Below are 141,548 nucleotides of genomic sequence, written 5' to 3'. Positions count from 1 at the left end.
ACTTTTAGTCATATCTTAAAGATTTTAATTTTTAAACGCAGCCTGATTTCATTGTCGTTTATGTGCACGTCTTTTTAAAGACCTCAAACGAGTATATGCCTTTTTTGCACATTTTTTTTTCCATCTAGCATTTTGTGTCACAATATCTCAAACCAGGATAATACAGAAACATCATACTTGATCTGGGTTTGAGTGTTCGTGTATGTGCTTTCATTAGTTCTGGCTATAGGTTTCCTCCAGCATGTGCTCTCTGTTATTAGGTGATCTGAGGGAATGGATGACAAGCTGTTTTTCTCCATCAGCAGCTCTGTTTCTACCTCGTCTCAGGTTCCGTCATCGCGAGGCAATGTGGCTTTATCTACCTGTGAAATGAGAAATTATTTTACCACAGTAACTGAGAAGCTTTCTGACTAATATTTCTGAAAGCCAAACCAATGCCTCCGTTTTGGTGTCTACAGCAGATACAGGTGTGTTTGACTATTTGATACTTTTGGCCGTTTCTCTCACATTTCTCTCGCATTGCTATGCATTTGCTAAGGCATCTGGAGTGTTTTTAACACGTTGCTATGCAGTTGCTAGGAATTCTGAGTGGTTGCTTACTGGCTTAATCCTAACTAAGGCCCATCCTAACTAAGCCTCTGTGATATTCTAGTCTCTATATATGGCTCAAGTCCTTCTTTAATGATTTTTTAATGGATTTTATTGTCTAAAGGGCAAAAATATCCAAGTCTGAGTACTTTAAAAAAATAACAGCAAACTTTTTCTCACATGCCGTATGACCAAATCAATGCAAATGCAAATTCTGATATAAAGCAGCAAGCAAGACATTAGTGTCAGTTAGGGAAGGGAATTGACACAAATTTCACCATTCAAATTTATTTTTATTCACAAGCTTGCAAATTCAATTTGATTCTAATTTCGATTCAATTTAATTCAATATAAATTATTCTAGATATATGTGACCCTGGAACACAAAACTAGTCATAAGTAGCATGAGTATATTTAGCCAACAGTACATTGTCTGAGTCAAAATTATCGCTTTTTGTTTTATGCCAAAAATCATTAGAATATTAAGTAAAGATCATGTTCCATGAAGATATTTTGTAAATTTCCTACCATAAATATATCAAAACTTACTTTTTGGTTAGTAATGTGCATTGCTAAGAACTTTATTCAGACAACTTTAAAGGTGACTTTTTGCACCCTCATATTTCAGATTTTCAAATAGTTGTTTCTCGGAGAAATATTGTTCTATCCTAACAAAACATATCAATGGAAACATATTTATTCAGCTTTCAGGTGACGTATAAATCTCAGTTTCAAAAAATTTACTAAACTTTCAGTTTTTGTGGTCCAGGGTTACATATATCAGGTACAGTACATGTCCTGGTGAAAAAAACAGCATATGCTGGTAGGTATGTTTTGATGCTGGTTTAAGATGGTCCTTTGCTGGTTTATGCTGGTCTTTGACCAGCAACATGACCAACATAAACCAGCAAACGACCAGCTTAAACCAGCATCAAAACATACCTAACCAGCATCCCAGCATCAAAACATACACTGTAAAAAATAAAAAACACAATTTGTTGAGTCAGCTTAAAATAATTTGTTACCCTGCTGCCTTAAAATTTTAAGTTCAGTCAACTAAAATAAGTTTAGTCAGCTTGAAATGTTAAGTTGTACTAAGTAACAGCTTAGATATTTGTGTTTGCTAAACTTAACAGATGGGTAAGTAACCCAGCTGCCTTAAAAATTTAAGTTGATTCAACTCAAATATCTAAGTTGTCACTTAGTACAATTTAACATTTCAAGTTGAATAAACTTTTTTTGAGTTGACTGAACTTAAAATTTTAAGGCAGCCAGGTTACAAATTATTTTAAGTTGACTCAACACATTGTTTTTTTACAGTGTACCTACCAGCATATGCTGTTTTTTTCACCAGGGTGGCTAATTTTCGCAAGGAAAAACAAAACCAAAACTCAATGCTGTAAAATACAGATGAGAGACAGCTGGTACATTATAATATTGGGGGTTAAAATTAACTCATTTGTATTCAAAAACTTAAATTACACCTAAGTAAGTTTACACCTAAGTACATATATTTCTGCTCCAATTCGTTTTTGAAATATAAACATTTAAATGGTGCATATATTTAGCGAAGTGCTCCTCTCTAGAGTTTATTTTTCTAGCTGACTAACGAGTTTTTGCTCACCGAACATGTATTTTTCTAAAATGTGACGACGTGACATATTGTTTATGAGCGGTTATTTGACGTCTTTCTGCGGCTGAAAGACTGCTTGAGCGATTACATGAGACAGGATACAGATTTTGGTAAGTTGTACTCTTTCTTTTCACATACCTTCAGATGTTCATGTTTATTTTGTGTTGAAACTGGTTAAAGCGGAGGAAACGATCAGTTCACGTGCCGCTTGTTTTGAAGTGAGGCGGGACCGCGATCTGTGTCAATCCACATTAAACAGCACCAAAATAGCATTTATTGTTTTAATATTGTAATAAAATAAACAGAATTTGAAATCTAAGATTGTGTTTCATATTATAAGTAACAAAGCACGAAGCTAATTGAGATTTATTGAATGGGAGGTGAACTACAATTAAAAAAAAAAAAAAACATTTTGTAAACATGAGAATGATTAAAATCGAGAAATCAATGTTTTTACTCAACCCTAGTGTCAATGTCGCAAAACGAATCAATTATAAACACATTTCAGCTACAAAGCATAAGACAATAATTTATTCAGTTCAGTTCAGTTTAGGTCTGAGGTGTTACTCAAGACACAAGAGAGTTAAACAAGAGTTAAGTGGCAAAAATTAATGTTTGTGGTAAGGGATTTCTTTTAAATTATTAGCTATACTTAATAATTGTCAATTATTGAATAAATTTATTTCAGTTTTGTAGGTCAAAGTTTGTCAGAATTGTAGTCGTGCCATCTTGCAATCTATCTTTATTTTAAGCTCTCTACGTCGACCCAGTTACAGTGTATTGTTGTGTGTTTCCCACTATTGTGACGTGGATAAAATCTAATGCACGACTGACACAATAGGAAACATTTCAAACTATATTCTGAAAAAACCATTGTGTGTTTCTCTGCTGCCTCAGAGGGACTGCAATCTTCACGCCCGCTTCTAAAATATTGCAATAAACTAAATGCAATCCATCACTCGCTAATCATTAAGGTAAAATTGCATTCAGTTCAGGACAGTGGTAACGAACTCTTTGGGGGCTCTGTGAATGTGAATGCTCTGTTTTTCTGTGAGCATATTTGCGATATATCATGTCTTGACCTTCGACCTTGTTTACCACCAACCGAATAAGGATGTGTGATCTTCATCTTTTCTGCTGTGTGTGTGGGTGTGTGTATATGTGGGAGGGGGACTTCCACACTGTGTGGTATTAATATCCTCATGCCTCCATGCCTGCAGGGTTACTCCTCTGCCAGGAAACACATGACCTCAGCACACCTCCTGAAGAGCCCTCCACCTTTCACACGGATGTGTACTGTACACACATGCACATGCATACAGTTATAAACATTGGCTTACATGCCTGGATGTGCAGCTAGCAGTTTGGCTCAGATGATGATGTTGATGATGATAGGATTTTGGAGTGCATATGATGCTCACTGCAAAATATCAAAAAGGTATCCAATATCAAAGCTCTGCAACACTTAACAGAATCAAAATATCCCTCAAGTGTGTGTGTGTGTGTGAATGAGAGAGAGAAAGCAATGGGGACTTACAGGTGCATACTATTGTATTTCCTCTTATGTGGACGTCATCTTCCACTCTTCATTCTGTCCTTCCTGTTTGCACAACAACTTCCTGTGACTTGTCCTGTTCTGTAGATGGATAGCCTGGTCTTGCATCATGGTTTGTCCTGTTTAGTGAACAAACTCCAGCTTTGGAATCCTATCCTGCTGTGTCTGGTGTGAAGGTTAAAACATAATTATTATAATTATAAATTGAAAAAAATATTTGATTATTGCAGTATAATTGTAAAAATGATGATGACAATAATTATATAGTCGTTATTTAAAATATTTACAATTAAAGTTAAAAATAATTTAAAAAAATGAATGAAAAACAAATAAATAAAAAAGTCTTCATCATAATTTAGAACCCTATTCTGTTGTCTGGTGTTAAGGTTAAAAAAAATCTAATAATAATAATAATAAATATTATTATTATTTGTATTATTATTATTATTATCATTATTATGAATAAAAAAACGATTATTGCAGTATGATAGTAATAATGATTATAATAATTATATTGTTATTACTTAAAATATTTGAAAAAAAAAATAAATGAAAAAAAAACAACAAAAGTCAAAAACAAAAAATTAAAAAACAATAGTCTTCATCATAATTTAGAACCCTATCCTGTTTTGTCTAGTGTGAAGGTTAGAAATAATAATAATTATTATTATTATATATTAAAAATAATCTTTGATTATTGCAATATAATAATAATAATAATGATGATGATAATTATATTGTTAATGAAAATATTTGAAGTTACATTTTCAAAAAATAAAAGTAAATAAATAAAAATAAATAAATAAAAAATAAATGAATATTCAAAAAATATTCAAAAAATAAAAGTAAATAAATAATAATAATAAACAGTGTTCATCATCATACTTTAGAACCCTATCCTGTTGTCTATTGTGAAGTTTTAAAAATAATGTTGGAAATTATTATTATTACTATTATTACTAAAAATAATTATGAATATATATATATATATATATATATATATATATATATATATATATATATATATATATATGAATATATATATACACTACCGTTCAAAAGTTTGGGGTCAGTACATTTTTATTGTTTCTTTTTTTTTTTTTTTTTTTTTAAGAAATTAATATTTTTATTCACCAAGGATGTATTAAGTTAATAATTAAAAGTTTATTAAAAGTTAATAATAAATAATTTACATTGTTATAAAATATTTATATTTTGAATAAACACTGTACTTTTTAAACTTGTTATTCATGAAAGAATCCTGAAAAAAAAATTACAGGTTCCAAAAAATATTTGGCAGCACAACTGTTGATATTATCCAACATTGATCATTCTAATAATAAATCCGCATATTAGAATGATTTCTGAAGGATCATGTGACACTTAAGACTGGAGTAACAGCTGATAAAAATTCAGCTTTTCATCACAGGAATAAATTCTATTTTAAAGTTTACATTATTTTATATTGTAAAAACATTTTGCAATATTACTGTTTTTTTTCTATATTTTTAATCAAATAAATGCAGCCTTGATGAGCATAAGAGACTTCTTTAAAGACTATTACAAGTCTTACTGACCCTGAACGGTAGTGTACATATATATATATATATATATATATATTTTTTTTTTTTTTTTTTTTTTATATATATATATATATATATATATTAATTTTTTAAATTGTTTTAATTGATGATAGCAAGAAAATGATGCCATTAAAGCAATGCACTGAAAACAGGAACATGCAAAGGTATGCCATGTGCTGTGTCGTAATTTTTTCTCTTTTAATAGAAAACTTTTAATCTGCCGATTATAATGCTACTGTACCTTTAACAGTTTATAAATTCAGGTATATGCAAATTACCTCTCACATTGTGTTTTGGATGCTGATGTCCTTACTCATGTGCTTAACTAGTGAAAACAGCATGACTTCAATAACCACTAGCCATCTACTATCTGACCAACTATGTTTCGACCAACCAGTTATAAACCACATAATGCTGGACTAGCAAGAAATCAGAGATGAAGGAATAAGAGAGTAATAGGAAGCACACTGATGAAGAGTTAGCTGTCATCAGGGCAGGGCTCGCTCTGAGGTTTCCAGCAGCAGGGAAGGGCTTTCTTAAAGCTTTCATGCTTGAAGGCAGGGCTCTCTCCGAGGCTTTCCACAGTGGGGTTACAGAGCTCTCTCACACTCCAACACAAAGCAAATTGTATGTGAAAACAATGCTAGCTGTCTGACCGTCTGAGAGAGGGTGGGCAGAGAAGCCTTGACTGGCCTAGTTTAGCTCTGAGACGACCCTGAGATGGCCAGACAATAGTCTTCAATAGAGCAAAATACAGCACAATGTAATATACAACATAATCTCCAGACATCTTAGATATGGGACTAAAAACTCACAATTCCAAAATGGTGCAGTATGGAAGTGCTCACATTGGGTATTTCCGCTTCCAGGATTGAGTTCTAGAAGAAACCTTGGCATTGTGCTGGACATTTTTACACTGCAGATCTGGCCTTGAACAAAAGACTAAAGGTTCTGCTTGGCTCATTGGAAATATTCCCCAAGGATGTCAAATCCTGCTCCTTGAGGTTCAATTTCCTGCTGAGTTTCGTTCCAACACTCATTATTCAGTGCATATCTGAATCAGGTAACAAAGGCTGTGTCTGAAATCGCACTCTCTTTGAGTAGGTACTTCTTTTGAAAAAGTATGTTCAGTATAGTATGAATATGTGTAGGGAGAATTGAATCCAGAAATACTGCTGTAGGTCTACTAATATGACTACTGTGAAATCTGACAAACTATCTTTTCACATATAAATACATCTTATTTATAGTAGAGAAGTATGCAATATCAGATGCAGACAAGGTCTTACTTCTACTCGAAATGCACAGTGCCAAAGGATGTCCAGTCCTGCTCCTCGAGGTCAACATTCATGAGTTTAGCTCCACCCCTCATTATATACAGTAGACACCTGAACCAGGTAATCAAGGATTTCATGACTATTCAAAACTTACAGTCCCCTTAAATGTCCAAACTTGCTCCTAGCGATCCACATTCCTGCAGAGCTTAGCTCCAGTCCTAATTAAACATGGCATTAACCAGGTAATCAAGATTCAGAACTCTTTAAACTCTTTGTTGGACTGTGTTGGAGCTTAATTTTACAAGAAGGTGGACCAAAAGAAGCAGGATTGGACACCCCTGCTAGCAGGCTAAGAGTTTAACATTTGTTTGTCTTTCATGTTAACCTTAATTCAGAACAAGACATCTGAACCACCTAATCAAGGTCTTCAGATGGTTGGAATATATGGGTAGTATGAATGAAATTTAGACATACTTCGTCCACCATGTTGTTACTTTTACGTGATCTATCGGTCAGTTGTGTCATGTCACTTCCATTCGTAAGTCCTCTCCTGTGGCCTTACAGGACAGTAAAATGTCTATTGAATGCAAACTTCAGAACCCAGGTGGAAGTTCTGTATCACTTTTTTTTTTAATGATTCTGGCAGTTTTACTGTTTATCATGTTTTTTTTCCCCCCCTGACCGTGCTTTTATATGAATCTGACTGCATTAAATTTTTGCATAACCACTGCATTTTAATCAATCCAAGCAAACATGCAGTTTTTGAGGCAAGTTCGATTGTATAATTTCCAAATTTAAAGCAAAAACAGAATGGTCTGACCATAGCTTTGAAATTATGCTACATAAATCACATCTACAGGAAACAAAAACAGCAGATGAGCTGAATGAGACACAAATTCACTCTCTGACAGCAGGTGGCGCTTATGGAACAGCAGCGAGATTGAGGTATTCTGTTGTTGGATGTAATAATGAACACAGTAGTCCTCATTTACTCCCAACATCTGAGACGCTCAAGACGCAGTGGATTACGTTTGCTTGTGAAGGGAATGCGCCTCCTGATCTAAACAAATGCATCTATGTTCGCGCGAATCATTCGTGATCCAGCTTCACTTACAGCAGAAGTGAGTATATGGGGTTTTCTTTATGAATCTTTGCAGTTGCCTTTCCTAATAACGTGCTAGTTAGCAAGTTTTGCGGCTAAACACACTAAATGCGGCTAAAATAAACAGGCTCGGCACTCCAGAGAGAAGAGAGGGGCGGAGCTAGCAAAGCTAATTAACATTTAAAGCAACATAGACCAGAACAGGATGATTTTTGCAGAGCTGATTTTGGCTATGTAAAAAGGTGTTTATTAAGACTTTTCATTAAGACCCTAAAGAATCATATCAAAATGGGCATCCGATGACCCCTTTAAAACCTACATTAATATGCACTATATAGAGGTAAGATGAAAAGAAAATACCATCTAAACTTCTCTGAAGACAGTCAGTTCCTCTCAGAGATACATTCATATAAACCCCCAATTCACCATTTAGGATTTTTTTTTCCCTAAAATTGTGAACATTGACCTTGCTCTGCCTGTTACAGTGTTTTCTCCTCTTTACAGGCATCTTCAGAGTCTCTGGCTTGGGTTAACGGTTGTTTACAGTTGCTTTATTTGCCCAGTTAAAGAATGAGTAGTGTGTTATTATTAGTTCTGTTAGTCAGAAGTGGATACAGTTATCACGAATTTCCTCTCAATTCACAAAACAATGTCTAAGTTGTTTAGTCACTTGTACCGGTATGCTAGTTTTTGAAAAATGTATATTGTGTGCCTAATTCACACCGGTTTACCATCTGAACCGGTATATCGCTCCAGGCCTGCTTTTTACCTACTGTTTTCCAAATACTATGAATTCAGACATACTACTTTGGCACACTGATTTTTGCATAGTACGTCCACCTTTTTTTCCCTGTAAGAGCGGGTGCAGCCATTTGTAAATTTTATGGGTCTGGCTTATGGTCTCATCCATGTCCAGCTATTTTTAGCTGTACAAAACAGCTTGTTTTGCTGCTTTACTATGCAAACTGGTGTGTCTCACCAATATTAATTTTAATGCATTATCTAAACTATGAGCAGATTAGTTTGTAGTTTTACAAACAGTTTTACCGTTTACTGCACGTTGTTATTCTTCCAGTTTTTCCCTATAGTGCTACCTGATCTCATAACGAAAACGTACATGTGGGAATATTTTCACAAGACGCACACCTTTACTGCCACTCAGTGGACATTCAACATCAAATATGGCATGAAACGTACATGGCGGTACACATTTTGAGTCTTGTGAAAAAGGTACATTTTTTGTACCATTTTTTGTACCTCCACAGGTACGTTTTTGTCATGAGATCAGGTTGAACCGGAAGTCTCACCCATAGGCTTACTTCCACGTTAAAGAAAAAGGTGAATTATAGGGAAGTATTTGATTTCAGATGTAGCGTGGGTCTCCAGGAACATGGTTAATGACCTCTGTCCTAGATAACTGAGGATCTACTTGGCTTGAGTATGATGAGACTTTGATTTAATCACACACACACACACACACACACACACAATAGATTTTGCCTTTCCTTACCAAACCCACAACAAGACAGTATTCTGACGGTGAAAGTAGGTTAAGAATAAACCTAGGAAAAAAGTTGTTAGAACAGATACATAAAACTGGATTATATTTGTAATCACTAGCTATTTGTTTGATAAATTTCAGGTGCATACGGTAAAAAAAGATCTCTGTGATCTTGTGTTTCTGCCATCTGGGTTCACATTTATTACGGAGTCTCAAACACTGAAATGAAAAGTCGAAACCTCCACAAGAACCAATGCAAAAGGTCTGACATCAGCCAATTTCTGGCACTCTCCCCAGCATTAACTCTGCTGTTTTTCCCATCATCCTCTGCACCTTCCTGTTCGGAGATGAATCCAGTGTCCTCACAGATCTGGTTCAATCTCAAAGCGCTGATCAGAATCAGGGTTTGACTGCAGGTAGCAGAAGCAGATGCCTGAAGCAATCTGATTTCTCTCTCTTGCTTCCCAAATCCCACTTTCTTTCTCTACTTGGTTCCTCTCCCTCTCTTGTCGTCTTGTCATCCAACAATAACACAACATGCTGGCTTCCTGTGTGTTGGGGGAACAATAGGAGGATAACTTTGATGGCGTGTGCGAATTTGCCGTAGGAGTGCTTTTATCTCGGCCTGTAATCTCCTGCAGCATATTGAGAAGGGTCTGTGTTCCTGAAACAAGAAACACATTCATTTTTCAGATGAATTTCTGAATGAAGCAAATCGTTGAGGATTTTTCTTAAAGGAAGTGTTCCTAATGATCTTTCAACACAAAAAAGTAAGGTAAAACAGGAGTACTCGTGTAAAATTAACTGCTGACTGTAATGGCTAATATTAGCTTATGCTCAGCTGTCCTGAGCCTAACATTAAGCTCAAAGTCTTCTGAAAATCTGACATACCCATTAAAGACGATCTTCCAGTAGCTTATGCTGTCATTCTTGCCTGACAAAATGGGCTTCTTTCTCAAGATGAGGCACAACCTGGGTACAACATCTTGTCAACAGGAAACACTTAATACAATATACTACCACTTTTAAAACAGGTTATACACCTTGTCAGACAGAAAGTACATATTAGGATGTACATCCGCTTGGATAAATGGGGTAAAACATACGGGGGTAGCACATCCTGGCAAGCATTAAGTACACACAACACACTTCTTCACGGACCTCTATTTTCGTATGAATGAGAAAACTCTACAAGTATAGAAGGAAACACAAAGCATTAAGAGTTGGGGGGTGAAAACATTTTGAATTTGAAGATCAGGGTAATTTTAACTTATTTTGTTTTCTGGGCAGCATGTAAGTATATTCTGAAGGGCAGTACTAAATGAAAAAAGTATCATATTTAGGCAAAATAAAAAAAATGTCACATCCTCATTCCGTTCAAAAGTTTACACCCCTCCTAATGGCTCCTAATGCATCGTTTTTCCTTCTGGAGCATCAGTGAGCGTTTGAAGCTTCTGTAATAGTTGCATATGAGTCTCTCAGTGTGAAAAGATGGATCTCAAAATCATTCAGTCATTGTTGAAAAGGGTTCAAATACACAAAAATACTGAAAAACCAAAGAATTTGTGGGACCTGAAGGATTTTTCTAAACAGCAGGCAGGACAAACAAGGGACTCATGAACAACTATCACTAAACAAAAAAAAACACCTATGGATCATTTAAGTAACAACACAGTATCAAGTGAAACTTTTGAACGGGGTCATTATTTTCTCTTGTGGACTATATGTAAACATCTTTTGTGTGAAATATCTTATTCAGGTCAGTACTAAATAAAAAATAACATGCATTTTGTATGATCCCTCTTATTTTGGTAAAATAATTAACATTTTGCAGATTCTGCAAGGTGTACAGTATGTAAACTTTTGACTTCAGCTGTATCTGAACTAGGTTTAAAAGGGTCATCGGATGCTAAGTTCACTATTTCATGTTGTTTGAACATTAATGTGTGTTGGTAGTGTATGTACAAGTCTACCCTATAATGATAAAAATTTTTAATTAATCTGTAAAAATAATATTCCCTTTTTGAAATCGAGCTGTTCTCAGATGCCTGTCGTTGTTGCATCACACCGACAGAGGCCGCTCCCAAGACAGTTGATTGACATGAGCGTTTTACCTCAGATCAGTCGTCACAGTCCATCCTCTTTTGTTTCAATGCCGGAGCAGGGATGTAAGTTAGACAAGAATATCTCCGATTGAGCGATTGAGGTGTTGTGTTGCTGGATGTAATAATGAACATAGTGGTCATCATTTACTCCGGACATCTGAGCCGCTGAAGATGCAGTGGATTACTTTTGTTTGTGAAGGGAATGCGCCTCCCGATCTACATATATCCGTCTCTGTTCGCGTAAATCATTCATGATCCAGCTTCACTTACAGCAGAAGTAAGTAATAGGGTTTTTTTTATGAATCTTTGCAATCGCCTTTCCTAATAATGTGCTAGTTAGCAAGTTTAGCGGCTAAATGCAGATAAATGCGGCTAAAGTAAACATGCTCGTCTCTCCACAGAGAGAAGAGAGGGGCGGGGCGAGCAGAGCTCATTTGCATTTAAAGCCGCCTCAACCAGAATGAGATGATTTTTGCAGAGCTCATTTTGTCAAGGTAAAAAAGGTGCTGTTTTACACAACCATTGAGAATTTTTAAACAAAGTATATGATAGAATTTTTATTAAGACCCTAAAGAATCGTATCAACTTGTGGAAAATGGGCATCTGATGACCCCTTTAAGATGAAGCAATAAAACCACTAGCTGGAAATGAAAAGTAAAAGTGAATTGAAACTAAACCCCCCCCCCCCCAAAAAAAACTGAACCTAAATACAATTTTTATGCAAAAAATGAATGCATTTATTTGATCAAAAATATTATTTTTTCAAAACATTGAAATATTTTCAGAATATTTCAATATTCTAAAAAAAACAATCAAATTTAAAAATAACTGATCTCTATTTTAATAGATTTTAAAATGTAATTTATCTATTGATCTATCTACAATTCATAGAGAAATATGTTAGTTTTATATATAAATAACATATGATGTAATAAATCTAAAGAGGAAAAGGTGAAAAAATAGCTTTTTTTTTCTAAATAGGAGGGTAGCATCTCTTTGCATCTCCATTTAACTTTTTAAACCCCATTTATTGTCCTTACATTTTCCTGTTCTGTGTCAAATAGGCTTCAAACCCATTAAACGCCCCAAAGCGCCTTAAGACCTTCGGTTAAAAGCACAATCTGTAATTTTGGCAGCTGGCTGCCTGCTAATGGGGGTAAAATCTCACCCCTTGACTTCAGAAAACTCCCGTACACCTCAGTGTTTACAATGTCATACTGAGTGCATAGGCTTCATCTTAATCAATATGTCATTAATTAAAGATAGTCTTTAAAACCTCCTGCACAATACAATGACTCTGGGTCAGTTTGGTCAGCTGGAGAGTGATATAAGGCCACACACACACTGGTCTAAGAGCAGTCCATCTTTGTCATTTCTGAGCTGGACTCTCATACAGCAGACAATGGTGGACTTCAATTCACACAGTCCTTCTGATGTGTCAGACATAAACTCTCTCTCTCTTCCTCTCACTCTCTGTCTCCCTCTTTCTCAATGCCTCCATTTATTCCATTAGACACAGGGTATTCCCTAGGTCATCATTGTGTTCGTATCCAGGTTGCCAATGGCAACAGTCCCATCGTCTCACCCACTCTCTGACACCATGTCTTTTGTCCATACATCTGACTGAGAGACAGAGAAAAGAGACAGTGAAGCAGGGAGTGGGCAGAGGAGAGAGTGTGAAATTAGTCACGCAAATACCACCGAGCACAAGTGCGCCCCCTGTTGGTGGAGCAGAGAGAGCAGGCCCGTGGGCGTCTCGTGAGTGAAACGGATTGTCTGCAGGTGGACACAGACTCACACAGTGCCAAAATTCCTCAGCCAATCGCATCTCTTTCTCACTCGCTGCCTCTGTTTCTTGTTCTTTCCATCCCACGAGGGAGAGATAAAAACAATAAACAGAAATTTGGGAAACGGAGATTTAATTCATTACCATTAGCTAATGCGTTAGGCTAATAATGAATGAAACAAAATTTTTATTCATGGTAAAGGGATAGTTTACCCAAAAATGAAAATTACCCCATGATTTTCTCACCTTCAAGCTATCCTAGGTGTATATGACTTTCTTCTTTCAGACGAATACAATCGGAGTTAAAATAAAAAACGTCCGTTCTCCACACGGCTCCAGGGGCTTAAATTAAGTGAACTGATGTGTTTGTATGAGAATAATATCCACATTTAAATCTTTATGAACCGGAAAAAAACACATACAACAGTTAGCTGAAACTAGAGACTACGGTTTATAAAGTTTTAAATACGGATATTTTTTTACACAAATGCACTGATTCACTTCAGAAGGCCTTTTTTAACCACCAGATCCATGTTGAGCATGATTTATGATGGATGGATGAACTTTATTGGACTTCGAAATCTTAAAGCCCATTCACTGCCATTATAACGCTTGGAAGAGCCTGGACATTTTTTAATTTAACTCCAATTGTATCTGACTGAAAGAAGAAAGTCATATATGCATAGGATGGCCTGAGGGTGAGTAAATCATGGGGTAATTTTCAATTTCGGGTGAACTATCCCTTTAACATGCTACATATTTTTACATATATTAACATTTTAACATTTAAGATTTTCACACATTGATGTATTATGAATTAACAGCAACCAATAGTATACATTACTGGTTAAATGCTTGGGGTCAGCATAATTTTTTAAAATGTTTTTGAAATAAGTCTCTTATGCTCACTGAGGCTGTATTTTTTTTAATAACAATAATAAAAAGTTATATTGTGATATATTACAGTTAAAATAGCTGTTTTCTATGTTGCTGAAAATGTAATTTATTCCTGTGCTACTAAAGCTGAAAGCTGAAAAAGTTGTGCTGCTTGTGCCATTTATTAATTTATTAATTTTGTAACTTTTGTAACATTATAAATGTTTCTACTGTTACTTTTGATTTATTGAATTTAATGCATCCTTGTTGAATAAAAGTATTAATTGCTTTAAAAAAAACTTTTTTTAACAAACTCCCAAACTTTTGAATGCTAATGTAACTAGAAATGAACACTACATTAATAAACGCTTTAAAAATTTTCATTGTTAGTTTATTGTCAACACTGAAACAACATACAGAACTACCAAATTTTGCAATATGTTGAACTGCGACATACAGTCATTGCTGTAATAGTGTTTACCATCTGATAACATGTCTGTTTGATTACATGATTACGTCATTATTAACTTATTTTTACTAAATATATTGTAGAAACTTAAAATTATCTGTAAAGCTGCTTTGCAATGATTTGTATCGTGAAAATCACTATACAAATAAACTTGAATTTAATTGATTTTAATTTATGACAAATGATGCATTTAAATTTTTTTCATTTAGTTAAATTGCATAAACATTCATAATAATACATTTAACATAATAAAACTTTATAAAGTGTTTTTCCTTTATTTCTTCTAGTCATCAATTAAATGGAGAGCAAATGGCGCCCCTTTGAATTCAATACAGATTTGTGACCTGTCTTAAGTAGCACAGGTATATTGTAGCAATAGCCAAAAATGTATTGTATGGGTTAAATTATCGATTTTTCTTTTATGCCAAAAATCATAAGGATATTACGTAAAGATCATGTTCTGTGAACATATTCTGTAAATTTCCTACTGTAAATATAAACTAAAATCTAAACTTAATTTTTGAGCAGTAATATGCATTGCTAAGAACTTAATTTGGACAACTTCAAAGGTGATTTTCTCACTATTTTGATATTTTTGCACAGATTCAGATTTTCGAATAGTATCTAAAAGTCAGCGATTTCTCGTTAAATGATCATAAATGATCTCACCCATCCACACAGATTCTTTTTTGTGTATGTTTTCATTCCTCCTAAGAAGCTTTAGGAGAAACACCTAATGATGGATCATCAATTAGTACCAAAAAAACAGATACAACCCAAATCAATTAAAGGTCTATTACTCTAAATCTTCCCAGAAGCCTGCACAAAAGTGTCCCACATAGAAAATTTTCATTATAATCAAAATGATTACTGTCACAGAGGTTTGGTTTTAAACAGGACAGCAGATATTGTCCCAAATCAGAAGCTGGGTATCCCTGACCTGTCCGATCAAACTGCCATCATCCTCAGGAATCTAAAACAGTCTCATTAATATCAATTATGTTTCCAGATTTCTAACAACCTCAGCATGTCTAAGATCCAGCAGCAGCTTTGACGCTGTCTCTCTCCCTTTCTTTCTCTTTCGAACAGAGGAAACTGCAATACAATGATAACGGCTGCGAACACAATAGACCCTAGGAGCACATTCACACCGGCAGGCCAAGTTTAGCTCAGAAAGGTCAGCACACACAGACCTCTATGCCATTATTCTCAACATCATCCTTTAGCGCGGACTGCAGTCGGCTACTAAGAGCGGAGCTTGTCTTTTTTAGGACAAGGAGGAAAGCCTGTATGACGTGAGTGGTTTTGTAGCCTGGGAGAACTGCGATGTATTCCAACAATCCCAGGGGTTTGTTCTCAGACCGAATGTTTTGAGGATGAATCATCACAGGATTCACTTAAATGCATCCAAATTTATTTCTGCATGCTGCTGGGGCAAAATGTCAAGCTATAATGAAAAATCTTATATGTACCAATCAGTTGCAATGTTTCCAAAAGGCCATTGAGGGGGAAAAAGTGCTAACCTTAAAGAATTTTGGCCATATTTTAAGACTAATTTTATGAACTATAAAACATTTATTTAGTCATATGGCAAAATCTGCAATCATTTAGTATGAAAAACTCACCAATGGCTGATTAACTGCCTTCATGATGAATTTCTGACGATGTTCTGCGGTGTGGCTCCCATGACAGCCATCTAAATAAGAACTGATAAGCACAGAGCAATTGAGAGATGTTTAGTTACAAAAACGTGTACTTCATATCTTGTCCATATATGCAATTATTTAAGCATATTTTCTTCATGCCATGATATTATTAATAGCAGTACCTTTTTTTCAGTATAGTCCACAAATTCACTCTAGCACAGCATACCACACTGAAAAATGTCCTTATTATTAAAGACATTATTGTTAAAGGATTAGTTCACCCAGACATGAAAAATGCCCCATGATTTACTCAAGCCATCAGGTGTTTATGATTTTCTTCTTTTAGATGAAAGTTATATGAAAAAGTGTCTCTTCCAAGCTTTATAATGGCAGTGAATGGTGGTCGAGATTTTGAAGCCCAAAAAGGGACTGTTACGATTCCTTGATTCAGTTTGAGTAATAGGAATTTTTAAAAATGCTGTAGCATTTCTGTCATAAAGAAATGGCCAAATATTAAAGATTAAATGGGCGTTTGAGTTAAATGTTGTTTAGTTAGTTTTAAAGAAGGATTAGATCTGCAGAAAAGTGTAAAAACAATCATCAGGCCGTTGGCGCCCTCTGCAGGTATTTGTTATAATGCGTAATATACATTAGTTCCACTGTTTATAATACATTAAAGTGCTCATATTATTAGCAAAGGTTGCTAATATTGTTTTATGAGACTCCTTATACAGGTTTACATGTATGCAAGGTCAAAAAACACTTTAGTTTTCCTCAAAAAATATATTTAATTTTACCTCATTTCTAAATGATTCGTAAACAACTCATGCAAAGTAGTTAGAAGAATCAGTCTCTCTAAACCCCTCCTTTCCGTGAGCCCTCACTGCTGTGATTAGTCAGATGGCGCAGTCCTTTATGATTGGTCTACCACGTACAGCGTGTGTCAGAAAACAAAACGCCATTACCATAACTGAATGACAGCCCTGGAGACTTGTCAATACATAGAAAAGATGGCATTGATTTTACCATACCAATTCGAGCCGGACAATGAAACGGCTGAAGCACGGACTACCGTGGAAAGTACTCGCAATTTCCTTATGTAAGTGAACCGGGCACACCTCTATGTTGTAAACTTCAACACTGTATAATGCATTAATGCGGCTTCAGCACGGCGTGAGCTCCTTGCGCGCTAGTGGTGCGCTCCGCTGCCCGTGCGCTTTGGTCGAGGCAGAAACAAGGCGTCCTCACGCAGCACAAGCATTTGAAATGAATGGGTTTCATAGCGCAGTGCTTTCCGTATTCGATGTGAAAGCCGATTCGTGCGCCATCCTTTATCATTACTCCAACTAATGAGACAGACAGACAGTCAAGCTGCATCAATCACACATTTTTAGACTACAGTGAGCCCACAGCTGAACAACAGAACTACACAAGCGTGATTTAGCCGGTTAGCAAGACATGTGCAGGGTTGTTACACAACATAAAAATAAACAACTATGTATTTTGAACGATCACTAGAAAACACAATCTTTGTAGATTCATCTTTTGGAAGTGAATATAAAACAAATTTACTCTCACAGCGTAGGATACAGGATCTTCTCAACATGACGTAAACCACATGGAAATTTTACTGTTTGTGGGCGGGCAAGTTGTTTGCGACGTAGAACGTGGGCGGACATTATGCAGATGTGTTACTTGGTGACATATAGGCGTAATAGAAAAAGATTCGAATTCCAGGCAACTCGTTCAGGCGATTGTGAGACGACTCTTTTTTTTTTATAGGCCGTAACTTTATTTATCGTGCACTGTCGGCTTCACAACTTTGCAGATGTTTATGTTCACATACAGCTACATGACACACTGCATGAAAGGTCATATTTGAAAAGGCATAATAGGAGCACTTTAAGTATTTTAACACTTTTGTTCAGTAAAATCATATGATTGCTTGCTTTTGATACTTTTTATTAGAACTAACCAACTATTCAATTACTACAATAATTGTGCATGTTGCACAGTCTGTCTTGGCTTTTACAGTTTGACAAGCAAATCTAAGAAAATTTAGAAGAGAATAAAATAAATAAATAAAATAAGTGTACCTGACTTAACCCAAATTACACTAATCAGACCAAACACCTAGGTCTAATTTTGGAGCGAATGTCCCACCAGCAGGTTTTGAAATGTCATCATGGTTACATAATGCAATAGCACTTCATTTTATAATATCCACCTTGCTTGAGATTTCCAGTAACTGTTCCTTAAGGCATCTGGTCTGGGGAAAAGGTCACAGTATTTAAAGAAAAAGGTCTCAACCACACCGTGGCATCTTGCAAAGGTTATCAGAGAACAGATGAACATTCATTTGGACTTTTTTTTAACCAATAAAAAGATTATATTAAGCAAGCTTTTTTCATCAGTGTGGGTAATTTATAGAGCAAAATTATTTTAGTATTTTAGTTAATGCCAGCTCAACCATCTGTTGTGAAATTAGCTTGAAGTATTTTTACATGTTCAAAAAAAGCATCAAATGGCAACATCTTTAAACCAGTCTACATGTACAGTGCCTTGCAAAAGTATTCATACCCCTTCATTTTTTTCATGTCATGTTTTATGTTTTATGTATTACTTTTTCTTCCACATCAGTCTACACTCCATACACCATAATGGCAAAGTACAAAACAGGTTTGGAAATTTAAAAAAAAAAAAAAAAAAAAAAAAAACTGGAATGATTACATTGCATAAGTATTCATACCCTTATCTGGGACAGTTAAATCTAGCTCAGGAGCATTCATATTGCTTGTAGATGTTACTACATTTTGAGTGGAGTTAACCTGTGGCAAATTCATACATGCATACACCTCTCAATAAAAATGCACGCAGCTGAAAATGCATATCAGAGCAAAAACCAAGCAATGAGGTCAAAAGAACTGCCTGTAGGGCTTAGAGACAGGACTGCATCAAGGCACAGATCTGGGGAAGAGTTCAGAAAAAAATCTGCTGCATTAAAGGTTCACAGAAGCATGTAGTCTCTGTTATCCTCAATGGAAGATGTTTGGAACAACTAGGACTCTTCCTAGAGCTGGCCAAACTGAGCAATTGATGGAGAAGGACCTTGGCTAGAGTGGTGACTAAGAAGGTGATGGTTACTCTAGTTGAGCTCCATGATCATATATGCAGATGGGAGAAACTTACAGAAGGACAAACATCACTGCAACACTCCACCAATCTGGGCTTTATGATGGTGTGGCCAAACTCACTCCTCTCTTCAGTGAAGACACATGAAAACACACTTGAAATTTGCAACAAAACACCAAAACTGCTCAGTTTTCCCATAGAGCAAAATGTGCTTATCTTAAACCCACTAGGATCCATGTGAAACCACCACCAGGCCACACATCAAACATAAACGCAAAGAGCCTGAGGCACAGCCGTTTCAAAGCACACATGCACCCTGTGTCTACCACTAAACAAGAGCCCCATCTACCCAAAGGACTTTGATGAACCACATGACTGCTTCACCCAAGCCAGAGAAGCCAGGAGCTTTAGATGTTTAAAAAGGAATATCTTACTCAGATACACCCATTTTCTGCCCTCACTGGGTAATTATTGTTTATTGCGCCAACACCAGAAAAATGAGAAAGACAGAGATTCTGTTTAGTTAAACTGAGCTGAGCTGAGTCCTCTGAAGTCCAAAAGTGATGATAAAAGCTTGTTGTGTCCTACAGAGGAAAACAGCACATCCAGTTTCACACTGGGAGATCTGAGAGCAAGCCAATGGACAACAGCGGCATGTGCCAGTCTCATCTGCGTGTGGGTGAACAGAAAGGTTCTTTATCAGTGACAGAGGTCATAAATGTCTGTGTGTGATTATCTTTATCCATACGCCAACGAACATAATTATGTTGTCATTCTGTGCATTTCATCCTATCTCTCTTTTCACCCACTCCACAAATCCACTAACTTCACTTTTCTTCCTCTCTCTCTATGCATCCCCATAGCTGTCTGGGTATTTGACCCCAAAAAATCCCCAACTCCCAGTCTGACACAATACTGCTCCTCTGTGTTGACTTGAGTTGGAATGAGCTAGATGAGTTGAGCTGAGTTAACACTAGAAAGCTTGCAAAGCTAGAAAATGTTAAACTTGACGAACCAACTCGCTTTGTTTCCACAGTCTTGCTTTGTCTCTGAGATGGGTTGAGCTGGTCCAAAAATGACAATTTGTTTACTGAAGAAAGTCATGTAGGTTTGGAATGACATGGGGGCGAGTAAATGATCACAGGATGTTTATTTTTGGGTCAACAGTTCCTTTAAAGGATTAGTTCACTTCCAGAATAAAAAATTCCTGGTAATTTCCTCACCCCCATGTCCTCCAAGATGTTCATGTCATTCTTTCTTCAGTCAAAAAGAAATTATGGTTTTTGAGGAAAACATTCCAGGATTTTTCTCCATATAGTGGACTTCACTGGGAATCAACAGGTTGAAGGTCCAAATTATAGGTTCATTGCAGCTTCAATATGCTCTACACAATCCCAGCCAAGAAATAAGGGTTTTATCTAGTGAAACGATCTGTCATTTTTTTTTTTTTTTTTTTTTTTTTTTATAAAAAAAATATATATACTTTTTAACCACAAATGCTCATCTTGCATTAGCTTGACTTCACTCATTATGTAATCACATTTGGGCGGTTAGTTCTTTGTTTGTGTACTTTGGTTCAAGAAGCTACCTTTTTGAGGTGGGATAAAAAAATCAAATTTTCTCCTTCAACTTCAAAATCGTCCGACATTGTTGCTTTAACTTTTTTGTTAAAGATATTTGACTTTCTTTGCATGTTCACTTTGTAAACACTGGGTCGGTACTTCCGCCTACGTCTTGCATGATCTTTCCAACGTGACTAGATAATGCATGACACTGAGCTAGTGCAAGACGAGCATTTGTGGTTAAAAAGTAAATAAATGTTGTTTGTTTTTTGTTTTTTTGAAAATCAATTGTTTCACTAGATAAGACCCTTATTCCTTGGCTAGGATTGTCTAGAGCCCCTTGAAGCTGCATTGAAACTGCAATTTAGATCTTCAACCCGTTGATCCCCATTGAAGTCCACTATATGAAGAAAAATCCTGGAATATTTTCCTTGAAAAAAACGTAATTTCTTTTTAACTGAAAATTATCAGGAAATTTTTATCTGGAAGTGAACTAATACTTTAAGTTGAGAGGATTTGGGATGAATGGACTTACGGTGAAATGACTGTATTTGAGAAGACTTCATTTGAGTTGACAAGATGAGATGATTTAAAATAACACAAGATGACTTGAGATAAGTGTGATATGCTATGAGTGTACTTTGGTTGACTTGACAAAATGACTTCATACAGTTTAAGTCAAAAGTTTACATACACCTTGCAGAATCTACAAAATGTTTATTTTATCAAAATAAGAGGGATCATACAATATGTGTGTTACTTTTTTTTATTTAGTGCTGACCTGAATAAGATATTTCACATAAAAGACATTTACATATAGTCCACAAGAGAAAATAATAGTTGAATTTATAAAAATGATCCCGTTCAAAAGTTTACATACACTTGATTCTTAATACTGTGTTGTGACCAGAATGATCCACAGCTGTGTGTTTTATTTAATGATAGTTGTTCATGAGTCCCTTGTTTGTCCTGAACAGTTAAACTGCCTGCTGTTCATGACAACAGGTCCCACAAATTCTTTGGTTTTTCAGCATTTTTGTGTATTTGAACATTTTCCAACAATGACTGTATGATTTTGAGATCCATCTTTTTACACTGAGGACAACTGAGGGACTCATATGAAACTATTACAAAAGGTTCAAATGCTCACTGATGCTCCAGAAGGAAAACGATGCATTAAGACCTGGGGGGTGAAACTTTTTGAATTTGAAGATCAGAATAAATTTTACATATTTACATTTCTTTTTCTTCTGGGGGACATGTGAGTATCTTCTGTAGGTTCTGAAGGGCAGTACTAAATGGAGAAAAAAAGATATTTAGGCAAAATAAGAAAAATGTACACATCTTCATTCTGTTCAAAAGTTTACACACCCAGCTCGTAATACAACGTTTTTCCTTCTGGCACTTCAGTGAACCTTCTGTAAATGTTGCATATGAGTCCCTCAGTGTGAAAAGATGGATCTCAAAATCATAGTCATTGTTGGAAAGAGTTCAAATACACAAAAATGCTAAAAAAGAATTTATGGGACCTGAAGGATTTTTCTGAAGAACAGCAGGCACTTTAACTTCAGGATGAACAAAGAACTCATGAACAACTATCACTAAACAAAAAAAAAAAAAAAAAAAAAAAAACACAGCTGTGGATCATTCAGGTAACAACACAGTATTAAAGGAGAAGTCCACTTCCAGAACAACAATTTACAGATAATGTACTCACCCCCTTGTCATCCAAGATGTTCATGTCTTTCTGTCTTCAGTCATAAACAAATTGTTTTTTGAGGAAAACATTTCAGGACTTTTCTCCACATAATGGACTGATATAGTGCCCCGAGTTTGAACTTCCAAAATGCGGTTTAAATGCGGCTTCAAACAATCCTAATGCGGTTGTAAATGATCTCAGCCGAGAAAGAAGGGTCTTATCTAGCGAAACGATCAGTTATTTTCATAAAAATAATACAATTTATATACTTTTTAATGTCAAATGCTCGTCTTGTCTTACTTTCCCTGAACTCCATTTTTTTCCAGGTCATGACAGTTAGGGTATGTCAAAAAACTCCCATCTCCCATGTTCTCCCTCAACTTCTGTTTTACCTTTTTTTGTTAAGGGTGTTTGATCTTCTTTGCATGTTCACTTTACACAGACTGGGTCAGTACTTCTGCAGCGATGTAGGATGATTTTGAAATGAGTTTTTCGACATACCCTAACTGTCTTGAGCCAGAATACACAGAGTTCATGGAGAGTGAGACAAGACGAGCATTTGAGACTAAAAAGTATTTAAATTGTATTTTTTTAATGAAAATAATTGATCGTTTCGCTAGTTAAGACCCTTTGTCCTCGGCTGGGATCATTTACATCCACATCTGGGATCGTTTGAAGCTGCATTTAAACTTCCAAAAAACAATTTCTTTATGACTAAAGAAAGGAAGATATAAACATCTTGGATGACAAGTGGGTAAGTACATTATCTGTAAATTGTTGTTCTGGAAGTGGACTTCTCCTTTAAGAAGTGTATGTAAACTTTTAAACAGGGTCATTTTTTTTTTAATAACTTCAACTATTTTCTCTATATGTAAACATCTTTCATGTGAAGCATCTTATTCAGGTCAGTACTAAATAAAAAATAACATGCATTTTGTATTATGCCTCTTATTTTGGTAAAAAATAATGAACATTTTACAGATTCTCAAGGTGTATGTAAAATTTTGAGCTCAACTGTATGAGATAATTTGAGTTTAGTTGAATTGAGTTGGGATGGGCAGAGCTCAATCTGAGTTGCACTACACTCAGTTGAGGTGAGTTGGGCACAACTAAACAGGAGTTCAAAGCTGCTGAGCTGAGCAAATCCACTGAAGTCCTCAGAGAGGAGAGGTATTGTGTTGGACTGGGAGGTGGGAATTTTTTATGGGTCAAGTGCCCAGACGGCACAAGCTTTGGGGGCCTAGAGAAAGGGGGAAAGAAAGAAAATTTATGGAGAAGGTGAAGAAAGAGAAGAATGAATAATGCACTGTAGGAATGAGTAATAAAATGTTAGCATCTTTGCATATCCGGTTCCATCATCCTAATTCGGTTTTGTTTTTTTGGTTAAATGCTTGATATTAAAGCAAGACGTTGTTGAGCTTTTATTCCATGACATAAAATACATCAGTAATACACTGTAAAAAACTATTTGTTGAGTCAACTTAAAATAATTTGTAACCTGGCTGCCTTAAAATTTTAAGTTCAGTCAACTCAAAAACAGTTTATTCAACTGGAAATGTTAAATTATACTAAGTGACAACTTAGATATTTGAGTTGAATCAACTTAAAATTTTAAGGCAGCCAGGTTACAAATTATTTTAAGTTTAGCAAACACAAATATCTAAGCTATTACTTAATACAATTTATAATTTCAAGTTGAATAAACTTATTTTAGTTGACTGAACTTAACATTTTAAGGCAGCAGGGTAACAAATTATTATCAACAAATTGTGTTTTTTTATTTTTTTACAGTGTACCCCATTCACGACTTTATCCTAGCTGATAAATGGAACTACAGAGGTTGTCAGGGACATCAAACATCACACCAAACAAGAAAACCCATCTACTCATTAGTCCTTTTTTTACAGCACAATTATGCTAATTATTCCAACTCAAACTTTCCAACATGTGGAAGAGTTGTCGAAGCTTAGTGGTGGTGACATTGGAGTCACGTAAGAGTGGTGAAGTTCGTTTGCAGCCTAACTTTAACTTTTTACTTCTGGTGATTCTATTTAGGCTTCATTTGTGAATACGGTTATGATAAAAAAACATGTTTGTTGGTCACAGAGCTTTTTTTTTGCAAGAATCCAAAAACTGATGGAAAATTCCTTTTTGCGTTTTTGTCAAGGGAACAAGGGTGACGCTAACTTTCAATTCGGCCTGCAAAGTTATGCCATCCCATGCATAGTACATCACAGATATGGACAGAGAATCACACAGAGACACTTAATAACCTCTGATAAACATAATTTCTGATCACCCACATGCAGATGAAAGCAGCACTCTCCTCTCCTCAAATAAACCTTGTGCACTGTCACAAACTACCCTAAGTGTGTGGGGGTCCGGTCACATATAATGATATAATTAAGTCTTGTCTGATTGTTCTCTATAAGAGGGCAAAGGGGCCATTTGAATGTGTATCTCAGCAATTAGGGACTTTTCAGAGTGTAGGAATGTGGTGCGCTTGGCATTTTTGAGTAAAAGGGCAGCTCTCCGCTTGAGAGTGCCAGCGCTGCGGGATGAGATCATGACTGGAGATGCCCACTCGCTGGAAACAGCAGCACGACTTCTGCTCCCTCGCTCCCTTTTTCCTAACAGCTGGGGAAATTCCAGACCTGTTAGATTATGGATCGAGGAGATTAAGGTTTTTAGGCCTAAATCAGATTTTATGCCTCTGTTGTGCTCCCACCCTCATATCTAGAACATTTTAAACCCGACGAACCGACTCGCTTGCTTTTTTCCCCACTCTTGGGGCAGGATTTGGCTGTTTGCTGATAAGCCGTGTGTGTATGAGGTGGCAGGCAGGCCGTTTGCTTTGCAGATAGTACGCTAGTGCTATTGTTGCCCGGCAGGAGCTGTGCGAGGGATAAGAATAATCTGGAATAACGCAGGCGTGAACGAAGATTACGGTCGAGGTGAAAGGCACGGCGGACCTGAGGCCTGCTGCGCTTTTAAAACAAAGATAGAACAAACGCACGCTTGATACAGATACACTGAGGCATTACATAAGAGCCAGACTTGATGCCCTTTAGCCAAACACAGCATTTACCCCATATCTAACACCAGAGCCCTTTGGCTTTGCCTCTGTATTAAATGTCTGTTCAAGTCTGTTAAAAGGTCACAGTGCTGCCATGTGTGAATTTCATGGTGGATAAGGATGGCAGTCCGGGACACTTTCTGGGAGCAAAGCAGCGGTCACGTTGTCAAATTTGATTGTATTATCTGTTATCTTTTGAATATATCTTGTCAGGTCAAACTTGAATTATTAATACCAACAAAACAGATAGAAAGATAGCAAAACAAATCATATATCAAAGCTTTCATGGCGAGTATGTCAGTGTTTAGATGACAGCATTACTCAGCTGACCCTCTCCCTAAAAAAACCCCCAAACCAAAACAAGCAGATATCCAAAGAAGATTGCTCAGATTTTAGAAAAACACTGATCATGAAAGGATATTAAAATAGAAAAGAGAAGGAAATAACAGATTCCCAGGACTTTTCAATGTGCCTTTACGTTCTTTCATTTGCCCCCTCGTGTCCCTCTCTCTTTTTGTGTTCTCTCTGTTTTTTCCCCACCCATTGAGAGCAATGCGTATGTGAAAGAATGTCATCGTGAGACGCACAGACTGCTCTCTACTGCCGTTTCCCATCTGAAAATCATGTCCGACTCTGTTGTGTCCAAATTTGCAGGCTTACTGGATTGGCATGCACGTGAAAACAGCCCAGCCTGGTCAGTTATTCTATGAGTAAAGAGTAATAAATATGTTTCAGTTGTACATTATTTACTATTAGGGTGTGGCTTTTACACTAAACATTTCTAAAACGCAATATACAGTTACCTGTGAACTGAACGCTAATGAAAATATAAGATAATCTCAGGTTCAGCGCTCCCCCTGGTGTCTCCTTTGTGTAAACTCACTTTAATTACGTGCTTCAGTTACTTAATAGCTGTGTTTATTACTGCTGCAAAATAAACTTTACTTAAAACAGTAATTAGTTATAGTTACTAGTTACTTCTCACAAATAGTAACTGAGTTACATCATTATAAGGGTCATTCCATAATTGTGGGTACGTCTCATGTCCGTGAAGTATATTTTTAATATATTTTACGTCAATATAAAGCCCTGATGCTTAATTTTCTAGTACACAATTATATTTTTCCCAATCACACTACTATATGTTGAAAATGAATTTTGTTCAAAAATGATATCATATACAACCCTGGTATTCAGCTGTCCGATTTTGTACAGTTGCTCATTCTACTCTGCATTTAAGCATGAAAATGATCTCAAATATCAGTTCATTTCATAGTTTTGCCTTCAGTTAGATTAGGTTATCAAGACATTTGGGTGTGCGCTTCAAAAATGATAAGTGTTTATTGTGATATAACTTGTTTTATTTGTGTCCAAAAACCATTGTGAACTAAGTTACCCACTAGAAAAACCCCCCTCAGAAAGGAATTGTTTGTCCCATTCTAGCATAATTTGCACAGTATGATATTTCCTCTAGAAGCACATAGATGAAACACTAGAAGTTATGTTCTCTCTCTTTCTCCTAATATTGGTAAACTAGCAAACCTGTGTCAAGAGTGGATTAATGAACTGTCAACAGTGTTACTGCTGCAAATTTTAACAAGACAGTTTAATAAAACTTACGTTTTGTTTATGAAAATATATTTCTAAACATACCATATGCTCAGTAGTTCTAGGCTTCCATGTTTAATATAGGCCTTAAAACACACAAAAAAATGTCAACTAAGTTACCCATCAACTGTGTTACCCAGTAAAGGTAACATGGTGGACAGTAGCAAACATAGATGGTATTTTTTGCACATATTCCTACAGATCACCTATATTTCTATAGCACTTTATACAGTATAGATTGTTTCAAAGGAGCTAAAGGTCATGTTGGGGTTTTTAGGACAAAAAAAAAAAAAATTCACAAGAAAAAATTATTCACATTGTCAAGTTCTAAATGTACCTCTAATTATAGAATGACCTATAAAAGTAACCAATTACAGGGACAGTTTTTTTTTTTAAAACAAAATGTGTCAAATAACTTGGATGCCCCCAATATTTAATATGGTAAATGAATAAAACATTGTACACTAATCTACACTATTTTAATGTGGGACAATGTGAGAGACACCTTCCAGGGGCTAAATATCATGTTACTGGGGTCGCTTCAACCCATGGGCATAAAAAAAACATCATAATAACAAGGAAAAAAGGTCAAATTAATTTTGTAAAATAAATAAAACTAATGTAAAATAAATAAAATAAACAGGGTGTGCTTCCTGCCATCTCGGTCTCCATCACCGTCAGAAAAGCCGTTTATAATGCTGTTATGAGGCATAATTCGCCCTTTAAACTGTTGTGCTACGAACATCAACTTCAAATAGGAGATCAAGTTACGCTATTCATTGTCTAAATAATAAATGTGACCCTGGACCACAAAGCTAGTCATAAGTAAATAAATAAGCTTTCCATTGATGTCTGGTTTGTTTTTTGGCCAAGATGCAACTATTTGAAAATCTGGAATCTGAGGGTACAAAAAAAATCAAAATATTAAGAAATTAAGCTTTAACTTTGTCCAAATGAAGTTCTTAGCATTGTATATTACTAATCAAAAAGTAAGTTTTGATATATTTAAGGCAGGAAATTTACAAAATATCTTCATGAAACATGATACTTAATATCCTAATTTTTGGCATTAAAAAAAAAAAATGATAATTTTGACCCATACAATGTATTGTTGGCTATTGCTACAAATATACCTGTGCTACTTTAGACTGGTTTTGTGGTCCAGGGTCATAAATATGCTACTTAGACTTATTTTAATTTGATGGACAATAAAACTAGATGGAAAATCCTATCGCATCTGACAAATCAGTTCACAACTCAGTCTTATAGCAGCTAGTTTTGTCGATCTAGTTAAAATGTAGGACTACTATTACCGAATTACTGATGTTAAAGCAATACCATCGTGTACACATTGTAGACTGTAACCCAGCAACTGTTAATAGTTACATTTATTCATATTCAATAGCTTGTTTTGATAATGGTCAGATAAAAAATAAATATTTTTATAATAGAACAAATTTAATAACATTATGCAAACTAAGTCTTTAAGAATACAAAGAACCAGACTGAGGTTGTTTGTTGTAGGCTAATGAAATAGCCTGAATACTACACTGATAAAACATCTGAAGGTACATAAACATCATGTAAACAATGTCCATGAATTCAGTATTCATTTCTGCAAAATGTGGATTCGAACAGTACCCCCCGAATGTGCTTTAAACTGGGAGTGTTTTGCATTATGTGTGTATTTGTGCACATTTTGGTCCATTGTTGTGTCCACAGTGTATGGTGAGTTTAACTTGTATGCATCTGTTCGATTACCACAGCCACAACTTGCCAGTTGTCCCTCAGTGAATCTCCTGTATCGTCCACACACCATTCGCATCACTGCTGTTTATTCTTTGCTTTTTCTGTACAGTGAACTTGTGGCAGTCAACGTGTCTGAACTCCGCTGCAAAAATTGCAAAGAGTGCAAAAAAACACATGACCAGCGCCCATTCGCATATGGCAGATTCAGAGCGAAACCCTGCGCCATAGAGAACCAACACTGAGAAGACAGAGGGTCAAGGACAACAAAATTACTACTTACAATAATATAAAGTGAAAATGCATTCATTTCTTATTATCTTTTAGAGCTGAAGGATACTGCAGATGAGCAAACAAGTACACAGGCTGCAGAAGATGACGCGCGCCGCCACCACCCACTTGCGATCATGTGATGGCGGGCTGTAGTACGAAAGCCACGTTTGGACCCAGAAATAAGCCAAACCCAGGGCAAAGGCTAAGAGCGCTCCAAGCAGATGAACCACCTTCACTACGGATTGCTGATAATACAAAAGCAACCACACATAAGCACAATTTTGCAAGTAATCAAGTAACTTCTGTTAGCTATATACTTTACCTGGAAGTTTCCTAGAATGGAAATCCCAATGCTAGAGACGAAGCCGAGCACCAAACCGACTGTGTTTAAATTAGATGCACAACCCAAATCACGGATCTGCTGAAATCTGATTGTTACAATCCACAAAGCTATGGAAAGAAAAAGAGGTCACGCAGAAGGTACAGTACAGTCAGGTGATTTTCCAAAATGGGATGAAAGGACTCACCCAACACACAGCATATGTTGCAGATCTGAGAAAACAGGCAGCTCTGGGGGTTGTATGAGCCACATGTGCTGGAGGAAACAATATTCATGGATTTTCAGTCTCGTTCACACCCATTCATGCATTTCTAGCTCTGAAACAGCTTACACTCTAAAAAACGCTGGGTTATTTTTTTTTAACCCAAATCCTGGGTTCAGTCCCTTGGGTTATTTTTTTTTTTATATTTTTCTACCTCAGTTTTTCTGTAACTAAGTTGCTGGGTCATTCTAAGTTGGGTTATTTTTTCTACTCAAACCCTGGGTTGAGCCCGTCTCTGACGAAACAACCCAGCTGCTGAGTCACAGTCAGTTAGAGCATGGGCTTTTTGAGTCCCCTACAGGAGATACCGCCAATTTACACTTCTTCAGTGAAATAAAGGTTCGTATACATTTTATCTAATTTATGAAGTCTTTACTGTGCTGTAAATTGTATTATTATACGCAACGCAACATAAGGACGAGATGTCAGTTAGCAGCGGTTGTTTCACAGGATGAAAACGCCTTTTGCCTTGCATAAAATAAATTGATTTTATTCATTATTGTACCGAGTTTTATCTTAAAATATGTTTCTAATGTCAGTACGGTTTGTTTATGGGCAGGTTTTGGAGTCAGGCATCTTTCAGCTACGAGTGAAATGCGAGGCTGTGGTCCGAAGTTCGTAGTTGCCGATGAACACTGGCTCACATTTCTTCATGAGATTTTGCGCTATTTTGGTAAAAAGCAACTACAGAGAACAACTGAATACACTAAAATTAAAATTCTACTTTTAAGTGCTACATTTTTATGTCTAAAATGCTTGTTAAACGAGTTTAAATGTTGTATTATTGCAAACTATGCTGTATTCACCCAAATAAATTAAATTTGTCTTATATTTTTGTCTATGGGCGTTCTTGCATAATAATAAATGTTCATCTTTTGATTATTGCTGTTGCCTCTAGTAATTCTGTGTGAGATTCTATAAGTTCCAGTCCATTTTAAACCAGCAATATAATCATTTGTAAACAATAGCTGACTTAAATAAAATGGTAAAAACATTTAACCCAACCAGCTGAGTCAAAATAACCCAGATATTCTGTCCAATATTTTCCTGGGTTGCCAAATAACCCAAGTTGGGTTGTTTTTAACCCAGCATTTTTGAGAGTGTAGAGACACACATTTAGTCAAATGATGCTTACGTTAATAAGTCAAAAGTAAATACTTCTCAAGGAAGGTTAGCTCCATTAATGATCCCTTATTACAGCAAATTGATTTCAATTCAGGAACGATATTTGCAAATTCAGAACAATTTGTTCTGATTAACAGTGAGGTTCAATTCAACTCAGTTTAGGTTTATGATTATGGGTATGACAGAATTATGTAAATCCTTTGAAAAAAAAAAAAAAAAAAAAAAAAACACTGAACACACTTTTTTAAAAATTATGCATTGCGCTAAGGTACATACCTGATGAAAGGGAATTCTTCAGTTATATTAACAGTGTTATTGGACACTGCTATGGCATACCTGCACACAAACCAATGCAGAATGTGTCAAATATATAAAAACAAAAGCGGATATTGAAAAGAGTAAGAGAAGTAATACTCACACAGCCCACATCCCAATAGTCCCAAACACTGCCAGGGTGACAGGAAGTAATGCCCACATCCACATGATGGACCAATCAGATCACCTGTAGAAAGACCAAGCGTCTCCTTATAAATAAACACATTTATTAGCATGTATAAACTCCATTGTGACCTAACAAATATGCAACCCTGGACCACAAAACCAGTCTTAAGTAGCACAGGTATATTTGTAGCAATAGCCAACAATACATTGTATGGGTCAAAATGATACATTTTCCTTTAATGCCAAAATCAGTAGGATATTAAGTAAAGATCATGTTCCATGAAGATATTTGGTAAATTTCCCACCATAAATACAGAACTGTGCAAAAGTCTTAGGCCACTAGTATTTTCATCAGCTAAACATGGTTTAAAGTCAGTTGAAGTCAGTCTTTTGCTGTAGTGTGTCAGTAGGAAATATCAGTTTACATTTCTAAACATTCATTTTGCCATTAATTATAATAATCCAGTGAGATTTTTGTATGGAGCACAGGCTGTTGTCAGACTCCTTGTGCAAACAGAGATCTGATCTCTCCATCATTCAATCCAGTCTGTCTTAAGAAACAGAAAAAACTTTATCAATGAACTTTTATTAACTAAAATAAATAAGCATTTGATGTGACCATCCTTTGATTTAAAGCCGCTTTTGCCCTATTTGCACTTGTACTGTATATATTAAACACACTTTTGCACAGTACTGTATATTTTAAAACTTATTTTTTGACTAGTAATACGCATTGCATTTCTTTTGTTTTTTTTTTTTGCACCCTCTGATTCCAGATTTTCAAATAGTTGTATCTCGGCCAAATATTGCCTAAAAACATACAAGAATAGAAAGCTTATTTATTCAGCTTTGAGACAATGTGTAAATCTTAATTTTCAAAAATTGACCCTTATTTTTTTTATGGTCCATGGTCACATATTTCAGTGCCTGAAAAATTCCCTACACTGACAGATCTTAAAATATATCAGTGGCATAATTTTTTTCCTAAGGTACGTTTATAAATTACTTAAATGCTTAATTGAACTATGGCCTAATCCTGGCTTAGTCTAAGCCCTATCTTTAAAACCAGGCCTATGTATTATACGTACGGAACCTATGAATCAGAACTCGACTCTAGATAAACAGAGTTAGCAAGTATCTGCTTAGATTTTTACAACCCCACCAATATAAGTTATCACATTGTGCTTAAAGGGAGTGTCACATTTTTCTCCACACACCTGTCCTGGTTACAGTGGTGTTAAAAGTCAACATGTATTTTATTATTTATTAAAGAACAGAAAATGAAAAAGAATCATACTTTTTTTGACCGTTAAAGCCTCAAAACCAAATTCCTTTTCAGCTTTTTTGAAGTTGTTCATCTGCCAGTTTTCCTTCAAACTGCAAAGACTGGTATGCAGATATTGGGTTTATGGTTTACTGCTTCACTGGGAATTAATATTACTATCCATTTCCCATGTATTATTTTCTCAGACCAGCAGAGTAGAATGACATTCAAGTTTACGCTTTGGTTCCTACCACCAAAGAACAGATGTTTTAAATCATGTAAAACAGTTTTCATGACAATTAATTATAAAATCTAAACCCAGAATGCCAATGCAAACGGTTTGCGAAGACTAGACAATTTCTTATACTTACACTGAGATGTCAAACTCACAACCATACTGTATGTCAAAAGATCCAAACATCTATTTCGGACTATTTTGGAGCACTTTCTGTGAGCTTACTAAACGGATTGAAATATCTGCAAATAAACATTAGACATGCAAAAGATGACAGAGAGAGGAAAGATGACCAAAATATCACAATCACCACTTATGTCATTTTAGCATGCTAGCTGCTGTGGATACTGAATCTTAATAATTACAGCAAAGAATAATTTTAAAGGTTTAAAAAGTGTTCAGTCTAAGAAAATAAAGGTTAAAGTAAAAGAAGAGTGATAACAAATCTTAACTCTGAATAAAGAGTAAACGAAATAAGCTAAATGAAACAGACAATACCGTTCAAAAGTTTCGGGTCAGTAAGATTTTTTTATACTTTCATTCAAGAATGCGTAAAAAAATGGCGTTTAAAAAAAGTTTAGCAGGCTGAAAGTTCTTTCTGAAGAATGTGACACTTCATTTTGCTAACAATTGAATAAATTACATTTTAAAATGAAAACTTTAAATACATTTAAACTTTTAATTACTATTTTACTGTATTTTAGATCAAATAAATTATTATTAGGCCAATAAGAGATCTTTTTCAAAAAATGTTTAACGACTCCAAACTTTTGAACGGTAGCATTACATATTCAATATATTAGGATTGCAAAGGGCAAATGACAACCTCTGAGACTTACCGCTGATGGACAACGCTGCTTGTGTGTTGTACGTGTTTCCAGAATTCACATCATATCACACACACCTGCATTTCCTTCTTTCAGATAGTGATGTATAGCACTCAGAAACAGTACACCTGCTTGTTAATACAAACATATAATAAACCCGCTGCATAAATACATGCAGATATGGTCAACTGCTCAAGACAAACGTCAAAATAGAGACGAAATATGATCTTTGACTCTCTCACCATGGGATGATTCCTGGTTTTCATGCACAACAGTCTCTAAAGTTTACAAGGAATGGTGTGGTGCATTAAAACATCCGGCGAGCGGGTATAAATACTTGTTTTAATGAGTGAAATCAAAGAATCGCCAGACACGTTCACGCTGACAGGAAGTGCAACATGTGACTGGACTTTGCACCAGCATCGATTTATAACTATAGGACTACCACGAGTCATGTGGACGTGTGTGCTTACACAAACTTACACTCTTTTCCTCCGTTTTGTACCATTTGACCCCCACCTGATGAATTATTGTGCCATGACTACACCATATCACCAACACATAAGTGGATCTGTTGGTGCCTCCCTCATTAGTTTTATCACAGCCAGTTAAGCCATTAATTTGCCACAGTAATGCAGAAATCTTTATTTAGAAAAATATTACTTACAAATACTTATTTATTTAGCCTAACATCATATGAATATGTGATTACAATACCTCAGAAAACTACGAAATTAATCATAGTTGTACAGTTTCTATATCCTGGGTACATACATGCTAATATCAGTCAATATTCTCTGAATTACCTTTCAAATACCACATAAAATGGTAGTCATTCAAATACTATGGTATTAAGTTATGGTACTCATTTTTAACATGAACACTGTTATCAGTAGAAGCTTTTTTTCTTCTTAAAATATGACAGATTTCTGTTGAAAAATAGCTCAAACCAGCTTATGCTGATGAACTAAGCCTAGCCTGAATGGCTAAAAGTAGTCAAATACCCTCTAAAACCAGCCACCTTAACCAGCTGTGACCAGCTTTGACTGGTTTCAGCTGTTTTATTTTTTTTTTAGTAAGGACTGAAAAGTTTTAGTTACATTTACCTTAAAGTCAGTAGTCTTCTCTTTCTTGTTTTCCCCAAATGCTGCCATGTTGCTTTTAAAGGGTAATTAGGCCTATTACCCCTTCCCTCCCTCCTAGCCTTTCAAATATATGTATGTCTGACAATACAGAAACATTTAATGGTTAAACGTTACATAATACACTTCAGACAAATTTAACCTAAATTGAATACACCCATATTCTGAAAAATTCATCAAGGTTTACACATTAAAATTACTATACATCTGACTTAAGCGATTTAACTGTCAAAATGCCACAGAAAAGAGCACAGAAAGAATTTAACATTATTTATTGTAATACTGTTCTGACATTAGTAGTCAGACACTTTGAGTCAAAAGTTCACATAAACCCTAGAAAATCCTCAAAATGTTAATTATTTTACCAAAATAAGAGAGATCATGTAAAATTCATGTTTGTTTGTTTTTTTTTTTTTAGTACTGACCTGAATGAGGTATTTCACATAAAATATATTTACATATAGTCCACAAAAGAAAATAGTAATTATTGAAGTAATTTAATGATAATTGTTCATGAACAGTTAAACTGCCTGCTGTTCTTCAGAAAAATCCTTTAGGTCCCACAAATTCTTTGGTTTTTCAGCATTTTTGTGTATTTGAACCCTTTCAGGAGATCAATTTTTTTTTTTCCACACTGAGGACAACTGAGGGACTCATATGCAACTATTACAGAAGATTGAAACAGTCACTGATGCTTCAGAAGGAAAAACGATGCATTAAACTTTGGGTGTAAACTTTTGAACTGGAAGAATATGTGTACATTTTTCCTTATTTTGCTCAGAAGCTACAAAAGATACTAGCATGCTTCCAAGAATACAAAATAAGTTATATTTACCCTGATCAAATTCAAAAACTTTCCACCCCCGGCTCTTCGGCATCGTTTTTCCTTCTGGTGCATCAGTGTGCGTTTGAAACTTCTGTAATAGTTGCATATGAGTCTCTCAGTTGTCCTCAGTGTTAAAAGATGGATCTCAAAAATCATACAATCATTGTTAGAAAGGGTTCAAATACACAAAAATGATGAAAAACTAAAGAATTTGTGGGACCTGTAGGATTTTTCTGAACAGCAGGCAGTTTAAATGTTCAGGACAAACAAGGGACTCATGAACAACTATCACTAAATCATTACTAATATTTTCTCTTGTGGACTATATGTAAATGTCTTCTATGTGAAATGTCTTATCCAGGTTAGTACTAAATAAAAAAATAACATGCATTTTGTATGATCCCTCTTATTTTGGTAAAAATAATTTACATTTTACAGATTCTGCAAGGTGTATGAAAACTTTTGACTTCAACTGTATGTTTGTTTCAGAGCTCTAGTTCAATCTTCACATCCATTTTACTTTTGTATGGCTCTAGAACAGGCCTGACCTCCTCAGCCAAAAACCTCCTAACCTGAGACAAAGAGAAAGTGGAAAGGCATTACAGCTCACATCATTCATAAAAACATACATTTTGTGAAAATATAAGTAGCATTTAGTATTAGTAGTGTACCTGTTGTGGGGCTCGGCCAATAAAGGTTTTGGGGTCCAGTAAGGCGTCCAGCTGTCCAAGTATGGGGGTGAAATATGGATCAGCCTTAACCCGATCAATTAGGTCATTATCACCACCTTCCTGTTTTACTACAGCCGCAGCTTGCTGGGACAACACCCGAATCTTCTCATGGCAGTCCTGAATGTGTTTTCAGTACAGACAAAAACATCATTTTTCAAACATAAGCACAATAAAAATCAGCTTCTTTCATGCATGAAAGTCTGTTGTGCTTACAGAAAAATATTTACTATGTATGTAACATCATGGGCTGATTTGCCAAAGCAAATTCTAATTACAAGATGATATTCATTAATTACCTGTCTGTTTCCTCCAGCCTTTACCATGGCCATGATGATGTTTTCAGTAGCCATAAAGGGCAGCTCATAACGGATATGCCTCTCAATCACCTATAAAAAGTTTTTAAAAAAGTACTGTAGTTCATATAGTTAATTTGATTAAAATAAAGGAATAATTGCCCCAAAATTTTAAAACATTTGCTGAAATGAGATGTTTGCTGAGAGCATACACACCTTAGGATACACCACCAGCCCTTCAGTGATGTTCTGCAGAGTGCTGAGGATGATGTCCGCTGTGAGGAAGGACTCAGGCAATGAGATCCTCCTGAATACACGCAAAAAGAAAATCCTCTAAAGTTACATCTTCACAGAGTCAAATCGATGCAGTGCTACATCATATGGTCAGTCAACAGATTTCATAATAGTGCCTGTTAGCGCTGTCGTCCAGGGTTCTTTCCAGCCACTGCACTGCTGCTGTCTGCAGAGGGTCTGACACCAGCGCCATCAGGTGGCGAGCAAGACTACAGCAGCGCTCCGCACGCATGGGGTTTCTCTTGTACGGCATGGCACTTGAACCTACAGCCACAGACAAACATGACACATCAAAGGTTGATTTCATATATGATTATATTAAATTCTGTCTCACATACAAACTCACCAATCTGCTCTTTCTCAAACGGCTCCTCAATCTCTTTCTGATTAGCCAACAGACGGATATCAGTGCAAATCTACAACCACACAAAAAAACATGAAGAAAATCATGATTGAGAAAAGGAGGTTTTCTAATCAAACAAATTATGTTAGTTGCTGTTCTGTGACCGCTGTAGACTGTTACAGCAGCTTGTTTACAAATGCATAAAGCTGATCTAGGGTCATTATTCGTGTCTGACCTTATGTACGGTGGCTCCGAGGCTGGCCAACACACAGAGTGTGTCGATATCCACCTTACGACTGTATGTTTGACCCGTCACCAGGTATGATCTGGTATGAAAAAAGAGGAATTGATTAACCATGTGCACATAAAATCATGTACAATGTAAGATTCCAGCCAACAACACACTACTGAATAACATGAACCATTTAGAAGATATCTGAAGCTTTTAGTAAACAAATTTAGAAAGCAAATAACAAAAGCGTACTTTTTAAATCCAGCCTTCTCAGTGACCTTCCTATCCAACTCCTCCACCTAACAGAGAAAACAGTCAAAACTGATAATGTTATTTCAACCACAGAGTAAACCACAACGATATGATGTTATTGACATTCAGGATACAAAGATTGAGGTCAGTCATTTTTTAATACTCATGAAAAAAAGTGTTATACTCATCAAGACTGCATGTATTTGATCCAAAAAGTAGAGTTAAATTAGTAACATTATGAAGTAATATTTTTCATGAACAAAGTTCACATAAACAGTATCCATTCAAAACAGATTCTTTGTAGCAATATAAAAGTGTTTACTGTCACTTCTAAACAATTTTATGCAATCTTGCTGAATACATGAATTAACTCATATTATATAGTGAAATAATACTGTACTTACCGCTTTTGTACGGTAGTGTATATAGTTTTTATGCTGAAGACACAGTACACACTAAGTATGAAGCAAGCCAGTGCTGAGGCATATAAATCACAGAGCCAGCCGTTGATTTTCATGCAGCTGCATTCACCTTCTCATGATCCCCATCAAAGAGCTGCAGGAAGCTGGCCTGAGTGCCTGTGGTTCCTTTGACGCCCCGGAATCGCAGGTCGTCTCTTGCACGCTGAAGATTACGCATGTCCATGACCAGATCCTGCAGCCACAGACAAGCACGCTTCCCCACTGTAGTCAGCTGAGCTGGTCTGACAAAAAGATGGGGATGAGGAGAAGAACAATAAACTCAAAACCAGCCTAATATTGTTGTTTTAAAATGTAGAATGCAAAATCAGTATGGAATATAATGTTGTGCATGTTACAACATACAGTCATGGGAAAAAGTTAGGACACACTATTGAATTCCATGGTTTTCCGTATCAGGACATCATTAAAACAAAACTGGTCCTTGGCCGCTCTTAAAATTTCGAAAATAAAACCTCAGATGAACAACAACACATGACAAATTGCACCGTGTCATTATTTACTGAACAAAAATAAAGCCAAAATGGAAAAGCCATGTGTGACAAAGTTAGGACATTCTTACTGTTAACATTGGATTTAAGAGGGTAAATAACAGACAAGCACTGCTAATCAAATACCTTTGATTAACCGATCATCAGCAAGTCTGAGCACCTCTATAAAAGCATAAGCTTTGGCAGTTTGCTGGTCTGGAGTCTTCAGGTGTGTGTTAACACAATGCCAAGGAGGAAAGACATCAGCAAATCAACTATTTGATGTTATTCACAGGTGGAAGACATTTAAAACAGACACCTCTCCTTCCAGGAGTGGACGTCCCAGAAAATTCACCCCAAGATCAGACCGTGTAAAGCTCAGAGAAATGGCAGACAACCCAAGAACTACACCTCAGACTCTACAGGCCTCAGTTCACATGTTAAATGATAAAGTTCATGACAATATCATTAGAAAAATATGGGACAAAAATGGCATGTTTGGAAGGCTTGGCAGAAGAAAGCATCTTCTATATAAAAAAAAAAAACAATGCAGCACAGTTTAGGTCTGCAAAGTTGCATCTGAACAAAACAAGTCTTCTAGAATAATGTCCTTTAAACAGACGAGACCGACGTGGAGATGTTTGGCCATAATGCACAGCACCAAGTTTGGTAAAAACCTAAAGAGCATATCAGCACAAACACCTCATATCAAAAGACAAACATGCTGGAGGAGGGCTGGTCATTTTGGGCTTGTTTTGTAGCCACAGGACCTGGGCACCTCACAGTCATTGAGTTGGCCATGAACTCCTCTGTATGTCAAAGTGTTCTAGAGTCAAATGTGAAGGCATTTGTCCGACATCTAATGTTGGGCCAAAATTGGGTCATGCAACAGGACAATGATCCCAAACACACCGGAAAATCTACAACAGAATGGCTGAAAAGAACAGAATTAAGGTGTTGCAATAGCCCAGTCAAAGTCCAGAGCTCATCCTGACTCAAATGCTGTGGTGAGAGCTACATACGCAAATGCCCACAAATCTCAATAAACTGGAGCAACGTTGAAAAGAAGAGTGGTCCAAATTCCTCCAGAACAATGTGAGAGACTGATAAAGTCACACAGCAAATGAATGCTGCAAGTTATTGCTGCTACAGGCAGTTGACTCATAGGGTGTCCTAACTTTGTCACACATGGCCTTTCCCTCTTAGCTGTATTTTTCTTAAATAAATAATGACACTGTGTGATATGCCATGTGATGATGTTTATCTGAGAATTTATTTTCCAAATTTTAAGACCTGCCAAGGACCAGATAATTTTTTATTATGTCCTGATACAGAAAACCATAAAATTTAATAGGGTGTCCAAACTTTTTCACATGACTGTAAGTGAATTTTGAAGGGTGAGTGGGATTTGTCAGAGTTGACATGGACAAATCATAAATGAATAGAAGACAAGGAGGAAGAAAAAAAGATGGTAGAAAAGTTCATTTTACATGCAAACTCCAAACATGCTATAATACCTAACTATTTGTTTGTGAGGTCTGCTACATGCATTAAACTCACTGATAATGAGTGAAGCCTAAAGTCGGCAGTTCAGCATATTCCTCTGCAAATTTAGCCAGCCTGTCTATGACACGAGCCAACTATAAGAGAGACAGAAAGAGAATGTTTACTGCGGTGGATGGGAATCATGCACTGAAAATAAAATAAAACTGAACTAAAAAACTGAAATAAACATGAAACTTAAACAGTAATATTAAAAACAAATACAAAATTTAAATTAAGACAAAGTATTAAAAACTGAAAATACTAATAAAAGCTATTATTATATTTAAATTATACCAAAATAACACTGATGGAGGACTAGAATCCAAACCCTTAAGACCTTTGTTCATCTTTGGAACACAAATTAAGATAATTTTGATGAAATCCGAGAGCTTTTTGACCCTGCATAGAAAGCAATGCAACTGACACATTCAAGGCCCAGAAAGGTAGTAAAGACACTGTTAAAATATTCCATGTGACATCAGTGGTTCAATTGTTTGATATAAAGCAACGAGAATACTTTTTGTTTGCAAAGAAAAAAACAACAATGATGGCCGTTATACATCAAAACGTCGTCTCCTGGGTCGGCAGTACCACACGCATACATTGTGTTACTCTGGTGAACGCACGTCAAAGACTGCCACAGAAGAGAAGAAACTGCTGAATAAAGTTGTTGTTTTTTTTGTGCACAAAAAGTATTCTCGTAGCTTCAAAACATTAAGGTTGAACCACTGATGTCACATGGATTATTTTAACAATGTCTTTACTACTTTTCTGGGCCTTGAATGTGGTAGTTGTGTTGCTGTCTATGCAGAGTCAAAGTTCTTGGATTTCATCAACAATATCTTAATTTGTGTTCTGAAGATGAACAAAGTTCTTACAGGTTTGGAACGACATGAGAGTGAGCAATTAATGACAGAATTTTCATTTTTGGGTGAACTATATCTTTAATACAATACAAAATGGCACTTCTAAGCACATTCACAAGCATCATTAGTTTTAATTGAAATGGTAAATATCAGAAAGTAGCAGGATACCTTGGGTAGCAGGATATCAAATCCATCACGCAGCATTATCAGATCCTACAGATAAAACACACACACACACATACATTTAATAAGGTAATCTTCAACATTTTTTTTTTTTTTAAATAAAATTGACTAAAAATGAATTTGCGCTTCCTCTATATCAGACATACTCAAATCTGGCTAGCGAGATCAACTTTCCTGCAGAGTTACTCTAACCCTAATCAAACACACCTGAACGTGCTCGTCAGTGTCTTCAGGATCATTCGAAAATCACAGGTAGGTGAGTTTGATCAGGGTTGGAGCTAAACTCTGCAGCAAAGTGGATCTTACGAGCCAGATTAGAGGATCACTGCTCTATATCCATTCTGCTCAGAAAAGGAGTCCATGGAAGAAATCCAGAAGTCCATGGAGTGCAATCAATAGCAAACAAAGTAACAAATAATGACATGGTAATACTTTGGCCTCACCGTATTGTCTCCCACATAACAGGAAGTGGCACCCAAGTGGATGATGGGAGCAGCAGTGGGACAGCAGTGAGCGAATGTGTGAACATGTGCCATGACATCATGCCTCAACTTCTTCTCTTCCACTGCAGCTACGCCAAAATCAATGTCATCCCAGTGAGCCTTCATCTCGCTCAACTGGGCATCGGTTATGGGGAGACCCAATTCCTGCAGAGAAGATATTACACAGATAAAGAGATATACTGAATCCGTGATGAAACGGAAGTAGCAAAAGTAGCAAAATTGTGTATTCTCATTTCTATTAATTTTATGTTACATTTAACACCTAACTCTTGCTTAAAGTTCATCTTTAGTAGAGACATAATATATGAAGACTGCAATCTTAAAATAAATATCCATTTGAATGTGTTATCTTTTAATTACTTGTAGCCTATAAATAACTGATTTTGTTTTTTTTAGTATTTTAAAAATTATAATAATTTTTGTTTTAATAAAAACACTACAAGTACAACATTACAAAATGTGTTACAGTAATAAGCATAAATAAGAAATAAGCATTTCTCTTCATCTTTAGCAATACACAGAGACAGGCTAAAGGTCAACCCACAAGAGCCACTCTCCTGTTACCCTGACATTTACATTAGTTATTTTGGAAATGCACACACACTTTCCCAGGGCTTCGTCTAGTACTGTTTGTGCCTTAGTGTGTCCCAAGGACTAGATTAGTCAAGCTCTGCAGCGTAACTTCATTTTCAGAGCATGAATCATACGAGCAGAGAACAGAATCCTGTTTGTCGCAACAGGTCAGAGAATGACCACCATGTGACCACATGACTGTGTTCAATTAAGGCGATAACCAACATGACTGTGGTCTTTATTTGCAGCTTTATCACAGATCACAGAATCTTAAATTCACAGAGTTCTTGATTTCTTCTCACAAATCAAGCAGACAAACAGTTTGACGGTTTACCCATATCAGCTAAAGTAGCAAATTCCACAGGTCTAAACTCAATTATACCCATTTCTAATCAGGTCAACTATTGTTAGTCTCAGCAACTGAATATCTGTTATCTGAATTTGAGGGTTTTCTTCTAATACTAGTCCTTATGTTATCTTTTAAATGGCTTACTAGGACCTTACCAGGTTTGAGAAATTTAGTGACATATGTGACCCTGGACCACAAAGCACGTCATAAGTAGCTCAGGTATATTCGCAGCAACAGCCAACAATACACTGTAGACACACACAGATTTTTTTAATGCCAAAATCATTAGGATATTAATGAAGACATTTTGTAAATTTCCTAATGGTCATTTCCCTGTAAATATATCAAAACTTAATTTTTGATTATTAATATGCATTGCTAAAAACTAATTTTCAAATAGTTGTATCTCTGCCAAATATTGTCCTATCCCAACAAACCATACATCAGTGGAAAGTTTTCAAAAACTGACCCTTATGACTGGTTTTGTGGTTCAGGGTCAGATTTAACCTGACACATACAGAGCTACATACACTAGACATATCATGACCCAGTTAACAGGTGTAAGATATAAAATGCATATACAAATAGCATGTAAGGGTTACTAAACCTACTACAATAAACATACTACCTACAAAAATACACCAATACAAATGATCATAGCATTGCAGTAGTTTTAGACACATTGCCATGGTAATATTATGTTTCTTTTTAGACTTGTTCCATAGTAAACCCATAAATAGACGTACATTGGACTATCATGTACAAAATACAATGGTAATGTTACATATTTAAAGCAACCACTTATAACTATTAGGGATGTCACAATACTCAATATAATATTGAACCGTTCGGTACGACATCCACGGTTCAATACGCGCTTGTGAATTGCGGTTTTTCGGTTTTGCATTTAAATAACTTCCTTGTTTTATTTCTCTCGGTATTTGCTTATTTCACGTGCTGAAATGAGGAAACACTTCCCCGCTTATATTTGAAAAAGCAACACATGCAGAGCATCTTCCATTATAATGACATGCAATGACAAGCCTTTCTAAACCTGTTGTCCAACAAAAGAGTTGTAAAAACAAAAGTTATAAAAAACATAACAAAAACATAACTTTAAAAGCATAAAAGAAAAATTGATTATTTTGACCCATACAATGTATTTTTGGCTATTGCTACAAATACAGTAATTTTAGGACAGCTTTGATGAAAGGTTTTGAACCACTTCAAAAGATGACTACTATATACCCGTGCTTTTGTGGTCCAGAGTCACATATTAACCACCACTTACAAACAACTCCAAGGTGTTGTTGTTGTTTCTATAGCATGGCACATACATTATGATATATATTAAAAGTAACGTTGCTACCTAATACCATCAATGTACTATGGTACAACCACAGTACTTTTTGTTTGGACAGTCAGGTCCATTTGTAAAATATAAAACATTGTTAAATATACGTAAATCTCATGTCCACCCTTTCAAACTATTTTTAGACTAAGAAAGTTGGCAACTTGAGACTCCCACTCACTCAAGGTCAAAAACTTAAGACAGAGTCACACTTGGCATTCAGAGAATCACAATCCCAACAAAACGAATCTACAGACAGTCTATTGAAAAAAAAACTGACTTTTTGGGCCTCAGCAAGGTAAATCCACAATTGTCTCCATGTAGAGAATTTGTTCTTATCGCTGAAGTTGTAGGCCATCTCTTTGCTGGCATACCGGGACACCAGCGGTGAGCGATATTTCATGAACTCTTCCCCGGATCCGTCCATTACAGCAGTTAATTAAAATCCCCAGAGCCGCGGTAACAGATCACACGAGGACTGCGAATAAGACCCCCTCTGCTCCGTTTTCTTCTTCTTCTAGAGTTTAATGGCGGTTGGGAGAGCGACTGAAAAGGTGCATTCCCGCCACCTACTGGAAAGGAGTGTGAAGCGCATAATGGTAGGGAAACCTTCTTCTTCCTCTTCTTCTTCTTCTTCTTCTTCTTTGACTGTTTTATGGCGGTTGGCAAACGAGCTGCCTGGTGCATTTACCGCCACCAACTGGACAGGAGTGTGGAGCGTAGATTGGGAGTTAGTGAAAAACAAAAACTCAAAAAAAAAAAAAAAAACACACACCTTTTATAGTAACAAAAATAAAAGAAAAAGAAATTAAAAATGATTACCTTGATATAAGCCTATATTCTATGGAACAAACCGGTTTCTCTGAGAAAAGACATTCCTGCATTGCTTAGTGATTCTGAAAACTCCACTCTTTCCCTGTAATACTTTGTACACTGAGTCAGTACATGTTCAGCTGTTTCTGGTGTTCCACACTGTGCACAGTTACCGGATTCTCTTTTGCCTATGGTGTATAATGAATGATTAAGGGATGTGTGCCCTATTCGGAGTCTGGTTATAATAGAGTCCTCCTTTCTACTTCCATAGCTATTTCTCTCAGTGCCCACTTTGTTTTGAATATTATATAAATGTCTCCCTTTTGTCTCGTTGTCCCAGTTCTTTTGGTAAGGAAGCCTGAAACAAGAACAGAGAGAAAAAAAAAAAAAAACTTAACCTTAAATTCTGTTAATCAATCCTGTTTCTCTCAAATCTAAAAATAATTCATTATAAATTGTAGATTGCATTGGTCCATCTCCCAGTAAAATCGGAAGTGCCAAAAAATTTATTCCAAAATTACTTAGAACTTGAATTCATTTAAATCTTGTTCTTTCATATCCCGCACACTTAATGAGTACATGTCCTATTGTTTCCGCTTGATCACATTTTTTGCAGTTTCCGGTTTCATGCTTCCCTATCAGGGTTGGGGTCAGTTCAGGAATGAACTCAACAATTCCAATTCAAAGAAGGAAATGGAATTGGAATTGGAATTCAACAACAATTACAGGAAACAGAGTTGGAATTGAATTGGAATTACAGGAAGTGGAATTCAATTCAGGGAAATTCCACTGAATTCCGTTTATTGCTGTTTCTGAGCATTTATTTGTGATTGCATTTAGAGACATACATTTGAACTTTATTTATGATGCTTTACAAATACCAAGTAATGTATGAAATAGAGTTGATCAAATGCAAGTAAATAAAAATGAGAACTGTACATTATGAATTAATAATTGAATGACAGTGGTGCTAAGTTTCTGGATGTACTATACATTCAATATATGATTACCACATAATATATGTCTCAACTCACAAAAAAAATGAGTCATGTTCATTCATGTATTTCATTCACTTTTTATTGCATCGAATTATCATCATCCTGAAATTTGGTATCGCTAAGACTGCATCTCTCAGGCCTAAATATCTCAAGTGGAATTTAGTGGAATTTATTTGATTTCAATTCTGTTTCCTGACATTCCAATTCAATTCCAATTCCATTTCCTGTCAGCTGCATGCAATTCCAATTCCATTCCAGGAAGTGAATTGGAATTTACCATTCATTCTCAATTCAATTCATGAATGGCCCCAACCCTGTTCCCTATTCTATGTAGTGCTTGGTTTAATGAACAATGTCCAATGCACATTCTTGTTATTTATACATCCTCTTTCCTCTTTCCATATTGTAATGAATGCTGAGGACTTTGTTTTGTTGGCTTTAGTCCAGCCTATTTGGGTTTGGTTGTAACGCATTCCCCTCCCATTGATGGAGGACAGAGATGATTGAACTTACCTGGATCAGAGGAAACGTCTCAGGTTACGTATTTAACCTTGGTTCCCTGAGAAGAGAACAAGACACTGCGTCCTCTAGGGGGCACTATGGGGAACGCCATCTCCGTGACCCGTGTCTGAAGCCTACATACAAAAACGTCAACAAAGTTTGCCGGCAACAGCCTATGACGTCACTACCGGTGCGACCACAGTATAAAAGGACGCTAGTAGAACAGGACGGTCGCTTCTTCGTCTGAAGCTCACATCCGAAGCATGGCGAAGAGACTAGAGGACGCAGTGTCTCGTTCCCTTCTCAGGGAACCAAGATTACATACGTAACCTGAGACGTTCACTTTCGAGGAACTCGAACTGCATCCTCTAGGGGGCACTATGGGGAACGGTTATACCCACGCTGCCATGCTGAGGGGAGTGCTTGTCATCATAGAGGTGAGCACTAAGTACCAACTCCCTAAGCTTTAAGGGAGTTTCCCCTGAGATGTAGTGACGGCTGTCAGTGACATATCCCCTACGGCCAGAGCCTGGGCTGCATACCCCAACTTACCTGCAAGGGTCAGAACACTGGACCCGGGGTAGAGCCTCAAGCTTGGAAACCGAGGTATTCCTTTAAGGGGATACGGCCAAGTGCCTAGGATTACCTAGGTTGGCCTGTCACCCAGGAGCTACCGCAGCTCTGCAAGGTTCCTTCAGGAGCCGTATTACAGAATGCAAGTGGTAACTCCCTGCTCAAAGCGGTTGAGCCTGAATAAAGCACGCGCTGGGACTAGCGCACGTAATACCGTTCCTTTAGCCTGGCAGATGCTCTGAAGTGGGACCCTAGTCGGGGTTCTAACCATCTCGAGAAAGGGTACGGGCAATAGCGAGTGAATCGCTTACCATAAAGTATTTTAGAATGGACGCAGAACTCCGGTGCATTCCATACCATTCCTTAGAAAAGTGGCCAAAGGTTCGTGTGCGCACTTACCATATACATGGATTTGAGAAAGCGCCCAAAGGTTCGTGTGGGCCTTACCATAAGAATGGATTTTTAGACGTACCATTGAGAAACGGTGAAATAAGAAGACCCTCAGAGTGAGGGAAGCATTGCCAGCATAACAAGGCTCTAAGGGGAAGGCAGTAAGGGCAAATCTCAGTTGCCCAATAGGGCAATGCTCAAAGCAAACCCTCAAAGGGGGGGAGCATACTATGCCAAACAGACAGTAGCTGCCGCTACTGTGTATTAAAACTGCCATAGAGCCGATACACTTAACCAAAAAGGGAAGGCAGTGTATCGGGACAGGCTTCTACTCCCTAGACAGGAGGAGCCACTGATCCCCCAAGGGGGGACGAGCTCTCAGCAAACCCTTTCCGTAGAGAGGGGAGCATCGTCGCGCCCTGTAAAGGAGCCTTGGACGAGATCTGATCCCGGCGATCAGTTCCTTTGGCCTGAGTGGAAGGCAGTAAGGGCGAACCTTAGTTGCCCGATAGGGCAATGCTCAAAGCAAACCCTCGATGGGAGGGGAGCATACTGCACCAAGCAGACAGTAGCCGCCACTATCTGTCTAATAATACTGCCATAGAGCCGATACATTTAACCAAAATAGAAGGTAGTGTATCGGGACAGGCTTCTACTCCCGAGAGACGGGAGGAACACCTGATCCCCTCAGGGGGGACGAGCTCTCAGCAAAACCTTTCTGTAGAGAGGGGAGCATCGTCGCGCCCTGTAAAGGAGCCTTGGACGAGATCTGATCCCGGCGATCGGTTCCTTTGGCCTGAGTGGAAGGCAGTAAGGGCGAACCTTAGTTGCCCGATAGGGCAATGCTCAAAGCAAACCCTCGATGGGAGGGGAGCATACTGCACCAAGCAGACAGTAGCCGCCACTATCTGTCTAATAATACTGCCATAGAGCCGATACATTTAACCAAAATAGAAGGTAGTGTATCGGGACAGGCTTCTACTCCCGAGAGACGGGAGGAACACCTGATCCCCTCAGGGGGGACGAGCTCTCAGCAAACCCTTTCCGTAGAGAGGGGAGCATCGTTGCTCCCTGTAAAGGAGCCTTGGACGAGGTCTGATCCCGGCGATCAGTTCCTTTGGCCTGAGTGGAAGGCAGTAAGGGCGAACCTTAGTTGCCCGATAGGGCCATGCTCAAAGCAATCCCTCGATAGGAGGGGGGCATACTGCACCAAGCAGACAGTAGCCGCCGCTATCTGTCTAATAATACTGCCATAGAGCCGATACATTTAACCAAAATAGAAGGTAGTGTATCGGGACAGGCTTCTACTCCCGAGAAACGGGAGGAACACCTGATCCACTCAGGGGGGACGAGCTCTCAGCAAACCCTTTCCGTAGAAAGGGGAGCATCGTCGCGCCCTGTAAAGGAGGCCTTGGAAGAGATCTGATCATGGAGATCTTTTTCTAGATCTGATCCCGACGATCAGTTCCTTTGGCCTAAGGGGAAGGCAGTAAGGGCGAACCTTAGTTGCCCGGTAGGGCAATGCTCAAAGCAAACCCTCGAAGGGAGAGGAGCATACTGCTCCAAGCAGACAGTAGCACAACTGACTGTCTAATAATACTGCCATAGAGCCGATACATTTAACCAAAATAGAAGATAGTGTATCGGGACAGGCTTCTACTCCCGAGAGACGGGAGGAACACCTGACCCCCCAAGGGGGGACGAGCTCTCAGCAAACCCTTTCCGTAAAAAGGGGAGCATCTAGGCACCCTGTAAAGAAAGCCTCGGAAGAGATCACAGAGATCAGATGTGATGGGGAGTCACCTCTATAAGACTGCACAGAGAACAGTAGCGTCCCCAGCCCTCGGGCTGTGCTGCGGGTATTCTCTTATGCCATTCTCACCCCACACAGACCTGTGCTTACCATCTCAATGGAAAGCATGGGCCCCGCTCTATCAAGGCCCGCAGAACCTCGAGAACAAGGGCCAAGAATGTAGCCAAAGGCTCCTCAGAGCACCCAGAGAGTGCGATTATGAGCGCGATTTGGCGTAGCTTGTCAGTGATTTACGGCTCTGTGTATAAATTACGCATGTGATGGAGCTTTACTACTAATCAAAGTACCGACTTCATTGACTAAGCGTGCCTCACAATATCGTGCGATTAATCGTGCAGCCCTACCTGGAGGTAGGACCATAGCCCTAGATGTAGTGCTGTAGTGGGGACCTGAAAGTTTCCCAATCGATATACCGAAGGCAGATCCAGGCAACCAGACCATAACCATGGTCGAAGACCAGAGGGGGGTGCTCGAAGAGGACCTACCAAAGGAAACACACAAGACAGGTCCCAGAAATATAGCATGGTTAGACACATAACAAGGGATCCTACTCACCCACCGTGGTTCCCACGCATGACTCCAGTTAGTCCGGTAGACCCTCTTGAGAAACTGCCCAGACCATCATAGTGGGTCATCTACTTATAACCCTAGCAGGGGAGATAACACCATCTAGGCAGGGGCACAGGGAGATCACTGCTTAAAAACCCTATGAAGGGGAGCAATCACCGAGTTAACAGAAAGGGGAACCAACCAAGATTGACCTGACCACAAAGAATGGGCGGTCTACCTACATCCCAGGCAGGGGAGACAGCACTTACCTGGCTAAGAGCTCAAAGAGACCGCTACTTGGAAACCCTAGGAAGGGGAGCGATCACCGAGCTAACACCTGGCTCCAGCAGTGGGCTGTCAAACTATAACCCCAAAAGGGAGGACAGCACCATCTCAGCAGGTTCCAGAAAGCTGCTATTAAGAGCACAAAACAAGGGTCTTAACTAGCACTAGGTCTGCGCAAACAACCGGACGCGACTACTGTGCACATCCCAGCAGCAACGCCAGTCTTGCGACCAGCCACAAACCCCCACCACGCTGAGCCAGACGGCGCGGCACCCACCACACAGGGCCACAGCCCACCGACAAGCCACGCAACACTGGGACTCCCACGCTGATGTGGACTCAGCACGAGTGATTTCTTTCTCGAGACCCCAGGGTGGGGTCTTGTTTCATGGAGACGGAGAAGTGTTTTGCATTTTAATCAACTTCTGTGTTGTACATGTGTGGGTATGAGTGTGTATGTCTTTGTGAAAGAGTGTTTGTTTTAAAGTTTATATGAACATGATCACTTTGTATGTGCTGAGCTAGGGGGAAACTGAGTCGATCTTTCTATCACTTGAAATGATTTGTGTGAACACGATTTTTTAGCATGAAGTGTGGGGCAGGATTAATCACTGGAGTGTAGTGAAGTGCAGTGCTGATTGTCACCTGGTTCACACTGTTTGCCCTAGCAAACAGTGAATAAAATGTTATTTCTGAATAACATTGTCAATAAAGTAAGCTGTTTTTCTATCAAGTTCTTTGGCGTTGATGCACCTCTTTGTCCTCCACCTCAATTTGTATATGTTTTAGAGCATGTTTAGCCAGTATATCTGCCTCCTCATTTCCCTTCACCCCCATATGCAAAGGTACCCACAAGAAGTCTACAATGAGTCCAGATTGTCTTACTCTAAATAAACTCTGCATCACTTCATATATCAAATCTTGTCTTGCTAAAGATGTTCCACTGGACAAGCTATTAAGGGATGAAAGGGAATCGGTGCATATCACTTATCGAGTTGGTTGAACTTCTTCTATCCATTGAAGAGCAAGCATGATTGCTATCAATTCTGCAGTAAACACAGAAATGTGATCTGAGGTTCTTTTTGATATTTTAATGCTGAAGTGGGGAATGAAAACTGCTGCTGCTGTTTTCCCTGATTCTGATTCCTTTGATCCATTCATATATATTTGTACTGCACTATAATATGTTTGATTAATATATTGCTGTATTGTTGAACTTTCAAATAAATTTGTTTCCTTATGTTTTTCTTCATGTAACTGAAAATCAACTGATGGCATCGGAAAAAGCCATGGAGGTATTGCTGATATAGCTACAGTAGGAGCAATATTGATGTCACTTAGGCCCGTCTCCTGAGCCTCCTTAAAACAAATAAATTAACTAGCACAATAATAATAATAAATAAATAAATAAATAAATAAATAAAAGGACTATATTCATCTACTTAAGATATAATGTGATATTTTTTTTTCAGTAACGGTGATATGATTTTTAAACACATTTATGATATTTCAATACATATTACAAGTGTTCCCATACATTGATTTATTTGTGGCAGTTGAATTTCGTTGAATAAACATGAGCACTGCACATTTCAAAATCAAAATGTGGCGTGGGTGATTTATATGAATGGATCTTTGAAGGTGTAACAAATTAGCTCAAAAGGGAAATATTTATGATTAATTATAACTGGTTATAATTAATTATGAATATTTTAATCAGATCTTAGAATTAACTGTAGCAGAATTAACGTTACAATTATTTGATCTGTTCGTCCACCGAATAGACAGTATAATCATTCATCAATTCTAGGAAAGGTCACTTCCTGGCCAAGAAAGAATAACTTTCCTACTTCAGTCAGTACTAGCAGTAACTTAACTTGTAGTAAACTCAAAATGTAGCATGTAGCAAGATCAAATATTCAGTGATTTCAAATTGTGAGCAGGACACAGAGACAATTGTGAATATATGCAATTTAATAAATGGAACTGCAGCTAACACACAACTAACTAAGCAAAACACGTGTACATATACACAGAGAAAGAAAGTGAGAAAAGAGAGAGAGAGAGAAGGCAAGAATGGCAGTATTTAGCATCAGTTAACCAGCGACCACATGAGAATCATCAGAGAAGCAAAATCACCTTAAACAGGGGCTCAACTTAAAACGCGCATCTAAATAGTTGTAAAGGTTACTTGCATTGGCTTTGTTGCTGAACAAGAGTCCTGATGCGGTAGACAATGGAAGTTCTCGATGAATTCCTTTAGGTGTTCTGGAGGTTTTCTCTAGTTCGTTCGAAGATAGGAAAATCCACAGCGAGTCGACAAAGTTACTTGAAGATAAACTACTGGAAAACTGACTCAAAGGATGAGTCTTGGAGAGTGTCTCGAAGGGTTTGAGCATGGATGGGTTGGTGTTAGGGTCTTTTGAGAGTTTCCCTACCACACCCACCTTTGGGTGAATTGGCCAATACAAAGTTTGGATTTTTGAGCGGGAGAACTTCTCTTTGTCTCCGTTTATGGCCCATTTGCATGTTTATTGCTGGCCTGGGAAATTGATGCAGTTTTACCCACAATATAGTACAAACAGTATGATGCATTTTCTAATCACATGGTGTACACCATTGTTCAGAAAATAAAGTGCAGATCGTTTTGATACCAAGAATGAAACATCTAGAAGGTATTAAACCAGAGATACATTCATACATTGAAAATACGCATTTAGAGATTAACTAGTACCAATAACGAGGGCTAACTGGGCTAATATAACATAGAAACATACAAGCAACACATGCATATATCAAGTACATTTATAACTGGTTAAATATAGTCTAAATAAAGAAAAAGGTTTCTATGTGTGTGCGTTATGTGTATTGGGAACAGTTTGCCAGCCACCAAGGATCTGAGGTGCTTGGTGCTGGTGATTGCCTCCCTCATGGAATGCCTTTGAAGTCCAATGGGGAGACAAGAGTTGATCTGCTTAGCATCTTCGTGAGAGCAAGGAGGGAACCACAGACCATTAAACACCCATATAAACGTAGAACGTGAGGCCATGTCTGTAATTTATATGCAGATGGCAAAAGGCTAAAAGGTTCTCTACAATGTAAATCCTAAACGATCATCAATGATCCTAAGCAGACGCAACAAAGGGAACTGTCTTCAAAAATGTTTTAATGACATTTTATTTTATCTGATAAAGTAGCATTTATGAGCCCAGCTCTGTTTTGAACGCAGCTGTTACTGAGCCACTGTTTCTGCTGCTCCAAAAGTGCCTCCTGCTGGCAGAGAATGAATTTGCATTTTCAATAAGCCCATCTCTAGCAACATGTTTTTGTTGTTGCTCACTCTTTTTTCTGTTTTCTGCAGCAATTCTGAACACTTCTCTTATTCTTTATCCTGGCTAAAGCACTTATCATAATCAGCCTGTTATAGTTTAAAATTAAAGATATTAATATATTTAGATATTAATATTATTAAGGTGAGCCTGCAGTCTTACATTTATTTGACAGTGATTTCACATTTCTTGTTTGTACCAAGGCTAAATACAAATAAAAGGTGAAGATTAACTTATTGTACTGTTTTTATTTCTAAAATATTATGTAGTTTTATAGGAGTAGGTTTCATAGACTTGGCAAGTTCATTTTTCAGAAGTTTGTGGGTACCGACATCTCTTGTAGGGGTTCTTGGCAGTTTTTATGTGGCTTTAAATATTGTTTATATTGATATCAGAATTATATCGTATCGACCGAAATCAAGAAATATATTGTGATATAAATTTTGGCTATATCGTCTAGCCCTATTTTAAAGAGACACTGGTGCTTTTAAAGTAAAACATGTCTGTGCCAATAGCCTTGTGGGTAGCATGCTGACATGAAGCGCTGTTGCGCTACGGGCGTCCCGAGTTCGAATCCTGATTCGAGAACCTTTCCTGATCCCACTCCCTCTCTCTCCTACTTCACTTCTGTCACTACACTAGCCTATAACAATAAAGGCAAAAAACTACAACAACAACGAAAACAAAAATAAACATGCAGTCTGTCATTAGCCCCTTTCACAGAGCAATCCTGTTAAACTACAGCATAAAAAAGGAAAAAGAAGGCTAAAAAGAAAAGAAGGCTGGGTTTCGAGTGCAACATGATGAAAAAGCTGCAGAGATGCAACGGTCATAGATGTCCATCTAGCGCATAAAGACATAGAAAAACGAATTTAAATAAGCAGCTGTATTATTTTATAATTTAAAAAAAATTAAAGCATTTGGCCAATTTATGTGTCTCGTGTTCTGTGAGAGCTGTGTGTGGATGAAGGGGAGTGTAGCTCTGTGTTTTTCTGAATGTCTGAATATGTTTTTTCATCCGTTTGCCCACATTGTTTTGAACTATACTGTATAGCTGTGTGTTGCGTACAGGGCCTTCCCAAGCATGTTTATTGTCAAACTTCAAAACTCCAAACTTAGATTATTTTTCATTCTTAAAAAAAACGCCCTTACTTTATTTTAAAGATTTTATTTTATTTTATTGACAAAATATCTTAGTTTGTCTTGTATATTTTTTTATTAAATCAGATAATATTTTAAACTGTCATATGGTCATGTGACAACATGCCCCTCAGATGTTTCAATGTACCCCACCTATGGGGCATGTTGTCACATTTCACTTCCATTCTTTTGGTGTAAATAAAGAAAAACATATAAACTGTAATTATAAAACAAAATGCAACATATTTGTACTAGAAAAGTGTGAAATTAATGTAGATTTACACAAACTGAGAACATTCAAAAGTATCCCCTACCAGTTCTAACGCCATAGCAAAAGTTTGAGCAAAGCATGATAACTGTTCTGTCGTTGGCTGCACAGATGAGCACAGAACACTATTTAGAGTCCCAGCCTCAGAGGAGACAAGAGAGCAGTGGATTTATTGATTTATTTACTGTATATTACACTGCTGCCAAACAGATCTGATATAAACATGTGATTTCTTTCCCAGCTGTTTACCTTCACAGACATAACTGACTGTTTTTGTAACTCCTGTATGTTTTTAACATAAACTTGTGTGTTTTTCACAGTTTCAGCGCAATAAGACATGAAAGAGAGTTTAGTACTCACATGCTGTGTAACAGTAGCTTTCTGTGCGTGTTCTTCAGATGTGTGCTCTGAAAACCATATATCAGAAGTTTAAACTAATATGGCTTTAACACACATGATTTTAGCATGATAGACATGATAATCAAAACCAAACAGATGCTTTTTAGCAGAGAATCTGATGTACGAGCTGTAAAGGCACAGCCCTATTCTGGAAAAGGGGGCGGGGAGCAGCAGCTCATTTGTATTTAATGAGACATGCACAAAAACAGCGTGTTTCTGCGTCCACTCAAAGTAGGCATTTTCAAAATGATATAATAAATGATCTGTGGGGTATTTGAGCTGAAACTTTCAGACATATCTGGGGACAAACAGCTAGACCAGGGGTGGCGAACTCCTTTCCTGGAGAGCCGCAGCCCTGCAGAGTTCAGCTCCAACCCTAATTAAAACTAGCTTTCTAGCAACCCTTCAAACCTTGATTAGCTTGTTCAGGTGCGTTTGATTAGGGTTGAAGCAAAACTATGCAGGGCTGCGGCTCTCCAGGACCCCTGAGCTAGACATTTATTTATTGTCATACAGTTCTGATGTGTCAGTCACAGAGTTGCGCACAGTATGTGTGTGTCTCAGAGCTCTAGTTCAATCTTGACATCCATTTTGCTTTTGTATGGCTCTAGAACAGGCCTGACCTCCTCAGCCAAAAACCTTGTAACCTAAGACAAAGAGAAAGTGGAAAAGTATTATAGTTTACATCAATCATGAAAACAGAAAGTGATAAATATTAGTAGTGGATTCTCCTAATCCTATTTGTGCTGTCGATCAGCATCATTTCTAGGTTGCATGTGTGTACCTGTTGTGGGGCTCGGCCGATAAAGGTTTTGGGGTCCAGTAAGGCATCCAGCTGTCCAAGTATGGGGGAGAAATATGGATCTGCCTTAACCCGATCCAGTAGGTCATTATGCCCCCCTTCCTGTTTGACTACAGCAGCAGCTTGCTGGGACAACACGTGAATATGCCCATGGCAGTCCTGAGTGTTTTCAGTACAGACAAAAATGTCAGTCAGTGATAAACATCAGCACTATAAACATTGGTTTCTTTTCTGCATGAAAGTCTGCTGTGCTTACAGAAGAAAAAAAAATACTGTGTTTAGACAAGAATTAATTTACTCAAACATTATGTGTTGATTTGCCAAAGCAAATGTTAATGACAAGACCAGACTTTTCTTTTCCTTATTCTAATCATCTGTCTGTTTCCTCCGGCCTTCACCATGGCCATGATGATATTTTCAGTAGCCATGAAGGGCAGCTCATGACAGATATGCCTCTCAATCACCTATAAAAAGAGAGATAATTATTAACAAAAAATTAACAACTAGAGCTGTCTTTTTATTGTGATATATTATAAAAGTATAGAATAAATTGTCTAATATACAGTTATGAATTTCTTAATTTGGAGCTTTTCTTAGCAAATACTTATATTGTTTAAAAACCTTTAAAAATAAATAAATAATTAATAATTAATTAAATAAATAATTTCTACTATTAGAACATAATTTAAAAACAGATCCATCAAAGCAGCACTTAATAAAATTTAAATAAAAAAATAAAAATGATCATTTATATGAAATACAGACTTATGAGTTTCGGAGAAAGAAATACTTTTATGAATGATTTCTGAAGGGTCATATGACACAGAAGACTGGAGTAATGATGCTGAAAATTCAGCTTTGTATCGCAGGAATAAATTTTATTTAGAACATATTAAAATAGAAAACAATTACTTTATATTGTAGTAATATTTCACAGTATTAATGTTTTTACTGTACGTTGATCTAATAAATGCAATCTTAGTAAACTTAAGCGACTAAAACAAATCGTTTAAAAAAAAAAACATTTTGCACAGTAGTGTATCTGCAATCAATTGTGATTCATTTGACCAAATTTGATTAAAATTTACCAAATAATTGCCAGCCCTAATAAAAACGTTATTAACGTTATTTAACAATATTCGTTAAAATTAGATATTTACTGAGAGTTGCACACACACACACCTTAGGATACACCACCAGTCCTTCAGTGATGTTCTGCAGAGTGCTGAGGATGATGTCTGCTGTGAGGAAGGACTCTGGCAATGAGATCCTCCTGAATACACATAATAAAAAAATTTGAGACAGTAAGTTGGTCTAAAATAGTGAGTCTAAAGTTGCATCTTTAAAACAGTGCAGTGCTACATCATATGGTCAGTCAACAGATTTCATAATAGTGCCTGTTAGCGCTGTCGTCCAGGGTTCTTTCCAGCCACTGCACTGCTGCTGTTTGCAGAGGGTCTGACACCAGCGCCATCAGGTGGCGAGCAAGACCACAGCAGCGCTCCGCAAGCATGGGGTTTCTCTTGTACGGCACGGCACTGGAACCTACAGCCAGAGACAAACATGACAGATCAAAGAGGCTGATTTATATGACAAAATATTCTGTCTCACAAACAAACTCACCAATCTGCTCTTTCTCAAACGGCTCCTCAATTTCTTTCAGATTAGCCAACAGACGGATATCAGTGCAAATCTACAGCCAAACAAAATAAATACATACATACATTCATAAATAAATTGAAAAAGAGAGTCATTCTAACAAAACTGATGTTAGCTGTTGTTCTGTGATCATTGCAGACCATTACAGCAGCTCATTTTTAAATGCATAAAGCTGATCCGAGTTCATTATTCGTGTCTGACCTTATGTACTGTGGCTCCGAGGCTGGCCAACACACAGAGTGTGTCGATATCCACCTTACGACTGTACGTCTGACTAGTCACCAGGTATGATCTGGTATGAAAAAACAAGGAACTGATTAACCATGTGCACACAAAATCATGTACAATGTAAGAATCCAGCCAACAACACACTACTGAATAACATGAACCATTTATGAACCAAGATATTTAAAGTATTTGGTAAACAATCAATTCAAAAAGTAAATAACATACTTTTTAAATCCAGCCAACTCAGTGACCTTCCTATCCAACTCCTCCACCTAACAGAGAAAACAGTCAAAACTAAAAATGTCAGTTTAAACACAGTTTACTCCACAATAATATGATGTTACTGACATTCTTCCCTTCAGGATACAAAACTGCACAGTCCACAACATATTTCAAAGCTACATAAAATCCAAATACAGGCTATGCTGATGCTCTGGGGTAAAAATAGCAATAAGAGTTTCAGATTTAAAAATTTATTTTCACACCATGTGGAGTTATCACATGGCCCATGAAATGTACATTGTTCACCTTGAACTGAATCTTGTCAGGGGTTGAGTGTACTGTAATGCTAGCCAAAGAATGTCAGGGAAAAAAAATGAATGCTGTTAAACTGAAATAAATTAATCGCATGACTGACATGTTAATTTTGACAGCCCTGCTTACTTTAAATATACCTTCTCATGATCCCCATCAAAGAGCTGCAGGAAGCTGGCCTGAGTGCCTGTGGTTCCTTTGACGCCCCGGAATCGCAGGTCGTCTCTTGCACGCTGAAGATTACGCATGTCCATGACCAGATCCTGTAGCCACAGACAAGCACGCTTCCCCACTGTAGTCAGCTGAGCTGGTCTGACAAAAAGATGAGGACGAGGAGAGGGACAATAAAACCAAAAGGCCTAGTATTGTTGTTTTAAATAAGGAAAAGTTAAAAGAATATGAAAATCAGTATGGAATATAATGTTGTACAGGTTACAAAATGAGTGAGTGAGTGGAATTTGTCAAAATTACATGGGTAGTTCATTAAAGAACATAAGACAGAGAGATAAGGAAAGACAGAAGGAAAATAAAAAGACAAAAGAGGTCATTTTACATGCAAACTTTAAACATGCTGTAATATCTAAACATTTGTTTGTGAGGTCTGCTACATGCATTGAACTCACTGATAATGAGTGAAGCCTAAAGTCGGCAGGTCAGCGTATTTCTCTGCAAAGTTAGCCAGCCTGTCTATGACACGAGCCAACTACAAGAGAGAGAGAACATTTAATGCAATGGATGAGAATTATGAACTCAAAATAAAAAAAAATAAAAAAAAACTGAACTGAAGTTGCTTAACTGAAATAAAAAAAACTGAATCCTAAACAGAAACCAAAATTAAAATGAAAACAGTATTAAAAAAATCAAAATACTAATATAAACTATAATTCTATATATATAATGCCAAAATAACACTGTTCTTTTAACTGGCCACAACTTTTTTTTTTAAATGTAAAATTTAAATTTAAAAAGACGTAATGATTATGTCACACCACAATGCTGAAGGAACAGACATAAAGACGAAGAGAAACAGTCTTTAATAAATCCACAGGCTGATAAATCCAGACAGGGCAAGTTAGAGACACACAAGATATGGACGGTTAAGACCTGGCAAACACACACTGAATAGACAGGAACTTAAGTACATAGGCAAATGAGGATAATCACGAGACACACCTGAACAGAATGAGGAAATCAAATCAGTGACCATGACAACAAAAACAGCAGTGAAAACAGTGCAAACAGAGTCCAAACATGTGACAAGTCGCCCTCCTCCTGGAAGGTGAGACATTGTAAATGCCCCCACACGGAGGTGCCCTGGTGCCGGCTCTGGGCGTAGGGCTGGCACAGGCAGGCAGGAGGAGGTTCTGGAGGTGGCCAGAAGACCGGGAGGAGGACAACCATGTCCAGAGTAATGATGAAGGAGGGAGCAGCCAGGGAGCAACAAACAGAAGAAGGAGCCAGGGTGAAATAAACAGAGGAGCCAGGGAGGAGCCTGGAGCAGGAGGGCCCACGGTCAAGCCGATGGAGAGAGAAGCCATGGTGGAGGAAGGGCTGATGACTCCAGGGGGGTGACTGACAGAGGCAGAGCAGGGGGAGAGGAGCCCAGGGAGGAGATGGAGAGCCGCAGAGCCAGGGTGACGGAGAGGATCCAGAGGCCAAGGCGGAGCAGAAACGGCCCACAATCGAACCGATGGAGGGAGGAGACATGGTGGAGGAAGGGCTGACGACTATCCAGAAGGCCAAAGCAGAGCAGTTGGCTCAGGCGACCGAGGCACAGGTGGGGATCTGAAAGTCTGCGGTGAAGCCAAAGTGACAGAGGACCAAGGTGGAGCTGGAGGAAGGGAGGAGCCCAACAGAGCCAGAGGGATGGTGGGACGAGGCGAAGCCAGAGGAGTGTAGTCCCAAGGCAAGGGCAGGTCAACGACCGACCAAGGTGGAGCCGGAGGGACGAGGAAGTCCGGTGACTGACAGGCCACAGTGGAGACGAGGGAGCTATGAGCCATGGTGGAGCGGATGGGTCGAGGCGGAGTCTGGGTCTTGGAGATTGGAGCTGGAGACAGAGGATCCTCCGACTTCAATGGAGCTAGAGACAGACAGGCCCAAAGTGAATCCGCTCTACAGGAACTGGCAGGATGCAGTGGAACAGAGGATGACAAAGGACAAAAGAGAGGAGGTGAGCAGGAAGCTGGGTGGGAGCTTCTCACAGACGAGGTCCTCCAGGAAGGTGTATGCCACCCAAACACACCAAACTGCAACTCTAAACTCCGGGAGCATGGCAGACAGGGGAATGACCTCCTCTGGCTGATGCTCTGCGCAGCGGGGTGATGCTTGGCTGGGCTCTGGGTCGGGAGTGGGGCTGGTGTTATCCACATCAGCAGAACAGATGGTCGAGGACGATCCAAAGGATACCAGCACCCACTCCATGTAGTCCGCGAAGCTCCCTTGAGGGTCCTCTCCAGACAACTGTGCTCGTATGGCGATGTCAAGGCCTGTGCTAGGAATATGCACAAGCAGTCGTCTGGGAAGGTGGTCCGACATGCGAGCACATGTGCGATGTGCTCCAAGTGAGGGAATGGTTCCCCTGCTCTAGGCAGAGCAGGTTGACGGCAACAAAATGATCTATAAAAGAAAACAACCTGGCAGAAACGGTAAATTAAACCCAGGTAAACACAACGGGTATATTTCTTCTTGTGGTCGGGTCCTCTCTCACACAACTGTGCCAAAGGAACAGACAAGAAGATGAAGATAAAGAGAAACAGTCTTTAAATAAATACACAGGCCAGAAAATGCAGACGGGGCAGGTTAGAGACACACAAGATGTGGACATTTAAGACAAATTCACAGGAACAGACAGGAACTAAAGTACACAGGCAAGTGAGAATAATCACGAGACACACCTGAACAGATCAAGGAAATCATCAGTCATGACAACAAACACAACTGTGAAAACGATGCGAACAGAACAAACACAGTGATGGCGTGACAGATTAATGTACTATTTTATTATTGGATTTCATTTTAAACTTGAAATAAATAAACAATATTTTAAACCTATTTGTTTGTCCGTTTGAAAAGTGATTTAAAGGAGAACTCCACTTCCAGAACAACAGTTTACAAATAATTTACTCACCCCCTTGTCATTCAAGATGTTCATGTCTTTCTGTCTTCAGTCGTAAAGAAATTATGGTTTTTGAGGAAAACATTTCAGGATTTTTCTTCATATAATGGACTTCAATGGTGCCCCGATTTTGAACTTTCAAAATGTAGTTTAAATTCAGCTTCAGAAGGCTCTAAATGAAGACGGAAGAAGGGTCTTATCTAGCGAAACGATCTGTCAGTTTTTCTGAAAAATGAAAATTTGTATACTTTTTAAGCACAAAAGCTTGTGTAGCACAATCTCTGGAATGTGCGTTCTTGAATGATTCGTTCATTTTGAATGGATCTTTAATGTGACTCGGGAAGAACGAGTCGTCTCGGGCAGTGATTCATTCAGTCGCCCATGCGCAACATCCTATTAGATTCTGTACTGGAATTAGTTCACCTGTTTCGAGTCTTCAGGTTTTTCGAGTCATTGGTTCATCTTATGGGGCTGTCACGTGATAAACGAACAACTCGAAACCGACTTGTCAGATAAGAGGTGAGGTGAGCTAATCATAGACTAAAGAAAAATGTAAAATGATTCGAACTTCCTATCACTACTACGAATCACATCTAAGTTCATTGTCTGTGTACTCTGGCTCAAAAAGGTAGAGTATGGCGAAAAACTCCATCTTATTTTTTCCTACAAGTTCAGAATCGTCCAACATCGTTGTAGCTTTTGGTTTGTAAACAGCATTTGACTTACTTGCACTTTGTTAGTCTTTGCGCGTTCGCTTTTTAAACACTGAGTCTGTAGTTCTGCGTGACCTTTCAACGTGATTCAATAGTACATAGTGTTGTGAAAACGCATCTCAGAGCCTGTGCTACATGAGCTTTTGTGCTTAAAAAGTATACAAATTTTTATTTTTCGAAAAAAATGATAGATTGTTTCGCTAGATAAGAGCCTTCTTCCTCGGATTGTCCTGGGATCGTTTAGAGCCTTTTGAAGCTACATTTAAACTACATTTTGGAAGTTCAAAATCGGGGGCACAATTGAAGTCCATTATATGAAGAAAAATCCTAAAATGTTTTCCTCAAAAAACATAATTTCTTTACAACTGAAGACAGAAAGACATGAACATTGTGGATGACAAGGGGGTGAGTAAATTATTTGTAAATTGTTGTTTTGGAAGTGGACTTCTCCTTTAATATTAAATGTTACATTTAACTATAAACTGAAAATTTGATTTATTTAAATTTTTTTCTGAATTAATACAGTACACTGCAAAATGTCTTTTATTTATATATGGCACTTCTGTGCACCTTCATATGAATCAGTTGTTTTGATTGACAGAAAACACAGTAGCAGGTTACCTTGGGTAGCAGGATATCAAATCCATCACGCAGCATTATCAGATCCTACAGATAAAACACATACATTTAATAAGAAAATTTTCAACATTTATTTTTATTTATTTATTGACTTTAAAACAACTTTCTTTTTTTTACGAGGAATATTTATGGTAGCTAACAATTATATTCTTTTTTAAACTGCAACATTAAAGAAATAGTCAAAAATTGAAAATTCTGTCCTTAATTACTCACACTTATGTCATTCCAAACCCGTAAGACCTTTGTTCATCTTCAGAACACAAATTAAGATATTTTTTATGAAATCTGAGCTTTCTGACCCTGCATAGACAGCAATGCAACTACCACGTTTAAGGTCCAGAAAGGTAGTAAGGACATCGATAAAATATGTCCATGTGACATTAGCAGTTCAGCTGTAATGTTATGAAGCTATGAGAATACTTTTTGTGTGCAAAAGAAACAAAAATAATGACAATTAAAAATTTCTTCTCTTCCGTGTCAGTCTTCAGTTACCGAGTGTAGCACGGTGCACACGTGTGGAGAATGCATACCGAAGACTCGAAGAAAACACAGAAGAGAATAAATTGTTGAATAAAGCAGATTTCTTAATGTCTTAAATGTCTTAATTTGTGTTCCAAAGATGAATGAACTACATGAACTACATGAACTACATTACTACATGAGGGTGAGTAATTAATGACAGAATTTTCATTTTTGGGAAAATTCCAGGAGTCCAATTAGTAGTAACCAAAGTAACAAATAATGACATGGTGATATTTTGGCTTCACCATATTGTCTCCCACATAACAGGAAGTGGCGCCCCAGTGGATGATGGGAGCAGCGGTGGGACAGTAATGAGCAAACGTGTGCACGTGAGCCAAGACATCATGCCTTAACTTCCTCTCCTTCTCTGCAGCCATGACAAAATCAATATCCTTTAAGTGAGACTTCATCTCGCTCAACTGGGCATCAGTTATGGGGAGACCCAATTCCTGCAGAGAAGCAAGCAAGAGATGTATTGAAGTTGTGGTGAAACGTAAGAAGCATGACAACCTGACACATACAGAGCTACATATACAAGACATACTGAGACCCAGTTTATAGGTGTAAAACTGAAAGATAAAATAATTTTTTATACAAATAGCATGTAAGTGCAAATAAACCTACTACAATAAATATAATACATACAAAAACACACTACTACAAATTATCAAAATACTATCTTAGTTTTTGGACACATTGCTATGGCAGTATTTTGTTTCTTTTTAGGCTTGTTCCATAGCATAAATAGAAGCATATTGGACTAGCATGCATAAAATACCATGGTACATATTTATAGAAACCATTCATAATCATCGCAACCATGATATAGCATCCACTTACTTAGAGTACTAGGGTACTATTGTTGTTTCTGTTCATGTACAATGGTAGTACTATGGTATTTTTTGGAAAAACCTTATAGCACATACCTTTCAGTACTATATAGTACTGTAAGTACTATAGTACTATAAGGTATATACAATACTACCACCTAATACCATCAGTGTACTATGGTACCACCACAGTATTTTGTATGGCCAGTTTCATGTGCTTTCTACGTCTCCACTCTACACACATCCTGACAAGAGAATTATGGAAGCCCGTTTGCGCCACTGAACAAAAAATAAAAAAGGTACTCACGATTCTTACTTTTTTTTCTCACAATTTCGAGTTTACATCTCGCAAGTCTGACTTTTTTCTCTGAATTGTGGGACATAAACGCACAATTGCAAGTTATAAAGTCAGAATTGCTAGATATAAAATCAGAATTGACTTCAGAATTGAGATTTAAACTTGCAATTCTGACTGCTCTCGCAATTGCGAGTCTTTTTTCTCAGAAGTCAGAATTGTGAGATAACAAGTCGCAATAACCTATTATTTTCATTCAGTGGCAGAAACGGACTTCCATAGAGAATCCAACAATAAAAAACAAAATAAATATATAGGTAGTCTACAAAACAATGCAAAATCAATGAAACTGACCTTTTGGGCCTCAGCAAGGTAAATCCACAATTGTCTCCATGTAATGAATTTGTTCCGATCACTGAAGTTGTAGGACATGTCTTTGCAGGCGTACCGTGACACCAAGGGTGAGCGGTATTTCGTGAACTCTTCCCCGGATCCCTCCATTACAGCAGCAGTGAATCGCTGACCACACGCTGGTGTTCAGTAGAGACGATGAAAAAGTGTCATAGCAAAACAGGCAGGAAAATTACATAATTTGCATACACGCCATCTTTTTGCATACATGGAAAAAAAATTTGGTCACATTCTTGAGCCCTGCTGAAAAAACAACAGAAAACATCACAGAATTTATAATGGTTTTATTATCTATAATGGGAATTGTACTGGTTTTATCAGAAACTGTAATGGTGCCTATTGGTCTCTACTGCTAATTGGTCACCTTCTGTTGGTTGCTTGTTAAAACCAAAACCTTGTTAAATCCTAATGGAATTTGTCCCAAAACACACTACAGGAAATCATTTTTTAATGTGTTAATGGTTAAACGTTGATGGTTTGTAATGTTTATAATGGTAATGTTTATAATGGTATTTTTAGTGGAAACCATTAGAATTTCTGTGATGGTTTTTATTGTTGTTTTTTTGTTTTTTCAGCAGGGCTTATAATACCACTGTAGATGATTTTAGCAGCTATTCATAATTATAGCAACCACTTACAAGGAGTACCAGGGTTCTATTGTTGTTTGTGTTCATGTACAGGTATTCTTGGAAAAACCTAATAGCATGGCTTTATATGACACATACACGTCACTACTATGGTATATATGGTATATAGTTCCACAAACATTACAATCAAAAAGTTCAATGTGGGTGCTCAATGTTGTCTGATGAAGACCTTTTAGACTTGAAACTTCACCTGTGGTGAAAACATAAATAAATATTTTTCTACTTTTGAAGCTGCGTTGTGCCAACTTTGCTCTTCCTGATACATGGTATATAGTCCAGTGCTAACTTCCTCTTGGACACAATTGTCTCTTGTGTCCTAGAGAAAGCTAGCACTGCTGCCAACTCTCACTAGACAAATAAGCATTTGCAGCTTCAAAGACCCAAAACAAGCCCTGTATTATTTAATACTGTTGGTATTACCTAGTGTTTCTGAGTTTAGGTTTTTAATTTCTTAAAAAAAAAAAAAAAAAAAAAAAAAAAAAAAGATGAGTAAGCAAGATAAAATACAGATAAATGACAGAAATAAATGCTTTAGGTGTATGGATAATAACATACATTGTTTTTGTTTCATATATTTCGTTAAATATGTTTCAAAGTTGTTGTTTTTTTATAATGTCACAAAGTTTAATTGAAATTAGATATAGCATCTCCAACTGTCAAGCATTCACCACAGCCACCTCCACCTACTACGTCACCCGAGTACTGATTGCCTACACCTGGTTCCAGTCAGCCCTGCCCTATTTAAGGCCCTGGCAATCAGTACCTCACAGTCTGGTCTACTGTTCACAGCCTGATGCTAGCTCCAGACCTCTCTTTGTTTTGCTGCCAGGATTTCCCTTGTTTCAACCTGGACTCTGTGCTGTGTTTGCTACTTGCACTATTAAACCATCTCAACTCATCAACGGACATTCAGATAAGCATTACCATTGCTCTAACTATCCATGTACTTTACTATCACACCTTTGTCAATAAAACTCCTGTTTGGTTTGCACCTAACTCCTGCTTCTGGTCTCATCCCTCTGATAACATGACACCAACAAGGATATTTGTTAATACTTGTTTAAATAGACAGTACACAGGTTTCTCACTGGCTCAAAATTGTAAACCCGTAAGTGTCCCTTTTTTAACATTTTAAAACACAATTTGATCTAAAGTAATCTAGATTCAATGTTCTACAACAGTCCAGAGCTGTTAATTTTCTAATAATTAAGTAAAAGTTATATTCAAAAAGCAAAACTTGCCTTTGTACTTGTAACACCGGTCATAACATGTGTATTAAAACCCTTTTAACATTTTAAAACACAGAGCCCTAAAGTAAAGCTTTTCAAATTCATGTAATTTTATTTGTTTAATAGTATTCATTTCTTCTTTTTTAAACAAATTATATAAATATTGTTATATTTCATATTTTGTACTCACCCAACTGCTGTATAATAGATGAATGCTTTTTCTGATTTAATTAATGCCACTTTACAGTGTTAGAGGGATTTTTCCTTTGCTTTGTTGTCCCTCTAGTGTTTCAGTGTTGAGTTTTGGTCATACTGCAGAATCCGGTGGGTGGGGCTAAACTTGATACTACCATGTTTTCATTGGTCTATTTACAGTATTTGCTCCACCCCCAAAATTACTATGTATTACTTCCCAAGAATTGTGGGAGGATGCTTATGGTATAATATTGGTCAAACTCAGCCCACTAGCTCTCATAAGATTACAATCGCAAGCCACATATTTTTTCACTCCCCTCCTTACATCCTTCTTATCGCTAGTTGCTGCTTTCTCACAGCTCCCTCCTGCTGTGTGTCCTTGCTTGTATCATTTCATGAAAGAAAGAGAGTGAAAAGGAACCAGAGGGAAAGGTTTCAAGGGTGTTGTATAATAATAAAAAAATGAGTTGAAGAGGGAGGGAAAGAGTGTAGGAGGGAGAAGAGAGGGGAGAAAGACATGTTTTGAACACAAGCAACTGGCTGCAGAGACTAAACCGCAGGAGAGAGAGAGTAAAAGGGGGAGAACAAGAGCGAGACAAGGAGACAACGCACCAGCTAGACACAAGATGGCTACAGTCTCCTCTGATTTAAATGCTGGTAAGTGACATTAAACTTATTTTACTTCATCTCACTAGTATGTCAGACAGTCGTTCACTTTCAAATCCCACCTACACAGCTGACTCACTTCCCTTCTGCATTGCATGCGCTTCCTGTGTCCCAGGGGCTTTTTAATGTAGGCTGGAGAGCCTTGGTTGTATCTAGATGAGTTTGCAATCATACAAAGGGAGATGCCCACACAAATGTCATTCATTCTGATCCAGGAATGAGATCATAAGGATAACGGGTTAGGGTTGATGCAGCATTGCTGGAACTATTACCATGTGCTGGACTGTACCAAAGCTAACAGAGACAGGGCATAGACAGCTGAACTCTTGCAGAAAATAGAAGATATTGTAGCAGAGAATGGACAAGAACCTTTCTTTCCCATCAAATGTAAATGTTATTTGTTATACATACTACAGATTCCTCACTGTAATATTTAAACCTGATCAGCAGGTTACAAAGATGTAGTTGTAAATGCTTCAGGCTTGCTCAGAATGTCGGTGTAGACCAGGGTTCCTCAAATCTTGCCAACGTGCTGCAGAGTTTAGCTCCAACCCTGATCAAACTCACCTACCTGTGATTTTCGAATGATCCTGAAGACGTTGACTGGCATGCTCAGATATGTTTGATTAGGGTTAAAGCTAAACTCTGCAGGAAAGTGGATCTTGTGAGCCAGATTAAAGGATCCCTGGTGTAGACAAATAGGTGTTGTGGACATAGTCAGCATGGACAGAACTGTAAGTAGTTTCCATCACTCACTATATCATTCTCTCGTTCATCTCCGTTTCTCGAAAGCAGAGAGCTCTTCTCCACCCATCCGGCGCCTCCTGTTGCTGGGGTTCCAGGGCTCCGGTAAGACCGCCACACTGAATACCATATTGAGCCAGAAGAAAAACCCTCCCGACAGTTCCCAAACAGACCAACAACACTGGGTAGACATTCTCAACTGGCGACTGCTGATCATTGACACCCCTGGATGGAAGCTGGAATCCGAAGATGCAACTGACGAGACAGACTCAGAGAATCAGCAGTCTGTCATTGATCAATGTTCTCCTGGTCCTCATGCCCTGCTGCTGGTGGTTCCCATTGGAGTTCCGTTCACCGAGCACCACTGGCAAGGTCTTTGGTCCCGAGTTAGAGCACTGGGAGCAGGTATATGGAGGCACGCGATGGTTTTGTTCACCTGTGCGGACCAGTTGCCACAAGATATGGGTGTGGAGGAGTTTATTGTGGATGGCGGGGCAGCGCTGCAGAGGCTGGTGGAGAGGTGCGGCTGTAGGTATCACGCCTTGGACAACACCTGCTCGGACAAAAGTGCTCAGGTTGCAGAGCTTTTGCAGAAAGTGGAGGAGATGGTGCAGGAGAATCAAGGCTGGTTCTTTGAAATGGTAAGGCCAAGCCTTGGATTTGGTGATGAAGAGACTGACAATGAAAGAGATGAGGATAGAGGTACAGAAGTGGAGAGGACAGCCGCAATGTTTAGGTCTCCACCAAGAGGTGAGTTCCTGTCACTTTCATTCTCTTTTATCTTTGGTTTCGTGGTAGCATTGCAGAATGTCTCCTTAGGTCAGGGGTATGTAGTCTCGTATAGCCAGACCTTCAGACTGATGGCTGAAGGTCTGGGAACTTTATCCACTTTAAATGGCCAAGACCCGCTCAAGTGGCCATTTAAATGACAGGTAAAACAACTTTTTTTTTTTTTTTTTTTTTACCCTATTTGAATGAACCCTTTGATTCACTCAAATATACAAAATTTCCACCTGGCAATATTCTGCCTGGAAACAAAGATGCCATGATGCAAGACCACCTCATGGAAGAAGAAAGCCATTGTGTTTAAATTTGTGAACGCTTATCAGGATCAACTAAATGCTGGATTTTCAAAAGTAGTACTTTTCAAGTTTGTGGCATAGAATCTTTAAAGGGTTAGTTCACCCAAAAAATAAATTTCTGTGATTAATTACTCACCCTCATGTTGTCCCAAACCCGTTAGACCTTTGATCGTCTTCGGAATGCAAATTAAGATGTTTTTGATGAAATCCAAGAGATTTTACGAAGCAAAAAAAATTAAAAACTTTATTCAACCATTCTATTCCTCTTCGTCTGCCTAGTATCACAATGCATGCACGCGCTTTCCATTGTTTACATTACTTTTCTGGGCCTTGAACGTGGAAAGACCCTTGCTGTCTATAGAGGGTCAGAGAGCTCTTGGATTTCATCTTTCATCTTTTTCTGAAGACGAATGAAGGTTTAGAACGACGTGAGGGTGAGTAATTAATGACAGAATTTTCATTTTTGGGTGAACTAACCTTTTAAAATATATCCAAGAGCTTTACACACTGGTCTGTTATTGTGGGGACATTTCCACGCCACTAAACATGACGTGGCACAAAACAAAACGTGATTGGTTGCTTTACCTGTCAGTCATATGGTCTCTTGGGTGGCCAAGGTTCCCAGACTTCTGCCCTCAGTCTGAAGGTCTAGTTATGCGCAAATAACCTAATCATTGTCTTCAGGACTACTAAGGAATTGGCAAGTAAGGTTTATTTTTTTAGGGGTGGAGCTAAACTCTGCAGGACTCTCTAGGGCCCCTTTTCCACCAGCAGGAGCCGGGTGCTAGTTCAGAGCTAGTGCTATTGCCGGTTGGTTGGACTGACAATCCTTTTAAGAACTGGTTTGCTTTTCCACGGGCTAGAGAACCACCATAGAGCCAGATCTTTTGTCACTGAATATGTTTCAGCTTTCCCAACAACACTAGTATGGCAGCACCACACAAAAGACAAAGAACCGATTTGAATCTAGGCTCTGAACCAGCACTCAAAATGCCTTGGTGGAAAAGGGGTACCAAACTTTTTCCTACCCCCTGCCTTAGGTCATATAAAGTTTATTTTGATCATGTGAAGTCCTTTTTCGTGAACTCCCACTTCCTCCCTTTTAACAGAGTTACGAGTGCTGTTGGTAGGCTGGCGTGGAGCAGGTAAGAGCTCTGCAGGTAATCTTCTACTGGGCTGTCGTGTATTCGAATCAGGACGCCCCACTGAGGTGTCTGTCCGCCGTCAAGCACTGGTTGCCGGTCGGCGCCTCACGGTTGTCGACACCCCAGGTTGGGATTGGTTCTCCGTCCAGCGCACACCAAGCAACATACGAAAAGAAATCAAACTGGGGGCAGGGCTTCTCCATCCTGGCCCACATGCGCTCCTATTGGTCATCCCCGTGGTGTCCACCCTCACTCCCAAAAAGAGGCAGGCCCTTAAGAGCCACTTAGAGATGTTTGGCGAGGAGGCGTGTCAGCACACACTGGTGTTGTTTTCATGTGGCGACTGGCTGTATGGAACCTCAATTGAGGATCACATCCAGCGGGACGGAGGCGAGCTGCTGAAACTGATGCAGCATTGCTGGAACTGCTACCATGTGCTGGACTGTACCAAAGCCAACAAGGACAAGTCACAAGTGACGGAACTCTTGCGGAAAATAGAGGAGATGGTAGCGGAAAATGGGCAGAAACCTTTCTTACCGGTCAAACGTAAGTGCTTCCGATTCCACACTTTTATAGTATTGGCTTTCACATCAGGTTACGTATTCAATATTTTTTTATATATATGTAAACCTAATTGCATCCTTGTTCTACAGTGAACCAAGAATTAGACGAGGAGGAAACGAGTGGAAGATGCATTCTGCAGTGAAGAATAAGGCAACAGAAAGTGCACATCTTAGATCAGGGATGGGTCACGTCGTGCAGTGTTTAGCTCCAAATCTGTAAAAAGCTCTCCTGCCTGTAGCATTAGTGATCCTAAAGACCTTGATTATCTTGTTTAAAGGCCGGTTGCACCAGCTAGACATAAAAAAGCTGGGTGTAAGCCCTACGCTGGGCTTTGCAACGTCCAACTTTACGATAAATATTTACACCTGTTGCACCAGTTAAAACTACGATCAGGCGCATCCATGCCAGCACATTCTCCCGCTGTGATAGCTGAGACGACAGACAATCGAATAGAAATATTAAAGGAATAATTTAAGACAGTTATATACCATTATCAGCATTGTAAAGTAGATTCGTCTCTCATTGTTTCTGAGAGAATTTGTGCCGTTAATGCAGTGTTAGCCTTTGTTTTGACTAGGCGTAAAATTTAGTCTCAGACGTAGCACTACGTATAAATTCTACGCACGACTTAAAGCGCATTTTACATCCAGCCTAGTCTTACAACCGGGTGTATGTCCAGCTGGTGCAACCTGCCCCAGGTGTGTTTGATTAGGGATGGAACTAAACCCCAAGACTGACATTGGCCCTGTCCCAAATGGCACCCTAAACCCTCGCGTTTTTCTCGAGTCCGCACTTTCGCAACGTAATGCCGCTTTGACTGTCAGGTAGAAGTCTGCAGAAATGTGTATCGAGGGAAAAGGGTGTTCCTGCACAACCGGAGGCTGCAGTTTCAGGACCGCATTTCTAGGACCCTATAGTTATTTTGTATTATTTTATTTAATTTATTTATTATATATATGTATGTATTAGCGTCTCATTTTATTTAATAGCGCTTGCTATTCAATTCTGTATATTATTATTTTTTAAAGAAATATGTAGTTGTTTAACTGTATACACTTAATTATTGTCCTAACCGACTCCTAACCCTTAACATACCCATTGGTAACCTGTTTGAAATATTTAACCTAATTTATTTCAATATATTCTATATATATTCTAGGGTTAAATTCCATTTTCTTGTAAAGAAAGACTTGTATCTTCGCAGCACAGCGATTCACGTCTAATGTATGACGCACATAAAGTGCAATAAATGGTAAAACAATTGCGCTACAAATTACTTGTTTATTAGTACATTAATAAATGTAATTTTATTTGAATACAAATGTTAGTTTCTAACATTCAGCAGAACAATGATCTGTTTTGCACAGCTAAATAGGCTAAATGGAGATTGCTGACACGCCTCGAACACAAGTTCACACCAAAATAAAATGGATGGATTAAAAATGAATAGTTTTTGTTTTATGCTTGTATCAGATCTCCTCTAGATGGCGCTGTCACAAAAAATAGGGTCCTAGAAATGCGGTGCTAGAAATGCGGTCCTGGAACTGCGGTCCTGAAAATGCACCCTCCGGCTGTGCAGGAATATACTATTGTGTGTGCACATGAAGTGTTCTATTTGGGACAGGGCGGTTGCCTGTCCATGTCTTAGAGGAATGCAAATGTTATTGACCTTTTGGATCCCAAAACAAGCAGTATTACTCCAATTGTTTATTACCCACAAGGCCATTCATACTATTGTGTCAAAGTCATACTGACAGAATGTAAACCGAGTTTGAACTGGACATTCCACTGCTTTTTAACTTTATGGTTAGTACGTTCTGCTTATGTTGACATTTAGTAGCACACATACAGCAGTACAAACTATATTTTTGTCTCCTTAAGAGTAAGTCACTGGATTTTCACTGGACATTCACCTTTGCTAGAAACACGTAGCACTTATTAACATAATATTTTTTTTTAACTTGCTTTCAAATAACAGAAATAACTGAGACCACTCATTCTCAGTACACAAATATTGATACTCTTGCCAAATGCATGCACTGGTTTCAATGATGATTATTATCTAGTGTTATTTACAACGCATGGTGGCAACAAACAGATCAAATGACCAAAATTATTCTGTCCATTTCCGCGCTGTATGGCAGGACTCTCATGCCCGGTATTGTACAATATTTATACAACTTGGTTTTTCATGCACACTTACTTACTACATACATGTACCTTGATTGTACTCATTGTATTATCATAGCATATCATATCAAGTCTAGTAGGCTACATGGGGGTATGTGCACCTGAAATAGAGCTGGATTCTAGAGTATACAGTAGTTCCACAGACTGAACTGAATGTGCAATTGAGCACCTTAAGAACATTTCTTTTTGTTGTGAATTTGATATGATTGGTGACTAATAAGGAGGACATATACTTATGACTGTGATATCAGCATTGTATTCTACCTAAACACATTTTTAACAATGTGTGTTGAGCATTCAGGGCATGGCTGTTACTATTGCATAATAATAATTATCACATCTGCACATTTGTGGCACAATATGATAATATACTATGAATTCCCAAGTGCTTGGGCAAACATTTCAGCCTTAAAAAAAAAGTAACATTCAACTGGTTTGACAGAAGAGTTTAGCTTTTGTATGCTTTTCGCTTCATATTTTCATATTAATAAAGAATAATTTTACAGTGAATTTGGCATAATGAGTGGTGTTTTTATGTGAAACGCTGTTTAAGTTATAACCAAAACCACATGTTTATTTTCTGCCAGCAACAGACGCAGTTATCCTTGGTCACGAATGCTGATTTATGCTTTTAGCATAGTGGAAATTGCCTTGGAATAAATATATTTACAACTTAGGTGAAACCATTTTTAAGCTTTATTCTAAATGTCACCAAATAAATTATATCTACAGCTGAGGTCAAATGTTTACATACACCTTGCAGAATCTGCTTTTTTTTTTTTTTTTTCTTTTTTATCAAAATAAGAGGGATCATGCAAAATGCATGTTTTTTATTTAGTACTGACCTGAATAAGATATTTCACATAAAAGACATTTACATGTAGTCCACAAGAGAAAATAATAGTTGAATTTACGAAAACAGCTTAAGTTTACATACACTTGATTCTTAATACTGTTACCTGAATAATCCACAGCTGCTTTTTTTTTTTTAAGTGATCGTTGTTAATGAGTCCCTTGTTTGTCCTGAACAGTTAAACTAACTGCTGTTCTTCAGAAAAAAATCCTTCAGGTCCCACAAATTCTTTGGTTTTTCAGCATTTTTGTGTATTTGAACCCTTTCCAACAATTGTATGATTTTGAGATCCATCTTTTCACACAGAGGACAACTGAGGGACTCATATGCAACTATTACAGAAGTTTCAAACAATCACTGATGCTCCAGAAGGAAAAAAATATGAATTAAGAGCCAGGGGTGAAAACTTTTGAACAGGGTTATCTCCTCTTGTAGACTACATGTAAACATCTTTCATGTTAAATATCTTATTCAGGTCAGTATATGCATTTTGTATGATCCCTCTTATTTTGATAAAACAATATTTTGCAGATCCTGCAAGGTGTATGAAAACTTTTGACATCAACTGTATATCAGAGGACCTGTCTACAAAGGCAGTGAACAGTTATCATAAAACCCATTTTATAAATTGCTTAAGCTATTTCTGCTCTAGTTTCATAATAAAGGCACACGTGAAACACATATCTTTTAAATTGTTTATTACACAAATAACATTTAAGATAGTTAAGCAATGAAAGGCCCATACACAATCAGTGCACACTATATTATTTCTAGACAGTAGGAAAGTTGAAATATTGAGCATTTATGCAACACAATTTCAATTAGGAAATGTCATAATCAACAATACACAATGCACTATATATATAATACTGTGCATACAATGAGATACATAATATAAAAAAACACTCGTAAAAGTATATCAAGCTTTATAGATAGCTGACATGCTAAAAGGAAGCTGCTTCTACAAAGACACTGGGGAAGAATCAAATCAGTCATTTATTCAACTCTTCAAGAAATACTTTCTTTTAGGACCAACATTCCTAGCACCTCAGGCTATGCTGAAACCGTCCATTTCTCTCAGCTTCAAGCCTCTGTGTCCATTTCTTTCTATGACTTAATACTCCTACTCTCTCTTGCCCTCTTGACTTCATCCATGAGCTCTTTCAGATACTGAATCTCCTTTGTAAGTGATTCTGCTTTTTCCACCAGCTCTTGGTTTCTCTCCTCTAGAACTACACACTCTGACAGGAGGGCTTCTTGCTCTGCACGCTTCTTCTGTCTGTAGCGCGTCGCCGCAGTCTTGTTCTGCTCCATTTTCTTCAGCTTCTTCTTCTCGACCACAACCTTTGCACCACTGGTTGTCTTCACTCTTCCTGTGAGGGAAGTCGACTCTGACTGGTGATTTTGGGTGGGCTTAGACTCAGGTGAAGTATACGGCTTCACCCTGTGAGATCGAGGCTGGGGAGAGGCTGGGGTTTGTGGTTCGGGGGAGGATGGACTTGGGGAATCAGACACAACCACCTCATTTGGATGGGTCGCCATCACATTAGCCTCCTCTTTGGGAGCAAGGACAAGAACGATGCGGGTTGGGGAGAGGGAAAGGACAATTTTGGGTACCCGCATTTCAACGGGGGTTGGACTCTGAACTTCAGCTATGTCAACCTCGCAACCAAGCTCAAGAGTGTCAGTAGGGGATTCAGGTGGAAGGATGGAAGGTGACGGGACGGGGGAGGCCGGCTCAGACTTGATCTCGAGCTCAGCCTGGGGTTCAGGGACTACGGCGGAGGAATCTGACACTTCACAGGGTGTTGAGGGAATCAGTGGAGTATTCAAAGTGAATGTAAGGTTGGAAAGTTGATCGATTTCAGGGACAGAAATTGGGGGAGAGGGCGAAGGGGCACTGTCAGAAGCTACAGGCTGGGACTCCAGGTCTATCTGTGACTCTAGAGAAGCAATAAGCTCCTCAGGAGAACTGGGTGGATCCTCAGAATCATAGGAGCCGATTAAAGACTCCAGATCAAACTCACTCAGATCAATTCGCTCCGTCATCCAATCCATTTCGCTGAACGAATGATCTGAAACAAACAAACAAAAAAAAACATGTTAAATGACTGAATGCTTAAACTATTAATATTCATGTACACTCCAAATAAAATGCTACACCTTACCATTACCACTGTCTGTGCCACTATTATCTAGGCACATCTCATCTGAGGAGAACCAGGACAGGGACAGCTGATTGAGCCCAGCCTTCTCCCCCCTCTGAGGGGAGGGAGGAGTGCAGGGTGGGGAGAGAGAGGGAAGTGGAGAGGAAGAGTAAGATGAGAGGGGTGATTCAGCACCTCCGAGGGGAAGAACCTCCTCATCTTTATCTAGGAAGGACCCCAGAGGGTCAGCCATCGGTGATGATGGGTCCCAAAGAAGGGCTTCCATATCGTCCGGGCCAAACCGTGAGCTCATCAAAGACATGGCTGTCTATTTCAAGCGGAATCAGAGAATCTTCTACTGAGAATTCAAATAGTTTCGTGCTGTCAGGTACAGCAAAGGTCAGAGTTGCCACAAGGGACCTGCAAAAACAGATGACAAGTAGTTAAACTCATATAACATTAAATGCAAAATTAAATTATAATTGCAAACAAATTGCGTAAGCTATTACGTAAAGAAATATGAGCCTCATTAGGTATTACTGACGCACAATGACATCATCTGCCCACACCCTACATGTCCATGTATGGCCATTACCACGTGACGCTTTTATCAATTAGAGTCAGCAGACTAGGTTCTATTTATAAATGCTCAACTCCAGTTCACCAGAGGGAAAAGCTAAATTTTCATCTGAAATTTTAAAACGAACTAAAAATATTCGATGACAGACACTGTGATGTGTTACAGCTGTATGAAAGTCAAAAAAGACACCGCCATTTCAGGGCTCACCGCTCCCTTTTCAGGAACGTGCGCCATTTTATAACGACCACGCGTCGACAAAGAAGAGTAAAGTAAATGGTCTTAACTCGTGTTTATTTGAGTAAAACACGATCAGGATTATTACATATGACTCCCTTATAGAAAATAGAGACGTTATAGTGTATTTTACACAAGAAATAACTACAAATCCATCGAATTATGTTGCCGCTGTCTGGCAGACATATGGCGCGCTAAGCGCGAGACGGTTGTCATGACATTATTCTCACGGAAAACATTTTCCGATATCTACTAAAATTAATAAATCCACAACATATCTATAATTCGCGTAAGAAATAACCGAAAACATTTATGGTCATAAGGTTGATAACTTTAATGCTAAACTTCCGCCTCGCCGGCTGTCTAAACGACATGACATTGTAAGACAAAAACAATTTAAAGTATACTTACGCCATTTTGCAATAAATGTACTGAGCCAGTGCACTATGTTGATGCACTGAGGAGTTTGGGCGCTGTCTACAGGCTGCAGATCACACGGCCATTTCGGCGAAGAGCAAAATCGCTCGAGTATCAAACAAACAATGAACCGCAGGAAAAAAGGATCTGCGGGTGATGACGTCGTGTTTGACTTTATATAGGGCCGCAGTGCCGCTCAGACATATCCTTCCGCCAGAGCGGTTTGTTTTGTGTTACTGGGCGCAGACGGCATATAGACCCATCGTTTTTAGTCAATATGTATTAGTATAAGTATCTAAAATAACGTTTAAAACGTTTAATATCTATTCATATATATTTTGTGATTACTTCGGAGTCTTTTTGATTAAGTCAAATGAGGGAAAAGATGATATTGGTGTTGGACACAGTATTGTACAGAATATAAACAGAACCCGACTGATATCGAATGGATATCTTCAATATATTTGATAGATTGACGAACAAATGCGTCGTGAGCACAAAGTCTATCAAAATAAACATGAAAGCAGAGTATGAGTCATTTCAGGGAAGTGTCTACATTCCCCGTATGTACTGTAGTGTTGGCTCTCTCACCCTCTGCTGGACGAACATTAAACTATAGTTTTACCTCAGTCACGGGAATTATTGTTATGGGGAAAAAAGACAAAGGAAAGAAAAGGCTGTTGCGCTTGCTGGTGGAAAAACTGAATAAAGGAAGGAAAATAGGCGGTATTAAGCTCAGATATGAACAAAACAGCTAGTCAGTACAAGCAGGAACGTGTGTAGTTTGTTTACACAAAGAGGTTTAGTAATTCAGTGACACATTTGAAGAACACGTAAAGTTACATAAGAAAAGACCGCTCTCATCTTGAAATGCTTTAATTTATTTTCTACAGACGTTAAAAACAACAGGTAATTTTGTACAAAATTCAGTTTGAAACCCCAGCTAAGCAAACAATTAGGCAGTGTGCAAATATTTGACCATTTCTCTTTTTTTAACATAAAAACCAGTAATTAAAATGGAAAAGCCCCACCATGTTCAGATTTATAAACTATATACAATAAATATCAATCAAGATCAAAGCAACACAGGCACATTTATTCAAAACAGATATTCTGGTGGTCATAAGCTATAGCATGTCACATTCAGACACGTCTAACATTTTTTAAAATAATGATAACAATATCTTATACAATTACAATATATTATAGTCTCTATGTGATCTTTTAATATAGTAGCATATTATTCCTGGTAATATTCCTAATGACAAGTGCTGCAATTGTAGTTTTCGGCATATAAAATACAGGAAACTAATCGAAACATGACTGATATCTTGTGCTGATTTATGATTGATTTGATTCCCTCTCAGTGGATTTCTCTTAGCTAAACATTTGCTAACTGTCAGCCTTTCATCAGGCGACCACAATGCAGTCCTGCCGTGTGTAGGCCTATCTGTGAAGAAACCTGATCTTTGGGTTTGTGCCTGTCTTTGTTCCCAAACATTAGTATAGAGCAGTCAGTAATTCAGCGATCCTTTTCTTGCTTCAGGCTCAACCTCAGGTGATTGTAAACTGCAGAGGACATCAATGGAAGAGTGCTGCATAGACCAAGGCCCTCTTGAGCTGCTTCACGCACAGTGACTCTATGTTTACACAGTGACTCTATTTTGCGCTTTTATTGTTCTCATTAGTCGCCGTTTCTGCCTCAGGGAACAGGTCAGGGTTTTCTGCTAGCGTGGAGCGGATTCTCTTCTTCTCTTTAAAGCGGCCCGAATGTGAGACTTTCACATGGCGTCCCTTTGTCGCCGTTTTGTCCACGATGCGCTCCAAGCGGGCGTTAAACTGGCTGTCCGTGGCTGCGTCGGGCGTCCCGGGTGTCTCCCCGGTGATGCTGCTGTGATCTCCGGGGATTTCATACAAAACTTTCGGCTCTGATTTCTTTTTACGTAGGAAGGTCAGTTTCCACCAGGATGGTGCAGGTTCTGCTGTCGCCATTTGGGTGAAAACAGACTTTGCTCTGCAGGGAGGACAGAATGAGAGTGTGTGTTATATATTAGATTAGTAGGTCTAAATATAAGAAAATGAACAATAAACATATTGTTTTTTTGTTCAGTTTGAACACAATAGGTATAGTCATAATGTGTAAGCTGAGCCCTGAGGGTGTGAGCTAATGCTAATGTAAGATCTGTGTCTTACATTATAAGGGGCAGCCGCTAATGAATTTTTTAGTGTAATTCAATATGCACCATATGGTAGAGGTATGCAAAGTTTTAACATGTAGAGCTTCGGTTACAGGCCTTAAATTTCACACACGCTGCACTGCAGCTATATGCTGGGAGGATGGACATGCTAAATGTGGACCACGCGAATGTTAAATGATATAGTGCTAAGCTTATTTTATTTTCATGTATTGGTTTATGGGCAGTGTTGGTAAGGTTATTTTTACACAGATTACAAGTTACCCTATTTAAAATGTAATAAGCAACTGTTTCAATTACTTTGTTAAAGTAAAGTAACTGATTACATTTTCTTTTCTAAATTTCTAATGGATGTTTTTAAACATTTAAAGCAGGCAGTATTAACCTTACAGTGGTACTCAACAGTGATTACTGTTAGACTTTCAAAATCCTTTCTCAGCTGAATTAAGATTATAATAATTTAAAGCACACCCACCTCTTTTTACTTTTATGATTGTTCTGAGGTTAAATACAGATTTAAAAATCATAGCAAGACCATGTAACCACCTTTGTAATCGTTAACATTTTCATAAGTAACTGTAATTTAATTACACATTTTTTTTTCTTAGTAACTGTAATGGATTACAGATACATTTATTTTGTAATTAAATTACATGTCACATGTAACTAGTTACTCCTCAACACTGTTTATGAGTTAATAAAATTGATGATTTACACTATATGGTTCGAAAGTTTGGGGTAGTAAATGTATTTATGCTCACATTAATATTGTGAAATATCATTACATTTTAAAATAAATGTTTTCTGTGATGCAAAGCTGAATTTTTAGCATCATTACTCCAGTCCTCAGTGTCACATGGTCTTTCAGAAATCATTCAAATATGCTGATTTAATGCTCAAGAAACATTTATTTTTATTACTAATGTTAAAAACAGTTCTTAATATTTTTGTGGAAACCCTGATACTTTTTTTCCCCCAGGAATCTTTGATGAATAGAAAGTTTAAAATAACAGAATTTAAATTAAATTTAAAGTTTTTTGTAACAATGTAAAACCTGTTAATGTAATTTTTTACCAATTTAATGTGTCCTCGATGAATAAAAATTAATTTCTTTAACTTCAAAAAGAGAGAAAAGGAGAGAAAGAAATCTTACAGACTTCACACTTTTGAATGATAATTTACAATATTTTTAATATTGAGATTTATACATCATCTGAAAGCTGAATAAATAAGCTTTCCAGGACAATATTTGGTCGAGATGCAACAATTTAAAAATCTGGAATCTGAGGGTGTAAAAACTGTATTTAAAACTGTATATAAATGTTATTTAATTTAGAATTTAAGTGTTGTCAAATCGATTAATCGCATCCATAATAAAAGTTTGTGTTTACATAACATATGTGCTGTGTGTGTGTGTGTGTGGGGTATATATATATGTATATATATATATATTTATATATATATATATATATATATATATATATAATTACGCACACACACAAATACATTTATATATTTAAGAATAGAAATCATATATAAATACGAAAACATATATACGTGTAAATATTTCTTAAATATACACGTGTGGTGTGCATTTATATATACATATAAATATACACAGCGCATTATGTAAACAAACTTTTTTTTGGATGCGATTAATCGTGATTAATCAATTTGACAGCTCTAATAACATGCAAGAGTCTAATTCTGCAGAAATTTGTAAAGCTTTCATTATACAGTAACATCTGACGTCTTGGACTTCTCAGGCCTGAATGATGCAGTTTGTTTAATTTTAATCATAACCTTGACGTTTGGAGTGTTGTTGCTTTGCTCTGCAAATGGATTTTACATGCTTCATTCATTCATGTGATTTTACACGGTCCATTCACATGTGAAGAGTTCACAGTCCAGAGAGCATTTAAGGTTTATACACAAGCCAAAATGGCTGCTTTGAAGTAAACCATTACAATAAAAGCGAGCACGCCTTCAACATACAGTACACACAGTCCAAATGAAACTTCGTATCATATTTTGAGGTTTGCCGCTCACTTACACACACACACAAGGGCGACAATAAACAAATACTGGGCTACTTCTCGATATCATGGAAACATTTTATTGCTTTACTGTCTATTATCATATCTCGAACTGAATCATCCTTCTGTGAAATGTGAAAATAAACTCCCACACTCAGATTCACACAAAACTGCTGTAGCGTGTGGCAATATCCATTCACGGGAAAGGCTTGGCTCTGTCGCTTGGCAACAGAGTGGTCATTTTCATACAGTATGCTAATTTCAGTTCGCTCCCTCTCAGGGCTTTGACTCTTGCTCCTGCTTTTATGTTTACGAGAGCAAACAGAGATCAGGTGGTGCCGGTCAGCTCCCTTTCAACCTTACAGCCTTGTTTTTTCACCGCTTTTGACCTTATAAAAGGAGGGCCTTTAATCCAGATGGTTTAACAATAAGTGTATTTCATAAGACTTAAAAAACAATGGTGTGGGATTTACTTTGAAACAATTTTCAGTCAGAAACTGCTAATAAATTTCACAAATAATTGGTTTTCAAGTAGAAAACGAGTATGCACACCGTAAAAGTATTTCGTTTGGTTGTTTAAAAAGTGATGTCAACACTTCCTAAACTACATACAGTCTACGATTTATAATAAAAACACAGATTTTGGAACATTCTGTAACAATGCATTAATGTTGGGTCAGTTTTACCGTGGGAAATATTATGGCTTGTCAGGATTGGGTTAAGGAAGGTTTCACTTTTCATGCAAGGGGAATTTTTACGCAAAGCACATGGTCTTACTCATGCACTTCACACTGTTATGCATGTGGTTTTCATATGAAGATAAAAATAATGATAAGGGTCAAGGAAATCATTGTTTAGGAGGAAAAGTCAGTGCTTTCCGGGAGCATGTCAATGGCCATCAGGAACTCGTTGTGTGCTGATTATTCAAGGATTTGATAAGATTGACTGATTGCGATAATGTAGAGAAAACAATGGCTTTGGAAAACCAAACTTCTGATTTGTCTTGTCACGCGAATTACGGACAGCGTTAAACTTGCGTTTCAATTTAGTACAGGCATCACAATAATAAGGACACAAAGTACATTAAGTTTCAACAGATGCTCCCATGAGAGATTGAAGTCTCTGTAGACATCTTGATTAATTAATTATTCCTGTCGGTGGCTGGAAAAAACATCAGGTGTTAACTGGAGGTCCTCGGAGAGAACAGTCACACTCTGAGGGAAATGTGGTACATAGCGAGTAAAAGTAGCACAAACGACAGGAATTGTGGTGATCAGAAGATCTGCGGGAAAATGTTCTTGTGCTTGATCCATCTCGAAGGCCCAAAACGTGTATTGGTGCCTTTTTCATCCCAGGTTCATTTTTAAAATGGAGGAAAAGGAAATTGGTCCCAAATTTCCCCAGAGGAAAGTTGCTCTTTTAAAGTTCAAGAGACGATTTGGAGATCTTAATTATCAAAGTGGCCTGAGATGTTTCTTTAAAAATTCACTTTTCCAAAAGGGTGTTTTTACAGTGATGCCATAGAACAACGATTTTTGATTCCCCAAAGAACCTTTCAGTACTTAAAAGAATCATTTTGAAACATTCTAAAAACCTTTTATCAACTATAAAGAACCTTTTCTGCTTTTAAAAGGTTCCATGGATGTTCATAGCTCTTCATGGAACTATGGAGGCCAGTAAAGAACCTTTATTTTTAAGAGTGTAAATGACAGTTGCTGACCTAAAGTAATTGAATGTGAATAATATAGCACAGATCATTTGCTTTAGAAAGAATCAGATGAGAAATGTTTGAATTCTTATTGAATTCTGACTTTTAAGTGTAGATATTAGATGTAGCAAATCTGAGAGTTTGAGACATTGCTGACATCTCTTCCGAAACTGTAGAGGAAGCACACGTGAGATTATTTGTCTAGTAGAAACAAAACTGAAAGTTTTTTTTATTAATGAGGAGAAGGGAATTTTTGTGTGTGAAAAAAAATACCCAAGCACACTGTAAACAAATAAAGCAGGCGGTAGATGCACTAGACTCCATAACATTCGCATTTAATTTCATAACGACGCTTGTTTCGCCTTGTATTTTTCCACCTGAATTAGATATTAATATTAGATACTAATACTAGATACTAAATACTAATATTCTACTATGAATATACCACTAAGTTCGGACTAAGAGAATCATTTTATGAGATCAGGACTTTTTTTGACTGGATTCCTTCTCAATGCAATGATTTTGTCAGGATGAGTAAATTCAAAAGACATTCATGGTGCCTGCTGAAAAAAATGTTTTGCATTTCAAAGTGTTCACTTGATTGCAATAATCCACACACACAAACACACAAACACTGGTCTCAGGCTTCTCATTGTGCATGAATAGTCAGTCATAAAGGTTCACTGTTTGCTATAAATGTGTAATCAAATGTGTCCCTGTCCAAAGGTCATTAAAATTTACAGCTATCAGTGTGGTTTTTTTCTGTAGAACTCACTAAAAATTTCCATGATTGACTTTCTGTAGAACTCAATATTCCTATTTGGTCTGCATTTTACACAGTAACTTTATCTGTCAAGTAATTATTATGAAACTATGACTTGATGACGTTCCATGCAGATTAAAGCATTTTCCCGTCAAGTGAATTCCAGTAATAAGCTGCTCTCACCTGTGCAGGTGAATGTACGTCCGTTGAGACGATTGTTATCTGTGTTAGTGGGGTCGCTATCCTTACGTTCAGTTCTCTGTCCAGTTGAGTCCAGCAGGTGAAGTCATTGCCCTCTAGGACCCTCTTTTTTTTTCTTAGGATTTCTATGAGTTTCTGTCTGTCTCTTCTCTTCTGCCTCTACTCCGGCTTGGCTGTCCTTCTCGTTCTCTCTGGCAACCAGGTGTAGATTCACAGGTGCGTGACTCCTCCCTCCTGCAGCCACATCAGGCACCTCCTCCCTCTGCTGCCTGAATAAACAGAGTAATGTGACATCAGCATCACAGCACAATAGTTAATATATACAGCACTTGGACTGGGTGTAGAAGAATAATGACTGGATCAACTTTGGATATTGCATTAGTTAATGTTTAAGAGGCCATAAAAGGGATGTTAGGAATGTCATCAGCAGATATTCACACTGTGTGTGACCTTTTAATTTCCTTGTCATGTATGTTTCATTCAGTGCTTTCCTTTTCTCTCTCTCTCTATATATATACAGTTGAAGTCAAAAGTATACATACACCTTGCAGAATCTGCAAAATGTTAATTATTGTACCAAAATAAGACAGATTATACAAAATCCATGTTATTTTTACTGACCTGAATAAGATATTTCACTTAAAAGATGATTACAGGTCCCACAAATTCTTTGGTTTTTCAGCATTTTTGTGCATTTGAACCCTTTCCGACAATGACTGTATGATTTTGAGAGCCATCTTTTTACACTGAGGACAACTGAGGGACTCATATGCAACTTTTACAGAAAGTTAAAACGCTCACTGATGCCCCAGAAGGAAAAACCATGCATTAAGATGCAGGAGTGTAAACTTTTGAACGGAATGAAGATGCTTTTCTTATTTTGCCTAAATATCATATTTTTTTCATTTAGTACTGCCCTTCAGAAGCTACAGAAGATACGTGATACTTTCAGGAACGCATGGCAAAAACTGCAAAAACTGACACAGAAGAGAAGAAATTGTTGAATAAAGTCATTATTTTGTTTTGTGCACAAAAAGTGTTCTTGTAGCTTCATAAAATTAAGGTTGAACCACATATCACTATTTTAGCGGCTTCCTTGCTACTTTTCTGGGCCTTGAACGTGTCAGTTGCGTTGCTGTCTATGAGGGTCAGAAACTCTCGGATTTCATAAAATATCTTACTTTGCGTTCCGAAGATGAACGAAGGTCTTACGGGTTTGGAACGACATGAGGGTGAGTAATTAATGATAGAATTTTCATTTTTGGGTGAACTGTCCCTTTCAGCATTTATGCATTCAGATCAAAAGGTCTTCGTTTTTGTTTTTTTTGTTTTTTGATCAACATTTTTATTCAGATTTTTGTTTCACTTCAGAAACGTATCACAGTTCACAGTTTAAAAGAACTATGTATAAAATGATGCCATGAAGCTGTCCACTTGTACAGAAAAAGAGGATGAGGGGAAATAGAAGAAATAAAAGTCATATAAGCACAGTAGGAATGTCAACTTTCCAGTCTTTCTAGCAACATCATAGTAATATTTGCGACATTGAGCCTGGCAGTGGTACCTTCCAGCAAAACAATATCTCTGAAGTATGAAAGCCAAGTACGAGTTGTGGCAGTTGATGGTTCTATCCATAACTTCAAAACAGTCTTTTTGGCAGCGGTGATTGCAGCTGATAGGGTCCTTTTTAGATGAGCATTCAACTGGAGAATGGAATCGTCTAACAATAGAAAAAGTAGGGGATCTTGAGGTATATCTAAATGCAGGAAATCCAAAAAGAACAGAACATACAAATTTTCAAAAAAGAACCATCTGGGAATTCCCAAAACATGTGCAAGTACGAGCCTACTGTAGATTTATCACATAAATGACAATAAGGATCAGATCTGACCTTCATCTTGTATAATACACTGGGGGTGATATAGGCCCTATTGATGCATTTTATAATGTATTATCTGATGTGCAAGACTCAGGAAAACATCTGGCCCATACCACGTCCCAATCAGGTTGAGCAAGACCCTCCCTTTCCCAGGAGTGGATAGCTGGAATATAAGTATACTGCAGTAAAAGGACTGAATTATAAATCTTAGAAACGAAAGGTCTTATGAGAAACTGTTGTTCCCAAACTTTTGGTGCAGTGTTGGTGCAGTACGTTAAATCACTTTCAAAACTACCAAGGTAGACCAAAGTGCTGTACAGAGAAAAAGAAACAGTTAACATAACATAACATAAAAGACCATACTAAAATCAACTAGCCTAAAATAATCATGCCCAACTTTTTGAAATGCCAATTAACAAAAGGCGTAAGTCAGCTTTTAAAAACATCAATCATTCAGCAAATTTAACCATTCGCCACTGATGATTCTATAGAATTATGAAATTATATTTTAATTATAATGTTTTATATATGGATATTTTTCTTACACAAATGCATTGATTCACTACAGAAGGCCTTAATTAACCCCTGGAGCTGTGTGGAGCACTTTTTTATGATGGATGGACACACTTTATTTCACTTCAAAATCTCAACAGCCATTCACTGCCACTACAAAGCTTGGAAGAGCCAGGACATTTTTTAATATAACTCTGATTGTATTTGTCTGAAAGAAGAAAGTCATATACATCTAGAATGACTTAAAGGTAAGTAAATTCATTGGGTAATTTTTGGGTGAACTATCCTGATACTGATTGTGTTCTTCAACTGTTTCTAGTTTAGTTCCTTATCCTTTGTATATACAGTCAGTTATTGTCAGTTATTGCCTTTTTTGTGCCAAAGCTGTTTTGTTTCTGGTTTTCCCCCTGTATATATATATATATATATAGTGTGTGTGTGTGTCTATAATGTGTGTATATATACATACATATATATATTTTCCCTAGATTATGTCCTTTTTTCTCCTATTCTATAGAAAATTATATTTTAATTATATATAGATTTACTGTATCTGTATTTACCTCCAAGCTACATATAATTTCAAGAAAGAAAGAAAGAAAGAAAAAACAACAATTTCATATCCTACCAGTAGAGGGCAGGCTCTCAGTCCTGTTTACTTGAAAAGTAATAATCAGCATTGCAGGCTCTGGCATCATTTAAACAGGAACAATGGCCAGAGAAGCGGCTGATGCCAGGATGCCCACTGGTGCGATTAGACTGGTTGAGGGATACTAATGGCTGACCGCTGCCCTAGCTGGGTGTGTTAAGGAGGACTTGCCCTCTGTCTAGGGACTGCTTGGTTCACATGGCGCGCTGGCAGTAGGACAGCGTATGCAGCTTTCATACACACGGGGATTAAATAAGAACAAGCCACATTTCATGGCCCACTCGAAAAGCGTGCGGCTGGGGGGCTGTTTAGCACCAGCTGGGCTCTGGCGTTGGTAGTTTGCTCATGGCAGCCAAGATCTGCCGCTTCACAGTCTGCAGAACACACAGTCCATTAATCATTATCTTATAGCTTGTGATGGGAAACTTCATTTGGCCCGACAAGAGTCATTTTTTCATTTTAAAAGGAACAGTTTGGGCATGTAAAGCATTTGGCCTATTTCTGATATTTGATTTTTGGTTCGAACATTCAGCAGTTCATACAAATTCAGAATTTAAGAACTGTCTCTCTTTAAATTGATGAGTTGGAATTTGAAATTAAATGGATACAGGATTTTGGAACAGAATGACAGGAAGATGAATTTACTGAATTGCAATTGAAAGAAATCCAAAAGAAATAAAACAGAAAAATGTTATTAGCCCAACAAAACAAAACAGGCAAGATAACTTCTCAGATGACAACTTCTAAGATTTATGTCTTGTAAACCTTTTTAATTACATAAATTAGAGCATTTTGGGAAATGTGTTCTTCCAGCATATTAAATGATATATTAAATGTGTATTAAATATATTTCTTTTTTATTTATATTTTACATTTTTCAAAATGGCATACTTAAATGCAAATATCTCTAGATTCCATTGTGTCCCATAAACTACAAACAGATGTTATATGAATTTATTTTATTGCATTTTTAAATCTACTTCATATATATATATATATATATATTTTATATGTAAATACAACATATGTTGTCTATTAAAAAAATCAAGGGGCATTCAAACAGATAAATTAAGTGCGAACAGATGTTATGAATTTATTTTCATTGCATTTTTAAATCTACTTCTTACTAAAGTTAGAATTAAAATACAACATATTTTGCAACCTCAGTTACAAAAAATGTATTAATCTGTATTTAATTCTACATAACAATAAAGTAGTTTTTCATTAAATTACTTTAATACCATTTAAATATATATTTTTATTTATATTTTACGTTTTTGAAATGCCATCATACTTAAATACATGCAAATACCTGTAGATTGCATTTTACATATTGGTTATACATTTTTTTCCTGCAAATGCACCACATGTTGTCTATGAAACATTATGGCTATTCAAATTGATAAATTAAGTGTTTGAAAACTACAATCAGAAGTTATATGAATTTATTTTTATTGTTCTTTTAAATCTACTTCTTTCTCACATTAGAATTAAAATACAACATATTTGGTTGCCACACTTAAAATTTGTGAATTTGATGAATCTCGATTTAATTCTAATTAATACAGGAGCAGTTTTTCATTAAATAATTTTAAAACCATTTAAATTTGACATCCTCTCAGTCCTCTCAGACATGAATTACATTTGCATTGTTTTTATGTACCTTGCGTACCACTGAATGCGTGATCTGAGTTGGGTTAGTCCCCCTCCTCGTGGCGAGATTCATGAACAACAGGTTCGCCTGTTTCTATTTTTCCACCAGGTGGCAGTAGCACCCGTCAGTCATCATTACAGCCTTGAACCACAACAAATTGAAAATGAAATTACTGTCAATCTATTGAGAGAATGAAGTTATGTCATATCATAGTCCATAGAGGGAAAGAAACGGACAGATGGGCTACGGGTGCAGATAGAGCTGTTTTAAAAGAGGAGGGAAAAAGGATGACACAGTTATTTTGCCGTGTCTTTGTTTTATTCTGAATGGAATCCTCCCTTTCTTTCACATCTCCCATTCCCTTGTTCCCTGTTTTCCGTGCCATATTATGGCTTAAACAATGGTTGCAGCAGGAAAATAATAAAGAGCAAACTGTGCAGAGTGTGGTATGAACATAAAGATTACATTGTTCATGACTAAAAGAAAATCAAGAAAAAGAATTACGGGGACAAAGAGTGGACAATGGAGGCTGAATTATGAACCAGAAGTGCAAACAAAACCAAAATAGAAATGAAAAATTACTATAAAAAAAACAACATGACTAGGGCTGTTGCTCTCATTCTTCCCAAAATCTCGCTTAGACCATGTTCTCACAGAGGTCTTAGTTCGTGGCTACCAGACCTTATCTTTACTTGCACAAACACTCGTTTTTGACGATGTGGAGAAGAGACGCTGAATGATGGAAGCCATCAATCATAACATCTCTGCTTCCATCTCTTTTTTATCCACTATCTTGCTGCTGAAGACACGCATAATAATGTCTCTTGTATAGAATAAACTTTAAACATTAGATTCTGAGTTCAGACTTTGTGGTGAGAAACATTTAAATATCATCTTTTAAGCTTTTCCCTAGCAGAGGATTAAAAAACACACAGGCTATCAACTCTTTCAGGTGTAGTAAACACAAAAGCCAAGCCTTCATTTCACGTTTTTCCTCAATTTGATAAGGTTGTTTCATTAACATATGGAAGAGGGAAGTTTGCTTCCAAACTGCTGATTCTGTGGGGAACCGTCGAGACTCAAACTTAGCGTGTTTATTTATATAAACAGACAGTTCATCTTCCATGCGCCTCCAGCCAGAGCGCAGCATCCGCGCCGGGCTGCTTTTTTGGCGGGCAAAAGGGTTAAAACCGATCGGCAGGCATCAGTTTAATCATAATCAACCGAGCTAAAGAGGAGTAATGGAACCTGCGAGCCGGGCGCGCCTGTGTTCCGCCACAGATTAGCCGCTAATTTGCATAGCGCTTTCGTTCATCCACGTCGGCCCGACGACAGGCCGTCCTCCCCGGACACAGCCATGCGTAGCCTCCGGGGCCGCTTTGACAAATGGCTGGCCGCGTAGCGCTGTCTTTGCGCCCAAGACGGGGCAGCGAGAGCGACAGTGATTGATAGTCTGACGGGATAAATAGTGCAGAACTTCTTCTTCTTCGGCTTCTTTTTTCTCTAATAGGAGTACAAGAGGTGTTTAAAAACCTGCGTAATGGAGAAATATGAAGCCAGGCAGAGCAAGAGGGAAGGAGATTCTGCCTGTTTGAGTATGAGTGTTAGTGAGTGTTTTTGAGTTTGAGAGTTTGTGTAGTGGCCTACTCAAACGTGAACTGCTGGAACTTTGTTACTCTGAATCAGGTCAGGCACTTATATAAATGTTAGCACGAAACGTTGTTAAAGTAAAAATTATGGAACAAACTTTTAACATCATTAATATCTGATATACGTTCTCAACTTTGAGGGAAAACGTTCTTAAAACAACATTCTCAGAATGCCCTCAAGATATTATTTGTCCTTTATGAGAGAAGATGTTCTTTGAATATTACAAATAAATGTTCAAAGTAGGAATGCAACGATTCCTCCATTCTATTCGAATATTCGATTTTTTAAAAATCCTCGATTTTATCCTCGATCCTATTAACAATTCACAAACACTACCATTCAGTTAAATAAATATATGGATGCAGGTTTAATATATGCGCTTTATTTATTTACAGGTGTGTAGGTTACTTACAGAGAGGCTCTGTTTACAGTAAGTTAAATGCTGCTACAAAAACTTATCATTTATCATTTAAATGTGTGGAGGGTCTCAAACTCCATCTCTGCAAGTTTGGGTTTATTATATGGTTCTGTGAACGTAACGTGCCTTATTTCATCAGATATGTAAGGTAAACCATTTATTAACCTATGCAAACACAGGAGAATACATCGTTATCTTTCTCAATATACTAACTGTTCATCGTGATTTCAAAATAAAAGTTTGAACCCTCACTCTGAGTTTACACGTTTTGATGTCCACGTATTCAAGAAATGACAGTGGCTGTATCATTTCTATCATAGAGAAATGGCCAAATATTAAAGATTAAGTGGACATTTGAATTAAATGTTGTTGAGTCAATATTATATATGAATTAGATTGCACAGTAGTGTAAAATAACATTATAATCACAACATTTTAACACTTTAGGAACAAAACACCATTCCCATAATGTTTATGACCCGAATTTGTTACCTGGGATTTTAGGTTCCCCAAAGAAATTTTCATTAAACATTTCTCAAGTGAAACAAACATTTTAAAAATCTAAACAACCTTTTCACTATTCACCTTTTTCTTACCGTAAGAGCAGGTGCAGCCGTTTGTAAATTTTATGGGTCTGGCTTCCAGTCTCATCCACGTCCAGCTATTTTTAGCAGTACAAACTTGTTTTGCTGCTTGATATTGCAAATTGGTGTGTCTTACCATATTATTTTAATGTATTTTCATAAAACAGATAGTTCTGATCCTTGATTCTGATTGGCTGAGCCACGTTCTAAGCTGTTGTAAATTACTCTACAAACATACACCTTTGTTTATCTGTGTGTTGCTCGTCAACCACTTTGTTGCAACCACAGCCGTTTCTGAGGAACTATATTGTTTGCATTGGAATAATGTTTTTATAAATATCATTACACTTTATTTGCTCTGTTTTATTCTGTGATACTACATATATGGAATAATTGTTTTATAAAAGCAATAAGCCCGTGAAGCTGTGGTTTACAGTAAATTTATAACAGCTAAACTCCGCTTCGCGTCATGCCTAACAACTGTTATAAATTCACTGTAAACCACAGTTTTTTGGGGCTAATTGCTTTAAGTATGAACACACTGGTTTGTAGTGCAAGCAGTTTTACCATTTACTGCCCGTTGTTATTCTTCTCGTTATTTCCCTATAATGGCTAATGAACCGGAAGTCTCACCCATAGGCTTACTTCTGCGTTAAAGAAAAAGGTGAATAAAGAAAACAACTGTGCAATGGAAAGTTTCCATGGATGTTAAAGGTACTTGGATGCCATAAAGAAACTTTATGCGTTTAAAAATGCAAAATAAACATTTTTATATTCAAGATGTTTTATAACCAAGCAGCACTCATTTAATGAAATCTTATGACAACGATTTATTGTGTAATAAACATCTTTTTCTCAATTGATTATTTGATTGGACTGCCAGCATTTAAAACATGCACATGCTTTAACTTTAAAAAAAACATGCAAAAATGGATGCTACTGGCTTGAATCCTACATTAATGTTTGAAATTATTGTTGCATTTTTATGTTTATTTAAAAAATAATAGGGTGTATAGCAAGCATGTAACCACATATTCAGGTCTGAGGTGGACCAAATGTAATCTTTTATGAAAATGTCATCTAGATTGGCTGCTAATGGGAATATTTAGTGGGTTTTGTTCCTGTCAATGTCGATGATGGTATACAGTGCATACTACACGCAGTGTGCTAGTATTACATTCCAAACATACCTAATACTCCACCAGATTATTTTTCCTCCACTGTCCTCCTCATCATCATTATCTGTAATGAATAATATAAATACATAATAATCAGCAATTCCCAGAGCAGTGTGGGACGCTACTAATCTGTACAGAAATAAATGAATAAATTTAAGGCCTGAGACCGAACCTCTCAGTTTCCTGGGCTGAAATTGAAATCAAATGTTTATTTAAGCGTTTCTGTAGCTGTGCCATTGTTCTCGTGTTTCAACCAGTGCTTCATAACTGAAGAAACAAGGGTGGGCCGAGCCGATCAGCCATGATGCCACGTACATCATTTATCCTCTGCAAGATTTTGCCAAGCATAAACTCAACCATATGAGACTTGAGATTCTCTACAAACTAAAATCATTGCACAATTGCCTTTTACACTAACAGACGGAAAAATAAAACCTACTAAAAATAAACGTATGCTTCAACAGTAAATAAAATGAAACATTCCCAGATTAAACAAAAGCAAGATCATTATTATCTTATTAGGACAATGCCATATAATATTTTTCATTTAACCTTGCACACCCACACACATACAGTATGTCCCTGAGTGGCTGTCTGTTTGCAGATGAGGGTGCAATAAGGCAGTATAATGAATTCATTACATGCTATCTGACACCATTACCATAAGAATGCCAAACACATACATCAGCAAAGCCCGTTTTACACACCTCACCTCGCTCAGCTGCTAGCACACACACACATATATATACACACACACTCCAGCTCTGCACAGCTGGACATGCAGATGACGTTCTAGACGTGTATCAATCTAAAAACATGAAGAACATTAATAGACAAAGAACAGTGATGGCACATTCTATTATATGGATAGCAGAAATGAAAAATTAAAATAATGATTTTATCTCACGTACAATAAGCTGGAGCAATCACATTAATTAAATGAAATATACATTAAGAAATTATTATTTTTATATAATTTTTTGATATATTTTTTTTATAACTCTCACCATCACACAATTGCTCAGTGGAATCCTCTGCAGGTGCAAGTCTCTTATTTATATTTTATTTTATTTTAGTAAATAAAGCTTGTTATAATTTATTTTCCTTTATTTATTTATTCAAATGTATCAAGCTCACCATTGCACAATTACTGTACGCACAAACTCGGTGGAATCCTCTGCGGATGCATTAATGCACAGAGATAGATCGCAGGCATTAAGAAAAATAATGGTGTGGATTTTGCAGCCTCTCATCTCTGGTCAGAGTGCTTTAATAAAGTGTGTAATAAAGTGACGGGGTGAATGTACGCTCTGAATTATCTGCAGTAAGTGCTGAAGATCTGTCTCGGTTATGAAAACACAGCATCACTCATTCACAATAAAAGCCGGCGTCATCGACTGAAGCAACAGTGCTTTTTCTGTAGTAGAAATGCAGACGTTTACAGCTGTCGGTATCTAGATAGCAAGTCGAGCTGACATTATTATGCAGGTGCTACATTAAAACATTACAACGTTATACTCTGTTCATTTATGTTGGAGGTTATTAGGTAATTAGAGCATAATTCAGGGCAGATGGTAGTTAAAGATGCTTTATTGCATTAGAGCTCCTGGGAGCAAAACTCTAGAGAGATGTTTATATATTACTGAAACTCATCTGGCTACAAACAATAATAAGATTTAAGGAAATTCTCATGTGAGTTTGGAACTCATTTGAGTCAATTACACCTGGAAAGTGAGAGAAACGCAAACGGAAATAAATAATTATAAAATCAGAAAGTACAACTCGATGTTGCATGAACTCTGAAATGATTTGATGGTAATGGGAGCTGGACCGAGACTCTAACAGCTGTATTAATTAATATGACTAATTAAAATGCGGCTTCCCTTATGGCTGTCCAATGAGATGTGATTGAAGATGGCAGTAATCAAGATGTGGAAAACTTCATTTTTTTTTTTTTTAACCAGTTGACAGAGCTGAATTCAGTATGCTCGGAAGAGAAATGGCTGCTAACTACGTTATATAGAAATTCCAGGCACACATACACGCCGGTTCAGGCCTGCGAAACATCACGGCGGTTGGCCGCTGCCAGAGCTGTATGTTCACACACTCTTCATAAAGCTCAATTTAACTTCTTGTGTGTAATAAATAGAGTTGCCAGATCATTTGGGCCATATGTGCTGTATCAGCCTCAAACACACAGACGGTCTTTCGCTCCGAGTTCTCGGCACGTTGACTGGCAGCGTTCTGGGGACTGAACATGGAAACATGATACTCCGCAGCACCTGGGAGTCCTGCAGGAGACAGGATGTGTGTTTGGGTTCTGCTTGACTCCCGTGTGTTTCTGTTCTGTATATTATCATGCACTATTGCCCTGTGGGCCGTTAGGCCCCGGGCTCCTTCTGAGCCTGCCAGTCAATCAAAACAGAAAATCCACCAGTCTAACAGCAGTTTGCACTGGAATTCTGAGCATTTTTTATTATTTGCAAAAATTAAAGGCATTTTTTATATATTTAGTAAATTATAGATAAAGGCTGCATTTTCATTTGCAAAAGTATATGCACTTTGCCATATGTAAGACTATGTGCCAGTATGCAAAAAAGTATTCAACATTATTTTTCAGCAGATTTGGGGAAGAAAATTGAATTTAAATTCATTTATTCAGCTTATCAACAAAAAGGTAGCTAACTACACTATTAAATTCTGCAACTAGAGCATTTATTTGCCAACAAAACCTAAGGTTGCAGCATTAAATTTAACTTAGTTTAACAAGATATAATGGTAACACTTTATAATAAGGTTTGCAAGTTAACACTAGTTAACTAAATTAATGAACATGAACTACTGTAAAAATTACTGTTATTCCAGCATTTACTAATGCATTATTAAAATTACAAGTTGTGTTTGTTAACATTAGTTAATGCACTGTGAACTAACATGAGCAAACAGTGAACTGTATTTTTAACTAACATTAACAAAGATTAATAGTGTAATATATTGTTTATTGCTCGTTCATGTTAGTTAATACATCAACTAATGTTAACAAATGACACCTTACTGTAAAGTATTATGTCATTTATATAACTTCGAAAACATACTGACAAACAGCAAACTAAATATTCAATGAAGAAGATACAACAGTTAAAAATGAATCAGTGAATCATGTATTTGATCACTGAATCATTTATTTACATTAACTATGTTAATCAGTTTATAAAAATGTTTATGTCTTATTTCAGATATCATTAAATCCTTTTTGATTACGCAAATTTTTTAATAAATTTATTTTCTATTTTATTTATTTATTTTTTTTATATTGGGAAACTTCAGGCAATTCTTCTGGATTCCTTGATGAATATGAAGTTCAGCATTTATTTGAAATAGAATAAAAAAAAAAAAAAAAAAATAAAAAAAACCTGACCCTGAACTTTTGAACTGAACTGTGTACTCTCTGGGATACATTAATTATGATCTTGCATACTATTTATTACTGATATATATGAATTGAGATGCAGAAAGAGAGAGAGAGAGACAGAGAGAGAGAGAATTGGGTGTGGCTAGAAACATCCAATAGCATGAGAGAATAAAAGAGGTGGAGATACATACATTGTGGGCGTCATAAACATAAAGAGAGAGAGAGCGAGAGACAAAGAGAGAAAGCGAGCACAAAACAAGTGCATGTCATGTTAAATGAATATGGAAAAGAAAAAAAGTGAGGGAGTATAAAAGAAATAGCACTTTGATTGACTTTTTTCCCCACACAGGCTGGTCTGTCAGATTGTAAAACTGGAGACAAATGCCATTTTGAATATTTCTTATTTTAGACACCCACATATAAACATCACACAGCATAAAAATTCAAAACCCCACTCTATCATTGTAAATGTCCAACAGTTTTTCCCAAAGCTAAGATTCGTTCATTATGCCCAGTAATTCGCTAGACACACACATACACACATCACCAGATGTCTTTTCCTCTCGCTTGTCACTAAAGAGTTTCTCTGTACAAACAGCAGGGGTCACTTAGTGACCCTCTGAGAGGTCAAAGATCAGGTTCCCAGCCTGGTGTAGCCATGGTGATGGCATCTGGAGAGTTGCAGCAAAGTGGAATCTCCTCAGCTTGTCAAACCATCCACACACACACACACACACACACACACACTCGTGCATGGGCTCATTATGGGTTAGTAACCTGTGTTTTTTTATTGTAGTGGACTCCTCTTCGAGGTTGTGATGATTATATGTTGGTAATCTTGTTGGTTATGTACTTAATTGCATACTGTGGTGTATGCTGTCCATAGATAACCACAAACCAGAACACCAGCCGCCCACATTATCCCATAAACCCGCCCGTCCTGTTACCTGGGCAACAGCTGTCCATTGGAGCTGACAGCGGAGTCCGGAACAGGCCCGGAGGGCTCGGTCTCCTCTCTCCCTGTCCTTGAGCTGTTCTCCCCATGGCTCCAGAGCTTGGGCAGCTGAAGAGCAGAACAGAGAGAGCTGTGTGCATCTGCTTCTGTGAAGTCAGCACGCCTGGAGGCTGGCATTACGACAAGGTCAGAGGTCATCGCTTTCTGGGTGGCTTCTCCCGTTTCGTTCTGCTGAAAGTCACGATGTAAAAACACAGTGTGAGAGATGTTTCTCATGAGCGTGAGCCGAGAATTATGATAAATTGCTTTCAAACTGTGTGGAAACCAAATGGACCTAAACATTCTTTACAAAAATGTACTGTGGTAATTAAAGTTGCTGGCAAAATATCATAGTTTGTGCAGTTTTTGTTGCTACTGTGGAATATTTTTGATTAAAATGAGTTTAGAATCATCTTTTGCAAACAATCGTTTGCATAAAGTTAATATAACAAACATGCCCTTAGGATAGAACATAGAATTTGATTAGAAGAGTGAGGTCTGATTTAGTCATCTGGTTTTTAGATTTTTTTTTCTGAGAAAAAATCCCTTTAGTCACATGTGACCATAATTTATGGAAGCCCGTTTCCGCCACTGAATAAAAAAATAAAAATAAAAAGGTATTTGCAACTTCATCTCGCAATTCTGACTTTTTTTTCAGAATTGTGTGATATAAACTTGCAATTTTGAGAAATAAAGTTGTAATTCGGAGTATCAGTCTTTTTTCCCCACAAATTGGACTTTATAACTCGTAAGTTTATATCATAGTTTATATCATGCAATACTTACTTTATAACTCACATTTGTGAGTTTATATCACACGATTCTGACTTTATAACTTGCAGTTGAGTTTATAGCACACGATTCTGACTTTATAACTCACATTTGTGAGTTTACATAACAATTCTGACTTTATAACTCACAATTGTGAGTTTATATCATGCAATTCTGACTTAATAACTCACAACTGTGAGCTTATATCATGCTATTCTGAGAAAAAGTCAGAACTGTATATATATAATTAAATATAATAAAAATTAAATATTATATTGTTTAAATTGTTTGCACAATTGTTCTTTTAAACTTTCTATTCATCAAAGAATCCTGAAAAAAAATGTATCTCAATTTCTACAAAAATATTAAGCTGCACAATTGTTTTCAACATTGAAAATAATACTCAATGTTTCTTGAGCGTAAAATTAGCATATTAGAATGATTTTTAAAGGATCATGTGACGGAAGAGTGGAGTAATGATGCTGAAAATTCAGCTTTGTCATCATAAAAAATAATATTTCACAATTTTACTGTATTTTTATGTTTAAAAAAAATCGGCCTTATTCATAGTTAAGGCCTACATATGTGTGTGTATGTATTTGTGTGTGTGTGTGATATCAGGTGACAGGTAAGGTGAGGGTGGCAGACAGCTGTCTGAGGGGGCGTTTGATGTTCATGTTGTAAATTCAGGAAGGGGGTTGTCAGTGATGTATATCTGACAGGCCCATGTGGGTGTAAAGCGTGCATATATGTGAGGGGCTCTATGTGACTCAGCGACCTGTAATTGCTGTAACCCTAGCGTTAGACAAACAGCGAAGCGATCAGATAACACACGCTCACACTGTCACACTAGCTTTCTCTGATCTGTCTGTGAGGGCTCTGGGTGTCTCAGTAATGTCTGACCGACTCTCACACACACATGCACACACAGCCTGGCCTGTCCACATCAGACAATAGTCAGACACTCTGGCATTCCAACACGCCAGATGATCTGACGTGTCCAGCCTGCTTTTCAGCCCTCCATCCCAGCCGTCAATCACACGGCTGAGTTACGGCCTCGCCGAGACGCCGTAGGCCTGGCAGACGAGGAGGAGAGTGAAATATCTCTCTGTGAATGATCTGTCTTTGTGAATTATGTGTGTGAGAGTGTATGTGAGGGGTTCCCTTTCTCCTCGCTATTCAGAGAGATTGACCCCGTGGCCATAAACTACTCTCTTTCTCTCTCTCCACACACACATATAGGGATGGTACATTGCGTATGTATCCATCAGGCCAACTTCTTCCTGTTTTCAACGTCCACAAAACCCTAAAAAACATGGATTTTAGGCTGAGCCACGGTGCAGATGGCCTAGTGAAACACTGAGCCCTGGTGCTCATGAGGAACGGGGCAAAAATGCTATCAAAAGTGACCAAAATAACCAGGACTGTTAAAATGTAAGAGCAAGTAGTGAATTCCTCTGTTCTTTGAATCTGTTTTAATAATCTGTTTTAATATTTATTTTTCATAATGTTATATTTTTTAATGTTTTTATTGTGCCATTTCAGACACCATATAGCTATTTTAGATGTAGATGTATATTCCATATTATATATATATATAATTAATTAATCATTTTTATAATAAGAATAACAATAACAAAAATATTTTATTTTTATTTATTTTTATTTATTTAAAAACTTAAAAAAATATTTATTTATTTATTTGCATTTATTTATTTATTTATCTTTTTGGAAAAATACATTATTTAATAATCTATTCTGGGGGGCAAATGTTGCCCCTTAAAAAAATGACAGGTTCAAGTCTTTCTTGCAAAATATTATGATCATGAAAAAATGAAGCCCCTTAAATACATATATATACATATATATATTTAAATATGATATATATTGATATGTGATACATATTGGTATGTGATTGATAATATACATTATGATTATAATATGATTACATATGTGATATATAAAAATATATAAAAATATAATAATAGTAATAATACTAATAATAATAATCTGTAATGCAGGTCCATTCCTTGCTTGCAACATGTTCCTATCATAAAATTATAGAATAAAATGCATATTTTTTATTCTATTTTTTTCCTAAATATTATAATTTATTATTAATAATAATCTATGTTGGGGGGCAAATGTTGACCCTAATATATTTTTATATTTGCAAGATTAAAAATTCTATATAGATATATACATACACAATCATATATATATATATGTGTGTGTGTGTGTGTGTGTGTGTGTGTGTGTAAATATAAATAAAAATAAAATATATATATATATATATATATATATATATATATATATATATATAATATATTCATATAAATATTCATATAAATATATTATTAAATATATAGATATATTAAATATTTTTTTTTTTCCTTGCAAATGTACTGTACATGCTTGTAAATACATATAAATATATAAAAATATACAATATGTATAAGTTTATTACATTTACAAAATATAATAATAATAATAATAATAACATAAAAATAATAACAAAATATATAAATAAATTATAAATAGTTACAATAAAAATAAGTGTAAAATTAAAAAAAAAAAAAAAAACTATTCTGGAGATCAAGTTTAAGTCTTTATTGCAAAATGTTATGATCACATTTCTGTTCTCACTGCCCATAATCATCCTTCTCTATATCCAACTATCCAGAAACAACCTCCCTCCACCCCAAAAACGCTTAAAAACGCACCACATTGGTGAAGTATCAGCCGACATCCACTGATCTGAGTCCGACAGTCACATGAAAACCATCACTAGGTCCACTAACCCTTTAATACGGCTCATGTTGGGAAGTGTGGCGCTGATTATTGGTCGTGGCATGACTGGTTAGTTCCATCATGTTACCATGGTTACCATTGCCACGCCACCTCAATTGGTCACCGAAACTTCAACATAAAGAGAGACGAGAAACGAACCCCGTACATATTCTAAATGCTCCGACTGTATGTGCACATATGGGCACCTATACACGGTCGTGTGATTGGAATTGCCAAAGCAAAGGTGGTCCCTGCAGTCTAGGCCGGCTGGCAGGAAAACAGATATCATTATGGAGCTGTTTGATATGCATACTGACATGCTCACGCACACACACACAGAAGCACCTGACACTCCATCATGATGTCGTCCCTGTACCTCCCAGGGGGCTGCAGGCACTCGCTGGCGTCAGAAACACATTACAGCCGAGAGATTGAGGAGCCAGAGGCCATTATCTCCCCTCTACAGCACACAGCACTGCTCTCCTCCTGCAGAGACACTGAAAAACACTGAATTAGACCAAGTGTGTGTGTGTGTGTGAATGTGCATGAATTTGTCTGTGTGTGTGAGGAAGAGAAAAAAAAAAGAGCAGTATTTTGTCTGTTTATCCAAAATTTATCCAACAGAGATATTAATGTAGCTTCAGCAAACACATGTTGAAAAGAAAGCAATATATTATCTGAAAATTGCCTCGTTTATGTGGAAACATCCACGTTTTTATCAGAGAAAAGTAGTTGCGTGTCTCTTTTTAATTCTGGATTGCCCCCATAATTATATAGAATATAATGTAATATTGAAGAATTGATGTTTTGAATGTCTGGCAACAATGGCAAGATTGGTGACCTGTAATCTGTCTCTGTTTTTAGGCCATTGATATTTTGCCAAAGGTATTGATGGCCTTATTTTGACAAATTGATGTTTTTGTCATGATAATGTTCTTTTAATCACATTAGGATTTCCACCATTGATGTTTTTAGCAATGCTTCATTGACGCTTCGCAGTCTCACCAGAGTTTGTAATTTTGCATGTTATTTTAATCAGATAAATATTTAAAAGTTATTGACGTTCGGTTTCATTAAGTAGATGTTTAAGGCACAAATGCTTCATAGATGTGGTGGACACAGTTTTTAGTTTCTAATTCTGACGTTTTTCAGAGAGGAACAGCAGCTACTAGCATATATACTTTATGTTTTTTAATAATTTGCATGAAAACCCTAAAATTATTCAACATTAACACTAACAAAACATTAATCAAATTATAATTGTAATTATATACAGACCTTTAAGGTTGTGCTTTTATTACATTTATTTTAATATATACACACATATAAAAAATACATACATATATATATATATATATATATAAAAAACTCACATGTATCAGGGTCTTTTCCATAAATATTTGCCCCCTGGAATTGATTTCCAGAGGCATTTTTTACATTCGTGAGGGCAAAATAATGTTTTTAAAATGTTTCAAATTAAACTATACATGTAAAAAAGCTCACAGGAGCTCATAGGGCTGCAATATTATGGGAAAAATCATTATTGTAGATTATTGCTCTTTGGTTATTAATATCGATACAGAAAACAATATAAAAATTATTGTATTGTGTCTGTTTTGGGTACATCACATTCTGGCTTCAAAGACAAACATGTCAGTCCATGACGTTAGTATAGTCTAGCGCAAGTTATGCAAAAACTTATTTTTAATAGCTTTTTATTATGAAAAATATGTTAGAACCACCGATGCGACGAAATTAATCTTTTACTTGCATCGTATCTGCACTGTGTTTTTATGATGAGGGCATACATGACACAGCTCTGGCGTTTTCAGCGATGACTAATCTAAGCACCTCTGATTGGCCAATGTATTCCTAAGTTCAACAGAAACACGTTTGATTGGTTATCAGGCTCAACGCTGCATAAAACAGCACCTAAAAGCAATCTGGTGCAGTGTGAGCGAATTCCGCGAATTGACACTTTCCATTCATGTCACACTTCATTTTAATCGTGACAACCTTAATACATTGTTAAATTATGCAGGGGTACTTTTTTGCCATTTTCTCTTGAATATCTTTCTCTTTTTTGCCACAAGCATTCATTAATTTCCGTCTCTGATATACTGAATATTTTGCTATAAGTTTGACTGCAACATATAATCATTGCTGTTAACAGTGTTTGCCCTCTGTTTTATTACATATAATTAATTAATTTTTACTGTACATTTCTGCCATATGTACATTAACTTGACATAGTCACCACTGATAAGATACTACTAAATATTTTGTAGAAACTTTCATTTTCTGTAAAGCTGCTTTGCAACAATTTGCACTGTGAAAAGCGCTATACAAATAAACTCCAATTTAATTGAACTGCAACTAAACTAAACATTTAATAATGAGTCATTTTCAGAAATGTAATAATAAATCAGATTACAGTTACAGAAAAAATGTATAATAGCAGATCTGGTTCGAGAATTTTACATAAATTGTGGCCAAATTTATTTAGGGTTTTTTTGTTTTGTTGTTTTTGAATTATGTTACATGTTTAAATGAGCAAGTGTATATCATCAGGCGAACCAGTCAGGGGTCAAAAAACAGGATCACCAGGCAGGACAGATGTTCTTCTGAGCCTGATGGCATCCATGGCAGTAATTTAATTTTATCTAAAGACAAACTGCGCAAAACTGTCTAAAATCTAAAAAGAAGTCGAAAAAAAAGGATCGCAAGAAAGACAGAGAGCACTTGGGAGTCGTGGACAGATAAAAAGCCTCTTTATGGCTTATTACAAGCACCTCTTTCATTTGCTCGCTGACACACAGTGAAAAATTAGGATGAGGCTCTACTGCTCCGTCTCCAGCAGTGTGGAATCACCAGGAAAAGCTTGAAACTGTCCGCAGCAAGACACGACATTAATCCAGCGGCAATTAACTGTCTCTGATTGGCTAATCAGGATTTGTTTGGAAATGCAAAACGAAGTTTGGGAGGGAAAGCTCACGTGTGGCTCTTTACACAATGGCGTCACAGGGCCATTTGCTTTCAAACTGCCCTGTAAAAGTTTATGGCACTGATTCTGTCTATATTCAAAGCTTCTTGTTTAAAGTTATAAAGGTTAAAAAAATAAGTTGTCAGTCTGACAGTTTTTCTTACATCTGGGAAATATATATATATATATTTCCAAGGGCATTTTTTTACATTTGTGGGGACAATTTTTTTATTATAACCACCATACTATGTTGCATTTAATGTTAAAAACGTTACTTGAATTTACCAAACTACTATAATCAAAACTTTAAACTGCTGTCAATAACAACAGACTGTTTAAAACTGCAGCCTATCTAAATTATACATGTAAAAAAAACAGGCACTCATAGGCTTGCAATATTATGACAAAAATCGTTTTTGCACATTATTACTCTTTACATTGTAAGAATGATTATTAATATCGATAGGCCTATAGAAAACAAAATAAAAACATTTTTGTTTTGTATATGAGTTTTGGGCACGTCACATTCTGGCTTTACAGATAAATATGTCGATCCATGACCTTAGCCAAGTCTACCACAAGTTATGCAAAAACTCCAGTTATAATTAATTAAATTAATCATTTCGCTATTTACTTACCTGCACCGTGTTGTTTATGATGAGGGAATTCACGAATGTGCGCTATCAACAGCGCTGACAAATCTAAGCGCCTCTGATTGGTTCGTTTTTAGCGCAGACTAATCTAAGCGCCTCTGATTGGTTCATTTTCACCGCAGACTAATCTAAGCGCCTCTGATTGGTTCATTTTCACCGCAGACTAATCTAAGCGCCTCTGATTGGCCGACGCATTTCTAAATTCAACAGAAACGCGTTTGATTGGTTTTTAGCCTCAACGCTGCACAAAACAGCACGTAAAAGCAATTTTGATGCAGTCACCTAAACGTAATTTCGCGAATTGACACTTTTTATTCATTTTCACGTTTTATTATAATCGCAGCAGCCGGAATACATTGTTTAATAGAGCTGGGGCATTTTTAGCCTCTTTGTCTTGAATTTTTGTTCATTTTGAGTCATTTTTGTTAATTTTGGTGGCATTTTTGCCATAAGCCCTCGTTATTTTCTGGCCCAGATATACATTCTTTAATTTTTTGTGTCATAAAACAAAATATAAAATAAAAATATATTTTATTTTAAAATTATTATATAATTTTTCAAACTTTTTAAAATTACAATCAAGTAAAATGAAATAATAAATTCAAAACACACATACAAACAATCTAAAAGAAAACCTAGAAATTAGAAAATGGTCCAGGACACTTTTACAAATGTAAATGAGTCAATCATTCCAATGTCTTTAAGTCATGGCAAGTTCTGGAAAGAGTAAATAAACTGTAAATCCGACACTCTGAGGCCTTAAACTGACATTTTATCTCAGCACCCAAACTTCATCTGTTAAAACTCAGTTGCTGACTTTTATTGCCTCCGTGCAATAAGAACACAAACAGCGCACGATAACTGTCACAACAACTCATAACATTTTACAGAGATGGTCACGGCTGACTTCAGCCTGCCCTTCAAACGAGCGCTGAGAGTTTGGATTGGTCACTTGATAAAAGTCATTCATCACAACCGGACGTGTCCCGACGACAACTGACATGTTCGCACTGTAACAGAATCACAGGGTGACAGAGATGCTTGATGAAAGTGTAAATGACAAACGTTTAATCAACCGAAATGTAACATCAACAGCCACGGGGGCCGCAGTTAATGAGAAGTAATAGAAGAAGCCTTCTGGGGGCTTTTTTTCCGTAGCGTAGGAATGTAACTCACGCCATTTAGTGTGAATGGTGCGCCGTGGAATGCTTTAAATAATCACAGCCTGAGATTTATGAATTGGCAAAGGAGCTCTGAAAATAGGCAGTGTGTGGAAAAGTTCACTCAGTTTCCAACCAGACCTCAGTCTGATCTGCTATATGCATTTTATATATTTTAACTGTAGATGTGATTCAGCATTCATAGCATATTTAATAGTCAGATATCTCAAAATAAACTCAAATATATATATACAGAGAGAAAGAGAGAGAGAGGGACTGTTAAATGAAAAGACACGACACTATTTCTTTTTCTTACACTTTGTTCATCTCATCAAAGTAAAAAAATACATGATATATATAAATATCTAAAAATAGAAATATAATACATTTAATTATATATAAATATATAAAGTGGAAATATACATAAATATTTTTAGATGCAAAATATAAAATATAAAAATATAGCATTTGTTTTCATTTTATACCATTTTATTAATTTTAATACTATTTAGTAATATTATTTAATTTTAATATTCATTGTATTTTATATTAATTACAACCATATATTAATTACTATTACTATTAATTATATTAATTTAATATTCATTTATTTTTTATATTTTATAAAAATACATTTTTTCAAATATTTGAAAAATATATAACTATATTTAGTGTGAATCGTGTGGTATGGAATGCTTTAAATAATCTAATCCTAAAATTTATGAATTGGCAAAGTTTTTCTCAAAATATACATCCCTGTATTCAGAATTAATAGCACATTAAAAAAAACAGATATTTCAAAATGAACTTAAATATTTTTCATTAAAATTTTCTTCAAGCCAAATTATTTGAGCTACACTATACACACCTATTTTATATACCTGAAAGTTAAAGCAAGACATCACAGTTGAAAATAAAATAAAATAAAATAAAATAAAACTTAATAGTGGATAGTAAAATTTTTGTTTTCTGAAATGTTATGTTTGAATATGCAAATGAGGCCTTATCTAATTAAATATGCACACATTTGCATATATTTCCAGATCTGAACATTATATGAGGCCATGTTTGTTTATTATTTTATTTTATTTTATTTTATTTTATTTTATTTTATTTTATTTTAGTTTATGGTTTTTGCAGAAGGGATTTTGGACATATCTCTTTTTATTACTGCACACATCAGAAAATACTTTCAACTGCCAAAAAAACAAATAAATAAAATAAAATAAAAAAATTTATTATTTATGCACAAATTTGCATATATTTCCAAAGCAGAAATCTGAACATTATATAAGGCCAGGTTTGTTTGTTCGTTTTGTTTTGTTTATATTTTATTTTATTTTATTTTATTTTTGATTTTATGGTTTTTGCAGAAGGGATTTTGGACAGATCTCTTTTTATTACTGCACACATAAAAAATCCTGTCATATATATATATATATATATATATATGAAATAAAATTCTTAATAAATATGCCCAAAAAAACAAATAAATAAAATAAAATAAAATTCTTATTATTTATGCACAAATTTGCATATATTTTCCAAGCAGAAATCTGGACATTATATACGGTCAGGTTTGTTTGTTTGTTTTGTTTATTTAATTTCATTTAATTTTATTATTATTATCATTATTTTATTTTAATTTAGAGTTGATGGTTTTTGCATAGGGGATTTTGTGCACTATCTTTATTACTGCACACATCAGAAAATATTTTTTTACTGCCAAAATAAAAATTAATATAATAAATATAATTAAATATGCACAAATTTGCCTATATTACCAGAACAGAAATCTGAGCATTAAATAAATTATTGTAATACATTATTTTATTTTATTTTATTTTATTTTCAAATTTATGGCTTTTGCAGAAGGAATTTCATACATTTCTTTTTATTACTGCACACATCAGAAAATACTGTCAGACTGCCAGAAAGAAAAAAAAATGGAATTAAATCTAATTAAATAAAATTTGCATATATTTCCACAGCAGAAATCTAAACATTATATAAGACCAGGTTTGTTTGTTTGTTTTGTTTAATTTAATTGTATTATATTATTACTATTTTATTTTATTTTATTTTATTTTAGAGTTGATGGTTTTTGCATAGGGGATTTTGTACACTATCTCCTTTTATTACTGCACACATCAGAAAATACTGTTAATAGCTAGGAAAATAAATCAATCTAATTAAATATGCACAAATTTGAATATATATTACCAGAACAGAAATCTGAACATTAAATAACTTATTATAATAAATTTTATTTTATTTTATTTTTGAATTGATGGCTTTTGCAGAAGGGATTTTATACATCTCTTTTTATTACTGCACACATCAGAAAATACTGTCAACAGCCAAAATAAAAATGAATTTTCCCCATGTTTTCCACTATAAGTGTGATTCAGCATTTCTATCACTGCGGTGCCTGCAGAAACATCTCGTTGCATCTTTCAGCTGTTGGGTTGCATCAGATCTCCCAAAATAATTCAAGACCCGAATTTATATGAGTGTGTTTGTTTCTCTCCCTCTTTTACTTCTTTTTCTTTCTCTCTGTTGCTTACAAACAATAAAAAAAGAGTAATGAAGAAACACACAAGACACACATCATTTCTGCGTCTTTGAACTGCCAGGACACTCGGCCCCGAGTGAGAAAAGCGCAACGCGAGAAACCAGATGGATAGAACAAGCAATAAAAGAATTAAAAAGCATAAATGGAGAGATTAGAAAAAAGAGAAAGATTGGGAACGGAGGGGCGCAGCTGGGTTTGCCCCTTGCACACGGAGAGTTCTGGCAAGCGAGAGTGTTCGGGGGTGTACAGCCACTATCTGCCCTCGGGGGGGACATGGTGGGGCAGGAGGGGGGAGGTGGGGGTCTCGACCCTCATCAATCTCACTCAGAACCCGCTTCAAGACACCAGAGGGGCCCAACCCCGCAGGCCAGAAACCCCCATCCTGTTCACCATACGCACGGGGGCGAGGAAAAGACCCCACTATTGTACACAGCGGGAGGATGGCACACACACACCGAACCGCTCCAACCGACAACTTACTTCTCTTTTGAGACAAATACTCCACAGTGCACGTTTAAGAACGAGAAATGACTTCAGACAGGTGAAAAAAAACGAGAAAGTGTCATGGGATGTCAAAATAAGATGGTTTAATAGTGTCACGTCCCACTCTTACACTTGATCACACCCACGTCTGACACTTACTGTCAGCAAACTAGCATAATCTGTCTTCTGTGTGACACGACACACGCCACAACCGTTTACTACTTTTAATTATTTGAGTAAATAGTATAAAAAGATTAAAAGTGATGGGGAATTAAATCGTGATGCAGGACACTCTTTAAAATTCATGGCATTTATGGATCCACGAAGAAATTTTATTATCCATGAAACATTTTCATTGCACAAAAGCTGCTTTATAGTGGAGAAAGGTTTTTTAGATCAGAAAAAACGGTTCTTTTAAGAACTGTTTACTGAAAGGGAACCAAAAATTGTTGGCGTCACTGTAAAAACTCCCCTTTGGAACCTTTGGATTTTTTTAAAAATCAAGAAAAAAAAACAAGGGATTTGCAAATGGGATCTCTTTAATATATGTTTTTTTTTCCTTGAAAGCAGCAAGATTAAAATGAGAGCAGAAAAAAAAGGAAAAAGATCTAAAAGGGAGATCTGAACGAAAAGAAATCTCAATATTGTCTCACACAGGGTTATTATTGTTAACAAAAATTACAACATTAACTACTACTATTAACTATTTCAGCTAGTTGCCAGCTAGTTTCATTTACATTAAGCTGAAGTGGTAAAATAACTAAAACTAAATAAAACTAATAACTAAAACTTAATAAAAACTAGATAAAGATTAAAAACAGAACAATATAAAATAAAAATAATAATAATAAAATAAAATACATTTCAGCTAGTTAACAGTACAATATTTCTTCTTATTTTATTTTTTCTATTTAAATTAAGGTACTAAAATAACTAAAACTAAATAATCTAAAACTAGAAATTAAAAGGAAAAACACCATATAAACAAAAAAAGAATATTAAAACAAAGAAAAATAAAATTAACAAAATAAAATTAAATAAAATTAAATAAATTTTTTTTTTTTTCAGCTAGCTGCCTGTACAAAATTTCTTCTGTTTTATATTTAATTTAATTTTATTTTATTTTATTTAAGTTATTAAAATAACTAAAACTAAATAATCTAAAACTAGAAACTAGAAAAAAAAAAAAGGCATGCACACAAATAAAATAACAGAACAATAAAAAAAATAAATAAAATAAAATAAAATAAAATAAAATAAAATATTTTTTCAGCTAGCTGCCAGGACATATCTTTTTATTTGATTTTATTTCATTTGGAAAGTACTAAAGTACTAAAATAACTAAAACTAAATAAACTAAAACTAGAAACTAGAAACAAAACACTATATAGACGCATTAGGAAAAAAACTACAAAAACACTTTAATTACAAAACTACTAAAACTTTAACTCAAATTAAAATGAAAACTAAATTTAATTCAAAACATTACCAAATAATAAATGATAATAAAACAACCCTGGTCTCAAACTGTGCTCAAATACCAAAGACTGCATTCAAACGTAAAATAAATACAAACCAAAAATAAAATACAAACCAAAAATAAAATAAAAAAATAAAATAAAATAAAATAAAATAAAATAAAATAAAATAAAATAAAATAAAAAAAATTTTTTCAAATAAATTACTAAAATGACTAAAACTTTAACTCAAATTAAATTAAAATCTAAAATGAATTTAAAATATTAACAAATAGCCAATGGAAATAAAACAACCCAGGTGCTCAGACACCAAAGACAGCATTCAAAAGTCAGATATGTCAAAATCAACAGAAAAATTTCTCATCAAATTCTCTTAAATCTAAAATATTTCAGCTATACTATACACATTCATTTTCTACACTCTTACTGTCAACACTCATCTCATCTGTGTCTATTTCTCCAAAAGAATTTAAGGGAAAAAATACTTATATAAATGTGATACCATGAACTTGAAAGACTTTTCAGCAACGCCATTTTCCTTTGGACATATTACAGCAAAGTATTAGGAAAAGAAAAAGAGAGAAACAGCAGGCGTATGAGTGTATCTGTATAAAAGTGTGTGTGTTAGAGAAAGATGGAGAGAGTGCTTTGCGTGAATGTGTACTCGGATGATAAGGAGGGTAATTAATTTTGTTTAATTAATTGCTACAATGCTGCTATCATCACAGGGAGTGAAGAGCACAACTTCTACTGTTCAAAAGTGGCCAAACACACACACACACACACACACACACACACACTATAACCTCATAAAGGTTGAGGACACGTTCGCAGATGAGAAGACAAGCTTTCATAAACACGGATCCTTACATCTGTGAATCATTTGCAACTAATTCATGAACAAAACACCGACAACTGATGTATCCAAGATACATAAACCAATGTTTCCAACAAGAAAATCACATGAACGAACCAAACACACGCTACACGACTGATGTAAACCACGTTCATACGAACTATTCCCATCATACATGACTATAAACATCAGCTAGAATGAGAACGAGTGGGAAGAGAGACAGATCAGGACAGGATGGCAGAGGACAAGGGCCAAAATGTAAAAATCAATTTGCCAACTAAAACAGATGACCCTAAACTCAGTGTGGGGCTGGTAATGGTGGGGGGCTCCCTCTGTAAATTCAATTTACGCAGCCCTACCAACTCAATTTGTGCTTCCATTTGGGGGCAGAAGAGAGAAGCGGCGCCACGGGATCAAGCGTCCCCCCAGGCCCCTGCGGCTCCTCTACATATGTTCCTCTTCCCAAACCTAATAATACCCACTCCAGCCAGAGCCAGGTATCTCCAGTCTGTTTTACACACACAAACACACTGTTTCTTTTCTTTGCGCCGTATAATTGTCTTTCTCACACTTCTGCTCTTATTGTTTCTTACTGACTGCATTTCCGCTGTAAAAACAAACTGATTATTGGATTTCAGTTTTGAAAGTTTCTTTGTAATTGTGATATTTACTAGTGAAAAGAGTTTCTACATCTTTTTTCAGCATATGGCAGATGCTTTTATCCAAAGCAACTTACGTTGCATTCAAACCATTCAATTTATGAATTCATATATTGCCTGGGAATCGAACTCTTGACCTTGGTGTTGCAAACTCCATGCTCTACTACTTGAGATAATATTCTCACATGAGCTCAGTATATGCTTGTTTGATTCCACTTGTATTCTTTGTATAAATAATTAAAGCAAAGTCTTACTTTGCATTAAAATGTCTGAACATTTTTAACAGTGTGAGCAAACAATGAGTCTAGAAAATACATAAAATTGCAGCTGATATTGTTTCCGCTTCATTGCGCACAATGGAAAAGTCAAGTGGAGAGCATTGCATTATGAGACTCAATATTCTGCACAGTGTGCTCTCTTTTATAATGCACATTTTGTTTTATGCATACATAAAATCTATAGTGCACTAATGTATGTGGCATAAATAATAAGTGTATCATGGTAGCAACTCAAAATTGTTTTGTTGCTTCCAAACAAGAGGGATGGACGCGTACAAAATGCTTAATGTAATTAAAAATTAAAAAATATTTTTAAAATAATATAATAATATATATATATTTAAAAATTATATTTAAAACAGTGAAATAAGAAATAAGAAATAAATAAATAAAATAATCATTCATTAAAATAAACATTAACTGAAATAAAATAAAACATTTAAAAAATGACATTTTATTTCAGCTATTTTCCAGCTAGTTTCATTTAGTTTAAGATGAAGTAGTAAAATAACTAAAACCAACAAACTAAAACTAATCACTAAAACTTAATACAATAAAATAAAATGTGGCATGAATAGTAGAAAGTATAAGGTAGCAACTCAAAACTGTTTTTCTTTGTGCAAAATGCTTAATGTAATTTAAAATGTAAAAATATTTTAGAAATACATTATTTAAAAAAAATAAAAATTAAATCTTGAAAATATATTATTTTAAAAATATATTTAAATTGTTAAATAAGCAAACCAAAAAATGTATTACTTGAAATAAAATAAAAATTAACTGAAACAAATTAAATATTTTTAAAACAAGTGCATTTTATTTCAGCTATCTGTCAGCTAGTTTCATTTAGTTTAAGCTGAAATAGTAAAATAACTAAAACTCAACAAACTAAAACTAATACAACCTAGATACAAATAAAATAAAATAAAATAATAAATATTAAAAAAAGCAACTCTGCAAAACTGTTTTTTCTTGCTCTCAAACAAGAGGGATGGACATGTGCAAAATGCTTAATGTAATTAAAAATGTAAAAAATTATTTAGAAATATATTATTAAAAATAACATAAAATTAAATCTTGAAAATATTATTTAAAATTATATTTCAAATATTTCAATATGTAACCCAAACATGCATTACTTAAAATAAAATAAACATTAACTGAAATAAAATATTTTAAAAATTAATAAAATATTTTATTTCAGCTATTTGCCAGCTAGTTTCATTTAGTTTAAGCTGAAGCTGTAAAATAACTAAAACTATAAAACTAAAACTTAACTAAAAGTAGATACAAATAAATAAAAAAACCTGAACAATAAAATAAAATATACAATAAGCAACTCCGCAAAACTGTTTTTGTCTCTCTCAGATAAGTATGGACATGTGCAAAATGCTTAATGTAATAAAAAAAGGAAATATATTATTAAAAGTAACATAAAATTAAATCTTGAAGCAATGCAAAAATGTATTGCTTGAAATAAAACAAACATTAACTGAAATAAAATATTTAATATATTTAAAAAATTGTTTTATTTCAGCTATTTGCCAACTAGTTTCATTTAGTTTAAGCTGAAGTAGTGAAACAACTAAAACTCAACAAACTAAAACTAATAACTAAAACAAAAGCAGAACAATATAAAATAAAATAAAATAAAATAATAAGTGCAATGGTAGCAACTCTGCAAAACTATTTTTCTCTCTCCCAAACAAGAGGGATGGAAGTGCAAAAAGCTTTATGTAATTTAAAATTAAAACTTATTTTAGAAATATATGATTAAAAATAACATAAAATTAAATCTTGAAAATATTTTTTAAAAATTATATTGGTACCACTTTACAATAAGGTTCATTAGTTAACTACATTAGTTAACATGGACTAAGAGCGAACAATACTTCTACAGCACTTATTAATCTAAATGTTAATTTCAGCATTTACGAATGCATTATTAAAATCACAAGTTGTGTTTGTTAACATTAGTTAATGCACTGTGAACTGACGTGAACAAACAATGAACAACTGTATTTTTATTAACAAAGATTAATAAATAGTGTAATGAATGTATTGTTTATTGTTCCTTCATGTTAGTTACATTATATAATGTTAACAAATGACACCTTACTGTAAAGTGCTACCGTTATATTTCAAATAATTAAACAAGCAACCCAAAATAATCTTGGCCTGGTATGAGTACATGACTCAAAGTCATTTTTATGACTTTTATCGTATTGGAAATTCTCAAAGGGAGTTACTGTCGACAGAATCATGCTTCAGTAGTTTTTCGGCCTTGGGAAATTATGACAGACAGCTCCCGAATCTGAGGCTGTCCCGAAAGAAAAGCTGCTTCCCGTTTCTGTCCGTTTCGGTGTGCCTCAAAGCGACACCTTCGGCCCAGAGCAGGTTCAAAGCGTGATTATTTTTAGTTTTTATTTTCAGATGACACAAAACGCGGCGGTACACGTGTAGCGGTCTGACCCCGCGCCGGCGTGTTTACAGACCGCCGGTCTCTGATTTGCTGACAGTATGTCAGATAGACGAAGACACCGCTTTAATTCCTCACGGGCTCTTACAGCCACAAGGACCGAAAATGCGGCCAACGAAAAACCACAGAGAGAGAGAGAAAGAGACAGATAAAGAGTGAACAGGTTTGGATGGAGTGGTTACACATACAGACTGTTATATCCACATATATAATCGAGTGAGATCAGACAGGCTTCATCTAAATCTCCACCTCTTTTATTCATTCTGTCTGTCTCTATTTTCTCTCCTTTTCTCTGGTTCTTTCTCTCTCTCTCTCGGCTGCTTGGTTTCTTGCTCTATTTTCTCCCTTGCTCTGATTGGCTACAAAGGTGCGTTTCTGCCTTCTGATTGGACGAGAGCTCTCTCTCTCCTTCTTGTTCTACCACTTTCTCTCCTTTTTCCCATAATGCCCATGGTTGGTGAGCAGGAGCTAAGGGTCTGTCCAATCATTGTCTGAGCCATCAATCAAAGCTGACGGGCCCAAGCGACATGAAAAGAAACCTCAGTGGCAGCCATTAACCGAGCACCCCCCACCACCCCTCTCTCTCCCTCTCTCGCTCTCCCTCTCTCAACCCCCCGTGCTTTGTTTTCCTTTCAGCAGACAAAAACGGACTGACAAGATGGAGGGTTGGACATTAATCAAACCACCCCATGGAACCACCTCTTCCTCCTGATAATAAATAAATTCCACTCTTCTCATTGGACAGATGCTCGCATTTTCGCCCCGGTTTTCCTCCTCCTCCTCGCTCGTTCGCGCTCGCTCTCTCGGTTTTAAGGATCCTCATCTGCTCTCAGTCAGAGTAATTCCCCACAGATCAGAGCAGGGCAGGTGTTTGCTTCACCCTCGTCCCTCTCCAGGGGCCGTGTTGCCCTGACAACTGACCGTCCCGAGCCTCTCTGCGCGTTCGCGGCCGCCGTATGCGTGTTCTGTTTGGTTTGGACCAATGCTCACCCCCTGCGCTTTAATTGAACATGCGCTTCTCAGCGGGGGAACGCGCAGAGAAAGCCAACGGCTGCAAAAACACGCATTCTTCCTACACGCCGCACGACTATGAGCGTCAGCCGCGCTCAGATCGTTTTGCGTCTGTGCGAACGGATTTCTTGGAGCCTTGCTGGTGGAAAATCATAGTCAGCCCAAGAGAATGCATATAAAAACAGCCTTTGTTGATTTGGAAACATGACAGCTGGTCTTTTCCTGTCCTATTGCCGTGACAGACAGAACAACAAGATTCCCAAGATGAGTCAAACACTTCTAATTAAAGCCGAACTGAGGGTTATTGAAGAATGTGTCCGTGTTCAAAACAACAAGAGACAATGCAACACAGCTGTTTGGGTCTGTAGTCATCCAAACAAAACAAAACCAAGTATAAGCAACAAAAAACAAAAACAAAACAGCTGTTTGGACTTATATAATGCGGAAAAGATCAAAAGAAAACACAGAATTACTCTTTGATCTTGTTTTAAACAAATGCAAGATCAAAAGGAAAAAGCAAAAACAGCTGTTTGGACGTATAGTGTGTGTGTATATATATACATATACACATATATATAAGGGTAAATTTTTTGAAATTTAGATTCATACATCATTTGAAAGCTGAATTAATACGTTTCCACTGATGTATGGTTTTGTTAGGATAGGATAATATTTGTCTGAGATACACTATTTGAAAATCTAGAATCTGAGGGTGCAAAAAATAAATAAATAAATAAAAATTTTGAGAAAATCGCCTTTAAAGTTGTCAAAAAGTATAGCAATGCAACTAAAAACTAACCCTAAAAAAACTGCTGCTTGGTCTATTATTACACATAAAAAAAAATAAATAAATAAATCTAACAAAACAAAAAGTATAGCAATGCAACAAAAAACTAAAGACAGCTGTTTGGACTTATACAACATATAAAAGATCAAAAGAAAACAGAATTACTGGTTGATCTTGTTTTAAACAAATGGAAGATTAAAAAAACCCCAGCTGTCTGGACTTATATATACAAAAGATCCAAACAAAACAAAAAGTACAACAATGAAACAACAAAAACTGTTTGAACTTATACTACACAAATGCAAGATCAAAATAAAACAGCATGATCGTTTGATCTTGTATTACACAAATGTAGGATAAAAAAAAACTATAGGCAAAGAAAAGCACAAAAAAGAAAAGAAAAAATACACGAAAAAAAACTGCAGTTTGGGCTATTATACGTAATTAAAGATCCAAACAAAACAAAGAAAAGCAAAGCAAACAAAAACAAAACTGTGGTTTGAATTTATACAAGCAAAAAATTCAGACAAAATAAGTAAAAAATGAATGCGAGCTATTATATAAGCAAAATCTAAACAAAACAAAAACTACAAACAAACGAAAAATCAGAAGTCTGTGTTAATGTTCTATATACAAAAGATCCAGACATAAGTATAACAATGCAACAAAAAAAACTAAAAAAGAAAAACTTATATTGCACATATACAAACTCAAAACAAAACAGCATGATTGTTTGATCTTGTATTACACAAATGCAAGATCAAAACGAAACTGGGCACAAAAAAACACATAAGAAACTGCAGTTTGGGCTTATATAATACATAATTAAAGGTCCAAACAAAACAAAGAAAAGCAAAAGAAAACTGTTTGGACTTGCACATATACAAAGTCAAAACAAAATGGCATGACTGATCTTGTATTAAACAAATGCAACATCAAAACAAAATTAACTAGGCAATGAAAAGCAAAAACAGCAACAACAACACAGAACAAAGAAAAGCTAAAGAAAACAAAGGTTTTTATACATGGTGGTTTTTTATACATGCAAAAAAATTGACAAAATAAGTTTTCAAAAATTTATTTGAGCTATTATATATATATATATATATATATATATATATATATATATATATATATGTGTGTGTGTGTGTGTGTATATACACAAAATCTGAACAAAACAAATGAAACAAACAAAAAAAAAAAGTCTGCGCTTATGATCAACATACAAAAGATCCAAACAAAACAAAAAGTATAGCAATGCAACAAAAAACTAAAACTAAAACAAAAACTTTGGACTTGTATATTGCAAGTCAAAACAAAATGGCATGATTGATCTTGTATGGCATGAACAACAACACACAAAAGAAAATGCTGTTTGGGCTTATATTATTTACAATTACGAATCCAAACAAAACAAAGCGAAGCAAAATAAAACAAAAAAAATGTGGTTTGAGTTTATACAAGCAAAAAAAAATTTAAGTTGAAAAAAAAAGGAATTTGAGCTATTAAATATACACAAAATCTGAACAAAACAAAAATACAAACAAACAAAAATCTGCAGTCTGTGCTCACACAAACTGACGAAACAAGGCAAAGTAGGGAAAAAATGAACAAACAAAAAAGCAGTTTCAGCTTATATTATACAAAATAATTTTGTTGGGCTTTTAATATACATACAAAAGATCCAAACAAAAAGCAAAGAGAAAAACAAACATACATACAAACAAAAAAGCTTATAGCTTATGTTATAAAAAGCAAAGAAGGAAAACAAACAAGCAAACCAAAAAAAAGCTTACAAGCTTATATTAAACATAGAAAAGATCCAAACAAAAAGCAAAGCAAAAATCAACAGTTAAAGCATATGTTAATGTAATCCTTCTTTTCAGAGTCTAATCCCTCACAAGAACAATTTATTTTATGACTGGGATTAAAATGATTGAATTAGACTTTCTCTGCTCGTCTACGATGCTTGCAAAGCCTTGAATAAAAGTGCAAAGTCATTTAACGACACAGAACAAGTACATCTGATAGATCATGATTCTGTCAGGGAGGATCGTTCCCTCCGAACAATTTTTTCCCTCCTCTTGACAGGTAGAAGAAGACAAATGAAAAGTTAAGATGGCACGTGGAGGCGTGTTAGTGAGCCGCAACGGGTACCGCGGCACCCTGCCTTGCAGGGCATTGTGGGATATGTCCTCCACCGAAGTGGCTGCCCAGATGACATATTACAGCTCTGCGGGAACCACACGGGCCTACAGGAGGAGGCGTTCCTCCTGCGTTCTGCAAACGTTTAATTTCGGCTCGTCTTCCCCGCTGCTCTTACCCAGGTTCAGCGAGAGCCCCGCGGAGGGCCGAGGCGTGTTTGCGTTGGCCCCTCCAGAGAAGGATGCGAGCCCGGAGGACTGTTCAACGCTCTGGCTTTCAACTTTGAAGTTTTCTTTGACTGCGCAGCGAAAATATTGGAGCACTTCTCATATTCGTAAATCAACCGCAGCCGTCAGAGATCAAACGGCTGCGCCGTAGTGCCGTTTGAAATATTCGCTTCCTCGCAACGTTTACATCCTCACATTAGATAAAGGAAAACATTGTGGGAGAGGCCTCCATCCTGGTGGCAAATTCAAAGCGCTTCACGCACACACAAAAACAACACGCCGACGATAACGCGACGACACAATGAGGATGTCTGAACCTGCAGAAACAAAAGAAGCCCATTGATTTGCTGTTAGCAGATCTGATGAGTGGAAATACAGGCAGAGTCTGTGCGACGGCTGGATCGGTGAAGATATCGTCCCCAGTGCGACGCCGCCGTTTTCCCGAACCTCAATCTGTTGTATCATTGACACGTAAATGGATTAGGGTCATGTATCACTGATAATGGTCTAGCCCAATGCTGGTGCGTCTGCGGTTCGGCTTGTGTGTGCGCGATAAGGCCTATTGATTATGTACCATATGCGGTTCCCACGCCGTCCTTTGTGCCATGTGTTCAGTGATGTGTTTTTTTCCCCAGAAAGGGGTGGGTGCGATGTTACAGCTGGTGAGTGCGGGGTTAATTTACTCACGCAGCCGCCGGCCTTCAGGAGCCTGCGTGCCTCTGTCTGGAAAGGTAAAAACCTTACAGTACGAACAGAATCTGAAATCAAGACAAAAAGACGCCACACGTTCAAGACAGACGAGTCCTTTTTAATGGATATAATCACAGTGGTTTGGAAATGAGAACTGTACTGCTGCGTTTTCTGACTGATAAGGCCACAGTGAGGAGTCCGATATAGGAGGCACGTGTGTATTTCACAGTACACACAGAAAACACATTCACATTACACGCCGGGGCACACTTTCAACATGTGATCAACTAAAATACCACAAGTCTGAACGACATCAATCACGATGTGACCCCCCTACCAAGTGACACGCATGTCATTTTACAGGAGAGCGATGCTTAACCATCTGCCGCTGCGTTCACAGCTTTAGTCTACTTGATTTCGAAGTTTTAGCGCACGACAAACAGTGTGTGATAACGTCTGGCAGTGATGCTGGAGGTACGGCGAAGCTACTGCTTTTCCATCTACTTCTAGCTGTGACTCCGGGGTTCGTTTCGCGATTTCAAATCAATAGGAAGTCACCGTTTTGTGTAATCAAAATGATAAAAATCACACACACGTAGTTTGTCATGTACTCTACAGCTGAGACAAAACCTTTCAAGTACGAACTTAAAGGGATAGTTCACTCAATAATAGGGCTGCACGATTTGTGGGGGGGGAATTAATTGCATTAAAAATATAAAAATAAATAAATAAAAAAAATATGTGGCTGCAAAATAAAATTATAGCATTTAAGATTTTTTTTAAATCCTTAAGCCATCAAGCTGTTATTTTGGCAGAAAACTCTTGTTGACAACAGTCTGTTCATAAGGTCATCTAATTTTAAATTTGGGATGATCTTTGCATTCACAAATGCATGTCATAAGTGTCCTAAAGCAGTGGTTCCCAACCACATTCCTGGAGTCCCCCCAATACTGCATGTTTTCCATGTATCTTTAATCAAACCCACCTGATTCAGATCATCAGCTCATTAGTAGAGACTCCAAGACCTGAAATGGGTGTGTCAGACCAAGGAGAGATGCAAAATTGTGCAGTGTTCGGGGGCCTCCAGGAACGTGGTTAGGAACCACTGTCCTAAAGCACAGCACAAGCACAGATTTAATGGAAGTCGAGACACTTTGAAATACTGAAAATACTGGATCATGAGTTGCAGCCTTTGGCTGCCCTCGACTAAAGATTTTTCTGGTTGACTAGTAGTTGTTCATTTTAAGCATTAGTCAACTATTAGTCGCACTTTATTAATAAACCATATAAATCATAATGATGAGCCTTTATTTGTCTACATAGCCTTATAAGCGCTTAAGCGCATGCAAAAAAAGCTTGCCACGGCGCACCGACAGATATAATTATGAATGTGTCAGGGGAAAACAGAAAGGGCTTTAACATTTTAACAATCTATTGATACACTAGTGTTTTCTTTGTTTTCAGCTTAAGAGATGAAGTCGATGACACTGATTTGTCATCTCCGCAGTAGTGATGCGCATGTATACGTCTTATACATGAGAATATCTGTTTTCCAATTAAATTGGTTCATTTAAAAGTAGACATTTCACTCTCTATAGATATATTTTTCATGTCTGTAAGGCAAGTATACACAGATTTTTGAAGTTTCGCGCTCATGTTCACAGAGACTAAAATGGTAGAAACGCATCCTGTTTGCTTTCATTATTTTACAAAAGCACTTGTTGTTATTCTAAGTGCACACAAATAAACAGAGTCTTTACAGATTCTAAATATGTATTACTTTTATCTGTGTGACCAAAAATGACGGAGTATTTTAAGAGCAAGTGACCGCACCGCGCCTCCATCTGTCATGCAGTGACCGCGCTAATATTCAGCTTCAACACTCAGCACAGACACTTGAATTAGGTTAACAATAGAACCTATTCATGTCATGTAAAGTTGCTACTACATACATCTTTCAGATTAAAAGCCATATTTAAGGTTGATAAATGATAGGTGAGCGTTCAGATGTCCTGCCCGATGTACTGTACCGCCACCGTACCGTTTTTTTTTTTCTGCGACTAAGAGACTAATAAAATTTTGGGTAATCAAGCCTCTTTTCGTCGGTTAGTCAAGTATTAGGGGGCAGCCCTACAATTTGTTTTGGTTTGATTTTGATTTGATAAATCATGCAGCCTTACTCAAAAATGAAATTCTGTCATAATTTACTCACCCTCACATTGTTTCAAACCTGTATGTGTATGGGTTTGGAACGGCAATAAATGAAAATTAAAGGGATAATTCACCCCAAAATGAAAATTCTGTCATTATTTACTCACCCTTATGTTGTTCCAAACTTTTGTTCATCTTCAGAACACAAATTAAGATATTTATGATGAAATCTGAGAGCTTTCTGACACTGCATAGACAGCAACACAGCTGAAATGTTTCCAGACCTAAACACTTAGCAAGGACATTGTTAAAATAGTGGGTCAGAAAGCTCTCTGATTTCATCAATAATATCTTAACTCGTGTTTCAAAAATATACAAAGGTCTTACAGGTGTGGAACAATATGAGGGTGAGTAATTATTGACAGAATTTTCATTTTTGGGTGAACTATCCCTCAAGTAAATGAAAACAGAACTTTTTCTGAACTATCCCTTTAAGGTTAACAACCAAATTTTGTGCCATAAATTTGATTTTAAAGTTCACTGGTGATGTCCAATGAAAGTCAACACTCAATGTTCAAACGTTGCTCTCGCCTCCTCAAACGAGCCCACCAGTGGATCATCAGCTGGGTGTGGCCTTTTCCGAAGCCTCTTGGCCTCATTCTGAAGCTTTTGTCTTATGTAGCCCTTTATTTCCGAATCAGTCTTTCCAGGGAAGAACCGCTGCACCGTCCCTGTGGAGAATGTTTCACTGGTAATCAAAACGGCAAACTTGAGACCACAATTAATCACAAACTTCACAATGGCCTGATTGCAGTTAATGAAATGGAACTGAATTCTTTCTCGAATTAACCAGTTCATACTTGTTACAAAAAGATCCTTATACGTACTTAAAACGGCCTGGATCTCATGTGCTGGAAGAGCTGGCTTAGGCATCCCTCGCTTGCTGTTAACGATGCCTGAGATTGAGTGAGAGGCCAGACAGTCTCTGTCATAGAGGCTGCGCAGCAGGTCATTGGTGAGTTTCTGAGCAGTGGTCCCTGTGTTGCAGCGCTCCAGGAGATCAGCAGTGATAACCTGCAGGAAGAAACAAAAAGGGTGAGCTATAAAATTGCAGTCAACAACCAATGCATGACTAATTTTTAAAACTGATGATAAAACCAAATTAAAATAATCAAAAATAAAGGTTATTCTTGATTAGTCAGGTCTTTTGTATGCAGTGCTGGGAATAACAATGTAATAAATAAACAGCATTACTAACAGCGTTATTTTTTTCAGTAATGTTTATCAAACAAATTACTGTTTTCCCTGTTACAACGCCGTTACCGTTACTGACAACATAATGTGGCGTTACTATAATTTATTATAATATTATTATAATGGTATTTTTCAGTTCATCTGAATGGATGCGCGGCATACCTGTATTTGACAAACTGTAAACTCTAGTGTGAAGGCACACGACTAGCCGTCACTTTGTCTCACACACACGCAAAGAAACATACAGAGCGAGAGAGTCTTGTATACAATGCAGAAATGATGCGCTACATGTAAACAATATTCTTTGTTATATTTTCCTGTCAAAATAACGGAGCTCCTTTGGAATTCTTCAGCTTTTAAAAATGCCAGTTTCTACAGTAGTAGGCGGAACTAATGCACAAACGGCAATCTCATTGGCTGGTGCTCACCTATTATCGTCCCTGTTTTGATTTTAGCAAATCAGTTTGAGCGAACGCAGGCAATGTGATTAATATTCATGAGCCTAGCAGCTCATTAATCCTTAGTGTGTTTTATATTGTTATTAGTAGTAGAATTCATAGTTGTTTTCTTATCTTTTAAGTATTATTTTTAGTTTCCCCTTTTTTACAGAAACACTAATTACAAACAATATTTTATGCACCAGCACCAGTCCTAAGTTCAATCAATATGACAAATATGCATTGTTAAGTTCTAATTACTAAAGTTTAATGCTAAATTATCATAATGCCATATTATAACGCTTCACTGACTGATGCAAAGTGTACATTCAGATGTTTAAAAAATTGTGCCATTAAGCTTTATATATCTGGTGAGTAAACTAAAAATGTGTTACATTTAATTTAAATTTCATTAATTTAACGTATTTAATATTGAGGGCATTCAAGTTTTTTCACATATTTGAACATTCTTGACAAAAAATAACACAATAGTTACTTTCCCTAGTAATTAGTTACTTTTATAATGATGTAACTCAGTTACTAACTCAGTTACTATTTGTGAGAAGTAACTAATTATTTTTTTTAAAGTAACATGCCCAACACTGTTCGTACCGTACAAAATGCATTGGTATGACTTAAAAACATTTCATTTTACATATGCTCTTATAATGCAAGCATTTCTATTTTGCAAAGCAATGCATTCTAACAGAAAGCAATTTAATGTTGGTACCAACGTCTGAATATTTAATAGAGATTGTGCAAGCAAATAAACTCATCTTGAAATCATAAATGCATATATATATATATATATATATATATATATACATACATATTTTTAAAAAATATGTTAAACTATTAATTTTAACCATTTCATAATGAATTCTTTATTATAAGATATTTTGGACCCATTGTAAACATCACTTCACTTTTTTCATTCTTTGAGGGAAAGCATTGAACATTTTGTCTGATTAATCAAAGCAATAACCAGCAGATTAATTGATTATTAGGATAACTGCAGCCCTACGCCGAAACAATAGGAGGAAACAGCAACTGTGGCTAAAACCTCAACTTTTTATTTCAAAATGATTAAACACGAGATTCTATGAAGAACTAAGCAAAAAGTTTCTAAAGTAAATTATAGAGGCATCCAAAACGCAACACTTACTTTTTGTTCGGGCGTTCCATTCCTTTGAGGCATTGTTTGCGTGACCTCATACTGACCACACCCCTGCTGCTCTGAACTTGCACATTCAGCTGTTCTTCCACTGAGCACCCTTGGAGGAGAAATGTGACTGGGTGGCCTGCTTCTCTCCAGCTCCCTTGGAATGCTGGGAGTTGCAGCTTCGTGGCCGCCACACAGCCATCTATCACTCTTCTCGATCAACTCCTCAAGTGTCTGAGCCAACTTCCCACATGCTGTAAAAAAAAAAGTATGAATTTAGCCCAAAATTGTCTCACAACAAGAGGCAACCTGTTGTATAACACGGCACACCATAGCAACACTAAATCTTGCTGTGACGTGAAGTTTCCTCACGAACTTGCTTAACTTTTTCTTCAAATTGAAATGATCTTGAAACATGAAATGATCTGTGAACGAGTCAGTTGTTAGCGAGCTTTCAGCTCGCTGCACAACTTTTCTTGCCAATGGAAATGCACTGCTCATTTCAGAAGTCCACTGTTTTACCTGTAAGGCTTCTGATTTGTTCTCGAAGGCCGTCCATCTCCCTCTGCATACTCAACACCATGGCAATAAGCTCCGCCCTTGAGCGTGATTGGAGACTTCCGAGCACCTGGAAGAAGATTATTCACGTCGCATTATAAACATGGAAACATGGGTAGTAATGTTAGGAGCTGAACAAGTTGAAATGCAATTTACTTTTTGGCAAACTCTTGAAATGCATTTCACAGTAGATTTTAGAAGTAAGAAGCAAGCACCAGACGTAACTATGACATCAGGTTGACATTTGGTTGAGAATTAAAATCGGGTTGACGTCCGATTAACCTAGCATTAAATGTATCTATCTGTAAAAACATAAAATGTCTCTATTCCATCCAATCGGGTTGACGTCAGTATTTGACGTCAATTTGACATTGACTTAACGTTAGATTTTGGTTACTCAACCTAAAAACTACAAAATATCAACGTCAGCTGACGTCAGTATTGGACATCGAATTAACATTGACATTGGATGTTAAATTGGTTTTGGTCACCTGACGTCGCAGACAAAATTTAACCAAATATCAGCGTCTTATGACATTGTGTGCTGGCTGGGTTAGTTTAATTTATGCAGCGAGTTAAATATTAGATTATTACCCAGATAGCACGTGTACGTCTGCAAGATGTCTGTTAAATATTGCATGATCTGGAAAGCATCTGCTGTGTACAAACATCTGACAGACATCAGTTTTATATACATTCTAAATCATAAACATCTTAAAGACATCTAATAAACGTCTATTTGACATCTAAAAGGAAACGTCCTATAGACGTCTTGCAGATAAGCAAATACGTCTTGCAGATGTAAATGCAGATGTAAAATAGATGTCTCCGTGATGTACGTGTGCTATCAGGGTAATAAAGCAGCCCAAAAGTGGAATTGTGTCAAATTACCTCCATAGTAAAATCTGCATCCCTTGTTGCATCTCCAAGGGTCTTGTCAACCTCAAAAGCCTGTTTGAGAGCCAGCAAAACACATATGAATGAAATGCAACAAACCAGTGGTTCAGGTTTGGTTTGAACTTCAAAATGATTTTAGCTAGCAATGCAAAAAAAATGATTGTTTTGTGGTTCCTCACACTGGCAGAACCCTCTGGAGAACCTTCTGAAGATGCCTCAAATATCCTATTGCAGTTTTAGATAGTTCACTGTATATTTTAAGTTCCTCATGATGGTATTCCTGAAGGAACTGATGGCTCTCAAGGAACTCTTGGGGCTCCATTATGTAAGCTCCTCTGAGAACTGATTTCCTTTTCTGAAATGGTTCCTGAAGGATCTCCAGAGGGTTTTGGCAGTGTGATCATCTGAGGAAGTCCAAATGACGCCTCCAGTGTCTTCATTTTTACAGTATGTGATCCTATTAACCCTCATTAAACTAGGCTACAGATGCCTTAGGATTGAAATAAATAATTTAAAGCTTCTTAATCACAAGGAAGATACAATTTATCTTTTATGCAATTTCATTATCACATTTCTTATGAAAATCTCAAAGGCTGTACATGTTAAGAACTGACGTTTTAATCTATTCAGCAATGCTTATCAACTAAAAACAAAGCTGATTACAATATTGATTCAGCAATAAAAAGGAACAGACCTTTGTTTTGAACTTGATATAGTCAGCATTGCAAGACGAGATGTCCTCTCCATTTAGTTCTCTCCATTTTCTCCTCTTCGCCGGCTCTTGCTGAAAGACAGTCACATAATTAAATCAGGAGACCGCAAAACAATGACACATACGCAACAAAAGCTTGATGTTTACATACACTGAAGACGTGGTTCGCCCTGGCGCCGGTTTCTTCGGGTGTCTCTTCGTATGCCTCGTATCCATTGTACAGGATGCGCTTTGCTATTGTTTTTCTCCTCATCTTTCGCCCATTAGCCGTTTTCCTCGCCGAAAAACCGTCCGGTTCTTTATCATGCCGGTCATGGCCACGCGCAGATCCGTGACAGCCTGATGACTTTCACGCTCGTGGCATTTCGATTAAACTTAAAGACACTCTGGCGTGTCAACATCACGAGTGCGTCCTGAAACACTTGAAAACGAGTGAAATGTGTGAAAAAGAGACCCTGAAACTTTTAACAGCGGCTAACATGTCTTAAATCTATAACAGTTTGAAGAAAAAGACATCATAAAGGGCTCATAATCTGTCATGTCATGATAGCTAGTCTAATAAAGTAAATCTCGCATCTGATGTTTATTCTGTACGTGAAAGTGAGATTAATTATAGACTAGTTAATAGCAGCCATTTGTAATAACCATTCTGGCTATTATCTGTTATTGTATTATTATTTGCTATTTTATTTAGCAGCTTTGATTTACTGGCACAAAATACAGCACACTTCAGTCTCCTATGACCTTTTAAAAAATATATATTTTTGTGTTAACATCTACTAAATATGTTTGATAAATTATTATCTAACATAAAATTAACCTAGCATGAAATGTATCTAGCTTTAAAAATATAAAATGTCTCTATTCCCTCTAAAAATGTGGATTTTGACCTACTTAACTGTATCTAATAGTTAAAATCATTGTAATCGTAACTGTCACACACATTATGGTTAAATTAAATCATAACTGTCATAATCTAATGAAATATGGGCTATTAAATTAGGCTTAATTTTAATTATAAACTAACTGTATCAAACATTACAAAAAAAACATTAGAACTGGGACAAAGAATAATATTAGTATAAAAGAGTAATAATAGTATATAATTTTAGACACTTTTAGAGGGCAGGTAAATATATATATTTTTTTTAATTTTATTTCCTGATTTTTTACTCATATTGGAGTTTACTGCATTAGTCAAGCTCAACCTTGGTAACCAATTTATTGTTTAAAAAACAATAAAACAAATACATTTAGTAAATTTATGTGAATTGTTATACAACAGAGATGGGGAAAACAGTAACGCTTTACAATAAGGTGTCATATGTTAACATTAGTTAATGTATTACCTATCATGAATGAACAATGAACAACTTAATTATTACACTATTTATTAATCTTTGTTAATGTTAGTTAATAAAAACACTGTTGTTCATTGCTTGTTTATGTTAGTTCAGTGCATTAACTAATGTTGAAATTAACATTAACTAGATTAATAAATGCGGTAGAAGCATTGTTCGTTCTTAGTTCATGGTAACTAATGTTAACTAATGAACCTTATTATAAAGTGTTAATGAAAAAACAATAACAATTAAAAAAATCTTAAGTATAAGCCCTATACATGAGGTCATGTAAAACTTGCATTCATTTCAAACCAAAAAATAAATATATAAAATAAAACAAAAACAATGCTGTAAAAACCTGAAGATGTGAAAGACTTCTCCCACATTATAGAAAGACTTTATAGAGCACTTTCTATTTCTTACTCGCTTGTTCTTTCTTTTTTTGGCTGTGTGAGCACAGATACCAGTGGGAGGTCAGGTAAGGGTTGACCCCATGCAGTCCCAAGTGACGTACAGTGAGTGCTAAGTGTATCCAGAAGCACCTGAGGTTGTAAAAGAGAGGCCTCTGCAGGGATGGGAGGAGGGAAGCGGCTCTGTGCTGGAACAAAGTGGATCCTGTAACTCATTAAAGCAGGCTAGGGATCACAAAAGGTCAATCAAATAGTGACATGTCCACCAGTACAGTCAGTCTTCTAGTTATATGCACTGTGAATATGGGTCAGTATAAATGTTGCCTCGTTTGATCCAATCACAAGTGCTTAGACAAGACGGATCATGTCATACCTGCTTTTAAAATACTTATCAAATGTGACTCTGGACCACAAAACCAGTCATAAGTAGCACTATATTTGTAGCAATAGCCAACAATACACTTTATGGTTCAAAATGATACATTTTTGTAATGCCAAAAATCATTAGGATATTAAGCAAAGATCATGTTCCATGAAGATATTTTGTAAATTTCCTACCGTAAATATATCAAAACTTTATGGAACTTCATTTGGACAACTTTAAAAGGGATTTTCTCAATATTTAGATTTTTTGCACCCTCAGATTCCAGATTCTCAAATAGTTGTATCTCGGCCAAATATTGTCCTATTCTAACAGACCATACATCAATGGAAAGCTTATTCATTCAGCTTCTGTGGTCCAGTCACAATTGAGTTTAATTCTCAGATCTTTTCAGTTTACCTATATTAATTTTAACAAATAGATGTGTATCATCAAACTAAGGTTAAGGTTAATTTCTTTTAAAACCCTTGTTTTTAAGTAGTGGATGATGACTGACAAGTGAGTAGGTGGTGCGTCACTGGAATGTGCCTGCCTAGTGAATCCGTATTCGGAAAGGCACAGAAAACGAATAACGTGTTCTACGGAGCCACTAAAGGAACATGGTTAGCCGCTTGCTAGGGGTAGCCTGTTATTTGCCTACAATTTCACCTCATAAACAGAGTAAGGAGAGATGACTGATAGGATGATGGCGAATGATTTGCAGATCCTAAGCACTACTGACAAACATATAATCTTGTAAAATGTGTGGTAAGTACTGCCGCTCCATAATATAAACAGAGTACATGTGATCGCGAATCTCGAAAGTGAAAGTAAAAAGTGAATGTGCATCTCTTATTTATTTCTTTTAGTATTTTCGTAGTACATGTCATTTCCTTTCTGAACATGGTAATATATAGAGGGTGTGCATTTATGCCATGATTTGGTCAGTTACCCGGATGTGTGGCCATATTGGCAATACTTGGATGTAAACAACAGCGTGGATTGAATGGTTAATGTACTACTGAATATGTTGTTCTGCTAATTTATGCTGTCTAAACACAGCAAAAAAAAAAAAAACTGGAAGCTGCTAAATAATATAGCGAAGGCCTTAGTAAGCAGGAAAGGGTGCAATATTTTAACAAACTAAAGTTAATAAGTGGTAAAGATACATACAAGAAGTATTAATTAAGATATTAGCCTAATATTTCACCTACCTGACCGGAAATGATAAGAACAAACACAAATGTTGTGAAGATTCGTGCCCTGGAAGTCCTGATTCAGTCTGGCCAACCACAAACGCCTTTTGTTCCTCAGACAGTTTTTTTGCACTCTTCTCCTGGATTTGTTTTAACTTTTGGCAATCTATAGTACTTCAAATGTTTTTAGCCAGGCCGGCCGATTAGTACAGCCCAAATCATGACAATAATTGACCATTTTCAGCAGCAATAATCAGCAAAATATGCAAGTTTCATTCAGTTCAGTGGCATTGTTTATGTTCAGTGCCACCAACAAGGCTGACTGATGATGCATCGTGAAAACACTCTATAGTGCTAATATTACTAATGTAGTTTGGCCACATGCATTTAAAATATGATTTAGAGGTTCACAAAGTGTTTTGGATCCTGTTTAAACCTATATGTAGTGCTGTCCACCAAGAATAAAAATGTTTTTCATTTATCGGCCATATTGGCAGCACTGAACCTAAACAATGCCACTGAACAATGCCACAAAACTCACATATTTTGCTGCTGAAAATGGTCAATTGTTGTCATGTTTTGGGCTGTACTAACTGGTCAGACCAGAAAAAACATTTGGAGTGCTAGAGACTGCCAAAAGTTCTAACAAATCCAGGAGAAGAGTGCAAAAAACTGCCTGAGAAACAGATGGCATTTGTGGTTGGTCAAACTGAACCAGGATTTCCAGGTCAAGAATCTTGAAAACATTTGTGTTTGTTCTTATCATTTCCAGTCAGGCAGATGAAGTATTAGGCTAATATCTTAATTAATACTGCTGGAATGTATCTTTACCACCTATTAACTTTAGTTTCTCAAAATATTGTGCCCTTTCCTGTTTACTGAATCCTTCTCTTTATGATGATTAGCAGGTTCCACATTTGGGTTTTTTTTTTTCGTGGTTTAGACTGCATAAAGTAGCAGAACAACATATTCAGTAGTACATTAACTGTGCAACCCATGCTGTTATTTACATCCGATTACTGCCAATATGGCCGCATATCTGTGTAACTGACCAAACTGTGATGTAAGTGCAAACCCTCTATACATTTAACTCAGAAGCCATATCTTTATGAGCTTGTTGATTCAATACAAGCTAGCACACAAAGACTCACTGTTAGGAGACACTGACTACAGAATTACTTTGTTACGGACACTAAGAAAGATGTATTTACATGCTGGATGAAAGAAATCTGGCACCTTCTTTTATGACAGTGATTAGACAAGCATGAAAGCTACACTACACTGATTCTGGTGGCAGGAGTCATTTCAGTTCAGACCGTTTGAGAACTTCATTCTAACTTACATGAACAAAATGGCTCACTCATCTTGCCGGATCCACTGTGACGCTTCTGATCTGCAGAGACCAAACATGAAGATCTGTGACTAAAGCACCTCTTACATCACAGCAGATGTTATTACAGTCCAGACTACAAATGTGACAGCAGAGCCATTATTTCTTGCTCAGACAGACCGATTATTGATCTCCACCCTGCATATTACACCCTCTTGAGAGGCTCCGAATCAGCATGAAGAGGAGTATTGATGATATATTGATATGCATTCTTTTATTTACTTTACCCATAAGGCCTTTCACCTCTCTCCTAACAAATCAATTGCACATACAGCATAAAGCTTCTTTTCTGGGTCACAGGCTGTCATTCTCTATTTAGTCTGAGAGTAGCTTTGAAGTTTGTCTTGTGACTGTCAGACTTGCCTATGCATGAGAATTGGGACTAAAGGGCCTGATCTAAGGTCAGTCTAAAACCATAACATTGGGTTGGGAATACATTACTTTACAAAAATGCTGGAACCAAATGATGCCATTCATAATACCAGCAGGAGAGAAACAAAACGATTTTTGACAGTGTTTCAGCATTGTTATTAAGTGCCAACACTATTTAAAAAGTTTAGTAATATTATTTGGAAAGATTTGCACCCTAATTAACATATGAATGTTAATTGAGTGGCTGCAATTGTCTCAGAGTTAAATCAAAGTCAAAAGTTTACATACACCTTGCAGAATCTGCAAAATGTTAATTATTTTAAAAGGGATCTTACAAAATGCACGTTATTTTTTATATAGTACTGACCTGAATAAGATATTTCACATAAATGACATTTACATACAGTATAGTCCACAAGAGAGAATAATAGTTCAATTTATAAAAATTATTCTTAATACTATATTGTTACATGAATGATCCACAGCTGTGTTTTAAAAGTTGTTCATGAGTCCCTTGTTTCTCCCGAACAGTTAAACTGCCTGCTGTTGTTCAGAAAAATCTTTCAGGTCCCACACATTCTTTGGTTTTTCAGCATTTTTGTGTATTTGAACTCTTTCCAACAATGACTGTATGATTTTGAGATCCATCTTTTTACACTGAGGACAACTGAGGGACTCATATGCAACTATTACAGAAGGTTTAAACACTCACTGATGCTCAAAAAAGAAACACAATGCATTAAGAGCCAGGGGGTGAAAACTTTTTGAATTTGAAGATCAGGGTAAATTTCACTTAGTCTGTCTTCTAGGAAACATGTAAGTATCTTCTGTAGATTCTGAAGGGCAGTACTAACTGAAAAAATATGATATTCTGGCAAAATGAAAAAATTGTACACATCATCATCCTGTTCAAAAGTTTTCACCCCTTGCTTTTAATGTATCGTTTTTCCTTCTGAAGCGTCAGTGACTGTTTGAACCTTCTGTAATAGTTGCATTTGAGTCCCTCAGTTGTGCTCAGTGTGAAAAGATGGATCTCAAAATCATACAGTCATTGATGGAAAGGGTTCAAATACACAAAAATGCAGTATTAAGAATCAAGTGTATGTAAACTTTTGAACAGGGTCATTTTTATAAATTAATAAACTAAATAAACTATTATTTTCTCTTGTGGATTATATGTAAATGTCATCTAAGTGAAATATCTTATTCAGGTCAGTACTACATAAAAACATGCATTTTGTATGATCCCTCTTACCTTATTTTGGTAAAATAATTTACATTTTGCAGATTCTGCAAGGTGTATGAAGACTTTTGACTTTAACTGTAGAAAAAAAAAAATAGAAGTGCAGTATTGCATTATTGCAACAATATAATTATGAACAATCTGGAAACATTATATGGAATCAGGAAAACCAAAATCATTAAATTCCTTACGATTCCCATCCCTAGTAAAATTTTCATCCTTTGAGCTCATGTACCAAGAACAGCGTTTTCTTCTCTTTTGATCTCTTCATCTCCATCTTTCCTTCTCTATACATAATGAAAATAGCAGAGTAAATAGTACCATAAAGAAAGAGGCCCTGCTTGGGCACTGAGTGGGATTTAATTGACCATATGGGGGCGTTGGAGTTGAACTCTGACCTTACTCCCATCAACCCTTGGGAGTGCCTTAAAAATGATATAATGGACAGAAAGGTGGGCCAGCAACTCAGGCCTAAAAGCATTGTACATATGAACAAACACTTACATACTATAATATCTGTATTAAAGGCACCTCCTAACATTTCTCTGTAAACTTGCTTGCAAGACTGCGTTGTTTCTCACACTCACCTATCGCTGATGGACAGCTCGTGTTTTGAGTTCGCTCAGCAGTCTGCCACTTGATTAGACTCCCCGCCATGGCACTTCTTTCCTCCGTTGCCAATGTTCTCTCCCCCCCTCCGCTCATGCATATGGAGAAGCTTAATTTAAAAGGACAACAGCGCTGCCTTAAGATCTGTCGCAAAGAGACAACATAGACTGACACATGAGTACAAAACAATGCAGGCCATTCGGTGTCCAGGGCAGCGGTGAATGTGAAGGAGTGCCGGACAGGGGTTTCGTGAGCCTTTGAAGGGGGAAAACCAGATTTTTAAGCGTTAGATCTCACTGTAAAAATTGCTAATGCATATTTTCCAGTTTACGAAATATTTTGAGTCTCAAATACTAAAAAAAAATGCTCTTTCTTGAAACGACGTAAGAACCTTTGTCAGATCAACAAAATTGCCCCGAATGTTGTCCCAACTCAGTTGTCTGAACAAATAATTTCATATTGTTGAAATGTTAAGGCTTTGTGAGTTCCCTGCATGCATTGCAGCATGAATAAATTATGCAGTTACTGTTATAGGATTATTGTTTTGCTGTTTGCTGACTTACTTTAAACTTTTTGTTGTTGCTTTGTCATTATTGTTAGTTAATTGTTGCACTGTGATGTAAAGAGCTCATTTTTAACATTTGTTGACTGCCAACATTCTTGAGGTTTGTGTGTCTAGTTTTGAGGCCTAGAGTATGTTCAACCACTTATATCTGTTTGCTGGATATCTTAGTCTTGTAAGATGCATTACAAACAAAGACAATGTTGTTTACAAACCTTATGTTATCCATTAAGGTTTCTATAACATTTCACTGTTTGTCATTTATAAATAAACAAAAAAAAAAGATACATAAAAAAATTAATTACCTCAACGACAGTAATTGCTGTTTCAGTTGCTGTGACTTTTTCTATTAGCAAAATAAGACCATCAGCATTGCATGAACAAATTTATGCTTTACTGAGTATCTTCACTGAAAAAAAAAAACTAAAAAACTATTGATGCAGTCTTACTGCATCAAGTTCCCTTACTTTTTGACGTTTTCTCAACTATTTGTTTTTTACAGTGTTCTTATTTTTTACTAAAATGTGTAATTTTTGATGTTTAAATGTTCATCTGTTACAATTTAGTGCACAGACACAACTCTGTCATGAGTTTTGTAATTCTTTGTGGTGCAAAAATCTTATTTCCTGATAGTTTACTCAACCCCATGTCATCTAAGATGTTCATGTCTTTCTTTCTTCAGTCAAAAAGAAATCCAGGATTTTTCTCCATATAGTGGACTTCAATGGGCATCAACAGGTTGAAGGACCAAATTGCAGTTTCAATGCAGCTTCAAAGGGCTCTACACGATCCCAGCCAAGGAATAAGGGTCTCATCTAGCAAAACGGTCGGAAAAACAAACGATTTTCAGAAAAATACAACTTCATATATTTATTTTAACCACAAACGCTCATCTTGCACTAGCTCTATGACTTCACCCATTACGTAATCACGTTGGAAAGGTCACACATGGTTAGTTCTTCTATGTTCTTCATCTGTGTACTTGAATTCAAAAAGAAAATCTAATTTTCTCCTCCAACTTCAAAATTGTCCAACATTTGACTTTGCACGTTCGCTTTGTAAACACTGGGTCAGCACTTCCACCATCATCATGCGTGACCTTTCCAACGTAATTGTGTAATGCATTAAGTCGACCTAGACGAGCACTTTTTACAAAATGACCAATCGTTTCACTAGATAAGACCCTTATTCATTGGCTGAAATCGTATAGAAACCTTTAAAGCTGCATTGAAACTGAAATTTGGACCTTCAAACCATTGATCCCCATTGAAGTCCACTATATGGAGAAAAATCCTGGAATCTTTTCCTCAAAAACCTTAATTTCTTTTCAACTGAAGAAAGAAATCGCTTACATTGTAGCACTCTTTGTCTGAAAGCACCTGCTGCTAAATTAATGAATATAAGTAAACTTTCCCACGTGTCAAATGCTGCCTCTCATTAACTACCGACAACTAAATCGTTGCATATGTTTCAAGAAACGAGACCTTTTTGACTTCATACTGCTCACAAATCCGCAAGCAGATCCAGATCTGGCCTACGGTCGTCTGTTAACATGAATCTGAGAGTTTCAAGACGACACGAAGCTGTGCAACCTGCAAACTTTCTCCCAGAATGCAGTTCTGTTCAGCGTCAGCCCATTTGTGCCTTTGAGGGATTAGAGTGATGTCATCGGCAAGGTCTCAACCCTTTTCGCTGTCATCCTGGCTCAGGTCGCCGTTAAGTCCGAGCGGCGCTGCTTTTGCATGCGCTATAATTCAGACTGTGACTTTGATGATAATAGCACTAATAATGGCCTGACAGTGACGGATGGGTGCAGGCAATTTGGGGGCCTGTGAAGTGACCCTCGGCCCAATCAGAGCACTTCCAGGTTAAATGTGACCCCAGGCAGCCGGCAAAAAGGGAGAAGTGCTGAATGGATGAAGGGGAAAAAGAAAGAGAGAGAGAGAGGTGAGGCACTGAAGCGCTCCTCAGGATAAGAAGTAATTGCTGCTCTACGCCGTTTCTTCCCCGTTTGGATGCTTCTGGAAGATTCTGAGAGCTGAAACTCTGTCCGCGAACCACAGAGGCAGCCGCATTCGAGTCCCCAGAGCTACACCCGAAATTCTGCCGCCGTGCCAAAACCTTTCGGTTTCACAACCCAAGTCTTTGGCCGCAAAAACAGTTCTCTTAATCAGTCCAAACACCTCCCCGGGCAGCAGTGGGAATGCTTGGCCAGGCCATGTGTTAGACATTAAACGCAATCAGTGACGGCGTTTTTTGAGTGCTGGAGAGATTGAGAGGAAGGGAGATCCAGGTTGATAAATAGCAGAGCCACTCAAATGCCCGTCTGTTCACGGGGAGTCTGGGTAATCAAACCGAGGCCTGTTTGCTTTATTTATGCCGCACGTCAAAATGAGAGATTTATCGTTATTGCGAGGCAGCTCTTGATTAGTGAGGAGAATGTGGGAAGCTAACCTGGAAAAGCTCCACTGGCGTTTAACATCTTCTCGTCGGGATGAGCACAAACCGAACGACGGCTCGCCAGCGAGACGCATGTCGGCGAAGACGGAGAAGCGACAAGGATTGAGCGTTCTTTGCGGCGAACGCAATTCTCGGCGCGGCATTTTCTCATGATTGCTGTACGAAAGCGCTCTCCAACTCTGTTCAAAAACAACTAACATCTGATTGCCATTCATCCTTTAGCGGTGTCATCTGCAGATGGGAATTGACACCAAAGACAACATGAGCTATGGAAATGATTAAGCAAGACCTCCACAGCAAATAGCTCGGTTGTGCAGTACTATAATTTCAATTTCCTTCGCAAACAACTGTTTCAATATACGCCTGGACAAACCAAATAAACACTTCTGACGTACTTACGGTTTCTTGAGACATATAACCTTTTATCTTTGCCTGCCAGAAACAAACGGCATGTTAGGAATTAGCGCGAGGCTCTTCCCTCTAGGTCAACACCGTTCCTCGCCGTTCCTGTACTTTTCCATTAATCCTCCTCCATCTCCCTTAATCATAGCGCTGGCCCGGCGACTTGAGAGGCGCCAAGTAACACGTAACCTGTCAGATCCAGCGAGGGAAAAATGAATTAAGTCCGGAGGGTAAAGTTGGGACGGAGAGAAGTGTGAGTGGGCCGGGTATTGAGCCCTGGGGCACCCCGAAAGTCATAACTCAGAGCTTAGGTACCGTGGCCCGCCTCAGGAGTTACCGTCTGCCAATTGATTTAGTGTCATCTGAGGTCTTGGCCGCCTCTTACGATTATGTGCCTTATTAAGTGATTCTCTGAGCATGACAGCTTTAGGATATTAGGTGCTACTTTCTGTGGCCCTTTCCTAAGTACATGAATCGCCTGCTTTTATTAGGCTGAAGGACACTGCATCTCAGTCCTGGACTGATGGTGTGAAACCTTTGCTTAAGTGTAGTCCCTGCTCAGTTTTGAGTGTTTCATAACATCACCAGTTTTCACATTTTGAGGTCACGACCTTCGACGTCGACGTTTCTGAAAAACCGAAACACAAATATTTTAGTACCAAAACCCGCTGTAATACCAAGTGAGCGTGTTTCCTTTAGGAGGACATTTCCTTTGCGGAGTGTTTGTTTTCTTTCACCTTTTGTTTGATGGGAAGGTTACGCAAACATATATAAAAGAATGATTTTTGTTTGATGTGTGTATGTCCGTGCCTGCGCGTGGATGTTTATGCGTGCGCAGATAAGCCAAAATTGTGAGTTAAATATTGTCGTAGACATCCATTAGCCAAGTGCAACAAGTACAGGGGACTTTTGACCAAAGTTACAACTGCAGGATTATTTTATCAGAAATCACATACACAGAGTTCCCAGAACTCACCAGGAGAAATCTCTTCATCCTCCATGTTGGATCAAATTCCTGAAGTACTAGAAATGCTGTTTACTGTGACTCCAGGGCTTCGTGCATTACTGGAAATAGACAAAGAGACACCAAAAAAAGATTAAGTAAATATTACACTGTCAGTAATGGCAAAACATATCCTGAGCACTTTGGTGATTTTATTGTTTGAATCACAACTGGGCTGAGTTCAGAATTTAAGAATTAACTTTAATTCCACTGGTCATTCGATAAGAAATCAGCAAAAAAGAACTATGAAGGATCACATGACACTGAAGAATGAAGTAATGATGCTGAAAATTCAGCTTTGCATCACAGAAATAAATTACATTTTTAAAATATATTCAGATAGACAACAGTTATTTTAAACTGTAATAATATTTAGAAATACTACTGTTTTTTAAATATATTAAAATAAACAACAGTTATTCTAAACTGTAATAATATTTCAAAATATTACTGTTTTTACTGTATTTTTGATCTAATAAATGCAGCCTTGGTGAGCATTAAAGATTTCCTTCAAAAACATATTTACATATTTCTACAAAAAAGTATTTAACAAGGTGTTTTTATTTCTGAAATCACAACTGGGCTGACAGAATATAAGAATTAACTTTAATTGCACTGGTCATTCAGTAAGAAATATTTCTTGAGAAACAAATCAGTGAAATGGAATTATGAAGGATCACATGACACTGGAGAATGGGGTAATGATGCTGAAAATTCAGCTTTGCATAACAGGAATAAATTACATTTTTAAAATATATTTAAATAGACAACAGTTTTTCTAAATTGCAAAAATATTTTTGAAATATTACTGTTTTTACTGTATTGTTCATTTAAGACATGCAGCTTAAGTGAACATTATAGGCTTCCTTCAAAAACATATTTACATATTCCTACAAAAAACGTTTTTAACAAGGTGATTTTATTGTTTAAATCACAACTGGGCAGAATTTCGAATTTTAGAATTAATTTTAACTGCACTGATCATTTAATAATAAATGTTTAAATAGAAATAGAATTATGAAGGATCACATGACACTGAAGAATGGAGTAATGATGCTGAAAATTCAGCTTTGCATCACAGAAATAAATTACATTTTTAAAATATATTCAGATAGACAACAGTTATTTTAAACTGTAATAATATTTAGAAATACTACTGTTTTACTGTATTTTTAATTTAAGAAATGCAGCCTTAGTGAGCATTAAAGACTTCCTTAAAAAAACATATTTACATATTCCTACAAAAACATATTTAACAAGCTGATTTTATTGTTTAAATCACAACTGGGCTGAACTCAGTATTTTAGAATAAATTTTAATTGCACTGGTCACTCAGTAAGAAACATTTCTTGAGCAGCAAATCAGCAAAATAGAACTAAAGGATCACATGACACTGAAGAATGAAGTAATGACGCTGAAAATTCAGCATTGCATCACAGAAATAAATTATATTTTTAAAATATATTCAAATAGAGAACAGTTATTTGAAATTGTAATAATATTAGTGTTTTTACTGTATTTTTATTTTAAGAAATGCAGCCTTGGTGAGCATAAAAGACTTCTTTCAAAAACATATTTATAAATTCCTACAAAAAAAAAAAAAAAAAAAAAAAAAAAAACGTTTTTAACAAGCTGATTTTATTGTTTGAATTACAGCTGGGCTGAACTCAGAATTTAAGAATTAACTAATTGCAAAGGTCATTCGATAAGAAATATTTCTTAAAGGCAAATCAGCTAAATAGAATTATGAGGGGTCACATGACTGAAGAATGGAGTAATGGCTGCTGAAAATTCAGCTTTGCATCACAGAAATAAATTACATTTTTAAAATATATTTTAATAGACAACAGTTATTCTAAATTGTAATAACATTTTGAAATATTACTGTTTTTACTGTATTTTGGATCTAATAAATGCAGCCTTGGTGAGCATTAAAAACTTCCTTCAAAAATGATATAAATACTTACTTTTATATTTATTTCATAAATTAATTGATCTCTCTGTCAGCCTATAATGCTCTCAAACATTCAGAACTTTAAAACAAGGCTTTGTCGAGTCATCACTCAAAGTTTGCCTTCATGCCACTTCCTTTGTTTTGACAAACTTTTATATTTCTTTTACAATTCAACTATTTCAAATGTAAATTGCAATTCTGTATCCTGTTTGCTCCCTCAATTCAAATTCAAAAATTAAATTGGAATTTAAAACACATTCTCAGTTAATTTCTGAATGACAGCCAACCCTGATTTGAATTAAATAATGTGACCGCATTGTGGGACACAGACACCTCATATTAAGGATCAGCTCAAACTTTACATTCATCAAGAATATGAAACACCAAACATGAAACTGTAGTACAGCCAATGTGTTAAAGCTATAATCGTTCCACAAAGACACATTCAAAACATAACATGCTGAGAAAATTTTAGTGATATGTTTCCAGGGTCAGGACTTTGAACCTTTATTCAAGAGTATTTACTGCTGAATCTCTCTGCCAGGGGACTTTGACAACATGGCATTATGTGCAATTTATGTCAGGCTTGGTTTTGTGTGTGTGTTTATGTGCTTGAGCATGTGTGAAAAAAGACTGTGACAGAGATTGCATTCATATGTATGACCTTCCTCTTTAGAGGCACCGTCAGAGATCACAGTCAGTGTTGACAGAGATATTTCTCCCATGCATTGCAGCGGTGAGGGCTGCTGTCTAAATGCTTACTCACTAGGCGCCGACTACACAGGCCGCCAGCAGAGCCAGCCGGTGGCCCTGAATGCCCTTTTGCTGACTAGACTCTAGCAGCCAATAAATGGAGCTGTCACCCCTGTCAATCTTGCCTTCTCTGACACAATCGCCCTATCACACCCACACATGCCGTCCTGCCCGCCTCAATTATGTCCCTAAAAGGACAGCTTTCTGTGACAGCCCTACCTCTTGCATGACGGAACGCAAAGATAGCCAATCATCTCATTCTCCGCCCTGATTTGAGAGAGAGAGAGAGAGAGAGAAAGTGAGAGAGAATTACTTTTTTAATGCATTTTTTTTTTTTAAATATGTAGCTTAATAAATCAATCTCTTTAATTTATGGAGCATATTATTTTTTTTTAAAATGTTATCATAAAATCTTTTCCCACAAGACATGAGCATGTGATACTATCACTAACATCACATAACATTTCACGATACTTTAAAAAGAACATAACAATTAAGAAACTGACTGAGGAAGTCCCAAAACCAGTCGTAAGTAGCAATAGTCAAAATTATTGATTTTCCTTTTATGCCAAAAATCATTAGGATATTAAGTAAAGATCATGTTCCATGAAGATATTTTGTAAATTTCCTACCGTAATTATATAAAAACTTTCAAAAAAAATTAGTAATAAATAAATGTATAAATCTCAATTTCAAAAAAACTGCCCCTTATGACTGGTTTTGTGGTCCAGGGTCACATGTCTCAGATTCCTGTAGTTTCATGGATAACCTGTAACACAAGGCAAGACAAGGCCAGGAACACACAGTGAACATAT

The 141,548-nt window shown here is 36.7% G+C and overlaps 7 protein-coding genes across 16 annotated transcripts; 1 reads left to right on the top strand and 6 right to left on the bottom strand.

The window, feature by feature from the left end:
• Window positions 1-26,986: 26,986 nt before the first annotated feature.
• On the bottom strand, window positions 26,987-34,965 carry tmem150b (transmembrane protein 150B). 4 transcript variants are annotated; one of them, XM_051102808.1, is made up of 8 exons: window positions 33,954-34,965; window positions 32,683-33,839; window positions 31,363-31,446; window positions 31,221-31,280; window positions 29,745-29,812; window positions 29,540-29,667; window positions 29,285-29,462; window positions 26,987-29,185 (listed from the first exon to the last, which is right to left on the bottom strand). In XM_051102808.1, the coding sequence occupies exons 3-8, from the start codon at window positions 31,425-31,427 to the stop codon at window positions 28,986-28,988; spliced, it is 699 nt and encodes a 232-aa protein (XP_050958765.1). In that variant the 5' UTR covers window positions 31,428-31,446; window positions 32,683-33,839; window positions 33,954-34,965; the 3' UTR covers window positions 26,987-28,985. The 4 variants fall into 4 exon arrangements, with proteins under 4 accessions (XP_050958765.1, XP_050958772.1, XP_050958777.1 ...); XM_051102815.1 differs by having other exon boundaries at window positions 33,021-33,839; XM_051102820.1 differs by having other exon boundaries at window positions 33,724-33,839.
• A 173-nt stretch (window positions 34,966-35,138) lies between these two features.
• On the bottom strand, window positions 35,139-44,676 carry LOC127160133 (adenylosuccinate lyase). Its single transcript, XM_051102786.1, has 13 exons — window positions 44,424-44,676; window positions 41,811-42,014; window positions 41,353-41,397; window positions 40,334-40,413; window positions 38,356-38,527; window positions 37,825-37,871; window positions 37,576-37,666; window positions 37,344-37,413; window positions 37,114-37,261; window positions 36,920-37,010; window positions 36,707-36,796; window positions 36,351-36,527; window positions 35,139-36,251 (listed from the first exon to the last, which is right to left on the bottom strand). The coding sequence occupies exons 1-13, from the start codon at window positions 44,568-44,570 to the stop codon at window positions 36,165-36,167; spliced, it is 1,449 nt and encodes a 482-aa protein (XP_050958743.1). The 5' UTR covers window positions 44,571-44,676; the 3' UTR covers window positions 35,139-36,164.
• A 7,717-nt stretch (window positions 44,677-52,393) lies between these two features.
• On the bottom strand, window positions 52,394-67,129 carry adsl (adenylosuccinate lyase). Of its 2 annotated transcripts, none has more exons than XM_051102775.1 (14): window positions 67,019-67,129; window positions 64,896-65,071; window positions 63,662-63,865; window positions 62,877-62,921; window positions 59,048-59,127; window positions 58,565-58,736; window positions 58,116-58,162; window positions 57,864-57,954; window positions 57,627-57,696; window positions 57,401-57,548; window positions 57,186-57,276; window positions 56,354-56,467; window positions 55,986-56,162; window positions 52,394-55,848 (listed from the first exon to the last, which is right to left on the bottom strand). In XM_051102775.1, the coding sequence occupies exons 2-14, from the start codon at window positions 65,040-65,042 to the stop codon at window positions 55,762-55,764; spliced, it is 1,473 nt and encodes a 490-aa protein (XP_050958732.1). In that variant the 5' UTR covers window positions 65,043-65,071; window positions 67,019-67,129; the 3' UTR covers window positions 52,394-55,761. The 2 variants fall into 2 exon arrangements, with proteins under 2 accessions (XP_050958732.1, XP_050958737.1); XM_051102780.1 differs by having other exon boundaries at window positions 55,986-56,165; window positions 56,381-56,467.
• Window positions 67,130-67,294: 165 nt separating this feature from the next.
• si:dkey-110g7.8 (GTPase IMAP family member 8) lies at window positions 67,295-73,941 on the top strand. 2 transcript variants are annotated; one of them, XM_051102800.1, is made up of 4 exons: window positions 67,295-67,680; window positions 68,485-69,183; window positions 70,625-71,206; window positions 71,314-73,941. In XM_051102800.1, exons 1-4 carry the CDS (start codon window positions 67,650-67,652, stop codon window positions 71,364-71,366), a joined length of 1,365 nt encoding a protein of 454 aa, XP_050958757.1. In that variant the 5' UTR covers window positions 67,295-67,649; the 3' UTR covers window positions 71,367-73,941. The 2 variants fall into 2 exon arrangements, with proteins under 2 accessions (XP_050958757.1, XP_050958751.1); XM_051102794.1 differs by having other exon boundaries at window positions 68,482-69,183.
• Window positions 73,942-74,950: 1,009 nt separating this feature from the next.
• On the bottom strand, window positions 74,951-77,804 carry atf4b (activating transcription factor 4b). The gene is made up of 3 exons (XM_051106298.1): window positions 77,640-77,804; window positions 76,436-76,834; window positions 74,951-76,342 (listed from the first exon to the last, which is right to left on the bottom strand). The coding sequence occupies exons 2-3, from the start codon at window positions 76,734-76,736 to the stop codon at window positions 75,375-75,377; spliced, it is 1,269 nt and encodes a 422-aa protein (XP_050962255.1). The 5' UTR covers window positions 76,737-76,834; window positions 77,640-77,804; the 3' UTR covers window positions 74,951-75,374.
• Window positions 77,805-78,508: 704 nt separating this feature from the next.
• prr15la (proline rich 15 like a) lies at window positions 78,509-104,715 on the bottom strand. 4 transcript variants are annotated; one of them, XM_051106173.1, is made up of 5 exons: window positions 104,662-104,715; window positions 101,386-101,537; window positions 97,433-97,671; window positions 84,531-84,817; window positions 78,509-79,659 (listed from the first exon to the last, which is right to left on the bottom strand). In XM_051106173.1, exon 5 carries the CDS (start codon window positions 79,635-79,637, stop codon window positions 79,305-79,307), a length of 333 nt encoding a protein of 110 aa, XP_050962130.1. In that variant the 5' UTR covers window positions 79,638-79,659; window positions 84,531-84,817; window positions 97,433-97,671; window positions 101,386-101,537; window positions 104,662-104,715; the 3' UTR covers window positions 78,509-79,304. The 4 variants fall into 4 exon arrangements, with proteins under 4 accessions (XP_050962130.1, XP_050962131.1, XP_050962128.1 ...); XM_051106174.1 differs by having other exon boundaries at window positions 84,597-84,817; XM_051106171.1 differs by lacking the exon at window positions 78,509-79,659 and having other exon boundaries at window positions 84,532-84,817.
• Window positions 104,716-121,840: 17,125 nt separating this feature from the next.
• Window positions 121,841-131,338, bottom strand: LOC127163026 (uncharacterized). Of its 2 annotated transcripts, XM_051106035.1 has the most exons (8): window positions 131,328-131,338; window positions 126,827-127,096; window positions 126,658-126,747; window positions 125,958-126,017; window positions 125,031-125,136; window positions 124,512-124,762; window positions 122,543-122,729; window positions 121,841-122,386 (listed from the first exon to the last, which is right to left on the bottom strand). In XM_051106035.1, the coding sequence occupies exons 2-8, from the start codon at window positions 126,926-126,928 to the stop codon at window positions 122,223-122,225; spliced, it is 960 nt and encodes a 319-aa protein (XP_050961992.1). In that variant the 5' UTR covers window positions 126,929-127,096; window positions 131,328-131,338; the 3' UTR covers window positions 121,841-122,222. The 2 variants fall into 2 exon arrangements, with proteins under 2 accessions (XP_050961992.1, XP_050961991.1); XM_051106034.1 differs by lacking the exon at window positions 131,328-131,338 and having other exon boundaries at window positions 126,827-127,178.
• Between the last annotated feature and the right edge of the window lie 10,210 nt (window positions 131,339-141,548).

Source organism: Labeo rohita, chromosome 3 (assembly GCF_022985175.1).
Source record: "Labeo rohita strain BAU-BD-2019 chromosome 3, IGBB_LRoh.1.0, whole genome shotgun sequence".
NCBI classification, from domain to species: domain Eukaryota; kingdom Metazoa; phylum Chordata; class Actinopteri; order Cypriniformes; family Cyprinidae; genus Labeo; species Labeo rohita.
This window is presented reverse-complemented; position numbering and strand designations above follow the sequence as displayed.

Coding starts and splice junctions, on each gene's coding strand:
- tmem150b (XM_051102808.1), bottom strand. CDS start 31,427: ATGTGGATGTGGGCATTACTTCCTGTCACCCTGGCAGTGTTTGGGACT. Junction 29,668..29,744: donor CAACATATGCTGTGTGTTGG/GTGAGTCCTTTC, acceptor TTCTTTCCATAG/CTTTGTGGATTGTAACAATC. Junction 29,463..29,539: donor CCATTCTAGGAAACTTCCAG/GTAAAGTATATA, acceptor TTGTATTATCAG/CAATCCGTAGTGAAGGTGGT.
- LOC127160133 (XM_051102786.1), bottom strand. CDS start 44,570: ATGGACGGATCCGGGGAAGAGTTCATGAAATATCGCTCACCGCTGGTG. Junction 37,667..37,824: donor GAGAAGGCTGGATTTAAAAA/GTACGCTTTTGT, acceptor TTTTCATACCAG/ATCATACCTGGTGACGGGTC. Junction 37,262..37,343: donor GTTTGAGAAAGAGCAGATTG/GTGAGTTTGTAT, acceptor CTGTGGCTGTAG/GTTCAAGTGCCATGCCGTAC.
- adsl (XM_051102775.1), bottom strand. CDS start 65,042: ATGGAGGGATCCGGGGAAGAGTTCACGAAATACCGCTCACCCTTGGTG. Junction 62,922..63,661: donor GTTATGTGGGAGACAATATG/GTGAAGCCAAAA, acceptor TTTTATCTGTAG/GATCTGATAATGCTGCGTGA. Junction 56,468..57,185: donor GACTGGTGGTGTATCCTAAG/GTGTGTGTGTGT, acceptor CTCTTTTTATAG/GTGATTGAGAGGCATATCTG.
- si:dkey-110g7.8 (XM_051102794.1), top strand. CDS start 67,650: ATGGCTACAGTCTCCTCTGATTTAAATGCTG. Junction 69,184..70,624: donor GTTTAGGTCTCCACCAAGAG/GTGAGTTCCTGT, acceptor CCCTTTTAACAG/AGTTACGAGTGCTGTTGGTA. Junction 71,207..71,313: donor ACCTTTCTTACCGGTCAAAC/GTAAGTGCTTCC, acceptor CTTGTTCTACAG/TGAACCAAGAATTAGACGAG.
- atf4b (XM_051106298.1), bottom strand. CDS start 76,736: ATGTCTTTGATGAGCTCACGGTTTGGCCCGGACGATATGGAAGCCCTT. Junction 76,343..76,435: donor TGGCACAGACAGTGGTAATG/GTAAGGTGTAGC, acceptor TGTTTGTTTCAG/ATCATTCGTTCAGCGAAATG.
- prr15la (XM_051106171.1), bottom strand. Junction 84,818..97,432: donor AATGGACAGCTGTTGCCCAG/GTAACAGGACGG, acceptor CTGTTTATTCAG/GCAGCAGAGGGAGGAGGTGC.
- LOC127163026 (XM_051106035.1), bottom strand. CDS start 126,928: ATGAGGAGAAAAACAATAGCAAAGCGCATCCTGTACAATGGATACGAG. Junction 124,763..125,030: donor ACAAATCAGAAGCCTTACAG/GTAAAACAGTGG, acceptor TTTTTTTTACAG/CATGTGGGAAGTTGGCTCAG. Junction 122,730..124,511: donor ATGGAACGCCCGAACAAAAA/GTAAGTGTTGCG, acceptor TTCTTCCTGCAG/GTTATCACTGCTGATCTCCT.